Source organism: Clinocottus analis, unplaced genomic scaffold (genome assembly GCF_023055335.1).
Source record: "Clinocottus analis isolate CAN_PGR_092001 unplaced genomic scaffold, fCliAna1.0.p SCAF_25, whole genome shotgun sequence".
Taxonomy (NCBI): Eukaryota; Metazoa; Chordata; class Actinopteri; order Perciformes; family Cottidae; genus Clinocottus; species Clinocottus analis.
In genome coordinates, this window is record NW_027175987.1 from 5,228,669 (window position 1) to 5,372,847 (window position 144,179).

General features: G+C 40.5%; 9 protein-coding genes across 10 annotated transcripts; 5 read left to right on the forward strand and 4 right to left on the reverse strand.

The window, feature by feature from the left end:
* The first annotated feature begins 4,160 nt into the window (after positions 1-4,160).
* On the forward strand, positions 4,161-10,461 carry prrg1 (proline rich Gla (G-carboxyglutamic acid) 1). The gene is made up of 4 exons (XM_068591675.1): positions 4,161-4,300; positions 5,099-5,139; positions 5,965-6,125; positions 6,962-10,461. Exons 2-4 carry the CDS (start codon positions 5,130-5,132, stop codon positions 7,424-7,426), a joined length of 636 nt encoding a protein of 211 aa, XP_068447776.1. The 5' UTR covers positions 4,161-4,300; positions 5,099-5,129; the 3' UTR covers positions 7,427-10,461.
* Positions 10,462-11,666: 1,205 nt separating this feature from the next.
* On the reverse strand, positions 11,667-16,244 carry cpox (coproporphyrinogen oxidase). The gene is made up of 7 exons (XM_068591474.1): positions 15,588-16,244; positions 15,351-15,494; positions 15,121-15,231; positions 14,865-15,006; positions 13,911-14,129; positions 12,564-12,668; positions 11,667-12,465 (listed from the first exon to the last, which is right to left on the reverse strand). The coding sequence occupies exons 1-7, from the start codon at positions 16,120-16,122 to the stop codon at positions 12,381-12,383; spliced, it is 1,341 nt and encodes a 446-aa protein (XP_068447575.1). The 5' UTR covers positions 16,123-16,244; the 3' UTR covers positions 11,667-12,380.
* A 2,305-nt stretch (positions 16,245-18,549) lies between these two features.
* ccdc181 (coiled-coil domain containing 181) lies at positions 18,550-22,708 on the forward strand. Its single transcript, XM_068591668.1, has 6 exons — positions 18,550-18,703; positions 19,695-19,799; positions 20,190-21,146; positions 21,253-21,399; positions 21,642-21,802; positions 22,238-22,708. The coding sequence occupies exons 1-6, from the start codon at positions 18,587-18,589 to the stop codon at positions 22,407-22,409; spliced, it is 1,659 nt and encodes a 552-aa protein (XP_068447769.1). The 5' UTR covers positions 18,550-18,586; the 3' UTR covers positions 22,410-22,708.
* A 554-nt stretch (positions 22,709-23,262) lies between these two features.
* Positions 23,263-73,663, reverse strand: p3h2 (prolyl 3-hydroxylase 2). Its single transcript, XM_068591667.1, has 15 exons — positions 73,127-73,663; positions 38,659-38,811; positions 37,619-37,808; positions 31,993-32,124; positions 29,784-29,911; positions 27,664-27,753; positions 27,182-27,222; positions 26,484-26,575; positions 26,214-26,341; positions 26,033-26,128; positions 25,607-25,757; positions 25,242-25,359; positions 25,048-25,123; positions 24,682-24,822; positions 23,263-24,438 (listed from the first exon to the last, which is right to left on the reverse strand). Exons 1-15 carry the CDS (start codon positions 73,541-73,543, stop codon positions 24,346-24,348), a joined length of 2,046 nt encoding a protein of 681 aa, XP_068447768.1. The 5' UTR covers positions 73,544-73,663; the 3' UTR covers positions 23,263-24,345.
* A 4,224-nt stretch (positions 73,664-77,887) lies between these two features.
* LOC137794494 (claudin-19) lies at positions 77,888-80,220 on the reverse strand. Its single transcript, XM_068591308.1, has 4 exons — positions 79,857-80,220; positions 79,259-79,423; positions 78,781-78,859; positions 77,888-78,659 (listed from the first exon to the last, which is right to left on the reverse strand). The coding sequence occupies exons 1-4, from the start codon at positions 80,056-80,058 to the stop codon at positions 78,503-78,505; spliced, it is 603 nt and encodes a 200-aa protein (XP_068447409.1). The 5' UTR covers positions 80,059-80,220; the 3' UTR covers positions 77,888-78,502.
* Positions 80,221-90,528: 10,308 nt separating this feature from the next.
* Positions 90,529-108,726, reverse strand: ccdc50a (coiled-coil domain containing 50a). 2 transcript variants are annotated; one of them, XM_068591307.1, is made up of 11 exons: positions 108,413-108,726; positions 105,220-105,282; positions 102,371-102,500; positions 100,522-100,612; positions 99,796-99,898; positions 96,170-96,321; positions 95,329-95,373; positions 94,696-94,899; positions 94,494-94,576; positions 94,292-94,401; positions 90,529-92,789 (listed from the first exon to the last, which is right to left on the reverse strand). In XM_068591307.1, the coding sequence occupies exons 1-11, from the start codon at positions 108,465-108,467 to the stop codon at positions 92,770-92,772; spliced, it is 1,056 nt and encodes a 351-aa protein (XP_068447408.1). In that variant the 5' UTR covers positions 108,468-108,726; the 3' UTR covers positions 90,529-92,769. The 2 variants fall into 2 exon arrangements, with proteins under 2 accessions (XP_068447408.1, XP_068447407.1); XM_068591306.1 differs by lacking the exons at positions 90,529-92,789; positions 94,292-94,401; positions 94,494-94,576; ... (1 more) ...; positions 95,329-95,373; positions 96,170-96,321 and adding an exon at positions 96,328-97,892.
* Positions 108,727-111,371: 2,645 nt separating this feature from the next.
* Positions 111,372-112,985, forward strand: uts2d (urotensin 2 domain containing). The gene is made up of 5 exons (XM_068591692.1): positions 111,372-111,518; positions 111,952-112,056; positions 112,140-112,177; positions 112,425-112,515; positions 112,628-112,985. The coding sequence occupies exons 1-5, from the start codon at positions 111,410-111,412 to the stop codon at positions 112,651-112,653; spliced, it is 369 nt and encodes a 122-aa protein (XP_068447793.1). The 5' UTR covers positions 111,372-111,409; the 3' UTR covers positions 112,654-112,985.
* Positions 112,986-115,273: 2,288 nt separating this feature from the next.
* Positions 115,274-117,250, forward strand: LOC137794405 (platelet glycoprotein V). The gene has a single exon (XM_068591124.1). It carries the CDS (start codon positions 115,274-115,276, stop codon positions 117,248-117,250), a length of 1,977 nt encoding a protein of 658 aa, XP_068447225.1.
* Positions 117,251-120,771: 3,521 nt separating this feature from the next.
* lrrc15 (leucine rich repeat containing 15) lies at positions 120,772-129,425 on the forward strand. Its single transcript, XM_068591125.1, has 5 exons — positions 120,772-121,035; positions 123,362-125,081; positions 125,972-126,011; positions 126,535-126,591; positions 126,886-129,425. The coding sequence occupies exons 2-5, from the start codon at positions 123,370-123,372 to the stop codon at positions 129,310-129,312; spliced, it is 4,236 nt and encodes a 1,411-aa protein (XP_068447226.1). The 5' UTR covers positions 120,772-121,035; positions 123,362-123,369; the 3' UTR covers positions 129,313-129,425.
* The last annotated feature ends 14,754 nt before the right edge of the window (positions 129,426-144,179 follow it).

A 144,179-nucleotide genomic window follows, 5' to 3' on the forward strand; every position in this document is an offset into this window, starting at 1 on the left:
AGTAAAATAAACAAAAAACAATAGGCATTGAAAACAGAAGTCTGTTAGATGCTCCCATTGCCGATTGAACTCTTGACAACCGGTATGGGAGTCTGTAGCAGAAATGTTTTATTGTCAACGTCCTTATTACTAGTTCCACAACTTCCAACAAGACTCACTAGACCAGAATCTAACATTCAACAAACTGACTCGCATATATCAAAGGATGCATTTTTCTTTCAAATATATAAACCACTCTGTCACATTATCGATGCAAATACAATGGGGGTATTCCAGAAAGGAGGTTCAACAAACTCTGAGGCCCAATCCCAATCTCCACCCTAAACCCTCAAGCCCTAAACCCTCAGGGACTCACTGACGTCAGCTGCTAAATGGTTGAGTGTGAAAGTCTGTGAGGGTTTGAGCTGGTGTGAATATGAATGGGACAGCACTTTACTGCAACATCACGTGACTACATTAAAAATGTTGTGTACAATTATGTATTTTATTTTATTCTGTTTATTCACTGGTTCAAACGTCTTCCTCTTAAGATGAGAAGTCATTTTATATTATTTATTTACTCGTTTTTGTCAAAATAAAATGTATGATTAATGTACGGAAAAATCTACATATTCTGTTTGCATTTCTCTAATTCATGTGTTTTTATGTTCCATAATGTTGTAAAGGTATTTTATCGGCTAAATGCCCACGTGCCTCTTTGTTTACCTTTTTTTTTTACGTCTCCGTTCTTCCATTGGGAACAGCGTGTCTAACCTCATGTTGCAATGCATTGTGGGTAATTCCCTTAGGCAAAGTCAGCATCTAATGTTGACTTACGGAAAGGGTTCATAAAGGACTCAAAATGTCTGCCACAGAGCCCTCAGGCACTCCACCATGTAACACTGGGACACCCCTAAACCCTCAAAGACTTCGCGGGAGCGCGCCTCAAAGTCCGTGAGTCCATAGGGGTGGAGATTGGGATTGGGTCTATCCCTGAACTCTGAGTTGATTTACTCTGAGATGGGAAACTCGGAGTCTCCGGTTCCAGAACAGCTGATCTGCATTAGTTCAATCAACTCTGAGTATGTTCACCCTGAGTAAAGCGCGTGCATGAGTATTATAAAAAGCCATCATCAATGGAGCCCCGATATCACGAGTCACCATGCCAACGGTAAATAAAAGAGCAACATATTTCACAGCAATGGAGTTGGAGGTCTTCTGCAGGCCCACGGTGAATATGAGCACGTATTTCACCGCAAGTGCAATACAGTTGCAGCAGCGAAGGAGAGAGAGCGGCATGGGAACAGACTGCTGCCCGAGTCAACGCGGTAGTTTGAATGAACTATTCCACTGACTTAACATTTAACCATAAGATTGTAGCAGCCTATGGTTATGAATATAAGTAGGAATGAAATCTGATTTTCATTTAGATGCAATCCAACAGGGGTAAAAAGGACCTGGAAGCAGCTAAAAATAAAATATAAAAACATACTTCAAAAAGGTAAGGCATATATTGCTAGGCTATGATTGCGCCTGACTTTAATTTTAATTCATTTTTTTTAAATTGACTTAGGCGATTAAACAAAGTAAATATTAATTCAGTGGCTACTTGAAATAGTAAATTAATCCCCTAATAAAATGTTGTTTTTACACGTCTTCTCACTTAATACCCCACATAGGAGACACTTACACATTTTTATTTTATACCTATTGAAGTCATTTAAAGTGACGCTGTCGCCGACACCAACACATTAAAATACTAATTAAAGTATTGAGGTTACTTTTCCTCGCAGCTCTACAAACTGGTGCCGTTCCAAAGTGCTCTGCATTCCCGAAAGAAAACGACCGTTTGTAAAAAAAAAAAAAATAATTTAAAAAAAACGTAGCGCGATGCATAAAATGTGCTGTGACGTAAGTGCACGCCCACAGGAACAGCGGTATCTTCTAACAGATATTCCTCTGGAAATGATAAAAACGTCTCATCTGGTCGGGAGACTCTCTCATGACGTAAAGCATTTCGAATCACGAAGGCTTCGATCTCAATCGGATCTGGTAGGAATGGCCAATCAGTGTCTAGCTTTCTTCATGTGGGAGGCGACAGGTATAAACTCTGGGTTTCTTGTAGAAAACCTACCAGCAAGCAGGTTCCGTTCACAGAGTCTGTTACCATGGTGATTGAGTCAGAGTTTCAGTTACCTCTCTTTCTGGAACGGATAACTCAGAGTTTCCCTTAACTCAGGGTTAACTGACTCTGAGTTTCCACATAACCCGCTTTCTGGAATACCCCCAATATGTCATTGACCACAAACACATGCACAATATGTCAAACATCCAGGACAAGACAAGTCATTAAAAAAATCTTATAACTGGAGTCCCGTATGGGTAAACCTTTGTTTTGATTCACCTTTTCCTGCTTCTCTCTTGCAACACACTCTACCATTCTTCCCTCTCCTCTATCTCTTTAGGTTGTTTAACATCCCATTTTCTCTAACACACACACACACACACACACACACACACACACACACACACACACACACACACACACACACACACACACACACACACACATGGGAAGCTATACACAGCAAATTTTTCTAATTGAACTAGGCTAATCCTTTGGCCTGAGGGAGGAATCCTGGAGTTAATTCATATTGATTAACTCAAACTCGCACAGTGATGTGTATATATATATATATATATATATATATATATATATATATATATATATATATATATATATATATGTATATATTACACACAACCACACACACGCACACGCGTGTGCGCACAAACACTCACAAATTTAAGAAAATTGACTTCATAGTATATTTAAACGCAACAACAACATCTGTGGTAGACCATCTGTGTCAATTTCTGTTACTTTACATTGAAGTATAACCAGCTGTTTGAACCCCTGAATTAAAGATAATAGTGGTCATCTATTGATTGTAAGATTTAGTGAGCTATGTGAGTTCAATTTCAGGAACCAAATAGACTTGTATTACTTATTTTATACGGTTTATACATGAAGATGAAAATATCCCTCTTTCTCAGCAATTTTGATTTGATTATTTTGTGTGTGCGTGTCTTTGAGTTGGAAGAGTGTAGGTCAACTGTTACTGGCGGCAAAGTCTTTCAACATCATTACTGATGGTTATAGATTGTAATCATTAGAGTCTGTGTGTAAACACAGGAACACATGCAGACACAGTCCTCTCATCAATGTTAAAATAGCATTAATGCCGTGGGTGCACAGCTCAAATATTTGATCATGCTTGAAGTACAAAATGTCAGATTTGAACATTTTTAATGAACTAACATCAAATGTTAACAAACTGCGTGAACAGAAATTTGCAATTGTTTTCTCCTTCTCTTCCAATCAACGGCCAGCAGAGCACAGTGGATTAGTTGATAAAAAAAATATACATTTGTCAGACTACATACAAAAGACATATAAATAAAAATTAATTGGTTAGGGTTTGTTTTCTTTCAAGGCCATGAAAATATCAATTGTAACACAAACTCACAAAGTGATATGTGAAGGTTGCTGCAGTCATTGGCTTTTTAAATGTGTCTCACAGCCATCCAACTAGGATTAAAAACTAAACTACTATTAATATCACCTTGATTGGTATTGCTGCACTAAATGGCTAATACTTATCTTTTCAAAGATATTCCAACAATGATTATTCCATTTTTCCCAATAAAATTCAAATTCAAAATTCTTTTGAATATAATTTTGTGTTCATTATACTGATAAAATCAATTATATTGAAAATGAAAATGAAAGAAATAAAAATGCTTTTGTACAATCCAGTGCAGGTAAAAGGTAGTGTAAAATGTTATTAAAATAAAAGAGAAGATTCAGTTGTTGTTGTTGCTGCTGCTGCCATAAACACATTTCCCTCTGGAGATGAACAACGTATCCATCCATCCATCCATCCATCCATCCATCTATCTATCTATCTATCTATCTATCTATCTATCTATCTATCTATCTATCTATCTATCTATCTATCTATCTATCTATCTATCTATCTATCTATCTATCTATCTATCTATCTATCTATCTATCTATCTGATAGTTTGAATTCCGTTGAATTAAGTTATTCCGCACTATAAAGTATTCTTATGAGAGGTTTCATTATTATGGTCTGTTTCGTCAGTTGATCGTGTCCCTTTAAGTCAAGGGGAAGGGGCAGTTCGTGGGGCCGCTGTGGGCAAACAGAGCTGTGCGCCTGCGCACCGTTCATAGCAACACCGCGGGGCAGCAGAGGTAACGAGGGATCGTTTATGCGCATTTTTGGGACGAAAAGAGGTGAGCTGAATTGATAAAGTAGGTTTAGTTACACTCTAACAGGCGGCTTGGACGTGACGTGAACGCCTGTAATATTCACATTTGAAGGCCCTTGCTCTTGGTCACTGTTTACGGGGCAGTTTGAATCATGTGTTGCTCGTTCACGTTTCAGTCGCCTACCGACTGAACCGGAGACGCACCGATCCTCGTCAACTCACAGGCGACGCGAACCAGCGCCTCGCGCAGCTAACGGTGCTGCTCGCGCGGCCGAGAGCAGACCGTCAGCATCCGCAATGAGGCTCAATCTCACATTGTGGCTGTCCCGCTGCCTCCCTTGTAATCTGTGTAACGGGGCGGCGGCGCTTTGTTTGTGTCCGCCGCTGGTGAGCTATTACGGGAAGCTATGAGCAGGATTCCCGTAACACTTTACACTAGCCAGCAGCCGCCATTGGTCACTGTCACTTTGGTCAAGGATACATCGTATACCCACAACACGCCCTTTGACGTCTGGCTGTTATGGTCCTAATTATGTTATGCTCGTGTCTTAATTGTCCTAAATATTATAGGACATTGGGGAAGGAAACCAGGACATAACAGTAGCATCACATCCACTTAGTCACAAATCAACATTTTTTATAAAGGAGTTTCCCTCATGTGAGCAATGTTATGAGTGATCCGGCACAGACAGCTGTTTATCCCTGTATTGCATGAGAGGACGTATTTGATTAATTATAGTTTGACTTGTATCAGCAAATTCAGAGCTGCACATTAATGTGTGTGTGTGTGTTCTTTTTTTTTTTTTTTTTTAATTTTGTACAGATAATTCACCCCAAACAGACTCGCGGGAATCATGGGGAGTGGTAAGTTTATTGATAACATACTTGTAATTTTACCCCAAGGGCAGAGATGTACTTTCAAATTTCTTTGGAAACCCTCCTCCAATTCCTTGTTTTTTCTTTCCTATTGTGTCAACATTCCATTTTAGTCATTGGAATGTGACTATTCAGGTTTTGTTCTCTTGTCCTATACTATTCCAATTTATTTTTTTTCCTCAGGGAATTTCCTGTTTTACTTTTTTTTGTCCATTATTTCTTACTGCTTTTCAAGTTCGGTGCTGATCACATCCCTGAACTTTAACCTAAATTACTAAAATTGGTTACTTCGGTTAGTTAATTTGGTAGCACATCTGAGTTCCCAATATTTTAGCGAGAGTTTATGTTCTTGTCCTGGATTTGTAAAACAGAGGACCACTCTGTTTCTCTAAGTTCATTCCTCTAGTTTATCTTATGTAGCACAGAGATGGATGCCTAAATCAAAGGAGCTTTTGTTTTTATGCAGAAATGTGGGCACTGGGCAGCGCTCAGCTCTGCTCTACTGCCTTTGTTTCAATCACCACCTCTCTCACTCTTCTCTTTTTTTCATTTTTTTTGGCATCTCTATCCTTGTTGGCTCCTTATGCTCTCTTCTCTCTTTCAATACACACTCTCTTTGCTTCAATTGCCCCCTCCTTCACTTCCTCCCACATGTTGTTCTGCTTACTGACTCACCCCTACTTTCCTCTTTTCCTCTCTTGTTTTCTTGTCTCTGCTTGTGATTTTGATTCATCATTAATTTGGTCACTTTTAAATCTTACATCCTTTCCTCCTCTCTGCCCTTGTCTTTGTCTCCTATCGCTTGCCTCTCAGTGTTCCTGCCGGCGGACGCGGCCCACTCAGTGCTGCGCCGGCTACGCAGGGCCAACTACTTGCTGGAGGAAATGAAGCAGGGTAACATCCAGAGGGAGTGCCGCGAGGAGATCTGCACCTATGAGGAGGCCCGCGAGGCTTTTGAGAACGACGAGAAGACGGTGAGGGGATGAGAGACTTATCACATCAGACCTACAATCTCTCCTTTCTTCAAGACTAAATGCACACAGAAACAGAAAAGTAGAACAGGGATAAAGGGATAGTTCATTTTAATTTTTTTTTAGCACTGGGTCATTTGAGTTACTCACCATTTGTAATGTCTGTACAGGGATATGAGCCCCAGCGGCTATTCACGTGTTCAGAGATATTCCAGAAAGCCAGTGACTGGTAACACAAACATTTGCCACACCTCATGGGGTCATTAAACAAAAAAAGCAGCAACAACGCAATACGCAAACACACACACAATTGGTTGGAAACCTTTTGAACACACAACTCCCAGCTGGAGCTAAAAGCCGCAGATCAATATTACTACTGCTGAGTAACTCATACCCGCTGCCCTATGTAAGAGAATCCAAAATGTTCTATTTTGTAGGCTTCATGTGTCCAGTAATGAAATCCTACGCCAAGAGTGGTCGCGTGTGGAATGTGTATGTTTTTTCAGGAAGTGATGATTATCAGCAGGAAGAACAACCGAGTCCATGCTAGAGAGGGAGGCATATTTGCAAAACTATTGTGAGAGGCCACAGAGCAGATGGACATGCAGAATCATGTGGTCGCTTTTTGTTCGGATGTGGTCGTCTACGGCCTTTGTGTTGCAGTAATCCGGATAGAAAGCATTCACACAGTGGATATTTGTGTGTACTGTGTACACCCTGTGTTTCGGAAACTGTTTTGTATAACCGTGTTTACATTGGGGCCTGCACGAGTGAGCTGAGTCTTATCTTGAAGATAATATTTTTGACAACATGAGTTTCTATCTTCCGCTTGGCTGCAGAGACGGTTCTGGGAGGAGTATGTGCGGGAGAGCAGTCCATCCGGAGGGCTGGAGACGGTGGTCGGAGGAGTCCACTCTCTGTACTTGATCGTGCCGTTGCTGCTGGTCGTGTTCCTCATTGCCGCTGTCGCCATCACCGTGTGGCGCTGCCACTCCCGCAAGCGCTCGGAGCGCAGCCCCAGCCTTGGCCACTCTCATCACGACCACGTCTTGTCAGTGGTCTCCATGGACCATTGGGGGAGGGATTACCACCATGGGGACCAATCAGAACTCAGCGTCCACAGCAGCCCAGCATATCCAGGCTCAGAGCTCACGTCAGGTAGAGGAAGCGCTGGAGACCCGCCACCGTCTTATGAGGAGGCCGTGGGCCATTCAGACGTCCGAATAGAGACGGAGCCACCTCCGCAGTATGAGGATATAGTCAACACCAGCGCTCCCAGTGTCAACGATGGTCATGGGAAGTAAACCTGTTTCTCACTAGCACCCCAACAAAAGCCCTAACCTACACTAAGGCCATCTGATCATTTAGCAGTGTCACCATTGTGGTATCACGAGCCTTCCTCATTCAACACACACAGAGAAACACTTAATTGTCTGTTCTATGGACTAATGCAATCTTTGTCGGATCCAGCGCTGTTGAAATTTGCACTAACTTTTCATCACTGAGGTGAAGTGATAGCAGGAAGGATATTGCAATACCAAAACCAACCAGCTCTGCTAATCTTCCTCAAGTTGCATCTATGCTTTTACACTGCAGCAAAAACTCAGCAGGCATAACACATGTTGCATGTGGCGTGAAGAAACAAGGGTTCTGATTGCCACAATGAAGGACTATCCCAAAAGAGAATATGGGGGTTGGATCGATGCTTTATTGAAGATTATTGACAATTATTTAGGCTTAAGTGGCCTGCAGAAGATATTTTGCAACTATTTAATTTTTCTTTTTTCAAATTTACCTCTATGTTTAAAAAAGGAATTGTGTACTGTACACTTTGCAAAACTATTGCTTTGCAAGATTCAGAAACAGCATTTAGACAAGAAAACAGCGATTCCAGGAAAACCCAGACAAATGAATATTGCATTAAGTGATTGTTCACCACCATGGGTCAGAACGAGAAAAACATGCTCAAAACCAAGCTTATGATTTATGTCTAACCAGATACTGAAGTCCTGTTAAAAGCAATTTCAATACATAGTGTCAAATGAAGGAAATGACGTTGGAAGCTTTAACTACACGGATGCTCCAGAAAACGCATGTTGTCATGTTACTGTGCTAAGAAATGAGAATAACAGAAATGTGCAATGTACACTAGAAGGACGTAATATGAGATCATTTTCATCTAATACCAAGTAGTAATGTAAAAAGTGTACAAATAATTGAAGATCAATCGCTAAACACACCACATTGTGAGTTAACCCATGAGCCTGCATTAGATGTTTTAAAGTACACTAATAAGGTACATTTATATTTTGTGTCTACAAAATATATCATATCTAGGGTTGTTGGACAATTTATAGATTTATTATTCAACTCATAACACACTCATTGGTTGCAATGTTATCGTTTTCGGCCCGTCATTTACGTCCCTAAAGAACTTCTTTTTTTTTACTGACAGGCTCTTATTGTTATTTTAAGTGTCTGACATAATGGAAAGAGTCGGGCTCGTTGAGAAGTCTTGTTCTGATATCTGGAGCACTGACATGTGACCGAAAGACAAATAGAGAAAGGCAGGAGCCAGCCATAGAGCTGGTTGTTCTGGAGTTGAGAAAGGATAGTTTGGTGAAATGCTAAAGTTTTTCAATGTCATGGTTGAATATTTAGATGGGTTTATATATCATTTGAGCATGTCGGTGGCAAAAACAAGCACTTTTAGTGAATGCTGGAGCTAAAAGCCATACATATTTGATATGATTTGTTGCGCAATTCCCCTAACAGCTTGTTTCATGTCTTCCTGTTACAGAATAATCCCTCAATACTGGATACATTGTCAAAATAATTTCGTCATTTAGACACCATCGTTATACAGAAACATTATTTACCAGTTATTCATTAACTTTTTGTGGTGTAGTGCAAGCTAGTAGTGGTGCTTGGTTTATTTGGGCTTGTTGACTGTAAATAGTAAATACAATTTTATATAAATGCCCACAGTTTTATTTTAGGGGTCAAAGGGAGCATTGAGACTCAAGCACTTAGTATATGATCAGGTGGAATCAAAGACACAGGTTTGAGCTGTGTATAGCAGGGTGTTAATTGACTTTTCCACATTACAATCTGTAATTTGATTCATTGTTGATATCAATATTATCACTCAATGCAGGTTTAAATAGTCGAGTTGCCAAACTAATGCATCGGTCCAACTTCAGAATGCACTGAATGTTTTGGAGTTTAATATTTAAGATGAGACCAGCAGTAAAGTACGGAGGAGGTGCTGAAATGTGTTTTGTGCAAATGTGTCATATGTACTTATATTTTGGTAATGCATGTAGCTTAGTCTGTACACCTAAAGTCGGATCTGGCTCTGCACTGTTTATTGATGGTCAGCTCTCGCTGGCCTATGTCCTTCTGCTGGGCTGTTGATAATTTCTCAGAGCCTGCTTTAACTGTGAAAATCTCTCCCTGCTCTCCTTTAATGCAAATATAACCGTGTTAGAAATGTCCACAGAGCCTTCTGCTGGGCCACTTTCACTATAAGCACACCAAGGTTTCTTCAAATAGTTTGCAGCTACACCATACATGTAAGTTGTGGAGTGACTTACACAGTATTGTGAGACAAAGCAATAGAAACACAAGCTTTGGGGAAAACATGCATCAAACGGGAGAGATTCTGTATTTTACAACACTATGGACAGAGTTCACGTTTAGCATGTCTTATGTACCTGTATATGAATATGTATAGTCTCTACGTGTGAAAGTAAGGTACAGTGAGATTGTTTTTTACTGCATAGGAATGCAGCAAATGCATTGCCACCAGTGTGACTAGTATATAGTAGGCTGTGGATAAATGAAAGCACTTCCTGTGTTAAAGCTCAAATGGGCTGTTAGACGAAAACTAGGACAGTCTGGATTGACGTCACCAGCGACACTCTCAGCCATTACGATGTCACTGTAAACCTAAAAAAAAAAAAGTGCTCGTGCTCTATATGCAATTTTCCTGCATATACTCGAAAAAAAAACAACTGTCTGATTTTCCGAGATTTTGACGAGTGCCACATTTCTTGTTCCCACCTCACCGGGTTAGAGCACTGATTATACTTTTTTATGAGTTGACCTGTGAACCTCAGCACTATGACCATGAACTGTCTTGTGGGGGGGTCGCCATTTTGGTTTGGTCAGCATTTGGACTATTACTTGCAGAGCTCTTTTTTCTTTCTTTCTTTTTTTTACAATGCCTTATCAAACAAACTGTAAAATACTAAATGCAAGATACATTGTTATAAATCTTTATGTGCAGAAGCTTGAATTAATTTGTAATAAAAAAAAGTGCTATATGTTACCTTAATTTCATTCAGTGTTACTTTAATTTAATGTTGTGCATTTAAAGTTGAGCTTCCATAAGATGCCTGCCATGTCTTCAAGTATAAACATTTAATTAAATACATTTAGTGACAATTCAGGTACTTCTTAAGCGTTTCAAGGTGGTACATTTTTAAGCTTGTTTTTAATATACATTTGTCCAAAAAGGTTGTTTGTTGAGGTTTGTGTTTAATCATGGTGTCGGCTCATAGCGATTCTGTGCCGTTTATTCACAGTAACCTGCCAGACTGCTGCTCGATAACATTACGCAAATGTCTCCTTACACCTGGGGTGTTAAAATACCAAGCTATTATTGTATTTATGGCAACCATTATATGATTAGTTTTTAAGTCAGTACATTATAACATCTTATATCACAGTTTACCAGAACTTTGTATTTTTGAATTGCACACTATGGATATTTTTTATGACACTGTACTGTGGCTTCTTCCAGACATTTTCACAACATACCATGACATTTCTACATACTTTGACTCGTATAACAAATACCTCTTTTTAGAAAAAAATATGAAATTGACATGCCAGACCAGAATTAAAATAGGCAGCTGTATTTCACAAAGGTTGGAATGCTAACTGATCATATTAAATACATTCCGATAACACCAAACACTACCCCAGAGGACAAGGGACAGAAATAACGAGGCTCTGCTAACAGGTGTCTGTCATAACCTGCCCTGATTAGGGGATTGGTTGTGGGAGGAGCCGGCCTTTGGGCTGCACTCAACACACCCAATGCAGTATTCGCTACACGGAGAGCGTTACCCACCCCAATATTAGGAGACAGAATACCAGAACTTTTTATGATTTACTAAACTATGACTTTGCATATGTATTTTGTTACATACGAAACTGACTACATTATGCAATTTTCAGTGGAACACTATATTGTACGTTTTTAGGGAATGCTATACGCAATTTTAAAACCTTTAACACATCTTTTATGATATTTGTATGTCATAACATATGAGGTTTTTTTATGACTTTAAAAATGGCATACTATTCCATTTGTTTTTAATCACATTCATCCTTCATAAAATCATGATACACTGACAAGCTTTGGTCAGTTTCTCACTCCTGACTCATGAAGATTCTGAGGTACACCAAAGGTTGAATTACAGATACATGTGTAAAATGAAATAAATAATTAATTCAACAATAGAATCAAAAAGGTAACAGAACAAACAATTTATTATAATTGAAATCTATAAATTATTTTTACATTTCAAAACCCATTTACATTCGTCTTGCTTCAATGAGCCTCATTAGCTGTGACTCACTTCTAAACTCTCTGTGGAACACGCTCCATCATCCAGCTATTGTCTTACGTCTGCTCAAACAAGTGAGGCGACTCATAAACCAAAAGCGAACAACAAACCACAACGTCAACGGGGCTCAAGAGGTCTGTTATTATTTAGCTTTGATTGTCAAAAATCAACCTATTCTTGTGAGCAGATGCACTCAAAACATAAAAAATAAAAAAAGATTTCCCTTCCAGCATATTGTTAAAGGTAGGTAGAGTTTCAGAGCTAAAAGTAGCCACATTGATCACAAGTAAAGAACAAAAAAATACAGCTCATGTTTGACACAAACACTTCTTAAAGAAGCACATAACCAACGTGAGATGACCTTAAAGCAGGTACAATTACCACCTGGTACCACTAGTAGTAATGCAATCCCAATGTGATTAAGTGTTATCAAGGCTGACAGGAAAGAGAGAAAGGTACCATTGCAGATTAAAAAACGTATCAAGCAAATGCATTGTAATATTATATTGGTAAACAGTTTTAACTGCAGCTGATCTCATCAAACAGGTCACACAATTAAAAAAACGCATCTAAGATGGTTTCCTGGAGGTTTAGTCCATTTTAACCCTGTGAACACTGGTCACACCCACTCCTTGGGGTTTCGTAAAACCTCCAGCATCTCAGCCTCAAGGGTACCTTTGGCAGGCTCATGCATGTACTCCCACCTGAGAATGAAGGATGAGTTTGTTACCAAGCAACACAGACAGTTCACTAGCGTCATACTAGTGCAGGGTAGCAGTGCTTCAGACCAGAGGGATCTTACCTGGCAGTGAGGGGGAGGGACATTAGGATGCTTTCAATTCTGGAGCCAGGCGTAGCCAAGCCAAACTTCACCCCTCGGTCGTACACCAGGTTGAACTCCACATATCTACAACACAAACACGCAAACCCGGCGGTTAACGTCTCACTTTCTGTGGCTAACGGTGCCGACAGTGCTATCAGTGGGGGGACCGGATAGAGTTCATACACATTTTGACCAATGGATTTCCATGACATTTTGTGAAATCTCTGTGTATACATGAAAAACTGAGAAAATGTAGTATTTAAACTAACAATGAGAATTTGAATGCATACAGTACATTTTAATTGACCCAAATAAATGAGCCAATAGTGTGATTAGCAAACTGGTTGGGCACACACTCATGAGCACGAACATACACGCTAAAAGAACGTCACAAAGCAGCTTGGAATACAACACACAGAAAGAGAGAGAGAGATTCTCTGCTCAGGTTGATATTACTCAATTGTATCTTTACACAGCAAATATTTGTTTGCTGCAATATTAACATGTTGAATCCCTGAGGGTCAGGATGTTGTTATCAGCTTACATGAAGGATCATGCTCTGAAGCACACACAGCCAGCCGGCAAAGTAAACAAAGCAGGGAGAAGCTCGGATATCAACACATACTGACTGTTAAGATCTGTTGCGCTTTACTCAAATCTATAAAACCAAAACCAATTTGTTTTAATGAGGATTCAAACCAATAGTAAATATATCATTTGCTTTAGAGTCGTTGGTAATCCAGCACATTTAAGATTTAGTTTTCTTTATTTTATTTTTTTTATCGTTTATTGTTATACGATAACGGAAGTCTTCCAGGTTGATGCAGTGGAGTTATATGTATGTTAAAGCTTTGGGACACAGGCTGTGCACAGAGTCTATATCAAAACGTTTTAACAAATAATCTGGCCCCTCATTGATGGGATTTCAAGTTATTTTTTTATTTGATCTCTTCCAAAATAAAGGAAATTAAATGTTGAATGTGATGGAACAGGTATCATATGCATATGCAAAATTTTTAAAAAAAGCACACACAATTAAGTAAAACACAAAAAATATATATTTTTTTTTTCAAAGTTTCCTCACCTGAGGAGATGAAGGGAGTAGTACATTTAAAATAATTCCTCGTGGATTTGGCTGACTTTTTAAACAGTATGGGTATGTATGAAGTCAAATCTGATCTTAACTTATGATGGCTCCACGTTAGGTTTATTCAGTAGATAAAAAAAGCTACGGGTCATTATAAAATCTTCTTTTAACTATCTCATATACAAAATGTACACATAACTCATTAACAGCCACCATTTTTTCTGCGTTTTTTTACTCACCTTCCTCGCCGTACCTGCTGCCAGGCCTTCTCCTCGTCAGTAAAGGAGTCATTGAGGTGTTTGTAGACAATGGGCACGTAACAGGGCACCACCGTGCGGGAACAGCTCTTGATGAAGTTGAATGCTTCCTCCTGACTCGGTGAGTCCAGGTCATCGAAGAAGATCCCTCCGATACCCCGAGTCTCTCCTCTGTGCCGGACGTAGAAGTATTGGTCACACCTAAATATACACACCAAAAATATCACAAGCAGTTTAGGGTTTATTTTTAACCAGGACTGGACTAAAAAATATTCAGTAGATCAGGGCTATGCAAATACATTATTCAAAGAAAAGAGGAAAAAAACAAATTAGAAAATAAGTCAGGTGAAAGCACATCTACAGTGACAGTTTATAAGGTCATTTAAATAAGAATAAAAATATATCCTCATGTTTGCCCATTAAGTATTGTGCTAAAGCTAGAAAATAGTTAAGCTTGGCGTAAAAACTGTAAACAAGGGGGAAAAAACTAGTCCATCGTCTGCAGGTAAAAATAATTTGGTTCAGCAGCTGACTACAGCAGCTGACTACAGCTCAGCTCTAGCTGTCTGTTGCTTCATATCTATTAAGATACAGATATTTGACATGTAAGAATTATCTCATTTAGAGCAAATAGGCCTAGTTCCCAAAATGCCTTATTATTCCTTTTTTTATGTAACTTTAACACAAAACAAAGCAGATAAACCACACCCATCTCTTTCTTATCCCAAACGCTTATTCACTGGCCAACGCCAGGGCGAAACGTTTTTTTATTCTGCAACTGCAGCTTTTAGGCAGAGACCTCTTATCAGCTTCCTGCAGTGAGAATACACCCACTGTAATCCTCATGCACAAATGCACGGAAGTCAGACCTACACATGCGTACGTGCTGTTGCACACGTTTCATGAAAGCAGGACTTTTCATCAGTCTAACTGTACCATTTCTTGAAGTTGGGGTAGTACTGCGGGTGGTGCTTGTCACAGGCCTCCTTCAGGGTGTTGTGGAAGTGAAAGGCATCTTCTTTATTAACATAGACTGGAGTAAGGTCTGTGCCTCCACCAAACCACCACTGCTTACTGCCTGGAATACACACAGAGACGCAGAAGAAAGAAACAAGGGTCATCATTCATTCATGCACTCAATCGTGTCACTGACACCAAGACACAGCTGCTGGTGTCAAGGACTGACACTTACCATCTTCCTCTTCAATCTCAAAGTATCTGTAGTTGAAGTGCACTGTGGGGATGTGGGGATTCTTGGGGTGGATGACAGAGCTCACACCCATGGCACAAAATGGCAGCTTACCTGAGAAGGAAACAGGGAATGATGTCAAACTGTATCCATTACATATTGCTCTGAATGCACCATACTGCACCTCTTATTAGGAGCTTCACCAGGCTTTATATCAAGATTACAAAACGTACCATCTTTCCCTTTGAGGACTTTCCCTCGGCTCCTCATCTGCTTGGCAGCCTCCTCGGTCAGGTTTCCAAACACCACTGACACATTGACTCCTGCCTTCTCAAACACCTTTCCATCCTGCATCACACAGCTGATTCCTCCGCCACCTGCAGACACACAAGGGAGACGGTGATGAGATAGATTCTGGTATTATCTGACCGATCAGGCTTAATGCAAGTTCATGGCCGAGTTTCTCTCACCTTCATTTCTCTGCCACCGGTCCACCTTGAACGTCCCGCCATCCACCTCCTGCAGGGCGTTGCAGAAGTCGGCCTGCGTCTTCATGATGAGCATCTCCATCCTGGTGCGCATCTCCCCTTTCCTCTCCTCCAGCACGCCGACGTCGGTCACCGGAGGAGACATGAACCCCCGGCATCTCTCTAAGATATCCCCCTCTGTCTCGCTCTCCCCAGCGGCGTGGGATACATTCGTTGCCATTTCAGCACGCTGGAAGTGGTTGGCGTTGGCTAAAAAACCCGCGACCGCCGCGGCTGCGGTCACTGCTGCGGCTCCACCGAGCGCCAGGGCTCCCCTTCTGGTCCGCCCGCCTGCAGATCTGCCTGCAGTCCCCCGGGACATGAACCGCACGCTGGAGCCTCTGGAAAACCATCTTGTACCCGGAAGGAGGGCAACTGGGTCTCCTGGAGTAGGGAGCCTCTTTAAATGTGACATCAAACATCGTCTCGCAGTGGTCTGAGCCGTTTTGCTTACTAAGCAGAAGACAATGGTGGCCATTTGTAGGAGGTACTACTGTTTGTTTGTTTCTCGGTGGGTAGAGTCCGTCAATAGTTGCCTACTTCCTCAAAACATTATCAGAAGTTGTGCCTGCATGTTATCAGTCGTGCGTCAAGTCAAGGGGCACGTCGTCCTTCGTAATCACAGAGGCATTATGGGTAATGTCGTTCGTTGACAAGCTCTCCGAGCAGTGGAAGCCTACATAGAAATTCAAGACCCAAAATGCACTACGCAAAATACAAATGTTGCGTTCATGGACTCCTCATATAATCTGTGTTTTGTACTTTACAATCAAGACGTATTCAAGCTCCTCTGTTTGTCCGAGTCTGCAAACGAGAGTCGTCGTAATACACAGACAAAACATGAATTACACTCCGACCAGAATCTCATATGTTTTGTTCATTAAACAAACATAAAGATGCCAGCATTACCAGCTTGGTATAGATCGTTTTTAAAATATTTTATTTAGATAGTTTATTATATATTTTTTTAAATATATTTTGTTCTATTATTGATAGGTCCGAAATTAAGTAACTGGCTTGACTGACTTAATGGTCATGTGTTCTCATCTAGATATAACCAGAGCAATGGAAAGTAAAAATGCTTGATTGGCATGTGATAAATGAAAAACGTCAAATACTTACATTAAGTAATTGGCAGGCAATTTACATGTGTAGAAATTGTTACAAACAGAGAGACATAATTGTAATCTTTGCTAATAAGTTGTTAATAAATTAATCAATGGACAGGACAGGTATATTTCCGATACTACAAACAGCTACTCTTATGTAATCTGTTCTTTTTAATGACAATAATAATATAACTAAACATTAGAAGAACAATAGACCCACTTTTAAAATTATAAGTTATGTATGATTTAGATGTATATGAATATAGTTTCTAAATATAAGTCATTGATATGTCACAAATCTAAATGGTTGATGAATGAATAACATTCCTGAGGGAGGTTTATGAATGATTATAATCAATAATGAAAAGCAGACATCAGATAGTATCAGTGTCATTCCACGTGTTCTTTGTCCTTTTGTCTGCTTTGTCTCAGCCAGCAGAGAAGTTTAGACTAAGAAACTAAGATAAACAAACGAGAGACAGACAGCTTTTGTTTGAGCTTGTTTAAAAAAATGCTGACCAGCTTGGCCAAGATTTTTAATTGTGGAGCTAGGGGTTGCTTTCGTTTACATGTTTACATGTCCATGCTTGTTGAACAGATGCAATGATTGTTTTTTTCCAAATGTTTTATTGCAGTAACAAGCTCAAATAATCTTCGCAACTCTGCTCTGTATGCTGACTTAGTTCTGTGAGTTTATACTTGTATTTTTGTGTGTATAGTTGGAGGAGGGTTGATGAGATTTGCTGAAGCGTGATAATCAATTCCACCAAAACATTTCAAAGTAAAACACCAGTGACGCCAGGGCTTATCAATCCTCCGGTCTTTCATCATTTAGCACTGGGGCCAGTTTAATATTGAGTTTCGGTACCCATCCCTATACCTTTATTTAAGGTCAAACGCAAAAGGGTGCTGTAGAAACATGGCAGTGCAACATGGCAGACCTGACCCGCTCCCTATGTTGATGGAAAAATCCTTTAGGCTATCAATTTTTCGGCTAACTATTTTAGGCTAACTATTTTAGGCTTTAGGCTAACTAGTTTTAGTTTCAGGTCATGAATACATTATGTCACGTTTATTTAAGTCTCAGGTATTTTTAAGTCTAAAAATGACGTCAATTAAATGGCTCTGAATTAAATTACATTGAGGTGAGCCCCAGTGACCTAGTTGAGGCCTCTGTAACTTGGTTAAATTTCAATTCAAGAATTTGGTAAATTACAGAATATCGATATCCTTCGGTAATTGTTTCTGTTAATCTATTAATTCAACCTTCTTAGCATTGCTCTTTGTTTTTAGTATTACTTGATCTGTTTTAAAATTGCATTTTTATAGACTTTGATACTCTTAATTTGATTCATTCTTAAGTTCCTATGATATAGTGTTAAAATAAACAGATATTTAATAAACTATCTGCACATATAACAGATAGTTAGGTATATGTGCTTGTACTGTAGGTACACTTTTCTTTTGCTTCATATTGAATTAGTTTTGTCCATATGTTACTGTCTGTCTGTCCATAAATCTAGTTGCATTATTGCATTGCAAATGAAAATTAGCCTCACTTACAGTTTTACTGTTGACTTGTGTGCATTGTCCCTGCAAAATAAACAAATAATAAAATTAATACCATGCTATTACTATACTATAGTAACTATAGTAAATATAAAGTAAACTGTCCTAGTTGTTTATTTTAAATCTTTTTTCTGAAGAGTTCCTGGAACAATTTGTCTGTGACAGATTGTATTGCTTTTGTGTGCGCATGCGCAGGTAGTAAGGCGTGTTGTAGGTCTCTATGACAACGGGTTTATTAAACCTTTTAGGGACTATACGCAGCTTATGTGCGCAGGTGTTTCCCCGCAGACTAGCAGACGGAGTGGGCCAGTTAGATGGAGTGATATCCACACAGCGACCCGCTGTAACTCAACAGGAAGACTACGCAATAACCTGCGGGTGGTGAGTTTACCAACAACCATATTGACACCATTGTATCTGTTATTTATTACTGGTAGCCAAAACATTTGGTTGTTCTGATTCCTAAAAGTGCGAAGTGTCCCCTACGAGTCGGCTCCTAATTCGGTATCCGTCCTGTTTATTTTTGTAGCCCGTTGAGCATTAAATAAACAGGATTATAGTCTATATTAAACTCCGAAACGTTTTGTAGCTATTAAAATTGGTTCAGAGTTACAATAGAAACAGTTAATGTAACTAAACATAACCTACACGTTAGCACAGCAGAAAGCATGTTTGTTAAAAAAAACAAAAAACAAAACAAGAGAAACAATTTACGAGTAAACATGTAGTACTGCTTTCTGCTCAGTAGGTGGCGACAGATCCCCAACACAAGCAGCTCGTTTACAGTACAGCGCTGTAGGATCCACATCTCCTGGACATAAAGTGACGTGAAATGTGTGGGAATTGGTGCCACAATAATTACATTCATGATACACAATATGTTGTTTTGTGATTTGATTTGTGTGGTGTTGTTTTGATTATCCAAAGAGATGGAACCTGGTGGTATATTTTGATCTGTGTTGTACGCTGCTGTAATAGTATTAAAGTCGTAGGATGTTTATGCCACTTATCCAAAGTGGTAAATAAAACATTATTATCTGTGATGTCTGCTTTGTAATACAATTTACAACATAGGGCTATTTTCATAAATAAAAACATATATGGTGTTTTATTTGCACTAGCAGATCTACTTTAATGTGAATGCCATGTAGTGTACGCACATGGCACTGAAACCCAGAAATTTGCATTTACATTTGACAAACTTGACAAACTATTTACAAAAAATAATGTGTGGCTTAGTTTAACACCTATTTTTGTTGTAATATGAAGATATTTCGAGGATATATATCTTCATAATCGTTTTCTTTAGATCCTGCTTTAAGTGTGATAAGAATTTAGTTTGAAATGTTTCTTTGATCTTCTTCCAATGCAGATTATGAGTGCGATGGTTTGCAGAAAGCCTCAGGAGGAATATGAGGATGACTTTGAGAAGGATCTGGACTGGCTGATTGGGGAGGGAAGTTGTAGTGAAGGCCAGGTAAGCAATCGTTTGAGATCATTGGATGGACTGATTAAATACTACTGTCTTTTTTTTGTGTCTTTTTTGTCATCACACTGCTTCTTAGTTTTTCATGTGAAACTAAGTTTGTGCTGCCCTACTTACTGTAGCCTTGGTGCTGCATGTGTCCCTGACTTTGCTCTGTAAATGTGTAACAGTGAGTAGGGTTCAGGTTACCTGGTACAGATCACTGAATGCATATGAAACTTACTCTGCCGACATACACTGACATACTTTCACTCTGCGCCACTAGATGCATTATTAATGAGCACACACGTCTGTTATCAAACCAGCCCAGGTATTGATGTTGCTCATTCATTTACCTCAACCTAATTAAGGAATGCAGCATGTCGGCTTTCCGCCCCACAGGGTCCTGACTTTGACAACATGGAAGCAGAAATTGACAAAGAGCTGGAGGAGGGTGACAAGAAGAAAGGAAAGAAAAGAAAACCAAAAAGCCACAAGGAGGAGAAGAGAGGCAAGAAAACAGAGGAGCTGAAAGACGATGAAGAGAGGTGGCCCTCACCTATGGAGCCATTTGAGTATGACTCAGACAGAGACAGCCCTGATAAATCCTCACCTACAGCCCTCCTACCATCATGGATAGATGAACAGACAGAGGAGGAGAAGAAGTACATTCAGGAGAAAATCCAGCAGGCTAATCAAGACTTGCACGACCAAGAAGCTCCAGATTTGACAAGGCGCAGGCGGCTGCATTTTAAAGAGACGCTGGTGGATCTGGTGGTGCCTCTTATGCAAGATGAACACTCTGCTGAGGTGAAAGGAGTGCAGGGAAACACTGATTCAGAGGCAGAGACTGAAGTGTCAGGCAAGCTGTCCAACCTTAAACTTTCCCCTCGGGAGAAAAGCGTGGCATCTGGCAGTGCTGGGGAGACCAGTGAGGGAGGAGTAAAGGAGGGTAGAGTCCTTGTAGAAAAGGATGGTAAGTTTGATCTGGTCAGTCTGAAAGAGGTGGAAAGTCAAGGACTCCTCCCTCCTATAGCGAACAGCTCCTTCCCACGTCACCAGCAGCAGACTGTGAGCTCCAGTAAGACCCACAAGTCCTCCTCCTCTCCTCGTCCTCGTGCCGGCTCTTCCCTCTTCCAGCAAGGCGTAGATCACCTCCGTGCCCCCAAACCCCCCACTCAGCCCAGGAACAGGTCCAGCTCGGCCAGCCACAGCCAGAGAGGCGACCCGAGGAGAGGCAGTAGGCGGCGGGTGCAGTCGGCCACCGGGACGTCCTCCCAGGCCATCTACACCCTTTCCCCGCAGCAGAAAGAGCTGCTACAGAGGAGCCAGGAGAGGAAGGAGAAACTGGCCAGAGAGGTGAGAAAGAAGTGATATAGATGTTAAAAAACAGTTTTTTCATTCGTAACCTTCAAACATTTCCACTTGGATTCTTGCTGTTCATCACTCTTGCGTCCCATGCCAGGAGGAGCAGAGGAAATTGGAGGAGGAGGAGCAGAAGAGGCAGGAGAACGAGCTGGCGTTCAAGGCGTGGCTGCTGAGGAAGAGAGAGCAGTTTCAGGAGGAGAAAAGAATACAAAGAGCCCAGGAGATGGAGAAGATGAGTTCTAAGGTATCACCACAAGGGGGCACTCTGAAAAAGCATTATAAAGCACTAAAGCTTTCATATGGTTTGTCGAGTAAGGTTCCACTTTAAGTCAGCTACAGTAGGAATATTGCTTGTACATTCATGGTTTGACCAGTTTTCTACTCAAAATGTAGACTCAAAATGTACTGAAAGTAAAAAAAATAAAAATAACGAATGGTCTATATCGGAATAAAAATGATAGTTTTGCTCTTACAATTCCTACAAAGCCGAAAGACTCCAACCACTCTGAAGACTCCTTCCGGCTGTGGCTTCAGAGGAAGCAGGAGCAGCAGCAGAGAGAGAGACAGCTGGTGGAGCTCAAGAGGCTCGAGGAGGACAGCGGTGGCCTCCTGCGCAGCCGCGAGGAGTGTGACCGGGCCTTTAAACTGTGAGTTTGTTTCCTCAATTACATTCTCTTAAAGTATCCAATAATTGGCCAACTTTTCACAGTTTATCAATATATCTCTCTTGAGGGTCACATATACAGTATAATGCTATGTTTTTTTGTGAAATGGCAAAAGACATGTAGTCTATTTGAACATTCACTTAGCATAATAACAAAGTCAGTTAGTTAGTAACTTAGTAACACCATTTCCATATGTGAAATCACATCACCTGTGAAATTCACAGGTGAAGTGAAACATTTCACATTTTACCGTTTGCCGTCACATGTTAAAAACATTTCTCTCGTCAGATCTGAATTTCAAGGTCATTTCTAAATTTCGAATTTGGTTTCACGTGTGAAATCCCAACATCATGGAATATATTGCATTCCACACGTGAATTTGCTCCAGGTCCTCTTCATCCTCCACTCCATCCTCAGGTGGCTGAAGCAGAAGCGGACGGAGAAGCGGGCGGAGCAGCAGGCGGCTCGAGAGCGCTCCCGCAGGTTGGTGCTGGAGGAACGACGCGCGCGGCGCTCGTGGGACCTGCTTTGTTCCATCAATGAAACCAAGCCCTTCAGATTCTCCGAACAGATGGCCTACCACTTCTGACCCAAACACAAACTGCTGGAGTCACACATCACCGCACGTGACCATTGTGAGAAAGCACAGACCGGGCAACACAAGAGTTGGTTTGGAACACAAGACATTTATTCTCTGTTCAGTTGTTGCTCTGGTTTTGTTTTTCACTTCTATTTCTGTGCTTTGTTAGAGTCACATTTCTAAAATGAGAATGTTTACCGCAGTGACTTCAATGTGATACAAATGTATTGAATGAATTATTTTTTTTTACTGTATTTAACGCTGTCTAGTGGAAAATGCACTTTACATTAAATGGAGCTCTCAGGTTACTGAAATGGATACAATTTATATCTGTAAGTTAAAATTGCCTGATATGCATAAAACAAAACACAAGTTGGGAAAGGGCAATATGGAATATCACAATGTATTTGACTAAATACCTCAATATTAATATTACGACGATATTGTGTGGTTAACTATTAGTGTTTTAACAAAAGATTTACACAATGGCATTTTTGAAATAATAATCCTCAGTAATGAAGATACGACTAAGTGGGTAAAAGCTAATATTAGAACAATAGCAAGCTGGAGCAGCTTAGCATGTTCAGAAAATGACATCACCTTACTGTTAGGCAGCCTTTCAAACCCGGACAAGACAACCTTAATGCCATATTACGATATCCAGAATCGAAGGTAATATCTAGTCCCAAATTAATATATAACAATATATTGTCCAATCCTAACACAAGACATTTATCAGTTTCTTCATTTTAAAGGCATTCTTATTTGATACAAAAGAATAAATTATATTTATTCCATGACATGAATACTTCAAATAAAAATACCCCAAAAATATATGAATTTCATATTTTTAATAGGCATGTACACATACATGTTGGTGTGTTACAGCATTTCAGAATTAAATATCAGTGAAACAAAAGTGGCCAACCTCATGAAACGACCGGGTGACGGATCTAGTTAGCAGTTTGAATTTATGTCGGAAAGAAAGCTGCTCTTGGTTTCTTTCCGTTGGGTTTACAGTGCAAGACTCGGCCTATCGTCTGTATCATCAACACAAATATAAAGAGCTAAAAGATAGACACAAATACGTATTCCTTGAAACAGGAATGATTGAATGCAGACAGTTACGACAGCAGCTGTCTATTATTAAAAACTCATAAATAAAAGTACAACATAAACACCATTTTCGCACGTCAGTGGACATGTTAACCAGTATAGTCTGCTCCGTGTGCCGGACAGAGAGGAGGGAGGAGAGGGGGGAAGGAGAAGTGGACAAAGTAGTAGACAGAAAACATTTTCAGTTTCAGTATTGACACAGAGAAAGACAGAGTGCATGATCATTAAATACTCAGCATATTAGAACATATCTCCTTCTTAAACTCTTTGTATGAGTGCTATTTAAAAATTTGTTACCATTTTGAAAACAGTGCACCGCTTATGCTGAAAATATGTTTTACTGGCTCCGTTTGTAATAACATCTGTAACAGTACCATTTGTGAATTATTTTTCAACTACTGACCACTGAAACTAAGGTATTTCTAATATCTGTACTTAGTTTATATGAAAAAAAACATTAGCTAGGTTGTCCGGAACAAGAACAAGCACGACTTTAAGCAAAAGAAAAAAATGCAGTTCTTCTCTTTGGATTCTTCACAGTTCAGTGAGATTACAGCTATGATCAGTCTGACATGAAACAGCTTCTAACCAGGTACAACAAAACAAAGTCAATTGGATTTTTTAGAAGCCGTCACTGGAGGGAAAGACAGAGAACAAAAAGGCAAACTCAAGTACTTATGTGAAGAGAAACATTAAAAAAAAAACGCGACAACATTATTAATCTTGCACTTCAAACAGTACAAAAATAGAAAAGTTCTGATCCAGAGGTCAATTCAATAAATAGTTAAAATATATAGAAGGATTTGATAGAAGGGTTTAGCTCCAGCTTCTACAGTTCATCTTTCGGGTTGATGTTGAGGCCTTGACCCCACACAGACTGGGTGTCCAACGCCTGGATCACCTCGTCCGCCTGCAGTCTCTCCTGGGACGGAAGAACAAACTACAATTACTTTTCTCGTCAAGTTGCAGAGTGATGACATTTTCGACAATCAGACATTTTGTGGGAAATTGTCATGATTAGCGTATCGATTCTTGAATTACGGAGAAAAAAACACCCCGACATGATTTGTGAGGTCAGAGAGACGGTTGAATGAAGAATGAACCCAGAAGCAAAGGGATTATTGCCTCTGGTGATAACAGTTATTTAACTGAGACATTAGTTTACCAGTTCTCTGAAGAGCGGGTCCAGGGTGAACCACAGAGCGACAGCACACCTCTGCCCGCTGGTAACGGCCTTCACACCGTGTGGGTTCTCCCCTCCCGATGAGAAACCCACCATCCTGCCACATAAAGGCTTCACTGATGCCTGGAGAGGACGAGGAGATAGAGCAGGAACAGAGGGGAGGTCAGAAAGGACCAAGGTCTGTTCATTTTAGCGAGGCCGACACATTTACATGCAGCTTGGTTGTTTAAACAGGCTTTCGTCCTGCTGGAGGGTCCGAGAGTCTGATCCCAAGGGAGCATCAAAGCCGATCATCAACAGTTCTTACAAACAAGGCGAAATGTCACATGGCAGGAGAAACCATCTTACCGTGACTGTTTTGGCATCCATTTCTGTGAATATGAACTCTCCTCCTTCAAAATCTCCATTTAGATATAACAGTGCACTGAAAGTAAAACAAAGCAAAGGAGAGATCAGTACAGATGCAGCATTAACGTGAGAGAGAGAGTAATGACCCTTATTCATCTTTTACTATGTTACACAGCTGCAGCATTTTTTCATACCTGTAGTCTCTGTATGTGTACGCTGGTGGTTCCTTCCAGCACTCATTGGCCTCGGGGTCCAACAGACAGTTGTCAGCATGGATGGGATGGCTCAGGTCATTCCTGTGATCTTGCTGGCCTGTGAACAGACAACCAACACACAAATAAATACTTTAATAGAAATACATACATATCAAAAATCCAACATCTTCCTTCTGGGTCGTTTCGTTTTTAAATCTTCCACCACCCAATCATTCAGTCCGTGAACTGGGATCATTTACTAATCCTCAATATATTTGAGGAATTTGAGGTTCATCACTTTAAGTCTCAATATCAAAGATGTGTTTCTGTGTCAAGTGCAGCTTGTTTCTGTTGGGGCGAGTGACCTGTGATGGCTGTCCGGCACACCAGGTGTGTGTAGGAGAAGTGCAGCGTGGCGTTGAGCAGGAAGTACGACTCGATGACCCGTCTTGCTCGCTCGCTGGTGTCGTAGAACAGGCGAGCGCTCCTCATCGGCACTCGGCCTTCATAGCCGTACTGCAGGGATTTAAAAAAACAACAAAACAGGACACTGTCATACATCAGTAAATAAACTATGAAGGTAAAAGGGTCCATTGCAACACATTTTATTGATATACGATAAAGGAACTAACGTTTTAATCCCGAGAATCAGGTTTGAATTTTCACTTTAGATTCAAATGTTCTCTTGAAATATTTTTCGCCCAGACGACATACCAGTTTCTTGCAACCTTGACAACTATTTGGGCAGATGAGGGAGGCACGCATATGTTTATCAGTAGTGGTCAGTGTACCTGCAGGGTTTTGAGTACAGTGGCTCCTTCAAACTTCTCATTAGGAGTGTGTGGTGACATCCTCCCTCTGTAACCGTCTCCTGCCATGGTGACCGCCTTGAAGACGAGAAGGAAAAAAGCCAGAGTTAAGCTTAAAAGTTAAGATATAGAAATCATTGTCAATGTTGTGTGATGGCCCTACATGAGCCAGGCGTCTGAGATCGGCGCACTCCTCCTCAGATATAACGTTATCCAGCAGCACCCGCTGAGTCCCGTTCAAGGCCTCAGAGTTCTGCACCAGCCGCACGTCGTCATACACCAAGGGGCCACCTACACGGATCACACGGCGGTATTTTAGCAACGCAACATGTTATCTTAGCCATGGTGGTCAGAAAAGATTGAACTAGAGACTAATAACTGTCTTTAGCAGTTTAACTCTTAACCATTCAGCTTCATCTCAGTGAAGGTTTACCTTCTTTGAGGTGCTGCGAAGCAGCGACGGTGACGTTCCTCTTGTCTGAAATGGGAACATACTCCATCCAGCCGTCTGTCCCGGAGGGAACCCTGAAGAACAGACAACAGAGAATGCATCTTCATATGTGCAGCCAAAACTGTGACTTTAAATGTTATAACTGCAATAACTGATTGTATTAACTAGTTGAGGAATGCAGAAACAAGCAAACTAACATATTTAATTGATTGAGTGAACTTGTCAGCTATGTTGACTATTTACACACCCAGCAGACACAAAGCAGCATTATCATTCATTTAGAGTTGTGTTGCCAATCACCTCAAGAATGTCAGTCTAACTTTTATTCTCCTTTCACTCCACTTTTTGTCTCACGATGAGATGAGCGTTGACAAAACAGTAAAGTTGCAGGCTTGAAAGCTAAACAATGAGCTAAAATAAGCTGAAACTCTCTTCAGAGTTGAGGGAATCTGCAGTGTGGCTGACAATTCTTTGTGAGTTTGTCCCTGCAAGACACCCTCATCACACTACACTTTAGTTGATGCATTGGTACTACAAAATACAATTTTTTTGTACACACACACACACACACACACACACACACACACACACACACACACACACACACACACACACACACACACACACACATGGCTAATACACTCAACATTACATTTTTTCCAGATGCAGATGTCTCTCACCTGTTTGAGTCCTCTCTTCTACCAGTGCTGCTCCAGTAATTCTGCAAGAAAGCCAAACAGCAGAAAGACAGCAAGTAATTAAAAACACAAAGAAGACACAAAGGAGACCAGTGGGACTGATTTGATATTAGGCACTTTTCAAAGTGTCCAGCAGGAGGCGCTGTTGGCTGAGAGGACAGTTGTGGACAAGCAGTGCCAGACACCTGTTACCCTGCTTTGAGTCAGCCAGCAGCGGGGCACAGTAATGCGGTTTACACACCCAGCAGGAGATCTGCTCTGCATCAGACACATGTGGGTCGGCTTACAAATAACCGTCTATTAAATTACACAATATATTTTTTATTTCCGGGTAAAACCAAGAATGAAAGCGCACTGGTCTGTCAATAAATACCTGTAGTCTGCTTTGAGTTTGAGTTTATAGTGACATATACAAAATGAACACAGTTTGGGATGTTGTTGGGTTGTGTATTCTGTTAACTCACCCCTTCTACAAACTCCACACCCATGGTTTTACTGCCAATCAGAAGAAGCTCCAGTTCCTGTTTGTGCCTCCTCAGGTACCACGCAGCTTCCTGGGAACACAAACACACCAGAGGTCATGAAGGTCAATTCAAACACATGCGTTTCTATAGGAGGGAAATCACTGCAGATATATTTGAACAGTACTATCATAAATCACTGCATTGTTTTCCTGCTCACAGTCAAAGCAGAGATATAATTATTAGTGAATTAACATTAACTTCACTACAGTAAGTTCACTACAATAACCTTTCCAAACTCTTAAAGCGTACTCTGGACCTCACAGTAAATAAAGGGAACCACAAAGTGTCTTTTCCTCGGCTCAGTGACTGGACTTATGGAGTGTGATGGCCTCTCTTCTTCTCTGTGTCTTCTGAGGGACATTCTAGTTGTGTAAGCATAGTATGTGCGACAGAAATAGACAGTGTGTAAGAACACTTTTGTCTGTATACAACTTTTGTCTGTTCGAGAAAGGGAGAGGTGAATATTATGAAACTTAAGCAGCCAGTCCGTTTTTCATGTTCTGGTTAAAAAAAATAAATCCAGAAGCCCTTTTTCCAGCACCCTTAATATAAACAGCTCTCAAACTGTTCCAGAGACTTCTGTGGGCACTCTGACATGACTTTTCCTCCTCCACCATTCCTATAAGTAGGATTATTTGGCAGGGAGGCAGGACAGGCCTGGCACTCAGATCTAGGTCTCTGTAAATGAGCTCCCCAAGGCCGGACGGAGAGAAGGCGCAGAGAGGAGAGGCGATCTGTGGGCCAACGACTGTGCTGTAAACTGATGGGACTAGAACGACTTGAGGGCTAGAAAAATGTAAGCTATGAGTAGAAAAACATAAGCATGAGCTGCAACACGTCGGCTTCTCTTTATCTCTCTCTCACACACACACACACACACACACACACACACACACACACACACACACACACACAGTCCTGCTGGGAGCCTGCTCACTATAATGAGTTCCAGGCTTTCTAGGAAAGAGAGGTTGTGAAATTGAGAGTGAAACAAGGCGCTTCTTGACTTTTCAAAGCAGCTGATCAGAGTTTTAGGGAGAACTAATTCTCAATGCTGAAATGGCTTTTGGATAGCCAGACTTAGGAAATTCAATTTTCTCTCGTGGGCAGACATTCAGCCTTTAATCAGTCAGCGTGTGAGGAATACCAGGGGGCAAGGAAATAATAAAGAGCACAGCCAGAGGAAGAAATATGTTGTTGTAAACACATCAACGTAGAAAAATGTGCTTAATACTTCCAGCTGGATGAAGAACATATATAAGTGAAAAGCAAACTTCAAGGGGCATGGCTGCCAAGCAGCGAAGAGCAAGTTAATCCAAGAAATACAGCAAACAGCCTTTTCCTCTCCGGCCTCTTTCCATACATTCCAAAGGTATATTGGACACTACACTATCCTCAATGATGTTGAAAGTTCTTCCAACTATTACATCAACTAAATCTAAGAGAACACACTTGTAATTCTGAAGGAAACGTAAGAAATAAACATTCCCGTGCCGCATTGTTGTAAACTTTTACAGAGGAGCAGAAGAAACCATCCAGACTGGGAAAAATCCCAAACTGGCACGGGATGTGCACGGCTCAGGACAGAAGGGCTTTGCAGGGCCGAGATCGTCATTGGTACACATCTACCGAGCATCAGGGGCATTTGGGGAGGTGAGGTGCCGGCGCAGACCCCAAAGGATATTAAAAGACGCCAGCAAAGCCCGTTAACCCTGCTGCCATCTGGCAAGTGATACAAAAGTATCTGCTGTCGAGCCACCAGACTCCAGAGCAGCTTCTTCCCTCAGACTGCTGGGTTACTCAACTCATCCTCCAAACTGCACCACGACCAAGAGCTTTGTTTTGCTTTTGTAGCTTAAAGAGACGGTTACTTGTCATAACACCTGCGTTGTAGAATAACATAAAGTGAACCTGGATATTCCATATTGTGGCCAATTCTGCACATAATTCAAATTAAATCTGTAAATCTTTCTTTCTTTGCAAACCTGCGTTTAGTGCGTCTACCCTTACATATCGACGACACCTTGAACGAGGAAGGCAGCACGGTGGCAGATGCTCACCTCTCTTGGCTTGCCATCGTGTCCCAGCATCTCTCTGTAGTAATCCACGTTGTCCGACATGGACTCCTCTCCCTCGTGGAATAACAGGTAGGTCAGAGAGCACTGCAGCGCCTCCTCCAGTCGGCCCACTGCAGAGAGACACAAAGCAATTTGTTGTGTTTATTTACACCATACAAAGTCCAGATCACGGTTTCCCACGATACCGCTGATCAACAGTGCAGCTATGGGTTTCTGCTGATTCATCTACTGGATGGACGGGATCACCAGTGTGTGTGTGCGAGTGTGTGCGTGTGTGTGTGTGTGTGTGTGTGTGTGTGCGTGACCGTGTTTGAAATTTAGAAATGCATCCATCATGGCCGACATTCCCAAGCCATTACCACAATGGAGCAAAAGCTGCACTTTGATTGACATAATGGAAAAATGACGAGACGTCGGTGACGAATAGAGACAAACGCACAGCAGGACCGTCCGACTGTCTTCCAGAGCTTCGCAGACGTAGACACACTTTTATTTGTAATCAAACACAGATCCACAAAGACGGCAGTAACCGCACACACACCTTTGGCTTCACACACACACACAAACACATTATTTAGTAGCTTGTAAAGGAGCATAGTTAACATCAGACTTCCTGTCTTGGCCGAAGCTGAGGCAGCATATCTGTCAGCTGTGTGTTCCCTGGTCAATACGAGTCTGGAGACTTGAGCTCGGTCAGACAGAAAAACGTCATTGAGGATTTATTCAGGAAACGTAAGCAGCTAAAACACAATCCGGTTTTAGCTGCTTACAGCCCACAGTGCTGCTGCCTATTAAAGTTCTAAAATTACTGACTTGTGACAGAAAAAATGTGGGTACTTTGAATAAGAAGTAAAAAGGTTCAAAAAGGAGAAGTAGTCTCATATTCCATATATGTAAAACCTGACTGCCGACAAGTAAATCATACACTGCCTTGATTTTGAAGTGTTACCCAAGTAATTCAACAAGAATATATTTAACATAATGAATGTTTATTTCAGATTAAAGTACGTTAAGACATTAAACTGGCTGCATTTGAAAGAAACCATCCTCTGCACTGCAGCCTCCTACTAGAAATGTTTTTAACTATTAAATGATTGGAATTCAGTGTAGAGTCACAATGGGTAACACCATGAAAATACACATTTTGTGTGAGCATCCGGCTTGCATTGCATAGGATTTTCATTTTTTTAGTTTGTTCGACCTTTCTTAAAATACCTTTTGTTTTAGTTAAGAAGACTGGAAAATAATGGTAATACTGAATTTTCGAGCGAATTACAGCATCAGTGGCTTTAATCCAACTCTCCCAGTACACACATGTTTCCTGTGGATCCCTTGTGTCTGCGTACGCACTTATTGAAAAGGAGGACTGCCAGTATAACAAAAGTGCTATATAGAGGCTGAATGAAACAACGTTTAATGGATGTGGGTGCAAAAAGGCAACAATGGAGATGTAATAATTGGGTTTTATTTTTGAAAAAAAAGAACAAAGAATGCAACTTAAAAAAAGAATGAATTTTGTGATTTCATAAGCAGTGCTACACATAGCGCTGTGAGCCTTTTCACTTTTTAATACAGGCGAATAACTGACTCACAGAGACTCTTATCAACTGAATATTGTTCAGGCTTCCACAAACACAAACAAGAAGATTGACAGAAACAAAACACACACCCAGCAACGGCTGTTAAAAATGAAAGCCTCCTCTCGGTGTGGATGCACAGATCCAACAATCCATTTTCCTTTATTAGAGACACATGCTTATGGGTCATTAAGTATAATCTGGTGATCTCACAACCACTCAGCACACTGTCCTTCTCAACTACGCTTTGTTGTTGTGCCAACACCCTTTGTCTAGAAGGGATTTTCTTTAACAACAAAAGACTTGAGCGTGCACACACACACACACACACACACACACACACACCTGAGAGATCCTATATCAGACTAAATATGCTCATTTGAAAGATAATGTAATTCTCGGGAAACAATGAGAAACTCTAAACGACGTGAGAGCAACAGTTGATCATCTGCAGCTCTTTATGGTCACGATTCGTTCTTGTATGTCCACATGTGTGAGTGTGTAAACTGTGGGTGTGTCCATCTTTGTTCATAATTAAACAAAGAATAGTCCAATAGATGTCCTCGTTTTCCATCGTAAAATCCACCAGAAGGTCTGAATAGGTTACAACTTACCGTGGAAGAAGGCAAACTGAAGGTAGTCGTAGTGCAGAGGCAGGTAGTTCTCCATCGGCGAGAGGCGGCCCGGCCGGGTGGCGAGGTCTCGGACGCACTCGTGTTCACAGTGCAGCACCTGAGTGAAGTGATCTAAAACAAAATCAGATCATCAGCTTCACTTTGAGATAGTTAGCAGCTTCTTAAATGTTGCATTTGGCTTTTTACTTCATTGAGTTCTAGTTTAGGGCCTGGGGTGTTCCCGATACCAATATAACCGAGGTAAGGAGTTTATAGAAAAACTGCAGAATAGAGAAATAAGGTTATAAAACACCAGTTATAAATATTAACAATTGGATATCTGAAATCATTTTTGCAAGAGTCCCCAAATGTTTCATCAACATTCATATAAACTGGATTTTAACGAGGAAAAACTCCCCAAGAAAACTTTTAATGGGAGAAAAAGGGAATAAAGATCCTTCTTTTATGATGGACAGACACGGATTGTTGGCCGGAAAACTTCTTTTATTGGTTGATTAACGAAGACAATGGTTTGATCAGTCAGACAATGTTTCAAACTAGAAGATTATTCAATCAAACAATAACAATGGCCACCAGCTCCCATTACATCATTTTACTACAGTTACAACTGATACCTCTGGGCCGATTGAGTCGGTCATAAGACGATGTGGTCTGTTGCAATTTTAATGCACACATGCAACATATGGTCACTACTCCAGCGTAGTCCCATGACCACAGCTATTAACTCTGCTGCGATCATTGATGGCTCAGGGTTAAAGGACCACTAGAAATACGGCTAAAAATAACTAAGAACTTGTTAGTATGACAGTTATAATAGAAACTAAAAGCAGCTGATCTCCAGTGTATTATATTGATTTCATCGTACTTCAGATGAAGCCGTTTGGCATCAAGGCATCAAAGTGACATCACTTAGTCAATAAAGTGCATTTGTTTGTTTACTATATATATATATATATATATATATATATATATATATATATATATATATATATATATATATATATATATATATATATATATATGTATATATATGTAAATATATATATATATATGTAAATATATATATATATATAAATATATATATATATAAATATATATATATATATATAAATATATATATATATATATATATATATATATATATATATATATATTCATTAAAATTGAGAGCCCTATTATGTGTTCCTACGCTGACCATAATTTAAGCATTATATATAGTATAAAGCAGATATTGAAAGTTGTTTTGTTCCCATATGTCCTGTTTTAGTGAAGGGTCCGGTATTTGTGGAGGGAAAACCTTGGAGTGAGTTCAACTTGAGGAGCTGTATCCAATCAAATACAGCAATTCCAACATCATTCCCCGTCGCTGTGAAGTAGATCAACTAAATGTTGTTCCTCTTTAAACAGTATGTTCATGTCTTTGTTCTGCACGCAGGATCAACAAACAACAGGATTCACCACCACCTGAGGAACAACAGATTTCACGAGGCGCTATATATTATTTCCTTATGTCGAGCCTCAAGAGAAGTGCCGTCAGAGTGGATAATAGCGTTGTTATGTGTGTGTGTGTGTGTGTGTGTGTGTGTGTGTGTGTGTGTTGGGGGGGGGAGGGTTCTGTGAGCGTGAATGTACAGTGAGGTCACTCTTGAGCAGCTGCAGCGCTACTTTCCTCACCCAGACAGCAGAGTTGTGGTCCATTTCAATCTCTTCAAGAGTCTCAGAGGAGCAGCGATATGAAATGTTTTAGGTCAGAGTCAAGCAGGACTGTAAAGCAGTTTATTTTTTCTTCAGTAAATCAAACCACTACACAATAAAGTCATACAATTAAATACTTTCTCTTTTATTTAACTGGCATAACGAATTATATTTCTCTTAAAAAATACTAACGTACATCTTAACACAAATAAACATCATAATCACAGACTCTACTGCAGTGGTGCTATGGAAAATAATCCCACTGATTTTTTTAGTAAAACATAGCGCGGCCAAAGCTAATTAGCCAGCTTTTCTGTGTTTATGCAACCTGGCCATACATTTTTGAGACAAAGCACACTTGTCAGCAATTAAGCTGCGGCTACTGCACAAAACTCGCCTCAACTTCCAGAGAGAAAGGCTGTAACAGTGTCATCAGGAGCACCACCGACCACAATAGAAGTATCTGTACAACAATATAATCGCGTTATTATGATCTGGTGCTTTGCTGCGGATACACGCTGCCCTCCACATCAAAAAGACCCGATTCTCTGCAGGAAGATAGTTATTGGCAGCTCACCATTTTGTAAACGAAACAACATAATAACACAGCACATAAAAGTTAGCGGCGTGTTTGTTATTGCTCATTTCAACTGTATGACTAACACTTGGAGATGAACTAACGCTGAGGCTCCCCCCTGTAACAAACAGATGAAAGCCAGGAGCTGCAGGCCTGAAATAACCGTCTTAAAGTGACCTCTGTCGTCGAGCTGCTCTGTTGAGGCCACAGAGAGCAGCAGCAGAGAGAGAGACGAAACAGAGCACTGGAGACTGGGAGAAGAGTAGTTTAGTAAACCATATAAATGCATTCCTTCCCCCGCTGTAAAGGCAGACATGGGAGTTTTTTTGTCCTTATGGTATTAGTTTGCATGTTACTCTGGATATATAAAAAAGTAAACAATCAGCGCTCTACTTTGGTCAAATTTACACCACTGTGGTGTAAATAAATGTACTGAAGTCTGTAACTTAAAGCAGGGACTGTGCATGGAAAAGGGTTCCAGGTGATGTGTTTAGGTGTTGGTAGGAAGTTCTGAAGCCTGAATTTAAACTTCTAATACCCGTTTGTAATAAATGAACGAAAACACACATAGAAATCACCAGAAAGTTCCTTTAAGAGAAGATGCCAAGAAAAATCCCTCAAGTTACAGTAAAGAAGCAAAAAGGTCACTTTAGGTCAAAGAGAGACAGAGAAGGAGAAGTCTTGGAGCGAGTCAGTGACAGCTTGGATGCACTCTGCTGCTCTGGCTCTGGTTCAGGCAATTTTTCTGGTCTGTCAAAGACGGCAGCAGAGCTTGTCTACCAAATTCCAGAGCTGTAACTGAACACAGTCTAACTCAGAGAATATTTAATCTGGGCCGATTGGTTTGAGAGTTTTCCTCTGGATCTGCTTGTTATCTATTGATTGATTCTTTTGATTAATTCATCAAAACATACAGTAGAAGCTAAAGAATATCAAAATCAATTATTAATTGGTTTGGGCCGTCAGATGGATCAGCAGGCTCTGGTTTGTGCCACGAGTTTTCCACACCATGTCTTAACATCATAAATTGGGTTTAGTGATTCCCAAGGGTCTGTAAAGTGATCTCGTCTATAAAAGTAATGTCAATGTTCAGATAATGTTTCTAGGTTAAACCATAAACACTAAAATGTGGAATGTGTGCTGAATTTAAGCGAGCTGGATGCAGTTTTCTACCTAATTCAATAATCCTCAGACCTCAGTGCTGTGGTAATCCATACAACAATGAACTGAAGGAAGCCTGTGGGATCAAATCCTGCAAAATATGTGTAGGGGACCAGGGGTCCCATTCATAAAACAGTGCGTAGGATCCACATTAACGTTGGCGCACAAGGAAATGCATGTGCGGCAAAAAAAAATCGGATTTATATAACCTTGTCTGCCTGCCAGTTCTAAAAATGGATGCATAGAAAGGAGCTGCAGATCAATGGTTCATCACGGTGAATCACGGCAACTACCGAAAGGACACTCCCTGGTTTGACTGTTTAGGATAAAAAGAATATATAAGTGCAAGGTAACACGTGATATTAAGTGAAACTAATTGTGCAACATGATATGTCTACAGTCTGGCTGCAATTCACCACCTCACTATCGGCGTCCCGTGTATCGCGTCTTCGCGCTTATGGGTCAGAGTTTCCATACATGTGTGCACATTTTCTCACCAAGTCTGGTTTTAGAGATCACAACTTTTGCGCGTGAAGTGGCGAACATCTTTTTCAGGCCCTGTTTTGTGCGTATGCAACGATTATAAACAACAGCTTCACAAGGGGCTGATATCTATGTCCCTTGTTTGGGACTCTGCTACAATTTATTTGAATCTGCTCTGAAGACTTTGCAGTTACACATATTTACACCTCTTAATCTCTGAGAAATTCAAGCCAGAACACTAGTAGGAAAAGTCAATAATTTGTTTTGGTTATTTTTCAGAGCCGGAGAGATGAAAATAAATAAAAGGGAGACACATGCAACACATCTGCAGCTAGAATTGAACCGGTAATGTTGTGATTACAGTATATGATGAGCTTCTTAACCACTAGGCCTCCATGATACCCCAACAGTCTGTATTTCCAATGCAAAACCTTAATAAGAAGAATGGTAAACGGACTGTACTTTTATTGGGCTTTTCTAGTCTTTCGACCACTCAAAGCGCTTCAATGCTACATGTCATCATTCACCCATTCATACACTGACTGTAGGAGCTAACATGCCCGTCAGGGCTGTGTAATCATTCACATCGGTCACAACTGTAGGGTTACTGTAGTTAAGCGTCTTGCCCAAGACACATTTACATGGACTCGCGGAGCAGGGGATCGAACCGTCGATTCTAATTGAAGGGCAACCATGGTCTACCACTGTCCCACAGTCAAACACATATCCATAATTTAAAGGGAATAATATGAGATTGCGAGCATTTCAATTGACACAACAGCAAACAGTACAAAGTGCGGTGTGTGCTATCGGAACCAACAGTCTTCACCCGAGGGGGAACCGAAGGATGGGCACAACCATGCTGTCGGTTGGGAAGACATTATCGTCTGTAACCGCCATATGACAGCAGGGCAGAGCGGTGAACGGGAGGTAGTCAGTTGGGTATGCTCACGTGCACTCACATGCAGTACATGCTGGCCCGGCTACGCCAACAAAGCAAGGAGAAGCTCGGTTAACGACACACAGAGCAAGAGGGACTCCATTCTATACTCAGCTAGACATTACTCCTCCATTCATTTACGTTGCAAATAGTTGAATGTTGTATATTGCTCCTTTAAAAACACAGCAGCCTTTTTTATGGCTGGTGTCCCCCGTCTGCCCTTTGACCTAGTGGCATCTGCCATCCAGTGCCAGGCCACTGCTGGTGAGATTTGTTCATTTAATGAGCATGAAGGGTGTTGTTTGGTCTTGTGTAAGCGTCCCACAAGCTCCATCTCACCACAACAAAGCCCAGCTCGGGCTCAGGGCCATGCAGTTCAGTCATGTGTTAGCGGAACAGCCACGTCAAGTTTATGAAATGTTCCACAACTACGTAGTCTCATTCAGAATAAACCAAAAACTGGATCTATGAAACCACTGTCGGAGAGCGGGGTGTCTTAAAATGAACACACGATCTGGTATTTTCAAAATCAACAGAAAACACACGGCAGGGTTTCTTCACGACCATACGAGCAACGTTCCACTGCATTGCAACAAGCATCAGCTGAAACGAGCAATAAAATATCAAAATATGCTGATATGCTACAATAAAAAAAACTGAAACACTTTGAACCAACTCTAATTTTGCCATTATATAATGCAGAAAGGATACATGTCAACTGGGTTGTGTTCATGTAAACTGGCTCTTACCTGATATGACTTCATGGAGGCTGTAACGGTAGCGGAGGTAGTCGTGGCCATCAAACCTCTGCGGCCACTGACAAAGGGCCCGGCACTCCGAGTCTGCTTTATAGTACTCCACCAAAGCCTCCTCAAACAGAGCGATGGCTCCTTCATGGTCCCCTTTATCATACAAGATCCCTGCCGCTGCGAAAGAGTGCTGTGAGGAGAGACGGAGGATCGTGAAAGTTAGGAATGATGGGGTGAGTATTTATGACCTGCGGTGTGCAGCAAAGCTTTTTATGATATGCCGGTAGGTATTTATCTTTGACAGTTTTATACAAGCCAATGTTTGTTGTTCATAGATTCTTTTTACAAGTCCTCTGGCACACATTACGTTTCCTGCAACAGTAATAGTCATTTGCTTGGAATAAACAGAAGAGACGTTGGGTGGGTGAACCTGAACAGTTGCCATAAAACATTCCCCTTGAATACATTTATTATTAGATGTAATATACATGAATTTACGGTCTTTCAATTGTAAGGTAAAAAAAAGTTAGAGTCAAACAGTGACTTAAATAATCATACTTCAAAGTTTAGTTGAGGTAAAGTTTGTATTAATAACAGAGTAAAGCCGTATTTGTAACTTCTTCTAGAAGGGTCTGTGTGTCATAGGAGCTTGACTTGAGGATAAAGAGAGAATAGAGAAATGGGATTGTCAAAGAAAAAAAGGATCCACAAAAGTTCAGCTTTCAGAGCTTCACCTCAATAAGCACTAAGGAGTTTTCCAGTCATTAAGCTCAGAGTGCCATTAACACAAAGGCCCCTTCATATGGGGACCACGGCTGTACTTTTCCCTTGAGGAAATACATGAAGTAGACAGACGTGAAGTACAAAAAGTAACCAGATATTCTGGCTTGATTTGAACAAAGATGACAGTAGCGCCCACTGATGTTCTGAAACATGCCTAGGTAAGTCACAAAAGAGATAAAACAAGTAAAGTGGTAAATAATCAAAATGTTGACATGTTTTATGCATCCATACTCACATATTGATATTTCCTTGCTTACCTGGTGAGGCCGAGCTTCTCGGTCCACAAAGTGATCCTCCTCCACGTCCTGTAGGTCTTTGTACTGCTCCAGGTTCTGACCCATCTCCACATGTTCTGGGTTGGCCTGGAAATAAGTGTGAGCCGCCGCCGCCGCCTTATCAGGCTGCTTCAACTAAAGAGAGAAAGAGAGAAAGAGCCACGTTACAAATTATTATGAATAATAATATTAATCATAATAATAATAACAGACCTGTGAAGGCACAAATCAAACTGCGTAGTTGAGGAAGTTAACTAAAAGAAGTTATGACAGGTCAAATTAGTGAGTTTGTAACTGCAAGAATGATGTGTTTACCAAGTATTGTCATCACAATCACCGAAAAATGTGGGAAATCAGAGAGACAATTTGCAGAAAGAACAGACCACTCGCAAAAATACGGGGGGGAATTCAAGGGTTTCCCATGAATCAGTTCTTGGCAAGTAATTTGGAATCCACTTGAAATAAGTAATATTTCTGCATTTGAACTCAGAGAAACTGACGCACGGTTCCCACCCACATCTTGTCATTAGAGAGATACGTCTATACTGCAGTTTATGTGATTAAGGTCTCTGCACTCAAAACCATGAACCTGATTGATGTTGGGAGAATTCAAAAAAACTAATTCCCACATCCTCTTCTTCAGAAATGTATCAAATATAAACACATGAGAAAAGAGACATTTGCACAATCAGAGAAGCACTAAGTTGCAGGGAACTGTTGACGTGTGTTTGTGAGTGATGCGGACACAGTGCAGACGGAGACTGAAAGATGAAAAGGACGAAAGACAGCAGCTGTAAAACATCAGCTGGTTGACTAATAAACTAAACTAAGCACATCAAATGGACCTTAGAATGAACAGTAGAGTATGCTGTGACAGACAAGAAGCAAATAGGAGCGTCTTATGCCACATGTAGTAAATTACAAGGCTAAAAAGGTACTTTTTTTTTCAACTTTCCTTATTTGTTTTACAATTTTTCAATCTGCCAATTCTTTTCTTAATTGAATATTTGTTCCGTCAATAAATTGTCAGAAAAGAGTACAACAGCTTCAAAATGTCCAACACCCAAAGATCTCCAGTTTTTAAATTCTGAGAAAATGATCTCATTGAAGGAGTTGGAATTAATGAATCATGCTTGACTAAAGTAAAGCATCATTAATAAACATTGTTTATTCTTTTGATTGACTTATTAATTCAATCGACTCATTTCAGAGATCCCTGATGTCTGGTGCCAGCTAGTTTTTTGTTGCTTTAACACGCGCATGTCCCTTAGAAACTCATTTTGGAAGAGCTGAAACATCTGAACATGCCCGGTCCTTATCAGATAAGATCCTTATCATGCGCAAGCCTCAACATGGGTCGCCTTATACAAATACCTCATACAATAGCCCTTCACTGCACAGGTCCTTGAACAAACAAATGAACCATCATTTCAAATAAATCAAGCTATCTCTTCTTTTCCATTTATTCGTATAGCAGCAAGGAAAACATATCATAAATAATGTATAAAAAGTGGACTTATGGTAAATGGACTTGTACTTGTATAGCACCTGTCTCGTCTCTCGACCACTCAAAGTGCTTTTACACTACATGTAATTTTCCCATTCACACACTGATGGGAGGAGCTACCATGCAAGGGGCCACCTGCCCAATAGTACTATCTTTTTTGTCCACTTAGGTTTCAATAGGTTTTTTACAAAAAGTAAAAACTGAACAGCACAATATATCCACAGACAATGCAGTAGGTTAATCAAAGAAAGAAAAAAGAAGAAGAAATAACAGTCAGTAGACTTCTATATTCATACAAATATAGTTTAATCAATATTAATTTGGTCAGTGTCACAACTCGTATATGAGTTCCATTTCTTCCCCTTCCTATTACACGTATTCCCCTTGACTCTCAGACGGTGCGTCAACTTTTCAATTGCAAAGATGTCTTGAACAATTTATGTTTTGGATTGTTTACAGGAAGCCAATTTCTGGTAACGATGTTCTGACTTGCTGCAAGTAAAACTTGAGCCAAGTAGAGGTCCTCTCATCACAACACATGTGTGTTGTTCCCAAGATACGTCTCAGGGCAGGTGTTCGGGATCTCATATCCAAAATGTTTTTAACAACAGCATGAACATTTTTCCAGTTAAGTCTCATCTTTGTACGGTTACGGAAAATATGCGAAATGAACTGTCAGCATTCATGCTCCCACACGGCCTCCAACACTGTTGTGCAACAAGTTGCCTGCTTTCTTCCAGTTGTTCCAGCAAAATTCCCTTGAAAAGGGAGTTTGTGAACATACATTGTGTCTCACACCTTTAAGACCATTCGTCCTGTTATTTGAATCATTACCTCTGCTTCCCATTTCTCTTGTCTTCATGTTTGCCAGGAAAGACATTTGATGTCATAAAAAAAATCTTTGTGCTTTTTGCTTTGTTTTCAGGGCGTAAATCGGAAAGATAAGGCTTGAGAAATCCCACACTAATACAAGATTTGGAAAATATATAGTTCAAGAGGAGAATGGCCTTTTCAGCACAGCTGAATGTACGGACCCCCGCAGATACAAAAACAATAGACTTTGTGTTTTCACGAAGTCTGCACAATACTTCATAAAACACAAACTGATAGAAGCAGAATACATTATTTTTCCCACAACCAACCCACAAAAATGACTCCCATAAGACACAATTGGGCCTCTTTAATGTGACAGCAAAAGAGGCAGGAGAGAAAAACCCGGCGAGACATGCTTATTTCTCTGATAAAGGCTAAAGAGTTGAAGTGAATACATTGCTCACCAAATCACCCGGCTGAAGCCACATGGAGACAGACCTTGACGTTTAAGGTAGGTGAGTGGCAAAAATGAGGTCTTCTTGTCGATTCATGTGCAGTGCATTACCAGTTTTATGAAATACTGTATCTAACCGCTGAAGAAAGAGCAGGGTCAGAGTTCAGATAGAAACTACGTTTGCAATTGTTACTTATTGTTGTATGCCCCCCCGCAGCTTCCATCCAACTCATGACATCGTTTGTGTGAAACTGTCAGAATTAACATAGTCATTCTTGAGTTATGGCCCAAAAGTGTCATATGAGGTCAACATTATCTTTGGCCACCAAATTGATCCTTGAGTGCATGTATGCAGTTGCACCAAATTCGAAGACATTCCCTCTTTGCATTCTTGCAAAATCGCGTTCACAAGAATGAACCGCGAAAAAAACCTGCAGCCACGGCCGTCACCAGCGCACGTTTGCTTGACAAATAACCATGAAAACAACAACATTATCAAGAATGATGTTTCAATCATGTTGCCGTTCTTATTCACATTGGTTGCTGGCCAAACTGAACATGTGAAGGCTCAATCAAGTAGAAACAGACTGCCGAATGCACATTGAGCAAAGACGAGTAAACCAAAAAGTCAGCTGCAACACTTATAAAATGTGGAATGCATTAAATCGCTGACGAAATCCGTGCAAGTGTATCTTGGGTTGGATTTTCCCCCTCGAACTGATGGCGCAACCTCAAGCACACATCGTGGGTCTTCTGCTGCTGCATTCCTGAAAAAGGCTCCCCGAGGTTATTCGGAGGGAATTTTCTCCTGAAAGACGCAATTGTCGGCCTGACAATCATCAGCTGATACGTTTAATCCAGACTCCCACGGACCTAACAGCAAAGATACAGCGGTTGTGATGGTCAAAGCAGTGAAGACGTGAGGGGGAAGTCCTCTGGCCCCGGCCGCCCTCAGCCCCTCAGGGACAACCTGGCTCAGGCCAGTTTATTGGAGGAAGACGGGAATGACTCAGTCGTGCACCATCCCAGCACTAACACAGCTGTGGTTGGCCACAGCCAGATCTATTGTCTCGAGAGTAGACATCCCAAAATCGAGGGAAGCGGCGAACATTTATAGAGGCTCCCTGTGTTTTTTCCTCTTCCATCATACAAGATTACTCCTAATTGACCCTTTATTTTGGAAGTAACGAAAATATCAAATTATGTCTTGACAAAACCAGTGCGAGACAGACTTATCCACTTGAGTGAGAATAGATTACAATCTGAATTCACACATACTGTACAAATGGTCACTACTATTTGATGGAGACGGATAATTCAACATGGAGTATTTCTTGGTGTCCGAGTACTGTATCAAATTGTCAAAAATAGTCCAAGCTCGGACGTTCTGGATTGAAAACACATGCTCGTCATATATCAACCAGAGCAGAGTGAAAGGTTAGAACACCGCCTCAGGATGACCGAGCAGAAATCAATCATGGACTTAAAGCAAGATTGCCATTATTCTGAAGTGTCATGGAAAGCAAAACAGCCTAGAAACAGCGGTGTACAGGTAAATCAAAATGTCTCGCCTCTCCTGCGTCAGCCACAGAGAAGAAAATGGATACTAGGAAAGTACGTTGTTTTCTGTGAAAACCTTCTGCTTCTCTCCATAAAACTAAACTAAACACATATATTTCTTTTTATTATTTCCATTTGCATGTCACGCTCGAATGACAGACACTGAAAAAAGTTAACACTGGCCCTACACAACCGACATATCTGATCTGAATGGGTGAATTCTGACATTAAACTGGACATGATCTCAAAACACAGCAATGCTAAAACTCTGCCATCAAAACATTAAAAGGCAAAGCTTGTGTACATCTTGTACCACATGAGTACATTTCTCCTCTCGCATGAATTTCAAAGGAGCACCTGCAGAGGGGAATCACTACCACTCAGTCTGAGCCCTCAATTTGCCCTCCTCACAAAACAGCAGCTTGTGTTAGAGCTGCAGGACCGCCCTACCCTGAGAGATGTGCTCTTGATGTGGGCACTGAGGACTGCCAAGGCACATGTTCCTTTGCCTGCTTTCCTGAGGTATGTATATAAGCTTGGGCTGGCGCCAGACACGCAGAGATGAAGTTGTTGCAAAAAGCATGTAATCCTACAATCACACAGACCGCTTATCAGAAGCAGAACTATCACACAAACAGTGTGAGAGGAGTTGGCAATGAGCGTCAAACCTGGCAACTGCAATCCTGTATACTTGAGAGGCAAGCTGTTTCAAAGACTTTCTAAAGTTCCTGAGAGGTTAGGAAACTCTTGTGAAGCAGATAGAGGTCAGTGTTCAGGTTAACAATGGACACAAGTACAGCTGCGATAAATCAGAAGTCCTCCATGTGCAGTGAGGATGTCAAGGTCAAAGAAAGTGCTCTTCAGACCTCTTGTCCAAGTCTTACGTTCTCAGTATGCTCTAACCGAAGTGCTTGTGCTATGTTAAAGTGACTGAAACCCACAACTTTCTGATGTAGGAAGCTTTGTCCGGCAATGTTTGTAACTGATTGAAGCAGACGATGTGAAATTCAGACTCACTTCACACTGTGATTGGCCAAATTGTTTTTATCAGTGTTTTTCTATTCTTGCACAACCATTTCTGTCACTTTTTGTGTAATTAACAATCTAAATACCTGACAGAATAGGTGTGCTTGTAATCTCCATATTTGCTGTGATGGCAGCCTTCAAGTGTTTAGAACAACTATTAAAGCGTTTGAGTTTTCCACACAATTAAAGAACATGTTCTACAAACATTTACGTTTTGAGACCACACCTTAAACCCGTGTTCAAACTAATTAAAAAAACACCTGATCCACTTCAATGAAATTACTGCATCGACACATTGTGGGTGTCAAGACACAGGGCTTCAGCAAAAAGGGTTGAACATGGATCCATTTTTGCTGGCTCATCAAATGGATACATTTTGCTCCCCATTGCTGTGTCTACGGTGTTTAGAGCAAACATGTAAGTCGTTTTGGATAAAAGCGTCAACTAAATGAAATGGAATGTAATGTAATACAAGTGCATAATACATGAAAACTACTTATTCACTTGACCTCAGGATCCTGAAACAGATGATAACCTCAAATCGAAATACCTAGATCACATTTCATCTTCTTCCTGGTGCCTGCAAGAATACCTGCAAACCCATTTCAGCGATTTTCAGACTGAACTTCACACAATTGCTAATTACTATATGTTTAAATAAACCATTTAGCCTGCTAAAAATATTGACTGTCCCTTCCTTAAAAATGTGCGTTAAATCATTCCTGGCTTCCTACAGTAGTAACTCCTACAATACAGTATGGCACAACTTTGCATTGAATACATTGTCTCTGAAACATCTGCGAGCGTGATAACTGCATCCTTGTACAGCCAATAATGGTTTTAAGGCCAGTAAAGTGAGAGAGGTGGTGTCTGCTTCGGAAAGGTCAATGTGTTACAGCTGCGGAGGAACTGTCACGTTATCAGGCATACAACAAACCAACATTCAGCTCAACCGGAGCTCGTAAAAACTGTAGAAGGAAAGGGATGGAAAGCAAATAAAGCTGGTCCTCAAATAAGATTAAAGCTGAACGAAAAGTAGATGGATAATAACTGCCGGGAGTTCCTGCCAATCCTAAAGCTATGGACTTATAAACACAAGGATATACATCTTCGCTGCACAGCCGGGCCCTAAACATCCCAGGCATCTGTCTAAGGAGCACTAAGTCTGTTTGTGGCGATCCAGGGAGTGTTTTAATGGGAAGGATATTTACTCTCAGTAGTCCTTTTCGTGGCCAGACCAATAGCAAAGTTTACTGTCACTAAACTAATATTTGTGTCACGAGGTGGAGGGTTTGAGGCATATTCGTCATAAAGGTATTTACCCCCTAAACAAGCGAGTAAACCACATAATCATCTGACTTTGGGTCAAGAACAGACATAACAAAGCCAGACACTTTAGCAATTTAGACTCAATATTAGGGGGGAACTTTAAGATGAGAGAAGAAAGTTCTTATTTGAGTCTATCTAATCGCAACAGGAAATAAAATGAATTGTTGGGCTGTTTGTTAGAGCAGCTAGGTATCAAGAATCAGCTGCTTGTGTTTGGAAAACATTTTAAGTTTGAGTCATTTGGCTTATGTCAAATGACAAAATAAAAAAGGTATGGTATTAAAAAAGTATAATTTTGATATTGCGGCCTGTGGTATCTTGTTCATTAAAGCTGCAAGGATAAAAAATAATATTATAACTACTTTTTTCGAGCAAAAATGTCAAACATTGTGAGGGCTGCTTTTCTTGGTGACATGTGTGCACATTTTTCACTGATGGTTTACAGAATAATACAGATTATAGACAATATTACGCAGAATAATCAATAATGAAAATCAGTTGTTAGAACTCACTAAATCATGACAGAACGCAAAGTAGTCGTTCTACCGATCTCTTTGGTTTCCACCGTCTAGGTCCATTTAATTAACAAGTTTCTATTTTGAGAAGACATATGGCCCTTTAAGGGGCTGGTGCTTTGATTTGAGCATCTGGATATATTAAAGATTGAGAACATTTCACAATACTTGTAAATCATTAACAAATGGTAGTCAGATCAGTGATAGGTTTGCCTGGCGAGGAAAGCTGCAAAGGCCCCCTGACTCTATCAAACAGAGCTCTTTATTGCCAGGGATTGCTGCAGCAGCTATGCTGAGGGGAAGATATTGGCACCAATGCCTGGCACGAGGAACTCACTGTAGGAAAGTTTGTCGAAATGGCTTATTAGCTCCCCATGAGGCGAGCGCCTCACTTCCTTCCACTTTGGATCGCTTCAAAAAAGGCACACAGCGAACACTATGATTGACGATACAAGGAACTTCAGAAATTCCTGGAAGTCTGGAAAACTACTTATGTCTGCTTTTGAGTGTGTCAACAGAAAGATCCTCTTCTGTAAGACAATATGTCGACCCCCCCCCCCTATCCAATCAGACGTCGGTTTGACAAAATGAAGTCGACGACGTTATGGTGGCAAAGGGCGCTGGTGGTGTATGTGTGACACTAATTGGACAAGAAAACATTACAGACTCTACTAATTAACCTCTCCATTACGCACCCTTAACTCTCATTAACTCGGTAGCTTTGATAGACAAAAAGCTGCTTCAGTGCCTGCTTACTGTACACACAGGCCACATAATGTCTTTAGTGTACACTCGAGGTGTGAATTAGTCGCTTGATAATCTCAGCTAAATGAACTAGACAAGGGTTTGTTTTTGCTCTGCTGCTGGATCAAATAACACTTTAAGACAAGACCTGGACTGTAACTCAGACCTGTACCATGCCAGTCAGGAAACCAGCCGGCCGGGCAGCGTGTACATTACATGCAACATGGCTAACATGTTAAGCACATGCTGCGGAAAAAACAATAAATAAGGGGATCGTTTTCTCTTGATGATGTCATGTGTAAACGTTGTCCACCTTGATCTTCTCCCTCCCTTCTTCCCTCCCTCTCTGTCACAGCACCCCTCTCTCTCTCATCTGTCCGTCCTGTTGACGGCTCAGCACAGTGGCCTCTTTCTGCCTGTCCTCGCCCCACCCATGGCCAGAACGTGTTCCTCCTATAAGGTCATGTCAAAGGAATGTATGAAAAAGCCTCACCGCGGTCGCTGCTTAAAAAGCCTCTTTCATTACCCCGTGATAGACACAGGAGGCATGACGGCGCTCGCTCTTTCCTTTACCAGCCCCTCCATTCGTCATCTGTCTTAAAGATCCCCGGCAGGCAGAGACTTTACACAAGAAAGCAGTGGGAGAACAATAATAGTGGCGCTTTAAATTGGAGCAAATAGCTCTGGCTATGTTTTGCATGCTCATGTTCTGAAGCTGCTGGCTTTGCTTTGGAGGGGAAATGAGTGAACGTACTTCAACACAGTGGCCTCAATGCAAAGGGAGCCCAGAATATAGAACAGGCGCTCAGGATCCAGAATCCATAAGTTATCAAGACCCAGTTCATGTCCATTATGAGCTAATCTGGATCAGGATACTTGAACCGCGAGTTGTACATCTGTAGTTGTGGCTGCCCTGTGGCTGATATCATTTTGATGAAGAGGGAAATGCTTCCATTATCTTCTCCATCTCCAGTGACAGCCCAGTACAGCTTAGTGGGAGTTAACACTGAACAACTTCACAACCTTTTTCTCTGATCTATCCTGTGTATCAACCATCACCCTCTTTCCTATGTCTGATCCTGCTTCCTGGGCAGCTTCAGTACAAGGCCAGCTTTGTGTGGAAATCTCAAAAACACAAGGTGTGTACATTTTAAGTAGTGCAAACGGGGTGGAAAATCACCCGTAATGTCTTCCTCCTCCCCTGCCGCCCACATGCCCTCCTCCCGACACCTCTCTCACGTTCCCTCCTGCCCAAAATACAGTAACACACACAGACTCTTTTCTCTCAGACATGTCTAAAAACAGCTGCATACGCCTACTGACCTACGTCTTATTTTTACGCTACAATCCTCTGATCTCACACATGACTACTTTCCACTCACAAAAAGGTGCCTTTTACAAGACTGGAAAAACACACTGTGACTAGTACAAGAAATCTGAAACAGTTGTGTTTTGTCTCTCAAACTTTGGCTTCGGTTAAGGATGTGGTGTGTGTATCAAAGGTGTATACAGACTGGAACTAGAGCCCACACATGGGATGCCATAGATACCAGCAGTCAGCTTTTCATCAGAAACTTCTACCATGGTGCAATAGCTTAAAGGAATAGTTCGGCATTTTGAGAAAAACATATACGCTTTCTTACTTTGAGTTACAGTGCGTCTACACATGTTTTTAGCCTCCTGTGTGTACATTTTTTGTCACTTTGTTTCATGCCCATCTTGTCATTGTTCAATACATTTATGCTGTTAAAGCTTTGTAAGCTCTATGAACGTTACGGTAGCGGATAGCTTCCTCTGAGGTGCATACTCACAATATGGTTATGCTTTCATTTCATGTCAAAAATACAGTCATTGGGCATTGTCTGTGAAGATACAGACACCTCCACCCACTTCTAGAGGGCCGTAAGTGATGACATTTGTACGAGTCTGTACATAGTTTTTGCTTTTTTTTTATATTCAAATGATTAAATTCATAGATATTGCAGTTTATTTACAGTTTCACAAACAAAATGGTTTCCATTCCTTGACTTTCTCTATGTTTTCTTAACATTGTGTTTTGCACTGATCACATACGAATTACAGCCCGGACAAGCATAATTCCAGCAGAACTCTCACCAAGAAAGCGCATGAGAAGATTTACCAAAATGTCAAACTATTCCTTACACACGTTCGGTTCAAAGGTCAATCCTATCTCAGAGAGGGTAACATGAGACCAAGTCACTTCAGAACTTTTGCAGACCTTTTGAGGGGATGATTTCTCACCCGACAGAAACATTACGAGACACAGCACATTAGAGGGACACATTTACAAGCACGCCAGTCAGGGACAGGAGTCAAAGGTCACCCTCTCACATGAGCGTGGGCGCATTCAGCTTTTCCACAGAGCCTGTAAAGACATCGGGCTGGGAAAAAGAAAGAAATGGTGAGCATGATATGGTGTGTGTAAACTGCAGAGCAGACAAAGGTTTAGTTCAAACACAACAGGGTCTTTAAGACAAAACTAAGAAGGATGCTGTCTGTGTGTGTGTGTGTGTGTGTGTGTGTGTGTGTGTGTGTGTGTGTGTGTGTGTGTGTGTGTGTGTGTGTGTGTGCGTGTGTGTGTCTCAGCAGACAATGACAGCATTCATCCAGTCAGTTCTCACCATGTCTGGCTCCTGCATACCCCAGAGAAATATAAAATATATTTACTCATGTTGAAATCAATCTGGTGTTGGAGCGATGATCCGCTTTTAAAAGACAAAATCCATTAGACAACACCCACAAGACTCAACTTCAGCTGAGAGACCATTGACAGATAAACTGTCAGAGGGGTGTAATATATTTGGAAACTATGGGAAGCATTTAAACAGCCTTTTAATGAAACTAATCCAAACATTAAGGTGAGCACTTACGAGCAACTTCCCATGCTAATAAGAAATGTTAATCAGCATAGTTGATGATGAGTGAGTTGGCTGTCCCCTTAAAAGACTTAAACCCCTGAGTGTCAAAAGATTTTCCCTCAAGATTAGAGTAGGACAGGTTCAAGTGCCCTGAAGGAGTATTTCCTGGTTCATCCCTCCTCTTTTGGTGAGGTAATGGATACACCTTTTTTTCTGGAGGCTAAATCAAACAATGACAGAATGGTCCTGTCCAATGTTTAACCACAAAATCAGCCCATCCATCAAGATGCCAACCCCAAGCGCTGGAGAGAGAGAGAAAAAAATAATAATCCCCCGGCACACTTCAGACAATTGTGTGGAAAGGGTCAAGAAATGGCCAAGAAAGTCAAGCCTGCATGGTTAAAGGATTACCTAAAGAAGAGAAGAATGTGCCTCCTTCATTCTCTACCTAAAGCTGTTGGTGGTATTCGTGCTGAGACTCAGCGACCCAGATCCACAGCAGAGCATGTAGGCTAAAATGACAACCAGACAGACCAGGAGTCCTCTCTCAGCATCACAGAGAAAGGGCAGAAAAGCTGAGTGCTTAACTGCAAAGAAGAGACACAAAATGCAGACTCAGGTTGGTTGTGTAAACACATATTAGGAGGCAAAAGACTACAGCTGAGATGATATGAGTAATGTGACTTTTGGCTGCAGTGGTGAGATCAAAACATGATGTTTCTTGTCTCAGCAGCCCCTTCATTCTCTTCCTACAGCACAAAGAAGGTCACCTGTTGCTTAAGGTCATGCACCACTCAGTCTGACCTGCTGGTCATTGGCATTGTTTCACTGATGAGGGGGAGAGGCATCGTCACCAGCTGAGACGGTTTATGTGGTTTTCATTTTAGAGAAAATCCAACAGCTTATTTAAGGCTGGCCTCTGGCTTCTCATGAAGCTGCGACAGTAGTGGAAGGCTTTGTGTGTTGACAATAAAAACGGGAAAAACAACAAAACCACGAAAGGAATGGAGAAATAAATCCTCTATTGTGAATGAAACTGTGTGGTCAATTCAGTAAGGCCATTTAAGAATGCAGGGACGCAAACCTTAATATAAAGTGAGTACAAAGTGCTGGGTGTAAATTGCATTGACAGGCTTGAACCATTATTGTGGATAGAAGACATTCTTGACATAGCTGGAAACCCAGCCAACATCCAAGAAACGATTTAAGGTCCAACTGTAAAGACATTTGCACAAACGTCTGCACAAAAACAGACACACACTTTTACATTCACCCACTGGGAGATCTGGCCCAGACTGTGTTCAAGTGACAGCGACAATAACTTAGATTTATTGCGAGTGCATTTTAAAGGATCTGACGCATAATGAGATAAAACAGAAAGCAAATCAATTTTCAGTGAAATGTCTGGGGGAAAAGCTGACGTTTTCTCAGCCCACTTTCTCAGTCACTACTTCCCTCTCGGGGGCTGTTTCCAGTTGGGTTTTTTTACACAGCCACTCTGCAAGTGTGTGGACAGATGGATGAAAAAACCCAAACTTGTGAATTTGTTTGCTTGTGTGAGAGGCCATGTCTGCCGGCTGGTGTCTGAGCGAGTGGCCGTAACTCTTCTATACGAGTTGTGTCCACAGATGACAACGCAAGGAAGATCACTGCAGAAATGGGCTACTGTTCCCTTGGAGAAAGAAAAAATAAACGTGAATAAAACAATGAGTGGGAAGGCCTCAATTCGGCAAGTTCTTGCAAAATGTTCTCTGAATCTCTCCGGAGCCGCTCATCCGATCTACTTTACACTTGGTGAGTGTTCTGCAGGGGACCTCATGGAACGCTTTATCAAATTTAGTGCAAGTTGGTTCAATAATTTTACATAAATTAGTGAAAAGTACTCTGTGTTCCCCTGAAGCTTGTACTCACCTCATGCCATCCAATCAGTTTACCAGTTTCTATTTGAGATATCTCACGTCTTTTCAGCTTCGCTGGTGGAGGTAATTAAGAACCATCCTCAGGGTGAAGTAGGTAAATCTTTTCAAAGGCCTCAAGAAAGTGATTTGTACTCCCTTCATAAACACAACATGTTCCTGTTGCTGCTGTCACATTACACAACTCTAGTTTTCTTGACTCACAGCATGCTGACTGGAATTCGGTCCACATAACCTCTCACACACGCACACACACACACACACACACACACACACAATTCAGATCACATGATATTGCTTACAATGTTTCATGTGTCTGTGTAGTATACCTAACTATGTCACATATATCAACAGATATTCTCCACAACAGTAACATCCAAATGATCAGTCTGTGCTTTACTTTCAGGATGAATGTCATTTGCTCTGGGCTAAACAAATGTGTAAAAGGAATAAGTGTGCATGACCACCTCTTCCTGTCTGCTGTTCAACGTTCACAGATGGGGGCTCAATCCTTTGCCTTTTCCTTTGATGTGACTGGTTGTGAGTGGCTGGACAGGTCTGAGGTCAGGGGTTGTCGGGGTGCCAGGATGATGACTCCGTGGTGAGACGTCTACGGGAGCAGCATGCCTCTCATTCTCAAGCAGTGATGGCTGCCGTGGTGATAAGACAAGACACAGCGTGCAGGAGGCCACTGCAGCCCACGAGGAGGAACTCAATGGCCATCACTCTGATCACAAAGTCTTTTAATCTGAAATGTTTTTTAAGAAGAGTCTGCTGTTTCAAACAAAACAGTCAAAAGTTTAGATTTATAATTTGCTCGCTGGCATACTTTCTGGCATTTCATTTTATTCATGTAGAGATTCAAATGTTGTACAGACGAGCGTAACACAGAGCTGGTCGAGAGTCACAACGATACACACCCACTGTGTTTCTTAGCTTTTATTGGCCTGCAGTCAATCAACTTGAACAGTGGCAGGCAGGGGCAGGATTGTGGTCAGGAAAATACAAGGAATCAAGGTGCTCATATGTATTTCTTACAATAGTGGTGCGGCTCAGTGAGCGGTAATGTAGGTCAGTCCACCACTTTGGACGAGACTAAATATCTGAACCAGTACTTGATGGATTGCTGTGCCATTTTGTGTAGATAATCATGCCCAGCGTTTGAATCCCCATGATGTTGGTGATTCCCTAACTTTTTTTCTTTTGCCACCACGAGGTTTTAAGTAAAATGTCTTGAAAACTGTTCGATGGTTTGGAATAAAATGAATTTAGCTTGAAGCAGTGTTTGGCCAAAGCGCATCCTCACAGAGCCGTTAAAATGGTTGTAAACACAAGATGTTTCATTGCTGATCCTCAGGCCGCATTGCATCCTCACTAATGTGTCTACTGCAGACAAAGTCTCGGCGCGTTTGACACCTGCTGACTTTCAGACTTTGTTTCTAAGTCAACTACAATAGAAAAATCTTTAAGCCTTAAACTCATTAGAGTCGTGAGAGCAGCCAGAACCAAAGGTTGGAATCTCAGCTGAGGACTTTCCTCAATTTATTTCATTCTTTCAGTTATTCTTTAAAAGTTGGTGTGTTTTTCTCCACCATCTGGAAATCTAGATGCAAAAGAGACGTTATCAAAAGCTTCATCAGGCGCAGTGCGGTAAAGGGGCAAGTACAGTGATAGCTGCACAGCCCAGTACCGCCTTGTGTCATAAAAGAGGCCGTGTGTGTTTGGCTGATAATAGGGTAGGGTGGGACTGCTTGACTGCACTGTGTAATCACGGTTGTGGTTTTGTACAACATGAATGAAACAGTCAGGAGTTGGATCCTGCTTGTAATTTCAGTCACGCTGCTGGCTCGTCTTTGTTGGTACAACTTTAGAGCACTCAGCAGAGCACGTGCAAATGTACAATATAGAAATCAGAAGACACCAAAGCCAAAATTTTGCCTGGAAATACAAATATAGTAAACACTAAAGTCAAACTAATCTCTTACAATTATAAATTCAGACTTGGAAATAACATTCTCAATGTGTTTTCCCTCTTAAATAAGGTTCTAGCAGGGATTTACATCCATCATTATAAAAAAGCTGCTTCCACTTTGCTGCTGCCCTCCATTGTTCTTTGTTGCGAGGGCAAAACTCACATGCCTCTGCTGCTAGAGGTACTGGGACTGCTATGTGGGTCCAGACTAATGGAAACCAATGGTCTCCAGTAGAGTCAACCTCGGCCATTTGGTTTCCATTCAATGCCAAATTAAAAAGAGTTCAAATCCGTCTCCAAGCCTGCATTCTCCACAGTGTGATAGGTAGAAAAAAAAGGGACAGAGGACAGAACTGGCCCAGATGTGGGCAGTCTGTTTACAATCTTACACTATTTGCTTGTCTGTTGCGATTACATTTCCTGTTGTAGAAAATCCTGTTGGGCCACACACTGAGAGCCCCGGTGTCCTTTAGCATCTGTGTGTGCGTCACATTAGGACTGTTCATGTGAATCTGAGAAAGCACATCAGACTCAACAAGTGGCATTTGTATCTATAGACTTTTATTTATAGACTAAGAAAGAATGTTGTTTTAAAATGCCTATAAAAAATAAACTAATATAAAATACAACATTTGAACTGGACAGAACAAAAATAACACCAGCTGATTTTACTGTAAAACAAAGTGACTTTTATAGTTGTTTTAGCTATCAATTACACAGGCTACAAAAAACACTGTTAAACATATCAGTGACTGTTATAAAGAATACAGCCAATCATATTTCAACAGATTTCTCTTTTTTTTTTCCAAAGCCCCAGACGTACACCAGCACCTGAGGCCCAGCAGGAGAAAGCACCGTGGGAGATGAAAATAATGACCTGCATCTCTCTGAAAAAGATCTTCTATCCTGTAGCGAACGCACCTTGAGCGTCTATCGAGACTTCTACCTTAAGCATTTGATTGACTGACAAGCATGAGATAAAATCCAACTGTAAATGTTAAAGGTCCTTATTTTTATGTTTTCAAAAAGGTTAAAGAATACTGGCAACCATGGCCGCTTGGCTGAGGCATTATTAGCTTGACAAGACAAAATGCTGGAGAAATGACAAGGTTGATGCAACTATTAAAGAAATACTTTGGTTCAAAACTTTTAGGTTTAAAAAAACAATAATTTGCATCTTCGTATGCTAATTATTCCAGATTTTCACGAAACACAAAGTATATCTGCGGATGATGATGATGATGTATATAATTGAACATGTTACAAGTTCGACCTGTTGCTCAAAATAAAGTTAGTGTTTACAAAACATCCTGAAAGGAACTTGATGGTCGATACCAAACCAATCCTTTCAACAGTTGTACTGACATTTCCCTCAATACCATAAATGGTGAACCTCATGGCGGCACCAATCCATCCAGCACATGTTGACATACTTTACTGGATAAGTGAAAGCGTTGATCTGGTGCCGCTAGAGGAAAAGTCATGACAATCCATTCAACAGCTTTTGAAACATTTCACTCAAAGCTAAAAATGTCACAAGAGGGAAAATCAGGGCTCACTAAACGTGCGTTTGTCTCAACAAAATGTCAAAACAAATTGAAGACAGTTTGAAAGCAGCTTCACTGACTGGGTGACGGACAGGTAGTCTGAATAACTACCGAGAGTGACTAAATGATACAACAAACCCACCGGCAGCACCATTTAGAATGAGCGTGACTCTACGTGTTGTTTCTCATGACAGTGAATGACTGACAGCAGCTCATGCGTCTGTACCCACCATCCTGAAACACTTATAGTCAGAGATATTCATCTGCCCCCCCTCAGTCTGCACGGAGGAGCTGCCCACCTGGCAATGGTTTCTGCTGCGGTCATGCTGGGTCACAGGCAATAAAGTCAACACACTTTCTACTGTACCATCGAACTCCGGGCCCTTCCTCTAAAGAGCACCTCGAAAAATCAAAACATGTGCAGAGATTACCTGTCGAGGTTAAACACGAGTCACCGTGAGATCAGCTTGGATTGGAGAAAGGTAGGAAAGATGTGTGTGGGCAGAAGGATGTGTGTGCCGAGTTATTGCTTGTTGATGTGTCCCACCTGCATCAGCTCCACTGGCTGTGTGTGCAGTCTTTACGTGTGTGTGTGTGTGTGTGTACCTCGGGCTCATGCATGACTGCGAGGATCCGCACATATACCTGCGTGCGCTCCAATCTCCTCGCTTGGGCTGAGGGCTTACGGACTCTCCATTATTTATTCTGCCTGCTAAATTAGACTGACGTTTGCTGACGCTCCAAAAAGGGCACAGATGCCCCCTCAACGTTTCACCCCTTGAATGTCCTCTCCAGCAACGCGCACAAGCAGGCCGAGGCCAACTGTTCTCTTCTGCTAAAACACCACAAAACAGGCAAAGAGGATCTCTTCCACAAAGAATCTCGAACATTCAGACTCTGGCAGCTGAGACACTCACTTCACTTAAGACATATTTTCCGGGCTGTGACACTGGCAGGAAACAATGCCAGCTGCCACTTAAAATAATAAACAGCGAGCGAGGCTTTTGGACCTCGGCGCCTTTTAAACCCTGAGTGAGCATTTCGAGACGTTTGCTGGATGGACGTCACCTGTAACTACAGAGGTGAAAGGCTCGAAGGTCTCAGTTTCAGGTCTGGATTCACTGCCCTGTTAAACTACTGTGAGGAAGTGGTTTGGCAAAGAAGGACTCGCAGGAGGTCTGGAATTAGACATCTGTTCATTATAAGAAGTCTGGTTCTTTTCCGCAGAGAAATCCTGGTTTTGGGCTGGCAGACTGTGGTCAACAGAACATCTGACTTTGTTTCCCAAACACATCCTGAAGATTGATTTATGAAATTACCTATATAACATCTGCAAACACATCTGATTCAGAGAGAATAGAACCAATTACCAGATAAATATCTCTAAAGTTCTCTAAACAACTGCAACTACTTCAGCATGTACCACACAATGAAATCCATCCAAGAACAGGCCAATTCAAGACCACGGGGAAGATGAGAAATAATCCCGTTTTGTAGTATTAACCATTTTCTAAGCAGACCAATAACAAGGTAAAACAACCTAAAAATGTTCAGCCATATAAACTTGACAAAAAGTAAAAAAACACAATATACTTGCATCAATTAAACCATTTCACTTTTAAACTTGTTTTCATTAACTCTGCATCCATTCTTTAGAGAATAGGTCCTCTACCAGTGTAAGGAAGAAAATAATCCTGTAAGGTGTAAAAAGTAAAGCCACAGCTCCTCGAGTTTTGTTGGAAGAGGAGTTTAGACATTTAAACTGGACCAACATTCCCAACATTGAGGTCAGTTAATTAAGCCGTCACGCTATCAGACACCAGAAAGAGTGTTGGTTCATCCGTTTGTAATGATCAAAATATATATTACAGATGCTTTAACATTCTTGTCTTTCATTTTAAAAGGAGGCAATAGCAGATATATGTGATACATTTAAATACTGGTCACAACAAGTATCAGACCTATAGATCATCTGCAGTAAGGGTATTTTGAAGCCGAGGTTAAACCATATATATATATATACTGATGAATAAATATTTACAAAATTATTATTTTGGAGCCAGTGTCTTTGACTTCAACACACTCAAACTGATGAATAAATATGCGTCTCTTAAAGCGTGATACTTATGCATTAATAAAGTCCAGACTCACATTTTTCAAATATACACACTGATCTCAATATCCTGATCCAGACCCGTGAAGCTGTTGCCTCTGTGATACTTCCTTCACAACAGACGTAGACATTAGATCATTGTGCTGGGATTAAATGAAGAAGGAAATGAAGGGAGGAAAATGTCTGATACTCGACTTGGACAAGATTCAGAGTAGGAGTCCAAGAACAGAAAGTTCCATTAACCTGGAGCTTTTGGACAAGAAGAAGGCCAACAAGGTACAAATAGCTGTTAGGATGATGTTGGCGACAAGTGTTAGTGTTTGACTGCACATCATTTAAATGCACCGGTCACAGCATCTTTCTGCTTCCTCAATCTGGTACGGTATGAAAGCACATGGTAAGTGTGACTGTGCAGCATTCGTGAGAGTGTTTCTAGAGAGAAGAATAACATTACACCGTAACACGTTCACCAATACACAGGCCAAGGAGGCCCGAGGTCACCCCACCCAGCTGTTTAACAAGAGGCCCTCAGGCACAGCTGACCCATATTTCTATCTGCATCTTTCTACTTCTCATACGTAAGAATGTTAATTACTTAAGAAAAACGTTGTGTGACACAGAGCAGGCTCGACCAAACTGTTGTCTAATCAATCAGGGCCGGGTTAAAAGCAGAGGGCAAAGGTCAGGTCCTTCACTGGGGTGGACTTGATTGAAAAGGTACAAAAGCACAAGAGAAATGCATTCTCGTGACCACAAATCTCACAGAGCGAACACCAACAAGATTGTGTTTGAAAATAGTTAGTTTTGTTGACGTTAAGTTGGATGTCGGAAGTTTCAGTAAGTAAACATTTAAGCCTGTTGGTGGCGCAAGACAAAAAGTTTAAGGACCAATTACCATTAGAAGACTGCCCTCTCAATAGAAATAACAGCCTTCATCGTTTCAGCGAGCGCCTCAAAACGCTCCATGCTAACAATTAAGTCCTAAAGCCGTCTAGTGGCCGTATGCATAAAGACAGGATCAAACGAGGAAGTCAGCTGATGGTATAGAATCCATGTAAGGAAGAGGTCGGGGTGGATGGTTGGGTCACCAAAACGTTGGAAGACAGCAGTTTGTTTCTGATCAACAGCTAATATAGGTTTTTAAAGCATGACCACGATTAAATTTAATCAAATGTTATAGTCCAAAATCACAAATTTGCCTCAGTGGGCTTTACAATCTGTAGACCTACGACATCCTCTGTCTTGGGACCTCACATCGGCACAGGGAAAAACTCCCTCCCAAAAACACTTTAAAACAGGGAGAAAAAAAGGGATGAATTCTTTGGGGAGAGCAACAGATGAAGATCCCTCCCCCCGGATGGACAGAAGTACAATAGATGTGTACAGAATGAACAACACAACAAAGTTACAATGCATGATCTCTCCATGTGTTTCTTATCAATCACCATGAGGAAGCATCCCTAACCTAACCCTAACAAAATATTTATTTCACACCACCATCTTGTCACATAATAAAACTATGTTCAGTTATGCATGGCCTTTTGCTGATAGGCGTGAACAGATGAGGATTTAACCTGAACAGATCCCTTTGACATCTGGAATACTTGCTTAGTCAGCTGCCCTTGCAACCCGGCCCCGTATAAGGAGAGGGAAATTGATGATAGATTGATGGAAACTAACTTTGACCTCTCTCAAACCTTCTTGAATCACAGAAAACGCTTTCACAACTCCAATTTTCCTTCCAATTTTTTTTTTTTGTTTCAAGCTGTTATATAAATTCCCCCCTCCGTATTTCCTCTTGTCCAGACCTGAGTCATCCCACACGCAGCTGCTAAAGTTATAGGAGGATGTCAAATGAATAACATAATGGCTATATTCCCTAACCTGATTACGTTCATCAAGTACAATGATTCAAAATGGAAGCAAGATAGTTCCTGTCAGCCTTTTGATTCGAAAAATTGCCCGCATCAAGCAAATGTGGTAATCTAGAGGGAAGAAACGATGCAGTCACTGAAAGCAGGTCTTTCCACTGAGTCACAGCTTAGATAACAGGATGTCCCCGGGGGAGGAGAGGAAATCCCCAGCAATCTGGAGGGGAAGACCGCCCCCAAACATCCCAAAACAAAAGCTTTCGGAACAGTTCAACCAACCACCACTACCGTTACAGCCGAAGCCAGGTCACTTTTCAGCTCTATGAGTGTCTGTACAGATGTATTGAAATAACCAAATTTCCCTTGGGAATGAATACAGTATCTATCATATCATATCCTAAAGAGAGATAATGAAAAGAGGTGAAGAAATACATCGTCATTGGTATGGGCGGTTCCAAAATTTGACTCCCTGAGTTGTGGTTGACCTAATTTCCTCCCATTTCACAGCTGGCTAGTATTGACCCCCTGAGAATGAAGCGAGCCACATCTTCCCTTGTCTTCCGGCCTCCATCACCAGGGACGGAGATGTGACCCTGCGTCCAGCCTTTAGTCACTACTGCCGTTTCCATTAACTTCATTAACTGCAGACTGCAAATCCATGGACACAATATTCCAATGAGAGCTCTTTTGTTTGGGATTTATTGTAAGGCTGCGATGCCAAGAATTTGCTGTGGTCTGTGTCATGTGTGGCCACTGTGAGGAAGAATAATAGCTGGAAACAAGCAGAAAATGAAGTAATCAGTTATAAAACTCGAGCATCACTTATTTCCCCCGTCACGTCATTGGAAAAATAGACTCACTTGATGTTTCTGATAGCCTGAGGAGGTGCAGAGGCAACTGAATGCATGTGTTAGCAAATGAAAACATCATATTAACATGGTTACAAAATAGGGGTTATTCCCAAAACCCAATCTCTAAATTATAAAGCACTGAGTGAAAGGAATGAGGTGCTAAAACTTTCACTGAACAATCCACAAGGGTATGTACCCAGAAAGTGCTAGAATAAGCCTCTTGTGAGGCAGTAAATTATACCTACTGTAGTCTCTCTAAGGCCTCCAGGATAACCGAGGATGAAGGATTGTTATGAGTGTAAATTTCGACACTAAGCCATGACAGCTGTAAGTGGCAGGTCTGATGAAAACAAACCAGGCCTAAGACATTCCCAGAAACCTTCCAACATTTGCTTTTTAATGTTAAACGGGTGAAGTAAAGTGACAAAGTAGTGTTTTTTTTTCTTATATACCAGAATGGGGCTTAGCAGCAGAAAGTCACCATTGTCTTATCCGTAACAATTACTCAGAGGATACAGCAATGTGTGTGTAGGTTTTGTCTCAGGGCATCTATGTGCAGTAAGAAGGAAAGAGGGGGGGATTTAAAGACAAGGATGCCATGATTGAAAACACACACGGCTCTTTTCTAAATGCTTCACTCTGACACTGGTGATCCACTTTAACTACAGAGACAAGAACAGATCCGTACCAATGTGGACAGAAGGTCTTTCCATTCCAAAGCTAATGCCTCCTCGTCGGGCACCGGATACTGTGACAGAGTATCCACGGTCACGGTACGACTATACTACCAGCTGGAGCGAGACCAAGGAGTTGGCCAGATCGATGCTGCTTTTAAGGACGTTTTTGAGAGGTCATTCAGTACCCCCACCATGAGCTTGCTTCTTTTGTACCCTCAATATTAAAAAAAAACCATTTAGTTTATTTTTTAGGGGGACTTGGTGTCAAAACGAAAAGCGCCTTTTTGGCAACATTTTGAATTGAAGCCCAGTGTTAGTAAAGAAGCTAACAATGTAATTCAGCCAATCTGTAAACAACAGAAGAAAAAACAAACGGGTCGCACCAGGAACCAGATGGAATCCTGCAGAGAAAGTTTGACTGCAGAGGCCAGGCACACAGCCATGGAGATCAAAGTAAAGGCTCAACAGATATCAATGTCTTTTCTTGTAAAATGTTTGTAATCGCTAACACCGATGTCGTCACAAGTTTATAGTGGGAAAACACCCGTACCACCGCATCCAGTCTGTACCTACAGTTCTTTCTCTTCTTTATCTAAATGTTTGTGTTGATGTCAAAGAAAAATCCTATCGTCATCATATTGTCTCTACCATCAATATTCGTTCAAGCCTTAAATATAATGCTATCACACCTTCCCATAGAGCGTGTTGGTTGGTTTTGAATGACACTACATGTTAAAAAACACGATGATTTCACGATATGCATCACTCATTCCACATGAGCTCATTCAGACGGTGATGCGAAGTCCGAGTCCAAGTCATCGCCTGGGCATCCCATTGCTGAGCCTCTCGGCTATGCGTCTCACACCACACGTACAGCACGCGCTGAAGCCTCCTCCGGGCTGACGGTGCACTAAAACCTCACCGCCAGGACCATAAACCACAGACAAGCTCTACAGTAGACACGAGCAGCTCATGGAAAGCATGAAACACAGAGGCCTGCATGCATGACATGTCTGCACGTTACTGAAAACCACACTGCACCCGGCAAGTGAGAGGACCAAAAGGGCTGTGTTATTGTTGGCTACTGCGAGGATAGGCCCACACAAGCCTTAAAGACGGACGGAGCTTACACAGAGAGAACCATCAGTGGAAATGTCCATTCAAATAAACTTCAGATATTTGAAAAGATCCTGCGACGAGCCGGTCAAACCAGTGCCAGCTGTGGCCTGATGTTTATTAAAAGCTGTCAAGATAAAGTGACACTCTGCCAGAAATAAAACCAATAAAACATTCCTTCAGAGAAATATGCAATTCTCAGAACCCGTAGCAAGATTTTTCCGCTCAAACGGCGTATTACAAAGAATAGTTGTTTACTGTCCAACATCTATATGATGTCATGAATGACTTTCTGAACAACGCCACAAAGGCTCTTCTGTACAGAAAGTCATGTTCCGCTCGCTAGTCTCCATCCGAGTCCATATTATAGACTCTTGGGTATTTAACAGCTCATTTCCCCAGAATGACACAGTCCCCACGATTCAGCTTTCTTCCCAAACCACGTCAAAATTCCTCTTTGATGAAGAGATGCTGTAAGCCACCAAACCACGGAGCAGCAAGTCTGTCATTGGGTTTGTTTGCATCTCTGCTGCTGCTTAGAAACCAGCCCACAAGGTGAGCTTCTGCACCGGGTTTATTTCATTAGTATCATTTTCTGTGAGGAAGCAGAAATAAAAGAATGGCGGACACGTTTCACAACACTGTTGCTGACATTTCACATCTTAATTAGATGTGGTTCAGTTTGTGTGAACGGCAGTTAAAGTGAGGAATTTACTTAAGTTTATGATATGTATTATTTTTAGGCAAGGCAAAGCCTCACACCCAAACGTATGCCATAAACATATGGGATATTCTTAGACCGTAACACCTATCATTAACTAAAGCCACTTTAACTACCATGCACAGCCTTATTTCAACCATTAAAAGCAAGCATTCGGGGGTTACTTTCCAAGAGTTTGAGGTTTACCAACAAAGCAACATGAAAGGAAATAGAGTCATGTGGATTTTTAATGCGTCAGCTCTATAACCGTTTCACAGGAAAATGTAGAGTACAGAAAGTCCACTAAAATATAATGTTCCTCAACTGATCTGTGATGACGCGATAAGGCTCCGCTATCTGCTGCACCACTTAACAGCACTATGAAACAAAAGTTTAGTAAAGATAAAAGTTCATCATCAGTTTGGAATCCAGAGGAATAAATATTATTGCAAGATAAAATATATTATGTCTGTCAAATAGAATGAGTCAGTGTACTTCAGTATTAACTTGGCCAATGTTAAAATAATTAACTACGTATGTGTTAACTGTTTACTCACTATAATAAGCACCAACGCTTGCAACTAAGCAACAATAAACAGTGTTACCACTCCTACCTGCGAGTATAAACATGACATCATCACAAACTATCTGATGTTGATATTACACATTAGATTAGTTGGTAACAAAGTAAATATTGACACAGATTCTAAAACTCAAGTAAGTCATGTCCCATCGTGCTCATCTGAATTGTTCCATGAAGGGAAATGCACCAGCAGGTTATAGCGTCACCTCGACAAATACGACAGTAGCTAAACAGACAAACACAACGACACCAAACTGCACGGCAGTTCAAACCATCCAAGGTGTGGAGAAATAACACAACGGCACAGTGACAAACGGAAGCAGACATTTTAATGTCCAAATGTTATTCCATGTTGAGCATTATTGAGGCTCGTGCTTAACAGCAGCGGCCTGATGACAGGAGTTCAAGCTCTTTGCACACTAGGATGACCTCCCAGAGGAATCCCATCCTGAAGATACCTCAGAGCATTTTACTGCTAAATTAAGAAGCTGGTCGAGCCTAGTCAGTGTATGGAAATGATGTTAAGATTTCCATACCAGACAACAATAAAAGAGGGTAATCCTCATTCTATTAAATTCCTATAAACCAGAGTTGACACAGCAGGAAAACATTTCCCTCCAAAAGAAAAGACACAGCTGCCGCTGTTTGAACAGCATTTATAATAAAATCAAAAGGTTCTCCTGAACAGCAGGCAAATATGTGAAGTGTTCCCACAGCTCCACTGTCCTCACCCTCCGGCTAAATCCATACTAATACTTTTTATTTTATGTTCACATAAACAACGGGAAAGCAGGTGTCGATCATCCTCTACACAAACACAAAAAGACAAATATAGTGTGGGAAAAAAGTTTGTTTTTGAAACTTGCACATAGGCTTGCAGGTCTACAAATCAAATTTTTAGTAGATTATTGGTCAAGAACTTTGGTGAACGAACGTCTTTTGCTCATTTAGTGGTTTCTGTTCACACTCGTAGCTTTGCTGCTTTCAGTGCCTGTTGCACTGGAGAGCGTTTACGCTTTTGTTTACAGTTTCTTTGTGAACTTCACAATAGTTGTGCAGAACAATATGAGCATAGATAAGAAGAGGAAAGTCCTCAGTTTATGTCCATTAAAAAAACCCCATCCATTTTGTATTTAATACTAATATAAGAGAACAACATCCAACTGTGAGAATCAGAAACTTGACATATAACTAGTCCCTCGACACAAAAATACAAGTAATACAGTAAGATTATGAACAAATAAAGATAATTCCTTTATCTTCTTTTTGTATACAGTATGTTGTAGTTTATTTATACTTTATTTCTGGAGGCCTCTCTACAACAAAACATTACCAGGGACAAAACAATAAATTAAAATGGACACCTTCGGTATAAATACCGAACCTTCTGGGAACCTTCTAGAAGTCTTCAGACTTCAAGAAAGGCTGTGTCACAATGGTTATGATTACCAAAAGCAGAAGAGTGCATTTTCTCGTATTCTTCCCCCTCCACAAGTTAAATGATTACTTCTGTATGTTGACATCCAAGTACAACAAAACTCTGTATTGAGTGCATGTGGTCACCGGGCAATACGTCTTCAAGTGGCAGCTGAGAGGTTTCACAACTAGATTCAAAAAGTTGACATACTTTGCATGGGCTCTCCTACTGGGTAACATTGCAATCCACTTGAATTGTCCCTTAAATGACTCATTACTCAATTGGCTAGCGAGGCCGAACATAAACACTCGCCTCAAGCCAACAGTACAACACTTGTGAACTTGGACATGCAGCGTTAGCTGACGTCAATCTGCAGGGATTTGAACACGCATTCTGAAAGAGAATACAGATTCTGATTCGGGTCACAGCCAAAGCTGTAAGCGGTTATTAAATCTTCAGTAATGTTCAGCCCCGAGACAAGGATGGAAGTCTTTACGTACAAGACCACACGAGGCCATAAAACAACGATGCAACTGCTCATCAGGGTTAGTGCTGCAGTGTTTTACTTTCTCTGTGGCCTCATCACAGCAATGTGCCATTGTTAACACTTGAGAAATTACAAATGGCCTTTTTTCAAACTGCGCGATGAATAACTTACAATTCTCGACACAACAAAAGTTTCAATCTTGACGTTTCTTTTCCATGAACCGACAATGACAATGTTACAAGTTCTTCTTCAAGCGATTATAATCCATATGGATCACATCACTACTTGGATGTGAAACTTAAAGGGTTGGAAACAAACCCACTGAGAATTAATCAGTGATAGCAGCTTGAGATGGTTGCAATCTTTAAGCCCATTGTTTTGGTTTTACAGCCTGCAATTACAACAAAAAACATCTTTCTAATATGAGCCACCTAGCTGCTACGTTAGCGTCTCTGTAACCGATTGGCTAGAAATACAAAACAAACAACCATAATATCTCCGTTGAAAGCACAAACACACACGCGCACACACACGCGCGCGCACACACACACGCGCACACACACACACACACAATGTCACATTGCCCTAACAGCATCAAATAACTAGTTAAAACCAAATTAATAGCTATCATTCCATCCATCGTTATATCCATTCTATGATTTAGGCGAGCACGTCAATGGCTAATAACCAGAAATCATGATTTGTGAAGATAATTGTTTGCAGCTCTGCTCTAAGCAGATGGGTACTAACCACATCCACATGTTGAGAGTCCAAAACTACTTGAGCAGTATGTTGTTTGCCATGACCTCATCATCTCATTAATTGAGATCTCCAGAAGGACTTCTTTATTGGCTAAAGATGACATTAAAAGCCATCCAAGAACAAAAAAAGCACCTTAGTGCACATTTCACCCTCAACTTCACTTTCTCCCAATCCTGTCACACTACTTTGATAAAGTAGACAGGACTTTCTTTAACTCCTTGTGCCTTGCGCTGTCCAGCGATGGTATTAGCTATAATTTACAGAGCTCTGAACCAGGTGTGGAGATGCTGCTGTGAGGTCAGTGTCGACCTGGGATCAGGTCAACACGGGATCATGAAAACTATCCTCTCCTGTTGTCTAATTAAGTGTAATACTACCTGTTTCCCTGCAGGGAAAATACTCTGAGGGAGGGACTGAGCTCTAACAACAAAGATAAGCAGGTGGCAGGGGATAATAGTTGGAGATCCTGGCGTTATGCACTAGAATGAATTACTTTTTGGCAGTTGTAGGTGGGAGGGAGGAAAAAGGGGTTGAGTGAGGGGGAGTGCAAATTGGAAATAATCCCCTCTTTTTGTGCCAGCTGTCAAACTTAAACTTGGTGATGTGTAGCGGGGAGTGGATTTAAAGAGCGGTAATTTTGTCTTTTCATGGTGTGAAATAAAGACATCTGCACAGGAACATTTCTGATAGAAAACTGAACGTCCTTGAAATGCATCTCAGGTCCAAAATATTCTGATACCCAACAACTAGAGCTGTTCAATCAAAGAAATCCTTAGTCAACTGACAGCAATATGATTGTCGACTAATCAATTATTTGATTACATCAACAGATCTGTAAAACTCCATAAAGGTTCAATAAAAGCACCACTTAAAATATTGTGTTTTCCAGAAATGCACGCATAGGTTTCTTGGAAATAAGTCAGTCAGAGTGAAAAGGCATTTAAAAAATGTGGGAAGTCCTATCAACTACATATCTTAGTTCCTCACACACATTCAGCACACACACACACATACACGTTGTCACATAAGCACTCTTTTACTCCAGAGTCACCATGGGACCATCGCCCCGCAGGCTGATGACAGCACAGGGCCTGGATAAACAATCAACACTTCTAATTGAATTCTACAGGAAACAGCTGTGGGGTCAAAAAGGCAAACAAACTGCCTTCAAAAGATGAATGTCTCCAGCTTTTCTGAAGAGTGCTGGAGGATTTGGCACAGGATCCATCATTTAATTTGTTTTATTAGATTAGAAAATGCACAATATTGGTCTGTGTAAAATAGTCTTATTGAAGTTGATTTGCTTCACTTCATTTATGTATCAGGTACAAACATCAGATGTAATCAGATTCAGCCAAAAGGAAAGTTTTCCTGACTTTATACATTCAAATGAATAACCTTAATGAGACGAAATACAGATCAGAAAGGTGACAACACACCGAGTCAATTTCCTGTGTCTGTGTCACATGGGTCTTAACTAGACTAGTGGCTGGTCCTACGAGTCTATTAACTCAACAGTAAAAGTGAACATGAACACAGATCACGACTGATTCTTTCGCTTCATAGTCCCCAAACTGGCAACTACAGTTGTGAACGCCAGAGCTCACTAATTTATGTAATGCTGAATGTGGATGTTGGGTTGGAAATGCCTGTTAGGGCTAGGACTTATAAATATATCCATATACAACCCAATGGGTTTATCAATTCACATAACGAAAATCAGTTGCCCTTTGTGAGGCTGCCGTGGAAATGAATACAATCACATTGTGTGATCACAAGTGTGTGCATCACCACGCCAGTGGAGGATGCAAGAGGAGACATGTGACCCTGCTGTGGCCCTGAAGAGGCTCCCTGCTGCTGGGACTACAAACCAAATACCAAAAACCTTCTGCCATAGAAGACAGACATTTTTACCAATTTACCAAAGGAGCTCTCACTTCAATTATACCAGACTGGCTAACACAGAATGAATATTCCGCTTTACTTTAACTTGTACTGCTGCTTAGAAAATAACTTAATTTTCCAGTGTTTTCCATATCCAATTTGACTTCCTGTACCCTCTAACCTCTTTGTTGTTTCTACCCCGAAGCTCCCAGCTCTCCACATCCTAGAAAGGATTTGCTGAAGACAGAAGCAACCTGAGACGTCGGAACAATTCATAGCTGAGGGTTGTGCGGCACAAGTTGTGGGGCGGATATAGGATACCTCAAAAAACCTGTGGAACATTTTACTCTTTGTGTGAACTAAAAGGTTGGCCTAAATATGTGCCAACTGTTCTGTCAAGGCCGAATATGTGTTTAGTCACACTTAGAATAGTTCACTCCTGAACTGGCTACTGGCTTCCTGTGAACAAACATTTTTGAAATTAAATCAAATGAACAACATCGCTAGTCAGTGTACACTGGCCCCTTTCTATCTCTCCCATTGCAGCCGTCAGGTTCACCGTGTACGACACCCACCGACGGGTCTATGAATAAGTTAACAACAGAGATCAATGTGTGTTTTTGGTCTTCAGCATAAACGCTTCCTTCTCTCTGATGCAGCGACCTCATTCTCTGAAGCCGTACACACTATACGAAAGGTTCTGAACGAAAAGTCAGCAAAGGAAAACATCAGTTGGTGTTTACCGTGCTGGTGTCAAACAGGTCAGATACATTGTTTTCTGCTTTTTTTTAATGATATGATGGACATGGAATACCAGATTGTAGCTGCTGTGTAAAAGATAACATGACGGATAGAAGGGGTTTCTCTGCTTGCACCACCGCAGCCAACACATAGTTCAAGTCACTAGTGAAGCTGAACAGATGCTTGGCAAACTCTGGGTTTTCCATCCCAGCACCGATTTCTCCACTCAGACACCCGGGAGTCTTTGGCCAGACTGATAATCACTAAAAACAAAGAATCTCTCACACACTCACACAGAATGAATCTCTCCGTGCTGCCAATTATTCCATTTTTAAAATACAGAACACACATATACGTGTATCTAAATGCTGTTCTACAGCTGGTTGGATCAACACAATGAACCTTGGTCCAAATCCTCCCCTTTGTCATAAAATCTTCAAGAATTTGGGAACACACCGGGGTCAGAATGCAGTCACTGTGAAATATATATATATGAATTCATCAAAAGTTTGGAGCTTGAACCAAACAGGTCCTGATTGCCGTCTGTGAGGCCTCAGCCACGCATGCCAGCGCTTCACAGAGTCCCCTCCGAGCCAAGAACGACTTCATCCCACAACCTGCTGCTGTCCCGTCCAAGCTCACAAACCACGGCAGTGACCCATTAGCAGCCTCCTCTTCTCCTGCAACCGTTTAATTGTTAATCAGGGCGAGAACTATATTGGTGTGTTACGCCACAGCATGCCCCAACATTCCTGTGGTGCGTTATCCGCTCATACGCAGTCATGCAGAAGGCCTTTGGCACAGCAGAGTGCCACACTGTCTGGGCAGTGCACAGCGCTGCACGCTAGGTTAGGGAAGCGGCGCGTTGGCACTGCAGGTGTGTGTAGAGGACGAGATGATTGTGATCATTTACATTTATTAAAAACTGTGTGAATGATCAGCGTCTCAAAACTTGAAACAGGGTTAGACAGCTAGTCTCTACGGATCAATAATTAAAATCTAATTTGTTGAAGCTGTTTAATCAAAGCTGTTGTACAGTGAGTTATATGCAGGATAGTAAGGTATGGAATTAAAACACTTTTTTGCCTTGAAAATGCTAAAACCTGCTACAGTGTATTATCTCCTTATCTACGACGTCTATGTCTACTTCGTCTGATCTAAAAAAAATTTAAAAAAGAAAGACCCTCAACATCCAACATAAATCTGACTTGGAGCCGAACAAACTGCCTGCTTCTGGGCAAAAGCCATTTTCCCTTTGTCTAAGAGCCATCAATCCTCTTTTCATCAGCTGCAGATGACAACAACATCTGTGATTCCCATCTAACTCAAACATCAGGGTTTAAGCTGGACCGCCTGTCCCAAATGCTGCTGTGTGTTTGGCTAGTTCTGTCAATGTATCTCAATGAGCTGTAAAGGGAAGGTAACACAAATCACAGCAATAATCTACCAGAAGTGAGCGATCATTACCAGCGCCAACACATTTACACACCAAAACCTCTCATCACAACCATGCCGGCAGGTTTCAACACACCACGTGGGCATCCAAGAGGGACTGTGCTTGAGCCACATGCTGCCTGCTGAGTTGTAATCTAATCATCTCAGTCAGTGTCATCATAAATGGGTCGGACTTTAGAAAGAGAAAGATTCCAGAGGAGGCTCACAACATGAGCAAGGTTCAGAGGCTGTCCTGACCTACTGTCATCCTCCGACATCGTGCTGGGGAGACATGCGGAAGTTCTCAAAACAAAAGGGCGATTAGATAGCTGTCGTGTGTCACAATCCTAAAATGTTGTCATTGTGTGAAATAGTTAGCTTTTTGCAATTTCCAGCATGGATCTTGTAAATGGACGCACCAGTGCATTTACGTTGGTGGCTCTGAATGTCTTAGTCTGGCCTCAATAGTGGGGTTAAACTGGGCAGATAGTGTGAACACGTCTACAGGGTCATTATGCAGCATCTTCACCCCCTGAATTACAAGTGATTGCTGTCCCAATGTCCTCAAGACTCATCTGGAATATACTGTATACAAGAATATACTGTATTTGCTGGCAGTCTTGTAAAGTAAGCCGTCAAACAAACTCCATTATGATAAAACAAAATACAGTCACAAGATTGTATAAGAAATAAGTCTACCTAACCGAGTAAAAATAATAATTTGTGATTGCATCTCGTACAGTAAGAAAAATAAATAAATAATTTCTTAAAATCTGATTTTCACTAATTTACTCATAATGAAATTAAACATTGATAAATCCAAAGACCAGAAAGAATGAGTCCTTTCAGAATTGCTCCTTGGAACAGCAGCCCGATCAGATTGGGGATGAAATGGCTGCGGATACGATCTCTTCTTGCACCTGAGGGCAGTTCAGGGCCTCCGATCGCTCTGCAGTTGGGCAACTGAAGAGCGAGCCGAGGCCAGAGCCAGAGATCACTGGAGGCCATCGGGGTCCCGCCCAAATGGCAGCCATAGAAGTTTCCCTTTAATACCTGCAAAAGGTGGCGTGTCTCTCTTTTTTTAGAAAAGCAAACAGAGCACAACAGGAAAATAAAATATTTACCAGGCTAAATGATGGGCGAGCTGGGGACATACGCAGCAGCCTGAGCAACGAGAACAGTTGGTGACTGTGGAGCCTCTTCGAACAGACCCAATGGCTGCATTGTGCCAAAGGTTGTCAGGAGGAGGGTGTGCGACGCTGGAATGTGCAGGAATGTTATTTATTTTCACAAACACCACCAAGTGCCCCCATACTAACACACATGTGAGGGCGCCTGCACACACACACACACATACAGAAGATTCAGATGCTAATATGCACACACTGACTGGTCTGATGTGCTTTCATCCGGCTGGCCAATAGGAGTGCTCCAGCTCGGCCTCTCCTTACCCATGGTAAGATCAACATCAGAGCCCTCAGCCTTGATGTGCTGCCATATACTTAGTTCATAAAGACGTCAACACGCGAGGAGACACAGGACAGGACGGGATAAAGATCTGTTCAAACATTCACGAAAGCTTTGGTTTCTGCTTTGTTGTGAGAGAAAAAAACTCAATGAGCTACTTCTTCTCTGGCCAGATGTTGAGAGATTATAATTCTCCAAACATATGTGAGAAATCATAATTATTTTTGCAAAAGATTAGTAATATGTTTTACAGCTGGGCGAGACTGTGTGTAAGGCTGTGCCTTTATGCTCATGTCTAGACAGGAGCATGCACTTTTATTGAGCTCTGATTCAGAGAGAAAAAAGATGGAGAACCCATTGGCTCAGCAGCAGACGGTGACAAGGCTCATGAACTTCCCACCACTTGTGAGAAGAGGAAGCTGTGTGTCATCAGCCCGCATTTGGAGCGAGCCTGAGGTCAGCAACAGTGGAAGTCAACTGGTTCTCAGGTTCATGGAGGGAGATGGGGCCAGCTTCCCAAGTGAGCTCCACATGTAAAATGTCACTCTCTTGCTCGCATGAAGTTCCAGTAATGCTCAACCACAGCCTGAGTTAATTTTCCCTAGTAACATACAATACAACTTCAGGACACATGTATTCATGTGTCCTGAAGTTGAGCCGGAATGTGCTGTTGAGAAACGGATGCAGAAAGACAATTTCCTTGCAGAAGTGTCATTGTTGCAGTCACAAGTTTTATTGAAGGCCTGCATGTTGAATGAAGTGTCTGTAAAGCTCAAATTCTACTCTGTTCATCTGTCGGAAGTCCAAGATAATAGTCAGCATTAAAGGATATTGGGAGACATTCAGTCTGTTGTGTTTTTTTTCCACAAAAGACATGTCAATACCTGCAGTAATACTAATGAATAGATCCCTTCATGTCAAGCGGGTTTCTAACTCTTTTTAAAGGAGATTTGAATCCAAACATGGGGTCTCTTCATCCGTTTGTGAAACTACAAAATACAAAACTTTTCTGATGGAAAATATTCGCCAAGCACACCAGACTCACTTGCTCCTCAGAGACAAATATAGCACACAGTCTGAGTCAGCCAATTCCACTTTGTTCCAAGGTCTCCTGTTGTATCTGTCTCTTGGATTGTTCCCACGCCTAGTGTTCAACATCGTCAGAGCCAAAAGATGGATCTCATGGGAAAAGCTGCTCTGGAAATTTGTATTATTGAAGAGTGAATGGCAAATATTTATTACGTGTAGGAATTGAATAATAGTTTTAATTTTATTAGGAGTGTTGCAATTATGTAAAAGCTCACCGAATATATTATCCGACTGAACTTTTAAGTAAATCTTGAGTCATTTGTTATTGTCTAACAAGTGTGTTATAAACCAATGTGGAATAGAGCCAGCAAAGAGAGAGAAAAAGTTGGAGCTGCCAAAACAAAAAATCGCCAAATGGCGATTTGTCAAATGTCAAATGTTTTGCCCAAAAATAACACAGAGGAGCTATAAAATCTGAAGCGTGGCTGAACCAAGTGCACAGACATCTGTAGAGCCAACCTGGTGGACCTTGATCTACCTACAACTAAAACTAATATCAACAACAGAGTAGTCTTTGACATGTGTGATGCACTGACACATTACATCACACTGAAAACTGAAATAAAGCTTTAGCTTGTATATTATTTAGAAAGACTGACTGATATGATCAGCAGACCACTATTACAGGACAGTATTGGCTATTAATAGAACAATTTAAAACTTATATATATATAACAATGTTTTTGAAGATGTTTCGACTGCAGTGGAGTTGTAAATAACAAATACCAGGCCTTTGTCTATGCCCTTTGTACTATATATTATGTGGTTATATTTAAAGGAGTGAGGTGCTGGCACATGCCCAAATATTTATTCTAGTAATACCAGTGGCGACACTAATGAATCCCCAGGAGCAACAGTTGCTTTCTGCACGTGCGCAGCAGACCTCCCAGCCTTTTGCGTCAGCAGCAACAGCTGATGCAGCCTGTAGCAGGTAAAGTGGAGCAAAGCAGCGAGGTTGATAACCCCCCCCCCCCCCCCCCTCCCCTCCTCTCTTACCTTCTGATATGCCAGCTGAAGGTAGTTGTAGGGGATCCTCCGATGGAAGTCCTGCACGACATCCTCGCCGACTTTATGCATGGACTGAGTGCCAATCTTCTCCTCGATGCATGTGTTCATGCACGCCGCTCTCCGGAGCACCGCGTCGGTGAAGCGCAGGTCCGAGAAGGCTTCATCAAAGGGATGCTGGTCCTGGCACCGCAGCCGGCACCGGACTTTGGTGCGCCGGACCTCTTTGTAGCTGCTGAGCGCGCCCTCCATGTAGCGCACCACATTGGTGTAGTCGCTGTTGTAAAACGCCTGCACCGCACTGTCGTACAAAAGGTCGTACGGCTCCAGGAAGGCTGCTGGAGATGACAACGCGACAGTGAGGAGGACTACTGAGAAGATAGCAGCCGGTGAAAAGTTTCCATCCATCCTCTGCTTCGGTTCAGACGGCGAGGGGCCGACAGGAGCGGACTGTCAGTCACAACCACGATCAGCTCGGACTCGTTTGGGAGTCCATTTAAAAGCTGCTCGCGCAGATACGCAGGACGGCACCGGACCAGGGCGGAAATAAATGTTGCTTTAGTCGGGGACACACATTTTGTTATGACCCCCTCGCTGGCTGCGCTGACTCCGCCCCTCCAAGACGTGAATGGCCGGAGAACAATCACCGCTTTCCTTACAGGCTGCTGGAGCGGCCGCGCGGGGACCCACGAGGGTCCTTCAGGGAGTCTCGTGCGTCGCCACCAACACGGACACCAAATACTTTGATTCCACGTCATTTCACCACATTTGTTCTTTGTGTTTCATTTGTTTGAAAGAAGAAAAAAAAAACACACTATATTTGTCGTTTCATAAGACACGTGTTAAATCTCCAAAGTTTCCGCTGCAGATGTGAAGGGAAGTTTAAAATGAAAAAAAGTGCTCGATAAAGTGACCATAAACATTCCTGACAAAGAAAATGTCCTTTTTAAACAAACGGCACCAAATACTTAGAAGAGAGCTATCGAGACCAAGCAGCATTAGATATGTGGCTATTTCAAACGATTTACATTTAGATTGAAGTGTGGATTAGGAATATAGATCTGCATTTCAAATGAATATGGCGTAATGATTATAATGATATAATTCAACTTTGTAATTAGTCGTATGTTCTTTTATGGGGATGAATTTATAACATTTGCCTAAAGATTACTTACGAAAAATTATTCATGTGCACTGTGCCTGTTAAATACACATAAAAAAAAACCTCATACAAGTAACAGAAATTGCCTCCCTCACAATCTATTCTAGTAGTATATGTACAAATATTTGCTACCTTGTGTTCTGGAAGCTTCTCTTTGCTTTGGGGGTTCAGTGTGAGCGTCAAGACGCAGTCAGAAACAATCCATTTAAAGGAGACTGCCTCCCTCTGGAGGCTGATCCAGCTAGAAGCGGTTTTAAAACCAAACTCTCAACTCTTCATTGAGGACAAACATACAAACGTGAACCCAATACTCTTTGAAGACACCACACAGGCGACAGGTATGTAGACAAGCAGGTAACATCTTCAACTTTTTTTGGGGGGTCAGTCTTTTGTCATCCTAACAGAAAGGTGTTGTCAAGCAAGAGCTTGTTAGGACAAATTCATTCACTTGCAGCCATTCAAGTTTCTATTTAGAAAGTTTGTATTTAAATAATAGCAATGTGTGAACGTGTGATCTATTTGTATTTCATAAATAATTTAAGCAGCAAAGCATAATGGCTATAGATAAATAGAATAAATAGCCCCGGCTCTGCAGGTCCTTGTCGTTGTGTCCTTGAGCAAGACACTTCACCCTCAATGCTCCCCGTTGCTGTGTCTTTGGTGTAAAGAGCAAAAATGTAAGTCACTTTGGATAAAAGCATCAGCTTAATGAAATGTTACCACGGCCAGGTTATGATTCAGTGGAAAAGGTGCAGCACCCTGCAGCACACGATCAGCACAAAGAAAACACGTTAAGCAAAAGAGACCTGAGAATGAGTGGCTCTGTGTTTGTCCAAAAGTCCCAAACATTGACATGGAATGGACAAAAATAACAGGAATGTCTTAATCAAAACAATACAACATGTACAACAGACGTGCGTCCAAAACATGTCCACAGAGTCAAAACAACATCTCACACCAGCAGCTTTTATTGGAGTGCTGTTGTGCTGGTGTTCCTGTTAACATGTCCACTCATATAAGACTTTACAAAACAAACTGTTACTGTTATAAAGTTACAAGAAATATAAATCCACATGTCTTTTTTCATCATGCTAAAACAAAGACAGGTTTTAAAGCAAAGAATGATAAATACCAGCATGTTTGACTTTGCACAGCTGCATGGCTTCAAGACACCCATCATGCAGCTTTCTATTTTCTCCCATTTTATTTTCACTCAATCTGGGCAGCAGTTTGCCAGTCCCGTGAGAGACTCCTAATTAGTTTACATCCACAGAGGACACAACAAAGTCTCCTGCTATTTGTTGTGTTCCTACTGAAAGAATTTGGTTGTTTTGCCCTGTCCGGGATGACGTTCCCGCACACCCAATCATTCTGCAGTCAATATTGTCGTGGCCATTTCTCCAATAAATAAAAAAACAAATATAAGTCAAAGGGCCACGGATAAACCATGGGTTTGTAATTTACGAAAGCAAAAGAACGCACTGTCCATCTCTATATTCTATTGTACCTATACCACTACATAGGCTGCATGTGAGTGCTTTTGAAAGGGTCCCCTCAAAACCTCTTTATTAAGTAAAGCAGAAACTGAAGGTTTCATAAAAGATTGAAAGCACCTATGAGATATGAGAAAAAATATCGCTCTTGGGTCTGCAGGGACCCCATTGGTAGAATTAGGGTTAAAGGTCATGTTTTCTAGTCTCCTGTCTTTTTCATCCTTCATTAAATAAAAAGATGAATCTCGTTTGCGGTAACGCTACAACTCCGACTCTCAGTTTGTTTTTATACAGAACTTCTTACTCCCCCTCCAATCAATTCTCTACTCTGAGTTCCTCGCAGCTGTAATAACAGATGCCATTAAACACAGTATTTACGGGGTAAAACGACAGTAGATACGAGAGGAAGGAAACTGTTTCAGTGTCAGGAAAGCTCTCATTACTGGAGAACTGTTGGACTTTTTAAGGCAACAGGATCCATTTTTTGTACAGTAACAATCAACGTCATACTGGACGACACAACGCCAGTGAGTCAAATCAAATCTGATCAAGAAAGTACATTTTACAGAGAACAGTACTTATTCTGCTGTTTAATTTTACGGTACTTCTACTTCATTGCAGTATTTCTATATATTGCTCCCATATATTTACATGTAATTACATTTCCACCACTACATTTCAGAAGTCATTGTACTTCTGACTTGATATTGAAATTATGTTGAATTTATTATATTTTCTTATTATGTTATCTTTAGTGAATTGACTACTTTTACTTTTTGTACCCTATGTATATGTAAATGCTAATACTTAATTTGCTTAAAAGTATTTCTTCCACCACTGACCTGTGACTTTCTCTCTTTATCACTGAGAGAAACTTTATGTGTATACATCACTTGGGCGTAGTGGTGGAATGTAATGAAGTATTTTTACTTTGTTACTGTACTTAAGTAAATTTTTACGTACCTGTACTTTACTTTAGTAAAAATAATAGTGCATACTTTTTATTTTTACTCTGTTAAATTTTGCAGCTATTGTCAATACTTTTACTCCACTGCATTTCTACAACATGTGTTGTTATTCGTTACATTTTATGAACAGTTTCGCCAAAAATATGGACTGTGATGCTCTCTTGGAAGTTTAAACCAATCAGGGGGCTCTATCAGCTCCAATGACAGCAGAGTTTGCATTTGCCTCATCTGAACCCTCAGATATGAGCCGCCGTTGGCCCTATTTAAAAAAACATGTTTGATTTCAAAGGCCCCAAGAATGACTAATGGAGGCTTCCATGCCTTTCCTGTCTACCTCAAAAAAAGGAGTTGCTAGCTTTGCAGATAATCCCCGGTAGATAACTTGTCATCTGCAGAATTGTAAGATAGTGTGAAAAGTATTACAGGATTTAAGCACAATAAGTACACCAATCTTTCCAATAAACAAATGTTGTTGCTTATGATTATGACTAGTAGTGACTTCTGTAGGGGCCTAGGTTTTACCAGTAGCTATATCTGCATTCTTTATCAAAATGGTACAGCTCTAGACATTGAGAGACAACCCATTGTGTGAGTACTTTTACTTTAATACTTAAATTAAATGAAAAGTTTACTTTTACTTAATTAGTATTCTAGATGTCATACTTTTACTTTTATTTTCCTGGGTATTTGTACTTTTACTTAAGTACTAAACTTCAGTACTTCCTCCACCACTGCTTGGGCGGCTTTGGCGAAGAGGAAGAGCCAGTAGTCCTCTAGTCAGAAAACTGGCAGTCCTGATAAGGACAAAAATCAAAGGATTAAAACACAATACTGAAATTTGGAAAATAACAATATAATATATATATTTTTTCTTGGTGTAAAAAAAAAAGAACCTCAACACTGTGTGTTGAATGTAAGCCAGAGGGAAGACCACAAAAATATTTCATTTTTATTTTCAAAACATCTTTCAAGTATATATATATATAACGTGCTACAAAACAGCAACAAAATTCCATGAAAACACAACAACACAACATAAAAACTAATTAACAAGATTGCGCAAACAAATCTACATTAACACCAGTATGGAACTGAAGTGGAATTAATTGTACAACAATGAACACCTTAAAAGAAATATTTCCATCAAGTGTCGAAACTTTGTGTCTACACTGAAAACTATTGGAAGTGTTCTTCACCGGAAGATACGACAGGAAACTTTGTGATTTCATAATTACACAAACAGGCTGACGAAGTTCATGCATATAGACGAGGAAGAATTAAGTGCTGAAGGGATGAAGTATTTTTTTGCCATCGCACTGGTTCTCTTGACATAACGACAATTGGATTTGTCTGTTTTAGGACTCATTCATGCAGAATAGTGATTACTTCATATTATACTTGAATTTTTACTATCAATTAAAAATTGAAATACTTGCTTTATTTCTCTCGATGGAAAAAAAAAACTGCTGACAGCAGCATAAACTGCTGCAGTGACTGACAGCGTCTAAGTAATAACCAAACAGAAGTGTTGTGCTGAAACAGAAGAACTCAGGCTATGTATGAAATATGATTCAAAGTCAGAACCGACAGCTTGACCTTGTGTGTAATCCTGATCCTGGTTACTGACTTGATGTTCAGCAGGTATTTATAATCCTTCAGTGAATTCCTCATCGAAGAACACAACTTGCTCCTGTTGGTAAACTCAGCGCTTGCCGTATCAAAGCCTCTCCCCTGCTCTCCTCCACTAGACGTAGTTGGACCTTTGCTGGCTGGTGGAGAGGAGGTGGTTGGAGCTGATGGACTGGGACTGCGAGCATCTTCGACAGCCCAGGAAAGCCCCGCCGCCTAGAGTGAGGAGGCCGCCGGCCCAGCTGACAAACACGGCATTACCAAACTCAAAGCTGCAGAAAAAACACATGTATTTAGATGCACAATTATGTACAGAATCAACTGTGTGTGTGTGTGTGTGTGTGTGTGTGTGTGTGTGTGTGTGTGTGTGTGTGTGTGTGTGTGTGTGTATACCTCTGCAGGCGATTTGAGTCACTGAAGTTCTGAACAATCATTTTGACGTACCAAGATGTTATGATGAGGGTCAATAAACCTGAACAAAGAAAACAAATATTGTCCATTCCAAAAGTTGTAAATGCTGCTAATCTTTTTTCAAACAATATTTTTACAAATTACATATTTACAAGTGTACGCTAGATATAGGAGGATCTTCCTTATGACTACCAATGCTCAATACGATCCACTATTTTCCTTTTTGAGTTGGCAATATCTTCAGCCTGACCTAACATAGGAGCTGATAATATATGTTTGTAACTCTGTTACTGCTGGCGGCATATTTTGACAAAGAGAAAACAGAGATTTAAAAACTTAGTGATGCCTTCCTAGTTAAATACCGGATGAAAAAAAATTATGGGAGGGATTGGAACATTATCAGAACATTATATTTATCCACTCTGAGTGTCTGTGAAAGCCTGTCAGCTTGTGAACATACCTGCAACCATGAACATGATTCCTCCGACCATAGCTGTTGTGGATTTGCTCTCATCTTTGCTGTCCATGAAGCGGGTGCACTTCATTCCCACTGTGGACACCAGCAGCGCCACAGCGGAGAGGAAGATGCTGAGCAGCATCACGGCTCTGGTCGCCTGAACCTCAGCTGGAGGAGCAGAAATGGGAATGCTAGAACATTTAAAGAGTAAACTTTTCATTGATTCGGTCTGATATCTGCTTTCTGTAAGGCATTGCATATTACTCATATTGGTTGTCTTATGTAAATTGTATTGCAAATGTATTACAATTGAAGTCAATTGTAGTCTTTCGTGGGTTGGTTGTAGTCTTAACCTTTAAACTTTGTCAACTGCACAAAATAAAATAAAGCTGAAATAAAGATCCTAATCCTGATTCCACTTCAAAGTACCGTCTTCCCTGCATGAATACCAACCATGCCACGAAGTCGGATGAGGTCAATCCAGAGAGCTTATACAAGACGCATGTCTGTCTAATTATAGAAACTTATTGAAAGTGGAAGGTATCTCAACAAGCAGCGTCTGGTTTTTAGAGGAGATGCAGCCGCAGAACTAACAACGTACTTGGCAGCTTCAGGAGGTACTGGTGAAATTCGCAGGTTGTTCTCTCGTTGCCACTGCAGGTCATCCACAAGCCCTCGTAGATGCGGTGCGTCTTGCCCTGGTACTGCTTCTTCCATTCGACCATCAAAGTGGCGCCGACAGTGGTGGCGAGACCGACCAGTGAAAGGAAGAAGCCCAGGAGCTGCAGTCCCGAGCTGGCCATCTTGTCCAGATAACAGCAGACCAGGAGGAGTTGAGAAATGAATGCCAAAAAAAAAAAAGTCCAAGAACTTGGTTGGAAACTTAGCAGAGAAACAAAACAAAAAAGATCTCAGTGATTAAAGGGTCGTTAAAGCCCAACGTGGTCTCTCGGTGGCTCCTCGCAGCCTTCAGACCGTTATACGCGCGCTTCTCTGCAACCTCTATTTAAAGTCTCCAGGCACGTGACGAATGCGTGGTCTCTACTCCACCTGCAGTGGATGATGGGAATAGTTTTCTCTTTTTTTTTAAAAATTCTGTTTCATCAGACCAGTTCAGTAATTACGGTAAATACTGATTATTCTAAAGGAGGAAAACATCTGGTCTGTAAAATGATTTTGCTTTTTTCACTTGATTCGTATTTTTCACACAATGAGAGAGACAACAGAGGACTTCAGGTCACACATTCGTCAAGCATGACACGGTTAAGTCCAAGACTGACTTCCATTGTGGTCATTGATGTAAATCTAGCATTGATGCATACTATCAACTACATACAAAAACATATACAATGTAAAATCAACATTATAATCACTCCAAATCAAAACTTAAAGAATATAAAAATGTATGAATGGCACACAAATGAACTAAAGTGATCAGCTGACCCTCTTAAGATTTCTATAAGCCTACAGTTTAAAAGCAAAATGTTGATCCTCACAACTGTATTGCATAAAATGTACTTGTTTGCTCGCATGAGTTAATGATGGTGACGGGTTAGTGATGGTTAGTGATGGGTGAGCATAAAAAGGTGTCCATTGCTTCCTTTTTCTATGGCAGGTATCCAAACTAAGCGGGTTTTCTGTTGGTGAACATGAGGAGGAAACTTGGTTTGCAAGGTTGTAATGTGTCTATTTAAGTAAAAAGAATGTGTTGTCAAATAAGTCACAAATAAGTCACTTCAGCTTCATGCAACAGAGTTCAACATTACTTTGGAGTTTTATTCACATGTCAGTAACAACAACAGAAAAACCGACAACCGATAACAACCCGGTACAGGAACATTAGCCGTCACCCAAACAAGGGACGGTTAATTGCTCAGCAAATTACATTACCAAGCTTCAGTTTATGTCTTCATTTTACCCAGATTACCAACTGATTTGACCATATATGGTTAAGGGGATGCCAGTTTGTAAACACGCTGCATTTGTCTGTTAGATTGGATCGGTTTCCACCCTTTCCTGAAAAAAAGCCGAAATCAAAACATTGCATTCGACAATTAAAGTAACAACTCCCTTCTGAATTTACTTAAAGTAAGTCATAATGTAGCCCTCCCTTACAGGCACTACTTTTAGTTTTAGTTTTTTTTCACTGCCATTGTTTATTTTTTAAAGGTCCGCCCTGTTCAAACTTTATTCGCGAAGAAATCCTGCTGCATGTTTGAAGGTTGCATTTTTCGACCGTGACTATATCAGGAAGAGTGTACTAATTTCCCAGTGATAGTCATCCATCAACAGTTAACATTGCTACAATGCATCATACAAAGAGTTATTAAACCACTTGGCCTCTATCTGAGTAGAAATAGATTTGCTTATACATCATGCCTTGCGCCAAAGGATCACATCAATTAAAGAAAGTGTATGTCATCGCTCTGTCTTCCCCCATGGTGGCTGAACATAGTATAATAATGCTGTAATGATTTGTAACCTGTTTATGTGATCAACATATCACATATACAGCTGGTGTGTGCTGTTTCACTCAACTTCAGAGATTATTTTATCCCCAAAGTAAGAGGGTGAAAATGTTGAAAGTCATTGTTTTATTGTATGAAACATAGAGACAAGCAATGTACACTGAAACAGCCTGATGTAACACGTTCATTTTTTTCACTACTGTTTTTCTGTGTTGTAGGCCAAACCCTGTTGTACAAAACGGCTTTAATGTCTTCACAATTGCTTCCGGTAAAAACTTTGAAGGCTGTGACTCACACTTTCCGATAATTCCATAAAATGGCTCATTCTTATGACGCCACTGAGACCCTGCCTGCTGACCTCTCACTCACTACTGTTACTCGGCCCGGCCCGCAGGGGTAAGGGCCTGATAACACACTTATACAAGCTCACATTGGGCAAAAAGTACCGCCTCGACAGGCCGTCAATCTGTCACAGGCCACAAACACTCACACCTACCGGGAAATTAGAGTTGCCAGTTCACCAAACTTGTTTGACCTGTGGGAGGAAACTCACTTCTGTTCAGGAGGAACACACATAACTCAGTTAGGTGCACCAGGTTTACTCAAAGGATCTTGTGGTTTTGCATTACTGCCGACTGAATATCTTCTTCTTACATTCCGTATGCGTGAAATTATACCTTTTACCCACTGAATGATGTCATTTCTAATTCACGGAAATACCCTGATTTCAGCTGAAAGGCCGACGTGTTATCTAATATCTTATGTTAAATGCAGTCAATAGTGTGACTGACTTTTCTGCCGGCACTTTTTTTTTTGTTATAAACCCTTCCTCATTTACGCAACTGTGCTAATGGTTCAAATGAAAAGTGAAAGTGAACAGGGCCAGTTGCTTGATCCTGCTTTGTGAGAACAGTCGTCAAAATAGATAAATAATAAAAACTCAGACTTTTTTGATTCAATAACAAGGCCTTCATCCAAACAACTGCAAGCAATGAAAACAATACTTGTGATGGACACGAGGCGACTGTGGCTCAGTGGTGAGCATCATCATCCGTCAATCAGGGGATCTGAGGCTCAATCCTTGGCTCCGCTAGCCGATGTCGATGTGTCCTTGAGCAAGACACTTAACCTTAAATTGCTCCTGTCAATGCTTACGGTGTATGAATGGTTGATAATCCTGATGTGGCACCCTGCATGGTAGCTCCTCTCATCAGTGTGTGAAAGGGTGAATTATGTCATGTAGTGTTATAGCGCTGTGTGTGGTCGGAAGAATAGAATAGCGCTTTACAAGACGAGTCCATTTACACTGGTGTCGATAATCCTAACCCATTATGTTGAGAGCATTACATATCTGGCAATTTGCAACCAAAGTTAAATTAAGCCTTCACACAAAATCCTCCGAACAGAAATAAGGTGAAGCAAAAGAGGAAAGAGGTCACAGTCTGCAACGTGGAGAAAAGTAAAGCCACTGTTTATTGTGAGATTAAAAAAAAGGGAGCATGTGACAGCAACGTGCGACAGCTCAGATTATTGGCATGACTGTGATCCTGACGTCTGATCAGCAGACATGCACGCACACACGCACACAATTAGTGTGACAGATAAGCGTCACAACCCACTTCTGATAGTAATCTGAAGAGTTTTGGAAAACAGATTAGGAAACTATTTTGGGCAACTTTAAGGAAATGATAATTGAGAAACCGTGCACAGTGCTGAGCCAATTCTCAGAAAACATGTACGTTGTATGACCTGAAAATTATGACGGGACTGAAATATCACAACTATTGGATGCATTGTCATGAAATCGAATGCATACATTCACAAAGTGATGAACTATAATAACTTGTTCATTCCTCATGCTTCATTTAGCTTCATCTTCTGGTCAATATGTTTGTTTTATTCAATACTTTGGTTTGTGATTGATTACCTCCACTTTGTATTTACTGCTGAATAATGAATGCTACCATGCTAATACGCTAAACCTAGATGGCGAGAGCTCTACTTCCCAGACTGAGAGAAGAACAACTTAAGCCAATGTCAAGATGACATTTTTATAAAAATGGAAACTGACTCAATGTCACTGAGGGAAAATGAGAGAAAAAAATATAACACACAAAAACATCCCTGAATTGTATTCAAAACAAAGAAAGAGGCCGTTGTTCAAGTCGTTATCAAAATCAGCAGGCTGAGATTGTTTCCTCTAACAAATACATGTCTGGGTATTTATGTGTACATAAAATATGAAATGGCCATGAAGGTGTAAATCTGTTGCTTCAAAAAGCACTTTGAGGTTGTTTTTCTCAGGAAACTAAAGTCTCCTGAGATCAGTCGTAAACTCTTAACGGTGTTTTATTCATGCTCTGTACCTTGTGTTCTGCTGTGGTGCTGCTGTGTGCCAGGTTGACAACATTACTTTTAATAAAATAAGATTGTTAGGCAGCAGATGTAAAACAAAAATCTTGTAGGCTTCATCTTCATGCACTGAGCTGTGAAAGCTGTTGAAAGTTGTTTTCTGTCACATTTATCAGTGGGGCAGGAAGTAAAGACCACACACCTGACACACAGACACACCTGACCGTGTGGGAATTGGAGCATAACTTGCGACACATCTTTACAACTTTCAGTTCTGTGCGATGTGATCCTTTTGAAGTAATTTGATTACTTACAGCACGCGAGAATGACTCTGACCAAAACATAGATAAACAATGCATGACATGTCAATGACTGAGCATTTTGAAGAGCTCAGTGTAACGTCATCACCAGTTCAACTGAAATACAGGTTTCATTTCTTGTAAAATAGCACATTTAATTTACAGTAAATGATATGGTGCAGGAATAAGTCCTGACACCTCGAAATGAGTTTGCACTTTTGGTTCCCTTGTGTCAAAATCAATAATTCTTTTTAATTATGTTTTTGTTAAGATGCCAGAAATGTGTTCTGTAACACACGCTGACAAAGTTTAAAAAATATTCACGTTTTTTACTTTTTTAGTAAATACCCCTCTTGAGAATTTTATGCTTTTAAGTGTCTTCGAACTCATCCGCCTTTATAGCCTCGTTGTACACACACACACACACACACACATACACACACACAGACACACACAAACGCATGCACGCACACACACACACGCCCACACCCACACACACCCACACACACACACCCACACCCACACCCACCCACGCACACACACACACACACACACACACACACACTCATGTAACCGAGGTGTGGTTAGAACTAGTAAATCCTAGTTAGTTACCATTAGTTAGTTTTTTACTTCTGCTGATTGCATTCATGCTTAAAAAATCATAAAGCGGTGTTTACTCTTTAACCGATATCTTGCTGAACAAAATGTGTAAGTATAAAACATTTGTGTTTAACACAACGTTTATTTTCTGCAACAATCCAAAACCCAAAGAAAAAATCCTTGGCTTTATGTCAAGGGAACCAGTGTGACGAGACTTCAAGGGTTGGTCGAAAAAAATGTGTCAACCCGGCAGCACTCTATGATGTTATCACTGTTTCACCGTTAAAAACGACTTTTCCCACCACAAGGGAAAAGGTTGGAGGTCCAGTCCTTCTCACTGTTTGACTATTTGGGATATCTGTTGACAGTAGCGTGGCTTCCTGTAGGTGCTGCCTCAGGCTCCCCGTCACCACACAAAAGAAGGAAGCAGACATCGGGGAGGAGTTACAGACTAATCTCAGTTCTGGGAATAGTAGCGAGCCACTGGACTTAATTACACACAAATATTTATAATGTTATGTTGCTAAGTAGAGTAGACGGAATCGAAAGTAATGTGCCTCCCTGTAATGTAGAATGGGACAACTAAAAAACCAAAAATTCTCAATGGCCTACTGCCAAAAGCTACTGATGCTACAACATCATCAGTAAATCAACACGCTGATAAAGTGAACCCTCCATGAGTAAAGTCCAGACACAGTTTCTCAGCTTGCAAAGTGCCGGTGAAGATGCGTCGCATACTGGGAACTATGTGAGGAAGATGCCATCTAGTGGCCCCTCAGCACCAGAACCTCCAGGAGCCGGTGACACTGAGGACACCTGACACACCTTCCGAGCCACTGTAATGGTAGCGTGCAGCTTTGATCTCAGTCATTTCTGTACATATACCATACTTCACACAAATAATATATGCAAAACTATATTTTCAATACTGAACTGTTGTACAGACAAAGTAAATGAATTCATCTTTAACCAAGTGACTGAAACGAGAGGTCTTAGAGGCTGTGACTCATTCTCACTTCAGAATGTATGATTTGAGACTACAAAAGGCATCTGGTTTCAGGTTCATACTTGTATTTTAGTTTCCGTCAGACCATATTAATATGCTTTAACGTTAAAAAAACAACCTTATTTTTTCTCATATTGTCTGAATATACTGTACCTCTGGCATCCTTCCTATCAGCTAATGTCATGCACATGCCCTGCAAGTGTCCATTAGGTGTTGCAATGGCTGCTGTGAGGACGTTCTGTAAGAGTGTGTCTGGTTTGTACAAACACAACCAAGGCAAGTGTTGTTCTTGTCCTGTTTGACATGCTATAGTTATGAGTTATATTCACTGTGTACAATAACTGCCCCCGTGTTGACTTTGAAGTAAACTAAACAGTCATCGACTAAAGTCGGCCTTCTCTCTTCGATTTGTCCCTGTGCCATTGGCAATCGATATTGTCTATTTTTTTAATGCTTATCAGTAAATCTTTTAGTCACTGCTGGCATTCAAACAGTTTGAAACCAGTACAATATGGATTTTTTTTTAAAACTCACCAAAGGGGAGGCAATAATTTCAGTTGTTTAACGCAGAAAAAGATTGTTTGAGGTGCATGAAAGGTTGAACATGTTTTCTAAAAGTCTTTATGAAACATGTTAAATCAAAGATGGTGCACGCTTTCTTCTTCTCTCCCCAAATGGAGTTCAGCTCACAGGGCTGCCTCTAGTGAATGAAAGATGTATAAAAGGCCACATGTATATAAGCAATAGAGCCGAACTCGGGGTCCTCTAAGATCATGGAAGCGATGACGGATTTTTTTTTTTTTTACAGCACCTGAACAGGAGAGTTAGGGGCTGAGGTCCTCATTTTACGAACAACATGCCATCTTTCAAATCCTTCCCGAAACTTTGTTGTGTCAAAGTACATCCACACTGCTCAGCAAGAACCCTGAAACATGCACTCATTGTTCAAAAGATTATCAGGCAGATTTTTCCCAACAGGCCATTTTTCAGAGCAGACATTTTTGATTTGACATACAAAAAGCACAGGCGTTAATAACATGAACAATGAAGTGTTCCAGTACATCTTGACACTGTGACAGTGAGCCAGTACGCACAATACCAGGATCCTGACACTGAAGCAGCTAAATGGAATTCAGTTATGATTGATTTTATTATTTAGACCTGCTTTTCCTTCTGTGACCATGTCCGAATGTCTTTTGTTGTGAAGACTTATACCTGTGCCATCTGTATCGACTGAAAGCCAAACAAACTGCGGTCCGCAAGGTGTCTGAACTGCCTGTATAACACCTTTAATATGATCAGAAGTAAATGCTGTAATTAAATGTCAATGCTTATGTATATATTGGTGCTCTAACTTTAAAAAAAAAAAAGAAGAAATAAAACTTAAGTAGAACTGTAACAGTGGCTCAATATCCTAAAATAAATCCGGTAATACTGTCCTTTTGTGCAAGCTAAAACAAAGCACTGGATAATTGCTTTGGCATGCATTCAAGGGTGACTCCCTGCAAAGATGGGCCTTGGTGCTGCTCCAAACCAGTCTGGTGTCATTCCTGCACCAGGCACAGCACAGAGCGCCTCAGGCCCAACGGCCAGCCTCATTTTTTACACCCCACGATGAGAATGTTTGCTTTCGTTCACATGCATTCAGGATATGTCATCTGCAACTTCATTATGACCTTCACAGCAAGTCAGACTATTCTCAAGGGCTATGAGTGCCATTCTTCTGATAATTAGCTGGCGTTTGAGCCAGAGTGAATTATTACATGTGAATAGATGATATGGCCACAAATATAAGTGTCAGATCTCACATTAGTTTGATACTATATAGGGCTAAACGTCATATCAAGTGAGCTGAATATTCTATTCTGACTCATGTTAGACTTTGAGCCAAGTGTATGTATAAAGTATGTGGGTAGATTTATTTATTTAGGAACGGTGTCTGTCTGAAGGTGTGGCACAATTCTGCCGAGGCAATCATGTCTCCATATGATTAATACTAAGAGCATTAGTGTATAAAGTGCTCATATTAAAACCGACAATGGCGTTTCAAGAACTCTATAATTCATTTTATTTTACATTTAATATTTTAATCTGTTACTCATGTGTTGATTCCCTCAAATAACAAAGGCAGAGCTTAGCTTTTCTCTGCATGTTGAGGGTTGGATCAGTGACTAACTATTCTGTGACTCCCTCCACCGGTTTTTCCTGAAGGTGAGCCTCAGGCATGGAGAGAGAGAGAGAGGGAGAAAACACATGCAATGCGTTGGATTTTTCCTTTACAGAATCATATCAAAGATTGTAGCGGGAGCACATGCTTTTATTTCCCTGTCTGTGTAGGGTTTCATTTCATTTTGCATTTTGATAGACACTTTACCTGGATGACAGAATGACAGAAACCTCCAATGAGAGAAACCTCTCTCTCTCTCTCTCTCTCTCTCTCTCTCTCTCTCTCTCTCTCTCTCTCTCTCTCTCTCTCTCTCTCTCTCTCTCTCTCTCTCTCTCTCTCTCTCTCTCTCTCTCTCTCTCTCTCTAATAAGTGGGTGTGTCTTCGTGTCTCAACACGGCGTACTGCAGTTGATAGACAGCTGCACTCAGCATTTTACCTGCCAGGTGAGACACGGAACATGCATTCAGTGCTCAGAGTCAATTTCCCTGACTCGGTAAATCGCTACAGCAGCAACAGTGCATCCCTCTCGTGCCGCTTGACTGATCGGGGGACAGGTGAGTTAACTTTACCTGTGAATAGATACTGTTCTGTTATGCAGTTCTGCAACACCGTGCACAAGCCAGCGTGCGTGCTCGGATGCGTGCCACCGTGCTCTTTATTCAGCGCAAACACCTGTTGCGTGTGCTGAAGGATAGAGTGCTGAGTCAAATTTTTTTTAACTCGAAACATCTCAAAAGAGCTTGATCTCATGACGATGAATCACTATTTGCCTGCAATTATGAGCTGCAGGATCATTGGGTGTATTTTGTGATGCAGTGAGGAGCGCGCTCAAACGTGTGTGTGCGTGTGTGTCTGTTTGTGTCTGTGTGTAGGCCTTCTACTGAACTAAAGGCCTCTGTTGTTGACATGCAAAACAATAACTTTTCTTTTCTCTTTGCAGGATTTTTTTTCATTTTATTTAATTTTTTAATTTTTTTCACAGCGTTTATGTTACCCGCACTGCTGGAAACTTTGCCTGGGAATTTCTGTGTTCAAAAAAATTCAGTCATTGTTTCTGGTCGTGTGTGTAATGTACATCCACTTCCAGAGAGTCACCAGCCGCAATGGAGGTTTGGGGGGATCTTTAATGGTTATTGGTTTGAGAGCAACTGCAGTTTTTAGTCTAAAGTAGTGCAACATTGATCTGTACTATTTAAAAAAGAAAGTCATGTTTGTTTTAAAAATAAAGTGAATACTGCTGAGCTCAGCTGTTTGTATTTAGAGTATAGCCCAAATCTGCATCGTCATTGTAGCATATGTGCATTGGAATCAAGCTACCAGTCAAATGTTGCTAGACATTGTCTAATATTTGTTTAATACATCAGAAATCTCACCTAAGGTGTTTTTTTTTTAATTTTTATAATTCACCAAATAGGCTACCAGGAGTGAAACATATCCTCATGTTCAGTTTAGAAACTTTGTGATCTCCCAACAGCAGCAGAAGCAGCCACTCTTCAGGTTACGGAGGTGTAGCTTCCAGTAGTTTAGTTGTGACATATCCCACCGAGGGCATGGCCGTGGTGTTACCACTTGCAAAAAACGCATCAGTATGTCAGGTATGTTGGTGAACCAGATCCTCGCAGCCGTTTTTTTTAGATGAAGGGTGTAACTCTGTACTTTCCTTTAGAGTGGCACGATGCATTAAAAATTCTGCCAAGAAAAGACTACCCGACACTACGCAGAAGGAAATTATTACACAAATACACTGAGCACATGATTGAGTTCAAAATAAAGAGATGGAAGGATTAGTCCTGGATCAAAGCATTTGTATATACAAATTTAAGGACAAATGTTGAAATAGTTTAACTTTCCAGTGAATGAATCTGTTCCTTCTGAAATAATGAGAAACCATTGCTTGTACAGCAGTCACTACTGAGTATGGAACACTTGTCTGGTCCTTTCGCTCAAATATTGTAGTTTATATTTCTGTGCAAACAGCTGACTGTCTTCACATGGCTCAGGTGCAGAATTTATATTGACCTGCATGTGTAACGGAGTAAGACAATATACCTTTAGATGATCATAGGTGTCAATCAACACTGAAACAATTCAAATAGGACATGTCTTCGCCCTGGGCAAAAGATTTCAGCAGTCGAGAGAGAGGAAGAAGAGCATGCAGCTAAAGATAAACAGCGGTCTTTTTGGTTGCTGTGGGCTGTTTGTATTTCTTGGGAATCGAAAAACTGTACATGTATCTATAATCTTTGAGTTACGGTGACAGTCTGGAAATAAAAAACAAATGACTTCAAGAAACCATAAGATATGCGTGTCATTTGAGGCCTGGCCCTGTTTTACTAGTCGAGCAGCGTCACTTCTGTGACCGAACAAAAGTCATATTCATAAGCAGTGGAAATGCTGATAGTTTATTTTGAGATGTTATAAGTAAAAGCAACTTGTTAATTCATTTTACTTAAAACAAAAAACAAAAAATTGGATACAGTAAGTTTCAACACAATGTGTTTTATAATTGGCAGATTGCATACAAGCCCTGGAATAAAGAAAATTTAAAACTTAGCACTCAATGTTGGATGTAGACAGTTATATTCCAAAGTAATGTCTGCTGCACAACAACAAATACAAAGACACATCCCAATCAGATCCATTTTGTACATTTGTTTTTAATTGCTAACATGTCCACACGGTGGTGCCCTCACCAAATAATAAATAAGGAGTCCCACCTTGGTGGGTGTGGTGGCTTTGCTACTTCCACAATAACTTCTTCCCCCATTTGCAAATCCCTGAAAAAATAAACAGACGGCACAAATCTCCTTCCGTCTACAGCAATTAGCACATATTATAAATCCAAAAAACACCTGCATCTGCAATGCAAACGTCTCACAATTCTCTGAACAGGGAGGGAATCATTTTGGAAACGGTTACAATTCCAGCAACATTTATTATACCGCGAGAACCTGGAAGCAGCACTAAATGTTCAAAGACTGAATCACTTCGTGGGCTTCATAAACACCTCTGTTAACTCAAAGGCTGTACTGTGCTCTTCATTTACCGTATCCTTATTATTCAATATGAACAGAAAATAATGGATCCTGGAGTAGTAAAAACACAAAAATAGGTCCCTTTGAGCAGTAATATATATTTGAGCAGATCTGGTGACTGATTTCTCTCCATCCAGATGTACTTCTATTGTGGGAATGTTTGTCTTTACTGCAGGCAGGAAGTATTGTCTGCCTTTGAGCTTGAAACAAAGAGAAGACGACTAAAAGTGAGCCAGGGGGAACGGAAATTAAGGGAACAATCTGAGGAAAGACCAACAAAATATTGTATAAAAATAAAATATAAATATCCCTTTTCAGAACAAAGATGAGTACAGGGACACAAGATACGGGGGAACATAAAATGATAGCACAAGTAAAAAATAAAATAAAAAGGATATTTACATTTAAATAAACACAAGAGCAAATATTCAATTGCACGTCTGTGGCGTAAGCACAAGCATGAATTTAGGTTTGACACGAACAAGCAATGTACATGCATTTTATTCTGGTACTGGTTCTTTTAAATGGGCCAGTTTGGGTTTGTAATTGGTGAGTCGATATGAAATGGCGGCAGAAAAGAGATATATTGTACAGTAGTACGTGAGCCAACAGTTCATTTACAAAGAGAAAAAGAGTATTGGCTTTTTGTGGCTTGAGCCCACTCAGACCAACAGGGAGCCAGATAATTTGATATAGAGCTCAAATGCATGTACACAGTTGTACACTTTCAGTAAGCATGCACATAAACAGTGAGCCATACACAGAACATCATCCATCCACAGTTTTAAGGGGGATGGGTTTACAAAGTTCCTCTCACAAGCAGAAGACAGCCAACAGCCAATAAAATGTCCATGGATGATCACAAAGCTCCACCTCCTCTGCACTGGTACCTGGTGGTAAAACACGTCAAAGCCAAAACGACTAGCATCTTGATAAAGGCTTATTTTGTTGTTGTGGATACAGGAACAGAAGCATATTCCTCAGGAGTCGGACGCTGTTTGGCACATAAATGGGGCCCGTGTAGCCTCGTTGAACAGCATGACGAGAGAACAGAACTGCAGCACAAAGCAGCTGCCATGTTGGTATCTAAGACACTGTATCAGCCGAGTTGGACCAGACAGGCACGTCCCATGAAGAGTCATGAGGAATGTGAGATTGCGTGGTTATATCCAGCAGAGGCCTTGAGCCCTCGGGATGGCATGGTCCACAGATGGAGTGAACATTAGTATATGACGACCATAAAAAAAGGTCAGGTTCCTTTAAGTCAACAGCTAAGAATCAGAGGGAGTTAATGTCACAAGGCTGCTATTTTTGGCTCGTCTTGATGTTGAGTCAGTTAAAAGAAATAATATTCAACACAATTTACAAATTAAAAAACGGTGAGTGTGGTTTCAGCACCCACAGAACCCACTTCTTTAACTTTGGGCCAACTTTGGAGGGTATTAAAGAATAAATCCCATTGCCAACTCAATAGATTGTCCCGAGGCGTTTGATCAAAAGAGTGTGAAGGGTTGAAAACAAAGAGATAAATATATAAAGAAAAAAATGACGAAGGAGGACTGACAGCCTGTCGGTAGAGAGCCTGAGTCACCGCTTGTGATGGGCACCTGGAAGAGGAGGAGGAGACAAGAGAGATCCATCAGCAACTTCCTACATCGCACTGCAATCTAAGTTGTTGATTGTAGTTGTAGAGTTTTTGCTCTTTTTAGACGTCAGTTTGACTTTTTTGATATCTGGAGTTTATTTCTGATTATGCTAACTGCTCTTCTAATCATGTGAAACAAGGACACATACATAACCAAATGTGAAAAGGCATACATCAACTGAAGATGAACTGATCATGGATGTGTTCATTTCAGCAGTGGCGCGACAGTTCATTAATTGAATGCAAATTGTCTGACAACTTTGATAATAATTTGTTTAGTGACTGTTTATGTAAACTTTAAAAAGCAAAAAAACCCAAACATTGGCCGTTTTCAACTTCTCAAATGAGAAGATTCTCTGCTTTTTCTTTGTCACAGCTTGGGCAGTAGCTGTGTTTTGACATTTTTTTCTGACATTTCACTGTTGTACACAGTATATGACTGGAGAGACGACTAAACCCAAAACTCAGTTGCTGTCTTCATGAGCTTAGCTGTCGGTTACCCCATAGAGACTGACCTCTGGCGGCAAGTGCTGGGCACTAAAATACATCACAACAACACAGCGTCATAGGCAGTACAGCATCCGTGTTTATGACGCTATTAAACATCACCCTGTCAGGTTTCTAAATTCCCTGGTACACCATAATAATACCACTAAGGGGATATGTGACAAAATATGTTTTTGGACTGATGGTCGTCCAACAAAACAAGCAATTTTGGGCTTACTTTGAGCTCTTGGAATATGCAATGGTCATTTTTTACAATTTTATTCACTGATACAATTATTTACTGAGAAACTAATTAAGAGTAATTACAATTATAGATTGCTGAACCCCTAGTTTTTAATAAAGCAGACTGGTTCTTTTTTTTAACACTTAACCTGAAAGCCACATCTGACTTATTTAGATAGTACAGTCAATTTAATTTTGTGTCAATACATTATACAGTATATGCGAATAGTCCCAAGTGAAAGAATCTGAACCTATAAGCTTTACAACCTCCCGGTGGTCGCTCTGTCAACCAGACAAGTTGCTAAAATGTCATGAATTCATAATTTTTATCCCATTTTACATTTCTTTGTAATTGCCATTATTAGCATATTCATTCTTGAGTTATTCCAGTATTTGTTGTTTGAGTGACCGTCGACCACCAATTTCAAATCAGTTCATTCTATATTCAAAGTGGATGCTTGTGCTGAATTTGAAGAAATTCCCACCAGCCCGTACTGGGATATCGTGTTCACAAGAATGGGATGGACGTGAGGTCACAGTGACTTTGACCTACAAAATGTAGTTAGTTCCTCCTCGAGTGGGGTCGCAAAAAAGGAAATCAAACCTAATTGCACACTGCTACATTGACTGCTTTTAGAGATTTGTGCCAAGTGTGATAAAATTCCCTCCAGGCGTTCCTGAGATATCACATTGATGAACACCAGGATGCTCCTTCAGCTCAGCAATGCATCGTACCTTTGTACGCAGCCTCTGGTCTGGAGGGGCCGCGAGGGGGAGCATGGTGGTCCGAGTAGCCGTAGCCAGAGTTCACATTCACATAGTCGTGTGCACGAGACTGAGGAGGCCTGAGACGGGCAGAGAGCGAAAATGGATGAAATAACGGATACTTCTCGACTAACTGGAAGTATTTAGTCTGAAATAGTAATGGGTCTGGTACCCGGCTGGCTTGTTGTGGTTCCTCTGCCTCTGGTGTTCGTACTCATCTCGTGTTCTGGGCCGGACTACTTCCTCAGAGTTCGGCTGCAAACCAACATAAATGATTACCGCGGTGGAAATACACTTTTATAAAGTCAGACGCTGCAAAAACATTTCATCCCAAAAGCACACATTTCAAAATAAGTATGGTTAAGGCAAATTACCCTGTAGTCTCCGTCTGGCCGCCTCCTTTCCATTGCCTTCTTCTCCATAGCCAGCCTCTCCCTCTCTATGACCATTCTCTCCCTCTCCCTCTCTATGGCCAGCCTCTCCCTCTCTTTCTCCTTCTCCCGCTCTCTCTCGTTCTCCCGCTCTCGATTTTTCCTGTACTCCTTCTTCTCTTGTTCCATCAACAGTCGGGCGATTTCCTGCCAAGGCGAGATATCGGAAACATCTCATGTCAACTTGATAAACAGAACCACAGAAAAACCTCCATATCCTCTATGAGTCAATGTTTGGGCAACACGGTGATTGCGTTTCATGCCACTTCATATTTATATTTCATGTAGCCGATCACAGCTAACTCTTGTTAGTTTGATGAGGACATACTGTACATATGAGATCCGTTTTCTGAAAACACCCTGCTCACAGCTAAATACATTTTTAAAAAGGGTATTTAATAACTATAATGTAATTTGTTCATACGTAGCTCTTTTTTTAACATAATCTCAGGCTAGAAAAGGTCTAGTTTAGACCGGGTTTAATAAACTCATTGTTATAAGCCAATTTAATTGGCTCAGCTCAGGAAATACAAAATAAATACAAAAAGGAGGACATGCAGCACGACTTCCACTCACCTCATCCTGCGCCACTTGGGCTGTACGCACATGCATCTTGCTGGCCTGAAACCAGAGAACAATCAAAAAGTCACATTTCCCCCCTCAAGTGGAACACATTGTTCTAACGTTAAACAACATAGGAAATGACTAGATTGAGGCCTTTCAGTATGTTTTTTCAGGCTTTGAGTCATTTGCAGAATAGAATATGTCGCTTTATCAGATCGTGTCATTCATACAGTATTTGCTCCGAATACTAAAGCTTTCATGATGTTTATTCAAGCGAGCCGATTGGAAGCTCGACTTCACATATCATATTTGAATAATCTAAACCGTGCACATTAATCACAATAATCTTCTCTTTATGTCCCAAAAAAATATTCTCTAGATTTGAATAACCTCCACCCTGACAGGTCACATGGTGTGAAGATCTGACGTTGTACTAGTTACACTGCGCCTATTATTTTGATATCAGACATTTGATGCTATATGTATTATCAGCTCACTACATGACTTTCTATATCTGACATGACTTGGTTTCGACTTACAACATTTGGTATTAATGTCTGCACTTTAAAAAAAGGCACAGTACAAAGGTTTAGGATCTTCCAGCAGAAGATAGCAGCTTAAAAGAGGAAAGATATGCTAGACAAATAAAATACATTTTGCTGAGAATTTGCTGCACAATAGCAACACATTTCATCAGTAACAACCCCAGAAGTCACCAAACAGACACTCATTCACATTCTCTGTAACAACAACCTTTATTTTACTAAAAAAGTATTTTGAGAAAAGTGTTAGATTATTTGTGCAAATGAAAGCCGTTAAGATTAAACGGTGTTGTGCCCGTTTCCTTCCTCACCTTGATTTCTTCCTCTTGCATTAGCCTGGCCACCTCCATGTCCTTGAGCTCCTGCTCACGGATATCAAGCTTCGTCAAACCCTTGGTGGCCTCGGTCACTCCGTACGCAGTTTCTGTTATTACTGCTCCACTCACCCGGTGCACAATACGACCTGTGATGACAGCACATAAACAACAGATTAGGCCTGCAAATATACATGACTTTCCTTATAAAATCATGTTTGATTTGTTTTATTTTTCATTTGTTAATTCTTTGAGACATTAAAACTGGGCCAAAAAAAACGAAAACATTATTACTATGTCTTCAAATTGCTTTTTTTTTGAGAGAGAGATGACTTAAGTATTCAAATAATAAATATTCTGACTGATCGAGTCAGCATTTCAGCGATACAATAGATTAATTTGTCGGTGTTTTAACACTATAAGGCACCTCAAAGGGCTGCAGTGCATCTCTGCTGGTGTTTTTAATCACCGTGTTCAGTCAAATGCCTTCAACAGCTTTGGAATAAGATACCAACCAGCTAACCAGCCCTGGAACCCTTTGTGAAGGCCACATTTTTGCACATGAAAATCTATGAAGCTATTCCACACAAACCAATCACAGCTCACATTTCGGTCTTAGTAGCAGTGTAATCTTTTCATGTGCAATGCAACAACCCAGCAGACAATACACAAATGCACGCCACAGCAACACATCAAATCATTATAAATCAGTCATCAGAAATTACTGTGGAATTGTCGCCATCCACAAGTCATTAGTGTCTTCATTAGTGATTTGTTAGATCAACCCACCACCTGAGATTGCCAAAGCAAAAAAACAAACTCCAGCACACCACACAAACACCCCCTTCGGAGCAGAGAAGGGGGCTCAGGGCGGTACCTGTCTCTCCGTTGGGGTGAGAATGAACCCCACCATGCGCTTCCAGCTCGTCAAACACCTCTTCGGGGCCGGAGTGGATAGGTTGCCGGCCCCGGGCCCTTCCTTCCGTTTCACCATCACCCCCTCCCTCCTCCCAAGAAGCCCTGCCCTCCCTTGGACCGTCCCTGCTGTGCCCTGGCTCCTCTTCAAGTCCTCTCTCCCTGCTCCTGGTTCTTGCTCGTTGTCTGTCTTTGTCTTTCTGTTTCTGCCTGTCTCTCTCTCTCTGTCTGTCCCCACTCAGTCCTCTCTCTCTGGATCTTTCCCCATCGTTTCCTCTTGCTCTCTCCCCCCTGAGGTCCGGCTCCCTGTCCCTCCTTTGCTCTTTTTCCATATGCCTCTCCCATTCCAGGTCTCTGCCCCTGTCTCGGTCATGTTTTCTATCCCAGGCCTTGTCTCTCTCTTTGGGGCTCTGTGGTGGAGGTGGTCTGGCTGGTCTGTCCTTCCTCCTCACCGCTCTGTCTGTGTTGTCCCTCCAAGGGCCCCTGGATTTGCCCGTCTCTGTGGGCTCATAATCTGGGTGTCTGTCCCCATGCTTGCCTCGAGAGGGCAACAGGTGTTCTTGGTACGGCTCTGCATGCCTGCTTCGGCCTCCTTCTGCCACTAGGTGGTGCTCAGGATATCTGGAGCGGCTGTTTGGTGCAGCTGGGTCCTGCTTTGGGTGCCTGCTCCTTTTGGGCTCTATTGAGCTATAATCTGGGGAGCAATCACGATGATGTGGGCTCAGTGGAGCATATGCATCATATCGATTTGGGGAGGTTGATTTGAGACGGGTGGGTTTGTCCAAATCGAGGGGTCTTCTTGCGGCTGAACAGGGCAGAGATGAAGGAGGGAGGGCGACATGGAGAGAATGATGATGATGATGATGATGATGATGATGATGATGATGACATAGAAACATGAAGAAAAAAAAAGAAAAAAAAAAGACAGGAATGATTTAAGCTAAGTTGGTTAGTAAGCACTGAGTTAGACGCAGCCCCTGTGAGGATGAAAAGACAAAGTGCTTACTAAAGACACGGTTTTAAAAAGGAATGTGTCAACAAAGCAAAAGCTGTTTTATACCCAGTGCACAAACAGAACTTGAGAACAACATGTTCATCTCTTATGAAAACCATTCTGGTGGAACAAAAGTTTCAAAGAAAACAAATGAGTGGAAAAGCACAGTGAGGAAGCACACAGCAGAGGCTCATTACTCAGTCAGCACAATGGAATTCAAGTTATCTAACCGGCTGCTTGACGTCAAATCGATTGGGCTTTGCTTGTGTTCAAACATTTTAAAAGCAAGTTCAAAGACAGCTTTAAAAAAACAAACAGAACATTTTTGGTAACAAAAAAGAAAAGTGGAGGAGCTGTGCGAGTCATAGCGGAGGATAGGTGCAGGGGTATAGCGGGTGAAGGTGAGTTGGAAGATGTGAGTTTTAAGGGCTTGCTTGAATGAAGAGAGGCTGAGGAGTGGAGGGGGGGATCCTGTCACCCCAGAGCCTGCATAAAATACTGTAACGTTGCCAGGAACCTTTAGCTTTGATGTGGGTCAAGGAAAGGACCTCAATCTTTGTTTTACTGTGTGAACCTTGACACTGACATGGTTGTATGCATGCACAAATTCAGCAGGGTGACATTACAGGTGAGTGGTTATGTAACCTGCAAGGCAATATTGCAAAGATAGTGAGCCTGGCAATGGCTCAAATACTGTACTATAAATAGAGCAGGGCAGAGTTGCACAGTCAGCAAGGATATGCTGTGGCTTCATTCTAACCACCTGCCATGTGGAACATCTTTAGAAAGAGGTACAGCACCTGGACAGATGTAATCTTTGCAGACATAACACGACAGGTAGACATATGCTCAGTACTGTTGCCGTCAGTGGAGACAGACAGACTGTACTTATTAAACCACGCCCAACTGTTGACAACTGTCCTCCTCCCTCTGTCCTGAAAACCTGTGAGTCAATCTACCAGATTAGATTCAACAGGCTGACAAACTGCACAGCAAAGAGCTGAGAGTTCATGAGCCTGAAGGAAAAGATATAGATGATTGCCATTTAATCTTGACTATAAATAAATAGGACCTGCATTGAAACTTGATCTTGAGGTGAAACGCATACTTGACAAAGACAATGCAAATGACCTGCTGTTTCTCTTTCAGTACAAAATGAACAGACCTCCAGTTGGATGAATCATGCAGGCAAAGTGTGCATGAAAAACCGTGAAACTGATTTCAATACGTGACACAGAGTCACCAATACGTTACAGAAGCATAATACAGATTTGTGACATCAGTTGTTAAATCTAAATGATTTTCTAAGTGCATTCATGATAAAGCAACTAGATATTCATCTAATATCTGAAGTCAAATCTGCTACCAAAGCACATTTAAAATGCTAGGAAAAAAACTGGAGCACTGTTAAACCCCATTACAGCGATGTTTGTTCTTCAATGGGAGCAATGTGACAAATCGTTTTTCTGTACGATTATGTAAGGCTCCCTTTAAGATTAATTATGCGTTTTTAAATGCATTCAAAAATCTTTGCCTCGAGTCAGCAACAATCTTCAGAATTGTGCAGCATCAAAAGCACACACATCCTGAGCTAAAAATAAATAAATCTGGGTCCACAGAAGACGAGGTATATCTCCTCTCTTGTCCTTACAGACTGAAGATACGCACACAGGAACATCCACACATTTACACGAGTGAGTGGTGCTCTCCCTACCTCCGTGATCCTCAAAGTACTCCTCCTCAAAGTTAGATTCCAGCTGCTTCTGTCTCTTCCTTTCCTCTTTCATCTCCTTCTCCTGCAGCTTACGAGCTATGGCCTACAAACAAAACAAAACACGTTGTCCCACATGATGAATATGAAAATGTACCCGTTATGGGCCCATCGCTAACAAATATGTCAATTTGTTTTGGGTTGATGTTCTCCTTTCTTTGTTTTGACATCAGTTTAAACATATCAGATTACAGTGATGTGCACCGTTCCCTGAAGTGTGTGCCAGACTATAAGGCAAAGTAGTGCATTTCTTCATAGAGGTATGGAGCAATGAGACCCATCACTCCCTCAACTTACAGGCAATTAAAACACTCATAGAACAATAAGTGTATAGTCAAATTATAAACAGTGGCAGCTCATGATGGATGTAGCCCCAACTGAACCATAGCCCTTTATCTAATCTCAATGTGAGGGAAAAGTCTTGTTTATCAACAATATCATGAAAACACACACATTGTGATGAAAACTTAGTGGGGAAAAAAAAACAGGTCCGGTCCCTATGGCTGTTATTACATTAATAGAATTGGGAGGCACCAACAATGTGATCACTCAAGTGGAGCGACTCGCCCACAACAGTTCATTGATACTACAAGTCAAGCCCCTGACGGATGGATGTAACCACCGTCGTGCTTGAATGGGCAGAAATCTTAGAATGTGTACGTTTCCTACCGCATCCTTCTCTTCCTGCTGTCGCTGTTGCTCCGCCTGTTGGACCAGTTGATCCTGAATCTCCTGGGCAATCTCATTGTCTTGACGCTCACTAAGGTTCCCAAGGGTTCATGTGCAGACAGAGAGGGGTTAGAAGAACATTAAAACATACATTCAGCTTATGGTGACACAATCCCCAACTAAAAATGATCATCAGTAATGGTTTGTAATAAAACAAGTTAGAGTCTTAATGATAACTAGACGTTACCATGAACTAGTGTTCAGACTTTTTATATGCATGTCATCCACAATAAAATCTTTAATCTTAAAAATCTACATATTTATTTCTACATCTCTCTACTCTGTATTGGTTTAGTACCTGAAATTCAAATAAACAAAGAGCTGCATAACAGTTTCAATGATAAAGTTACAGCAGAGGAACGCAGTACACGATCAGCAGCAAAGTTATCTAATATGTCGTGAGAGGCAGCGAGTGTTTGCTTCAGGCAGGAGGAGGGAAACCGGTGCCTGTTGCTCACTTGCTTTTCAAACTGCACGATTTGGACAACAACACCATCTGCCTGGAGGGCAGTGTGTGCGCCTGTCGTGTGATGCTTTACTTCAGAAAAAGACCAGTTACTGTTTAACTGCAACTGTGTTTGACCCTGGCAGCCGTTAGCTCAGGAGAACTTAAACTGCGGAACATTAATATTTCTTCGTAGGTACATACCAATAAATAAAAAAAGGGATGTTGCATTCCCCCCGGTGAGTATTTAGTCAAACGCCTGAGAGTTGGTGTATATGAAGTGGCATTGGCAAGTGCAGATTGGATGGCAGTGTGAGCTCCCAGCACGACCAGCAGCTTTGGCCTGCCTGCGTCGATGGTGGAGCATCTGGCTTCTCCCTGGGGGTGCCCACTACTATCTGCCTGTGTGTTTGTGAAACTGTGATCTCACAATGCTGTGAGTCAGCAATATATTATTTCAAATTGCCGAGCAGAAGGAAGGGGACCTTTACTCCCGAGTGGGCTTTGGAGCAGCTCCTAGTGCCGAATAAAGCAGAACGGGCCAGTCAACTTTGTGTGCAGGCTGCCTAGCTTTGGATATGCAGCTGAAGCTGACCCAAACCTTTTAGAAAATATAATTACACTTCAGGGATATAAAGAATAGAGACACCATACAGAGACCACAAGAACTTTCAAGGATCTACTTGAGCTGCTTGTGTTGCGAAGCCTTTCCAAGCACAAACATACTGTGGTCTATATAACAAAGAGAGTGTAAAAGACTAAAGTCAATTACATTGTATGGATACTGAATGTATGACTCTGTAATCCTCTTCAGTAATCAGAATAATTGGCATTTCTTACCTTGCTAACAAAGCTACAGCGGTGCTCTTTGCTTTCTAGCACAAATTAGATGAAAAAGTAGTGAATGCAAGACATCAACCTCCTAATTTACTGCAATTTGGAGTGATCAATGGTGGGAGTGATGGAGCACTTCGCTGGTGATTCATATATCTGTCGACGCACAGGGTTTGGAAGTAATTACACCAGATTACACTAATCTGAAACAGATGCTCTCAACCAAGCGGCAAATACCAGACTCAGCTTTTTGCTGAAAAGCATTGTGACTTCTTATTGAGGGTCATTTCATATAAGAAATTAAACCAATGAAGATCCATAATTCTGCACTTAGAAGGATGGTTATAGTTACACTTTGATGATTGTATGCAATTATAACCAGCAAACCGTTGTAAACGTCAAATCTCACCTCATTTATCACATTAAATAACCATGTATGGTTTTATTGTCAATTCCATTAGGATTGCTCTTTGAAATAGATGTGTGTATGTGTGAGTGTGTGACACCCACATGTCAGTGTGCTGTTTCTGGTTCTTCCCCTTGGCCCTCTGGTCCTCTTCCTCCTGCAGCTTCTTGGCCACCTGAAGGTCCTTCTGCACCAGACGGCTCTTGTTGACGTTGGACGCCAAGTGGCTTTCGACTGTTCGAAACAAACACATGAGCATCGCTCTTAAAACTTGTGTGCACGCGGGAGTGATGAGGAAATAAGAGTGATGAGCAGCAGAGCACTTGAGTTTATTTACAGATCCACACGTTCTTGATGTTTCCTCTCTGATAAGCAGTAGTGTTGCTTAGATGGTCTGAAGAGAACACGATCACTGCGAGGCACAGATGCTTCAGTCTCTGGTAATAAACAAGGACCGGCCTTCGTCACTGACAAATACATTGTGACAGCCGAGGTGCAGTTCCAAGGTTGTGCGATGGCACATTGTGGGCCATAACAGATGATAAATCCTGCTTGCTGACGCACTCCAAGCACTTTGTAAGCATGGAGAGCATCACTCACTCGCTCAGCTCAGTTTCACCAGGCTATCGACCTGTTCCCAGCTTTCATGTGAAACGGACCAAATTACATTTGGCAATTTACCCGTGAGAGGCTCCATAAAGTTTCTGCTTTCCGACTAGTGGGATTGAAAGAGGAAACTGTGAGTCACCGGCTGCGGCGACCTGATAAAAGTCAAGGGGTTGACATTGATTTTTTTGGATGACACTGATCAATTGTTTACGCTTATGACACAAAACATATTTTTAGGGGATAGCTGATGTCACAACTCAAGATAAGGCTATCATTTACCCATTGTCACATTTCTCAATGGGAAAATGGATTAATCTTTCAAGGCAGCAAAAAAAAAATAAAAAAATTGACCAGACATTGTGACACTCGTTCATTCAACAAACTCAACCTTGAAGAGGTCTTGCATCACTCAGAACAAAAGGGGAGATAGGGTGAGAAAGTTGGATTCTCTGAACCTCAGACACAGCAGCGCAGAGATGTACACTGATGGAGAAAAAACCTTCCAGAAAAGAAAAGTGCTGACACAGCCAGAACGAAATATTTTCCATATGTAATATGCTGATATAAAAGCCAGCTTTAACTCCATGTTGAACATGAAGCGATTGAGCTAAAAAAGGCCCTTTTGAGATGACCATCTGTTGATCTGGTCAAGGAAAAAAAAGAGACACTGCATATTTAGAGACCATCAGGTTACGTCAGCCAGCATTCTCCTTAGTGACATCAAGGGTCAAAAGGCGAAACAAAGATTTTCCAGCTCAAAGTAGATCAGTCAGTGTTTCCCACAAAGGCGTACAATCCTTGCTCATGGATCACTTAGGCTTTAAAAGGGTTAATGACAACACAAGGCCAGCCAAAACCAAATTAATCAAGGCTAAAACTGAGCCTAATCTGCACTTAAGGTATGGCTGGGTGACATCTGGCCTTTCTTGCAAAGCTTATTCCATAATTTACCCTTTTATGGTGACCTATGAAAACTATTGTCCCTCCGCAGTTACGCAAAAGCACTCAAGTTTCCACTGTCCCTCCTCTAAATGTAACTGTCCCTTCAAATCAAAAGCCTAACAAATATATACTAATTTTCCTGCAAAAGCTAAAAGCATTTTAATAACTGCTCATTCACAATGTTCTTTGTGAATAAGTGCAAAGAAAGAACATGAGGGAGTGCAGTGGCCACTAGCCATCTGCAGGTATTCCTTTGTGTATGATAAAAGGAAAAGGTATCGTTGTCTGGGTCACAAAATTGCCTTTCAACACAACTCAGCAGGAGATTTCTTTCAGAGAGCGGCCAGAAGCTTAACTGGAATCCAGAAAGCCAGGGAGGCTTTTGACAGAAACAAAAAAAGTTGAAAAGTTGTAATCATAATGAGACTTTCAAGTCACCCTAATGTACATACTGAAAGAAAACAAACTGCCCCAAGGGAACGAAACCTCTTTAGTCAGTCTCCAAAGTGCCTTTATTAAATCATGGGAAAAAGATGACGGCTAATTACGCGCACACACAAGCTCACAAAAAAGTATCAGCTAATCTAATGAGTCATGCATGCGGGTACAAACAATTGCACAGCATGTACACACAAAATGTTCCGTTCTAGAAAGACACACATGCATAGTTAGAAACAATGGTATCGCGCCGTGTGTTCCAGATAAAAAACAACCTTGCTAAGCTGACTGTGTCGTCTAACTTCAGATCCGGCTTTTGGTGTGTGAAATTATTGTGATCCAACCAGATCACATGCACCAGTCCACTGTTGTCCGCCCCGGCCCTGACAGAGTATTGTTGTGGCATCCTGCACCATTCACACAGTCAACTATGTGGCTGAAGCAGGTTTTATGTCAGCTTAATCAGGATGCGGACACTGACGCCGCAGTTTGCTAGACTTGAAACATTTTCCAGAAGGAAAAAGAGAAGCGTTGTAGACTGCATTCATTTTTCTTCTGCTACACTCTGAAAGCAGCTTTCATAGTTTGTTCTTTTGCAATGTAAGCATTAAGTGACCTACAGGACAAAAGCAGCAGGCCGCTTGACAAAAATAGTCCACAGTGACGCAACCGGTCTGGTGCAGAAAACATTACAGCAATAAACGTCTTAAGTGTTTAAACAGACCGTCCGGAACGAGGGAATGAACCTACAGTATCTGGATGAGTTTTCGGAAAAATCATTTTACTGAAAAAAGCAGCTAAGCTTTTCCCCAACTGAAGTTGACCACAGATCAGTGATCTGACACATACAAATAAGATAAAAGCCGAAGTCCCCTATTTGAACAAATGAGTAGGAGTTACCCGTCTCTTAAGGGAAAAAACACAGGGGCGGGGAAGAAGAAATGGCTGATTTGTAATATCTTACTTTCTTGCTCCTGAAGGTTGTAGGCCAGGCAGTGATCCTCCAGAACAGCAAAGTCTTTGCACACTAAAAACAAAAAGAGGAGACTGACATTAAAAAAACAATACAGTGAAAGCCAAAGTTAAAATGAGCATCAAATCCTGCATGCTTTATCAGTTATGAAGCGGGTACGAGTTAAGCTTGAGGCAGTTGAGATGCAAAGATCTCTATCTGACATTAACAGTTTCAGGTGTTTCACATCCGGCCAATCTGCCACATTCTCACATCAAAAAATGACCTTAAATCTAGCTCAAAATCAAGAACAGGAGGGTCCAACCAGAACACACAAGAAGCGGATCACATTTGTCATCAGTGCAAGATTTAATTAGTGAATATATCATATTTTCAGTGACTTCATATGATGAGCTGACGTGATTTACAGATTTGCCATGCTCGGTGTACGACTACTAGATTAATCAAAAGATCTGTTCAGCACAAAGTGTTTCTCAGTCTGGTCGAGTGCTTTGCCTTCTGGCACGTGTGGTTTGGTTATCTTCCAGCTGCAAAGACATGAAGTGAAACTGTGAATGAGGAACTATCATTTGCCATCAGACTGTGAAAGTCTAAATCAAGACTGATGTTGCAGAAGCTTTTGAGCTTTTTCTGTAAAAGGTGCAAGGGGACTTACGGATAGAGAAGTAAGCAGACTACTGAAAAGCTGCCGGTTCAAGTTCCGGAGCTGCCAGATAAAATGTGACATGCAGGCAAATTCAGTACACGAGAATATATGTTAAACAGGTGACACAACCTTAATGCTTACAGTAATCAGCCACACAGAGGGTGTTCTGAGCTAAAATATTACAGACCACATGAGATCTGAACAAATAAGTGATGTCACACTGACGGAAGCTGAGTTTTTGACAGCAGCTTGTGGTATTTATTTGGTTTCTATACTCTCAGCTCTTTTTTACTCCTAGTTTTCCATCTCACATCTTCACAACAAATATAAACTGCAGACTTTCAATTCATGGTTTCAATATTACAGATACCGCTAAAATGCTGTGAACATTTATTCTGGAAAAAATTGTGCAAACGATTGGAGGAGGGTAGTTTTCCTCATAAAAACCCAATACTAACTCCACACACCCATCTGAACGGTTCTGAAATGAGGCAGCTTTTATTTCTTTGAATACTCAGGATTCCAATACATATACATACACCAGTCTCCCATGCTGACAGTTTCCTGTGTAGGAAACAGAAGCTATAGAGTCATTGAGGACCTTTCTCACCGCCTCAGCTAATTATGGATATGGCCCTTATAGGATAGGGGCGTATATATACATTAAAGCAACTGCATCTATGGTTCAGTCAACATCCTCGTTTTGCACATCTTAAAATACTGCAGTAAGAAACTTGCATTCAGCTGCAAAACTTGTAAAAACGTCATGGCATCAAATATAGAACAACTAAATTAAGCCATGATGATTTCATCTTGCAAGCAGCCACATACCACGCTGCTGTAGGCAAGGGTTTTGCTTAACAATAACTTAATTTATATATTTAAACTTAAGTGAAAAACACACCCACATACACGCACACACACACCCACCCTTTGGATGACATTAATAATGTATTCATAATTTCATCAAAGAGCTTGAACACAGCCAATAACCGCTCACAGCCCATCATCTGCTCTCACAAAGATGACTTCATCCACATGGAAAAAAAACAAGCAACAGTCTATGACTATGTGTTAGCATGAGTTACTGAAGAGCACAAAAAAAGGCATGGATTCAAGCAAAACACAGATGCGTGATCCAGATTGTTGTCTGAATACAGTGGGAGGTGACTGGATGGATGATAGGGTTTAAACAGATGCTGTGAAGAGGAGGACAAGACCCCCACAAACCTCCCCCACTGCCACTGAGCAGTATGGATTTGACGAACGCAGAACATTTTCAACCATATGCTTAATCTTCTTAACCAAGAAACTATATTTATTCTGGCCAGTATGCTTTAAAACAGTCCTTTTAACAATTGTAAAAAATGAAAAATTGGGTTTGAGTGATAATTTTTAACACTTTGGAAAAAGTGTTTCACTCAGTCTAGTTTTCACAATGCAAAGCAACAAGTGACAGAAGTATTTCAGCTGCTACGGTTTGGGTCCTCACACCATCACGCTGTGCTGAAAACAGAAAATCAGCCTGACACCAAGATGCACAAAGAGCACAGAACTCAAGTCTTTGTGCTTCGCATGCAGATTACAGGCAAATTAAATGACCAGATCATCTGGGAGTTACAGCACAGCAGTACAACTAGACAGCTCACAATATTTAGTATTCTCCTGACACACGAGGGATGAAATTGAAACTTTTCCAGCAGCTTTCTCAGGCGATTCCCTCTGCAGACCAGCCAAGCAGTGGGGAAATGCACGTTCCTCCAGCTATCTGACCAGAATAACAAGCATCCTGCCCAGCAGCTGCTTCACACTGCAACAGGGAAGGGTCCTTCCCACAAGCACACCTTCCCATCCAAACACCTGCACTCTACCTGCAATTCGCCTTCACGTCGGCAACAGGAGAAGTTGTGGCTTTTTATAAAAGTTATGAGGAATTGGAGGTGATATTGGTTCTCTCTTGCTGGCAATAAAGTCTCTTAAGATAATGTTTCAAAGCAGCAACTTTGCAGCCAAAAGCGGAGTGTGGCCGGAAATGATCTAATATAAAATTTTAAAAAAGGAAGGGGCCAGTGTCCATGCAGCTTTTATCACATCAAATAATATATATTGTCCTGCACATACCTGACCACATGGAAACACCTCCATGTGATCAGCCCCAAGGCTATTCATCACCTGATTCTGAGACCAGATTGTGAATACCCATTACAGTGTAATGTCCATTTGCCCACATTTAACCAAAATACAAACGTAATGTGAAATAAGAAAAGGGCTACAATAAGACATGTTTTTCTCTCTGCTTAATTAAACAACGCGTCGGCTTCCGTCTCATCTTCTGTCGCATCTGTAATCAGTGCCGTCTACTTGAACCCAGCATAGAGTCCACTGGTCTAGCTTTACCTAGCAAGCTGTGCTAACAAACCACCACAACACCAAAAAAACAAACAAGCAGCTGCGTTGACACATTTAACATTCGCCTCCGACTAGATACGTGTGACGCGACACAGAGAGCTTAAATCACAAATATGTTATGGACGTTACCCTCTTTCACTCCAGGTAGTTTATTCTTGTCGATGCTAACGTCACATTCAGCCATGTTGTCACCGATAATAAGTCAAAAAACACCGTTGACGTTGAATTACACTTCCGCGTTTCACCGAAGGTTAACCGCGGCCTGATTGATCGCCTTCGCTTATAAAAATCGATTGGTGGTTCAGGTGCTGGACGCCCCTTTTGATTAGTTTCGGTGAGCCACCCTCTCCCGATACGTTGCCGCTGTAATTGCCTAGCTGCTACTCTGCTGAAGCTAGCCTGTCGGGTTTTCTACGAGTGTCCCTCCCTCCATGAACCTTTCACACGAGCCCGCAAAGTTACGATGGTTTCACCCACGACTTCCGGTTAAACATATCAGAATAAAAGACTTGGCGGTTAAACGCCAACTCAAAACGTGACTTCTGTTGTTTCTTTATAACCTTTCTTCAGTGAGTACCAAACATTTATATATATATATTCTGATTTAATATAGAATATATCAAGTTTATGAGCTTACACTTTTATTTTATTGAATATTTTAATGGATGCTCATTTTAAATTTATATATTTTTAAATCTCACTTACCCCCAGGAGTGCTTCCACGTTCCCACATTTGAGAACCACTGCTCTATAACAAGAGATATTAGTGACAATAACAGTAAAAATGTGTTAGTTATTTGGATAGTAACAGTGTGAACTAAGCTACTTGTCAATGACAAAACCAACTGCCTTCAGGAAAAATGTTGTTAGATCCCGATCAGAGCGCAGATAAACAACATGTGACATTTAAGACAAGATAATATAAACAGATAGTCACACCTCAATGCCATGCAAAATAACCAAACTAGTTTTCTTTGATTTATACAACATTTCATATTTACATTTCTCAGTATTTGACAACCTTTCTTTTAAAATAGTTTAATATTATGAATAAATGCTCTGTTCATAGATCATATGAAGACATCACAGCAAGTTACATTTGTTGAAGAAAGCTGTAAAATGCAGCCCAAACATTAACCTTGATTACATGTTATTAGATTACAGGCTTTTATTACACAAATGAACATGGTGTTTCAGAGTGTTAAAAACAATAGTGGGTAAAAAGACTGAATGTTACTGTAATGTTACTGAATAACTTCCTCACTCACCACAATGAAACATTTATTATTTACAGTCTTTTGTTTGTAATTAAAAGTATGTATTAGACTACATTTAAATCGAATAATACTAATTAAACTGGTTATAGAAGCCTACGAGTAGCCATGCTCTTAATTTGCGATTCAATTTAAAATAATTATTATCACACTTCCGGTATAATTCTAGCTCCCGCTAGTTAACTTGACGGAGCTTCCTCCTCAAGATACAATGACAGTAAACCTCTGCAGCTACAAGGAGTTTTATAGGAATACTATGAACTAAAGGGAGAACACTTCCTTGGGATACATCTACGGACCAAAAGGATAAAGATGTCTTGAGGGGCTGCACGCGGATTATGTAAAAAAAAATTAAAAAAAATGAATGAACATGACACACATACATTACAATGTGTTACAAGCTGTCTATGTGCTCCGTTCTTATTTACGCGATAAAATACACACGCGCAAACGTGCACACGTGTCATGTGAACTGACAGCAGCTGGTGTTATGATTGTGTTAATGTAATTGCTCCCTCTAGTGTTCAACTTTAACGTTTCGAGCTGACGTGGTGTCTGCCACACCTGCACCAATTCCTTTTCTATACTGATCATCATGTAACGAACTGCTTTTAGTGAGTAATTTACTGGCCAGTCAATAGTACCATTAGTAGACACCCAGTGACTGCGTCCATATTCAATGCTGAATTTATTATCAGCTTTTTGACTGGGAGCAGAAACAGGATCGATGACTATACACGGCTTCGGTCCACATATTTCTCACAAACTCAAACCTGTATCTCACTGGCAACAAACTATTTGTGAAGAGCTTTGAACTCCGCTGCTGTATCATTTAGAGGAAAAGAAAGGCCTCGGTGCATGCAGCTGACATTTACTTGATATGAACAATACGCTCTCCTGTTATTTGTTAGTACCCTTGCTAATAATGTCTAGTTTGTATTTGTAACATAACTGTTTCAGGTGCTGCATTAATTCATTTCATTTTACTTTATATGACTAAAACAACACATTGGGGATTGAATCAATGAGTTGATGCTAGTTTATAGTTTTGTCAAACCCTTTCGCTGCTGTTCATCTAAAAGCTGAGTGACTAAGGTGATGGATTCATGAGAGGATCTTGGATCTGAGACTTCAGACGTCACCAGGCTTCATAAGTCATTTCTGAAGGGGTGCATGGTGCATTTTATGATACCCTCATAAGCCAAATTCACTTGGTGCCAGCGAGTCAATTTCCCAAATACTGCACAACCTCTTCAGGCCGAGAGGTATGATGCGTGATTTCCTTGATGCACAAAATAGACTACAGTGACTTAGGAGGTGTTGGGTAGTTGTCCCCGCTGCAGTGATTGATGATCCTTCAGCTCCAAATCAGTTCTGAAGACAAGAATATAGAGCTCATATGTGGCTATGATGCACTCAGAGACTGAACCAATTTACTTGCCACCTTGTTCCCGAGATCAACACACTCCCATGTATCTATTTAAAGAAGCAATTAATGTAAGAGAAGAAAAAAAACGTGCAAGTGCCAAGACCATCTGATTCTGCTCTCTCATAACCAACAGGCTGATTGATAACTTCCTCTCGGTTTGATTTGCCATGTCAGAGTGATGTAGGGTTACTGGCCTCACCTACGTCAGATCCCAGTATTTCACTCAGACTCGCCATGATCTTTGTAAAAAGGTGGCCTATTGACGAAACCAACAATGACTATCAATTGATTTAGTACGTAAGGAGCTGACTGGCCCCTCCCCCTGGCTCCTGAGAGGATAAATATATTGACGTGATGGACCCAAGTCAGTGGATTGCTTGTCTTACTTGAGGCAGTGGTCATAGTGCAGCATAGTTTGGGACAATGAGTACGATGGATAGGGTTACAGTTGTGAACTACTGCTTAGGACTCCTGGGTTTGTTACTACTGCAGGGAGTGCTAAATGTGCAGGGACGGAGCATGTTTAACCCAGGTAAGAGTGACAGACTGACAATGGTTCAGGTTAGGAGATCATGTTCGACTGAACAACTCAATAGGTATTTTGTTCCAGCAGCAGTTAGATTGTTTAATGAACACCTTCAGTTGTGTGTGTGTGTGTGTTTTTTTTTGTTTTTTTTTAAAGTTTAGCATCTTTCTGATGTCGGTCATGTGTCATGTTTCATATGGTATTTTCTTGTGTTGTTTGTTCCTTCTAATTTGTTTCTTGTCTTCTGTGCACTGTGAACTGTCTCTGTTGTGGTCTGTGTAAATTGTGGTGACAAATGAGTTTCCCCACCAGGGGTTAACACAGTTTTCTAATCTGATATAATGATGTCTTTGAAATGTGATCCATGTGACATTTTCATTTTTGTTTTGTAATATTCAGAGAGCTAAAAGTTGCATTTTTATTTGCTTTCTGTGTGCAGGAAACCATGTTTATAATCCGAAAGAAGACACAGATCCCCAGAGCAAGATTCTAGCGCTGTTGCTACACAAGAGCTTAGTTCCTGTTGAAAAAGAAGATCCTCTCGGTGAGAGATACAAATAAAATGGCGAATACAGATAAGGCAAATGCATTTCTTGCTTTGATGATGACGTGATTTCCTTTCTGCAGGTCTCGAGCTGGCCAATAAAATAGCTGAGTTAGAGGAGGTAAGAAAATCCACTGATTCACCCGGAGGTAACTTTGGAAAAAAATGTGGCCTTGATTAACCACAGTGTAAAGAGAAAGTGTTTGCATCTTTTTATTTTCTCATCTTTGTATTAATTCTAGACGTGAAGCTTTTCAATGAAAACCTGTTAACTTCCTTCCTAAAAGTCATTGAATTGATTAAGGGTTGATAGTGAGGTGACGTCTACCTGTCGCGGTGCGTTTAATGCCTCCGATCTCTGCTTGCAGCTGCGGGCGCTAAGGGAGAACCTGGAGCTGGAGAGGGATATCACAGCCAATTTGGCAGAAGGCAAATCCATAACTAGGAAGAGGGGCGAACGTGAGTTATATTTAGTACTTACGGATTAATATGCATCATGCAAACTGATTAATATTTGTAATTAATTCCAACCATTGCAGTGTTTACATTCACATGCTTCTTTCGCCTGCAGCTTGCTTCTGGAAGTACTGTGTGTGACACAGATGCAAGAGGAGGAGGAACACTGTGAAATCTTGCTGCAAAGCCCAACATAGCCTTAAGACTCAACACACCTGAACTATAATCACATTGTATTTATCCCAGCAATATAGAGTTGTATCATAAGCAAAGTCGTCAATAAGCATTTCCATCGCACTGAGGTGCCCTCATGGGAGATTGAGGGACAGCAGCTGGACATCTTCAATCTGTAAATAATCAGCTAACACTGGAAATACTTGAGGGTCAGATATGACGAAATGTACTTGATAGCAAAGACATACTATTATTTAACGAGGATTTGAATTGCCTACTGCTTGTGTTTATGTCGCTCTCTTGTGGCTGAATTGGGCAAAACATTGTTTGTACTGCTGCCAACACGTCGGTCACTGCTTTTAGAATGCACTGCTGTTCATTTTACAAAATAAATACAATTATAATGTGAATCTGCACTTTTTTTAATCTTAAAAGAACATGTTTGGTCACTGCATGGACTCTTTGGCATAACTTTGCGATCAAAAAAGGACAACATCTTATTGAACTCTGAATAAATATCATACCTACTTTTTATTCTTATTGCATGATCAAATATTTGATGCAGTGCAAATAAATGTGCAAGTGAAGGGATTAGCAACATGTTGCACATCTGCACAGTGATGTTTATCTGATGGGTCTTTTGGAGGAGGGATGACTTTTGGGCTTTCTCTAAATGAGAGTGCTGCTGTGCTGCTGCTCACTCAGGGAGATGACCAGAGGACTGGATGTGACGCTCAGCATCAAAGCAAGTGTTGACTTTATTTGAGTCATTTGCAGTTACAAAAAACATGGACAATATAGTATAACATATGAATAAATATCAATATTCTTTATTTAAAATATTGAAAGTTAAGAAACAAATAACTAATTCCGTATAGCAATAGACTGCTCTATGGTGGTTAATTACATAGTATGTATATATATTATTTTTTTTATTTTTAACATTAACATTTAAAGTCATTCATAATTCATTCATTATAACTCATCCCTTCCAACACTGAGGTCATTTTCAGTCCATTTTTTCGATTTGACAGAATTTCTTAAATTGACCTTTTAATCATTGTTTTGGCACTATCTGTTTCTGAGTGACATTTTGCAAGATAATAGACAATAAGATGTAATTGGAAAAAGTAAAGTAAATAAACAGTCCATATAATAATCACTTGGTTCTTTTTAAGGACAATTCCCTTTTTCAAAATAGAAGACTACATTTTAATTACTATACATATATGTGTATAAGAATAAGAGATCAATTGCAATTTACTTTGACTGGACAATTTGTCCTGAGGTAACAGTTACGTTTATCTTTGCACATTGCTAACATGATTATTCTGACCTTAAATTCAAAGGGGTGTAAGCTAACTGACTCAACATGCATCCACAACTTGGATGCTTTTATAAACCTGTTGGTATCTGGTAACTCAGCAGTGCATCATCTTCACTGCCTCTTACTCACTTAAACTGTGAGTTTTAGTGAGGTGCCCATGAACTACAAACACAAGCATAAAAGCCTCCATTTCACCGCGCGATCACACGTGACATGTTGAGAGGAGACAAGAAGTTGATGTAGTTGTCAAACACACTAACTGACTCATTGTTGAAATGGTTGTTATCTGTTTCAGTTTGGAGTGCAGGCAGACTGGGTTCAGCCCGTCCTGTTGAGATAAGTCAGCAGGAACTGAGGCAGCATCCTCTGCGTCACTCAAGTGCAGTAAATAGAAGTATGGGCCAAAGGCTTAACTGTCCCAGACACACAGCCTAAGACAAGAAATAAATGCTTCCCAAAAACTCAACACATTCAAGGAAAAAACAAAAGCAATGAATGCTTCAACAGTTAGTGAAAACAGGACAAATATAATTGTATTTTCCTATAAGAAGTACATTTTTGGTGAAAGTGCTATTAAGCTACAGAGATATTTTAAGATGATTTAAACATGCAATATTTGAAAAACAGGATTAATGATCACTGGAGCACTAAGTTAACTTGTCCTGACATTGAATTACAATTATCCGGTTGATATAAATTGCCGCTAAAAATATGATCAGTAAAACACGGGTCCAGTGAAAGAAGCTTAGTCATTACGTTCATCCAATTTTATTCCAGGTTTACGGCAGGCACATGGGGCACTAGTTGGGCAGCATGAAGGATGCGTAGTGTGACGGTGAACATCTGGGCAGCATTTTGTTGGAGCAGAGGGCGGGGTAACTTGATAGACAGGAGGCTCAGCTCTTTAAGAGCAGCACAGATCCCAGCAACATCATCATAATATCAAACAGACAACGATGGACTCGCTCTTCAGAGGTTGGTAGAATATTTAACTTGTTTTGGTGTTAACCCCAAATTACATTTAGTCTTTTATGGAAATTTGAGATAAAAAGATAACATTTGTATTAATTTATATTTTTATTGTTATTTTACTTCATATTTGATTCCTGTTTTTGCATTTTTTGCAAAAAAAATCAACAAATTAGTCAAAGAATTAGTGTAGTGTTTTGAATAAACAGTGAAAGAGCATTGCTATGCTCTGCTAATTTGGGGGATATTAGTGAGAAATATTAAATTTCACATTTGATTGTGTGCGTTACAATGTGTCCTTATTTCAACTTTGCAGGCACCTTGTGGGCGATACTCATCCTCTTCACACTGCCACTCCTCACATGCACCAACTGCCCCGGCAGTTGCCTGTGTCATTCTAATGGTACTGTTAATTGTGTCGGCGACACCATCACAGATATACCAAATAAGCTGCCTGTCCACACATACCAACTGGAGCTTAAAGACACAAGCGTGCACGTCATGAATGAGCAGAGCTTGGCAAACAAGCTGTTAATGTTGCATTTCATTCTGACTCACAGCCAACTTCACACTATCCATCCCAAAGCCTTCCATGTTGCTCCACAGCTCCAGTCTGTCACGCTTTCGTTTAATAATCTCTCCACCCTCAGTGCTCAAGTCTTCAGTCCACTGACCACTCTGGAGAAGCTGAATTTAAATGGTAACCAGTTGAAGACCATATCTCCAGATATGTTTGAAGGACTTGTAGGTTTGAAGGAACTGGACCTGAGCCGTAACAGCCTGTGCAGTCTTGCGTCAGATGTTTTCAATGGACTGACCAACCTCACCTTCCTGCACCTTGGCAGGAACGCCATAAAGAAGTTTCCACCGACCATCTTTCGCAGCTTGACTAATCTTCACCAGCTCATAATCTATTACAACGAGCTAGAGGTGCTCGAACCTGGAATTTTTGATGAACTTGTCAACCTTGTTGAGCTAAAAATCTTTCAGAACCAGATAACCAGCCTCCCACCTGAGGTATTCTGGCCACTAAGGAACTTGGAACTGCTGACCCTGTCCTCCAACAAACTTCAAGCCATCCCGGAAAAGAGCTTCTACAACATGCCCAAGCTGAGGAAGCTTACCATTTACAAGAATCCGCTATTATCTCTACCATACCAGTTGATGGGTCACATGCCTGACATGAGAGACTTTTATCTGTATGCCACCAACCTCACCACAGTGCCGGGAAACTTGTTTGCCAACATGTCTGGACTCCAGTGGCTTAATCTCCATATTAATGACAAGCTGAGGGAGTTGCCCTCAGATCTCTTCTGCTGCGTTCCTAAGCTAATGAAGCTCTCATTGAAATCCAACGACCTCCATTATCTACATCCTCAGCTGTTCTTCAGTCTTCCCACACTGGGCACATTGCTTCTTAATGACAATAAGTTGCAGAACCTGTCAGATAACATTTTCCAGGGCCTTAAAAGGGTTTCGGCACTTAATTTGAAGAATAACCACCTTAAGACCCTTCCAGGAGATATTTTCTTGTCAAACACAGTTTTGAAGACTCTTACTCTGAGTGGCAACCCCTGGAACTGTGTTTGTAGTATCAGAGGGATTGCCAAATGGATAAGACATAATGAGAAAGTGGTTATCGACAGAGATGATGTGATATGTCAACAACCTGATTATCAACTGCTCCGAACCGTTGGCTCCCTACATGATGAGGATTTCAACTTTTGCGATGCTCCAAGTACCAAGGCAAGATATTTTTCTACACAAGAACCAATGACACCAGGTCACCTCATTTCAACCAGCAGACAAACTTCAACTGTAGCTTCAACAACCACATTGCCCACACCGACATCAATGCAACTAGCGCCTCAACAAGTCACCATCCAAACAAACACTCCAACTACTAAATCCTCTGCCTTACATACGACGAGCCCTCCAACAACTCTACAATTTCCCGCCACCACTTTGCCTGACGAGGAGTTTATTCTCATCACCGAGACTCCTTTGTCTTATTCCATGTCACTGACTTTCTATGACACAGTGGTGGTTGAACAGGGGCCTGAGTTTGTTCACCACAACTTTTACAAGGGCTGGGTGTATGTGTGGTTTCTGTCCTCAGATGCAGTCTTGACCGGGCTGCTCATGTTCTCTTACATCCTTCTTGTGGCAGCAGGCTTATTCCTCATTCTCGCTGCCATGTTTTACTTGTATCGCCTCGACAAGATCATGGATAAGCTGAGGACAGAGTGGGAACGTCCTCCAGGGTAACTAAACCTGTTATCAGGCCTGGTGCAAAAGAGACTATCCTGTCCTTGTCCGAAGGCTGCATTTTATAAAAGATCCCTCTGTGTCAGTTTTTTAGACGTTGTGTTAAGTTGTATCTTCAAATGTTACTTTAAGGCAGTCAGACTTGGAATTTGATATTTATGGGAGTTATTTTAAGATAACAAAGAATTACGGCAAGATAATATAGTATTTAATATCATATAATACAGTGCATAAAACAGTATGAAACCGTCCCACCAGCTATACAGATTTTACCACTTGTTTGTTCATAATTTTATATAATCTATATAAAGCTGTAATTTATATAGAGCTGTCAATAAATAGATATATATTTTACAACTATTTTGAGAATTGATCAATTGATTATAATCATTTATCTATTAGCTTGTCAAATGTGCTGATGTGTTGTTATTCTTTTTCACGACTTTTTTATAATCTGTACACCAAACAATTTATGGACTAATTAGGAAAATATGTGGCATATTAATTACATTGTTGGTTTTAAAATAAACATTTCTTTCTGTCATTCTTTCTTTTATGAAATGCTATGTGCATGTGGGAAACGTTTGCCAGAAATATCAAAATGTGATGCGCACTAATATTTAAGTGACACACATTTAATGTTTCTATTTTTCTTATGTACAGTGCAACATTAAGTTTCAAGAAGCAAAGTCAAGCCAATGTTGTCAAAAGTGATCACAAGTGATTTGTTTCCCTCTAGCGGTGAAAGCTTCACACTGCGTTATGAGGCATCACAACTCAAACTAATTGTTTGCTGTACTGTTGAATAATCAGTCTTTGACACATATTTGAAGTTCTTTCATAAACATGTGCCGGGGCACCAGTCGTGCTTGAGAAAGCTACTGATACAAACCTGTTATTCGAGTTTCTTATCTTTTTGGAATGTGGGAGGAATATACATTTCCAAAATGGTTCATATCTTGGATACTGGGAGGCATAACATCCTCATCTTTGTTCTATCCTGTAAAACAGGAAGCTCTGTTTAAGCAATTGTCTGATTACAAAAGGTCATAGAGGAAAATGACTGTTTAAATTACTCAACAGTTATTGCAAAAGAGCTCAATGTCCACAGTTATATTCCCTTTTTGTGAAGTGGTCCAAGTTCACTTATAACATAACATAACTTACATAGACAAGAAGATGATTAAGCAGCTGCTCTTTCATTTCATCCTAAAGTTTTCAAACAAAAATAATAATACCGTGGAAAATTATTATTATTATTATTATTGTTATTATTATTGTTATTATTATTATTATCTTGGGGGTGAAACGCTAGAGACTTTTTGACTGCTTGTCAAAAAAGCTAAATCTGTTAAACTTGTCCAAAAAGACAGCGGATGCCAGGAATTCCACGAGAAGTGATTGGACTTTAAAACAAACAGCAAACAAAGGAGGATGAATTGGTGAACAGCACCCAAGTTCATTGCTATGGCAACGGGTGATTAGGCCTTTCCAGTACGCTGAGCTCACACAACAGTGGGCATACACACACACACACACACACACACACACACACACACACACACACACACACACACACACACAGACAGTGAGCGAGGGGGAGCATGGGGAGCGGAAATCATACTGCAGCGTTTACAAGAAATATATGACCACAGTGGAAAATAAGAGGATTTAAAAAGAAAAATCCAGCCTTTATGTGTGTTTCTATGTATTTCAACCTGGTATTCATTGGGATTTTTCTAAAGCACATTTGTAATTTATGTCTAAGCAGACTTACCGGTAGAGTAGAGCCGTAAGCCTCTTAAGTCCAATAATTAACTATTAGAAAGCATTTTTTTCATTAACAAAATATAAATGGGGCCAAACATTTTCCCAAAACAGTATTGAAATGGTTCTGTTTTATCATACAATCAAGTTATCTGTTTAGATGTGCCTAATTCAACTAAGAAAATATTCCTTTTGAAGTATTTGAGGGAATAAATAAACTCATTGTATTACTATACAGGGTTGTTCCTGGAACCTTTGTTAACTCATCAATTCAGTGCCATTTCTACCTTCATTCTGTGACATTTGCTCATCAAGTTGCTGAAGTTTTTCAGGGTTTTCTTTAGCTACTGAACAGCACCTTGAATATGAAAGGATGTAGAAAGAAAAGAGTATCCAAGGGTTGTCATTTATGTTTGCCTATGTTTGTCAAAAAGGGGAAAATAAAGTAAAGTATACCGCTCACTGTGGACCTTTTGACCCCACTCAAACGAGGAACATAAAATTCTGTAAGACTGCGAAACATTAGCTGGTTTTACGGCCAATTTACTAGCTTATAGTTCACAAGGCAATGTGGGCTGTAGCCGATGCAAAAACAACAGAGGCTCTCATAAGACTAAGCTCCTGCTCCCCAAATTGTCAGAAAGCACAACAGGAAGGCTTTCTGACATAAGTCATGTGTCATAGCTGATGTGACGTCTGAGCTAACAGCATGTTTACTGGAAATGAAGGTAGCGCAGCTTAAACAGTACTTTTTATCCTTAACTCGCTCAATGAACTATAGGGTATAACAACAGTAACTCCTAACTTGTAACCCAGTCTGATACAGTATGTCCAGTTTATCAGTGAAGTTATGGGCCAATGAGGACAAATCCCTCTATCAAGAACAGCATAGAGGTTGGAAAGAGCATGATGTGTGTACCAGGTTAATGACTGTTGCAGCAGTCTTCCAATATCTTTACACTAAACCAGAAAACGGTCTGTAGGTTAACTCCACCCTTCTTATCTGTGTTCTGTGGTGAGTTTGTTTGTCGTGTTATACAACAGATGCCTTCACTTATGGCAACTCAGGAATGTTAAACGCAGGATAACATTTGCTGCTCAGCCTTTTTTGTTTCACTGATTTATTGAAGAACAAACCATTCCACATGTTAGCACCGGAGTTAAATCCCTTTTCATTTATATGAACAAGGTTGAGAAAAAACAAACACACTATTTTCTGAACAGAGATCGTTTTCAGAGGCATGTGTCATGTTTTCTGCTTAATTACTTGAATTATTTGGGGTACAATCCAGATATTCATGATTCAATCGCATACAGCCAGATACTAGATATGCAAACAAAACGTTTTCCGCAACAGCATCTTGCAAGCTGTAATTTCCTCACTGTTGGATTTGTGAATGTCCAAAACTGCCAAGCATCCTGAGGAGATCATTCTAAAAATAAGTGCAGCTAAATGTACACACCCAAAGAACAAAACAAGAACCTAAACACAAAACAATGTTGTAAAAACCAGCTCCATTTTCTTTAACCAAATCACATTTACCATCCGACAAAAACATGTAGTTACATTATTGAAAACATATGGCTCCGCTAAGATGAAGCACAGCTCACACACACCCTTACATTAAAGTACCCTTAGTGTAAACACAAATCACCAAAGGGAGGGGCCTCTGCTTACCAGCTCGATCCCTCAGCACCACATTTAGTAAAAAATGTGAGCTTGAGTGGGAGGGGAAGAGTGGGGGTCGAGGGGACAGCTGGGTCGCTGAACAGTGCCACTGAGTCCTCAGAAAGGAGCTGCAGATTTCCTGAGCTCAGGGCAAAAAGAAAAGAACTGGTTGCTGAGAGAAATCCAGTGATGACGAAGAGCAGGAAAATGTGATGGTGTGAGAGTGCAGATGGTGCTGGAAACCTTCAACAGAGCATTTGTGAGGTTGAGAGGGAAGGGAGGACGTATATAAAAGATAACCACACCAACCCACTTTCTCTGTTCACTCAATCGTCAGCCACTACGAGAGGTAAGTTCTGCTAAGCGGCAAGTTGAGTGCGGATGACATACTTGTGACATACTTGTCCAGGATAATGAAGCAGGAAGATATATTAATCTGAACCTGAATAAGATAAGGATAACAGTTATAAGCTCTAACAGCGAGATGTCTGTGTGTTTTAACTTAAAATTATAATCTAATTCAACCCTTGATTTTGCAAATGTCTGCATTTATGTGTAAACTACAATACTGCCAATAGGTTTGCACTGAATTAAGATTTTTTTTTAAATTTGAAAATGTTCTTTTGTTTGGATACCTGGTCTTAACTCTATGTTAGATTAAGTGGTAATCAACTTTATATGTCAAACATGAATTAACTTAACTGGCTTGACTACTGGTCACTGGCAGTGCAGTTCCCCACTTTGCTCATTCAGTCGTTTCCTGAGATACAAAGTGCTGATCCTCCAGCAATGGCAAGGGGGAAAAACCCTAAAGCAATTAATGGTGAACTGGAAATGCTTTAGCCATTACACTATGCAGCAGAGCTCTCCAGGCTGCCCCAGTCGGAGCAGCCATGGTTTTGGTTGGATGGTACATTATATTTCAGAGGAAATGTGGTTTAGCAGTCCGGTTCTGCAGATTTTGTTTCTAGAAGCAGTCATGCTACAATGTGTCATGTGTTTGAAAACAACTAAATCTGTTTAATTCCATTGTTCCAGAGTTGTTTTGGTATGTTTTTTAAATGTATTTCTGGACATAGATAACACATTAAACCATGGACATCAAATGTGAATTTTAACCTTTTACATTTACAGAAGTAAAGAAAAGGGAATTGGTTATAGTGATGAGACTAATATAGTTGCCTCATAACCTAAAAAAACAACAACTCATTAAAAGTAAAGAAAGAGTACTGGTAAAGTAGTACCAGTAGGGTGGGAAATACTGACATTTTTAAATAGTTAAACTCACAATGAAAACATTATTTCCATCTCACAGCAGGGGCCCAGCACCCCACCGCTTAAATGAAAACATTATTTCCATCTCACAGGAGGGGCCCAGCACCCCACCGCTGAAATGAAAACAGAGAACTAAAACAATATTAAAAAATGGAAACAACTTTGATGTACAAGGGTGTATTCTATGACCTTCAACCTTAGATGGGAAAAAAGAGAAGAAAAGAATGAATTAAAGAAAGAAAGAAAATACATGTGGTTCCTGTGGCTCAATTGAGGGACATTCTGGTCTCTTTAGAAAGTTACTTCCTCAGAAAGCCTCTCTCTGCACCCTAATACATCTTAGCCACTGAGCAACAACTCATGCTTGCCAACCTTAAGTTGCAGAACTTTAAATGGATTTGTATGGAGGAGCAGGTCTTTATGTTGGCACAGCTTTGCTGTTGGTGCCTTCTGTTCCATAACAAACAACAAACACAGCCTCCACCACAGTCTCGAACATGTGCAGGCAGTCCGTCATGTTAAGATGCGCAGTAAACAGAACACAGAGATCATATTTCCTTGCGGCAGCAAGCCAAATGCCGTTTACATATTTAGAGAGAATATACTATGTCGTTTAGGAATTTATTTAAAAAACATTCTGCAGCAAACTTTATATTTGAGCTCAAAACATATCGTTGAACACAGTTCCTGAATACATGGTTTCAATGCCAAAAGGTTGCTAAGCAGGGTGGTTTATCAGCCAACCTTGTTGGCAATGCTGATGAAGCCACTGGCAACAAAGTACTACACTGAATAAATTCATGCAAATGTCTCATTTTAAGTTTCAACAGAAATGCTTAGGCTGCATGTGAGTTGCCTTCAGTATAACTGCCTTATCATGGTGATGAATTAAAATGCAGAAAACCTCCTTTGTGGCTGTACCTTTGATCAGAGGAGAGAATTAAAACTATCTCTTCTTTTACTTTTCTGGAAACTAACAACTAATATACATCACGTCTCTGATAGTAGTGCAGTAAAGTGAAAACAACAAATGTAAAAATGATCCCCCATAGCTTTTATGAATGTTAAGAGTAGAGAGGTTCATGAGCAATAATATACCCTATTATTCTTAAACACAGCCAAGAACTTGAAATTTAACTTTTTAGACCTACAAACATTTATGTCTTTTAGTCGCCCGTGTGGTTCCAGCTCGAAAGACACACGACATTTCCCCTTAATAAGTCTAGATAGCATCTTTTGCGACATCTTCCCTCCCTGGTTAATGCATGCCTTTCAAACACCACACTACTATTCATATGAAGTAATGTCATTTGACATATTATAATCTGATTTACCATCCGTGTCAATCTGATTAATCATTACTAAACTTGACTGTAACGCAGATGTTTCTTTTGTTCTAGGTTGAATAATGGACCTGCCCCTGACACTTCATGTGCTCCTACTTCTCTGTTCTATCAACACTGTTGCTTGGGCGTGTCCAGATGGATGCAAATGTCAAGGAACCAGAATCCTTTGCAGTGGCCTTTCGAACTTCCCCACAGATGTGCCCTCATCTACCACAGCCCTCTACTTCTCCAATTGCAGTATCTATATCTTGAAACCAGACGACTTAAAAGATTTTTCTAATGCCCTTAACATCCTTGTGATTAAAGACACTGTTTTGAGGGAAGTGCGCACCGGCACATTTAATTCCACTCCGAACATTAATGCCATAGGGTTTACTACCAACGAACTGCAAGATCTACCTGAGGCCGTGTTTCAAAATCTACAAACGCTTGAGACTCTGAATCTGAAGGACAACAAGCTCCTCGTACTCCGCCCTAACTGGTTTTCCCCATTGGCAAAGCTGAAAAACCTTGACCTCAGTAAGAACCTTTTCACTTACGTACCTCAGGAAACTTTTCACCCTCTTACCGAGCTGCAATACCTTCTTCTTTCGGGAAACAATATCGGTCAACTACCGAGAGAGACATTCATGGGGCTTTCTAAACTGAAAATCTTACGGATTAATAAAAACTTGCTGGCGGAAGTACCCCTTGGCAGTTTTGATGACCTTGGCAACCTGGAGGAACTATCCCTACATGACAATCTTATCACTCATCTCCACCATGATCTGTTTTCCAACAATTTGAAACTCAAGAAGCTGTTCCTCTCCCACAACCGGCTCACATCTCTTCCACAAGGGATCTTCTTAAACCTGCCCCTTCTTTTCCAGATCTCCCTATATGAAAACCAGCTGGAGAGTCTGGGACCAGGAGTATTTGGGCCCATGGCCCTGCAAGAGTTGTGGCTATATGACAACAAGCTGACTCACGTGGAGGATGACACATTCAGGAACCTGACACAGTTGCGTCTCCTGGTGCTGAGTCGCAACCAGATCAGCTCTGTATCCACAGGGGCTTTTGGGGGGTTGGAGCAGCTGGGAGAGATATCACTTCACACCAATCTGCTAACAACCCTGCAACCTGGGGTTTTTCAAGGTTTGCCACGTCTGGTCAACATTTCCTTAGAACACAACACCATCAGCTCCCTACCGTCAGGTTTTCTACAAGGCTTAAGCAACCTGGGGCAAATAGACCTGCAAAATAACTCTCTTCCCAACCTGCCACAGGAAAGTCTAGATGCCCTCACTGCAGCAAAGGAAGTTCTTTTGCAGCAGAACCCCTGGAGGTGTGACAAGGATATTCTGCCACTAAGAGACTGGCTGACACTGCACCCATCCAAGGCCAACCAAACACTTGTCGTCTGTGAAACACCTTACAGTCTGAACGGTGAGATAATTGCTCTGCTAGCAGATGAGAACTTCCTGCCTTTCAGCTCTACAGAGGAGCCTGTGTTGACCTCGACAGAGAGAAGGAGGTCACCCCACACTTCTCCAACTAAACAAAGCACTCCTTCACCTGCGGGCAAGACTACCCCCACATCAGAGCACGAGCAGGTCACCAGTGGAGGCCAAGGAGAGACAGGAACAGCTTCTAATCATACTTCGATCATCCTCATCGCCATTGCTATAATATCCACTGTCATCATCAGCACTGTCATCATCTGCTGTGTGTGCTGGAGGAGGAACAAGAGAGGCAGGGGAAATATAGGCCGCAGAAATAAGAATTCTGTGCTTTAGCTTAGACCACCCAATGTTAGCAAGTCAAGAACTTTTAAAGCCAAGGGAAAGTACTCTCTGATTACTGTGTTTTACTTGGAAAATGTGAAGCCCAGAGTTGATTTTAGAGTGTAAAAGGCATCAGAAAGAAGCACTTAGCTTTCATTTTTAATGATCCAATGTACCAGCCAGCATTCCTCTTCATGTGTGCTGTAAAAAGAGAAGAGACATTTCATGTACTAATGGTGAGAAAACCCATGGTGCCATCTTGTGGGCAACCTGGACATTTTGATGAATGTAAGCTCATATGCACTGAAAAAGTGTACTTTGTATAATATAGTTAAGACTGCATTGAGTATTAGTATTCCATTTTCTCAAAATTAGTAATTACAGTTTGACAATGTGTTTTTTGTGTTAACACTACTTAAAAGACAAAGTTTTACTTTTATGCAAAATGAAAAATCAAAACATGTATTTCTGACTCTATTATAACACAATTCATCCAATGGTTTCAACTCATGCTTTATGTTGAATAAATGCACTACTTTTAGTGGGAGCAATTAAACCTGATCATTTACTGAATTAGGCAATACATGCACATTCCCTTATCTGAATCTGATGGCAAATCAACTGTTATTTACATATTATTCAGGAGTGAAAAGGAGGATAAAACTCTGAATTTTAGAAAATTGGAAGTAGTATTACGCTGGCATACTGTATACAATGCATTAAAAAAAGAAACACATGAACACATCTAAAAAGCTTGCGATTACCATTACAGAGCATAGAACCCTGAGGTCAGAGCACAGATAGAGTTTATGTCAGTGTGTATGTTTTAAGTGGCATCTTTTGGTTTGTAGCTGGTTGCAATCAACTTAAAACCCCTCATCTCAGCCCCTCCCTTTTCAAGCATGTCACAAAACTACAGTGGCTACTCTTATCAGTACTCGGTTCTTCTACATGACAAAATAAATAAAATTAGAAGCTATTTATAATTTAGATATTGCTCAACGGCAAAGTCACTGTATAAAGTAAATAATATCCCACTATAAACAAATGTCAATAAAATAAATAACATGTATTAAACGGAGTGAAGATTAAACATTTTTTTAATGTATAGTCATAAATACATTTAATATCTGCCAATAAACCCCACCAAATCTTACACACTGTCCCTTTAATGTTTAGAGTATGTGTATACATGTTGAATACTTAATTAAGCTTTTATCTCTAGTTTATGCTGCTGTCCTATGTGAATAACATCACATGATAGGAAATGCATAAAATTTAATGGTGCAAGCATAATCATGCATCAATTCCGAAACTATTTGAGCCAGACTGCAGAGAAGGGACGCAACTTGCTCTTATCTCGAGCTGCAGATGTGTGTGCCACCACGCCTCACATACGGAGCTACACTCTCCAGACCAGCTGGCCAACATCACTACAGGACACAACTCATGATATGTAGCTAGTTTGTGTCTACTCACTGCTGTAAGAACCAGTTTCCTTCTAGGACAAGAAATAATATGGTAAGGTTTTGACTAACAGCTCATTGAGCTATTGATAACTTGGCATAGAAATGTTTTTATGATGTTATTCATACTTGAGCACTCATATATATATATATATATATATATATATATATATATATATATATATATATATACTTTATTAATCCCCAAGGCAAAACTTGTTGAACATATCTTATCACAAGAATGATCAAATTAACACATTGAACTACTTTCTAAATGTATACAAGGTCCAGTTAAATCTACTCAATTATAAAAAGTTGTACTATGTTAATTTTTCTTTCTTTTTTTTAGGGAATAAGCATGTCAAGAGGAGAAATTGTTGTTCTTTTCCTGTCTTTACTTTTTGAGTCTTCATTGTCTCAAAACAAACCATGTGAAAAGGAGACAGACTGTCCCAAAGAAAACCAGGATGTTTTTAGCTCATCTACAACAGAAATCCCACGCTTCCTGAGACCAGCTGTGACGGAGGTTTTCTTTGTGGATAGCCAGATTATAAAAATCCCGAAAGCAGCCTTTGTTGAAAACCGGCAACTTGAAAAGGTGGAGTTCCTGCACACCAACACGACATCTATTGAGCCTGGCGCTTTTGATGGTTTGTCAGAGCTCAAGTATCTCGAGATCTCCAGTACTCCACTGACATCAGTCCCGGTGGGAGTCTTTAAAGACCTCAGCAACCTGGAGAAGATTATACTAAAGCTAAACAAGCTCCGTAGTCTGGAGAAAGGCTTATTTGACGGTCTTGAAAAAGTAAGAGAGCTGCAGTTACATGGGAACAAGATTGAATCGATTGAAGACGGGACCTTTGATAGTCTCGAGAACCTAACAATGCTCCATTTAGCTAAAAACGATCTCTCTGCTGTATCTGCCGACTGGTTCTCAAATCTTAACAAACTGCAGACCCTACGGCTTTACGAGAATCAGTTGACCACTATTCCTGATGACATTTTTCTGAAGTTGCCAAATTTGAAAGAAATTGGCCTGCAAGGGAATAAAATAGTAGACTTGTCACCTGATCTTTTTCCTCATAAAGATAAACTAACTAAGCTGCTTTTGGATAATAATCATCTCACTAGTTTACCTCAAGGATTCTTTGTTGGTTTCCCTCAGCTTAAAATTCTCACTCTACAGAAGAATAAACTGACAAGTCTACCACCTGTGCTTTTTGGAGAAATGCCGAAATTGACAGATTTAAGTCTCAGCCAAAATAATCTCAGCGCTCTGCCTAATGGAATATTCAGCCCTTTGAAGAAACTCAAGAAATTAGATCTGTCTAAGAATATCTTAGTGACCTTGTATTCTGAGAACTTTGAAGGTCCTGAGAAGCTCATAGAGCTAAATCTACAGAACAACAAGATACAGTCATTGGACGCAGATGTGTTTGAAAAACTACCATCACTGATCACGCTCAAGCTAGCTCACAACGCCCTCCAGACGCTTCCTGAGGATATTTTTGAGCCTTTAATCAAACTGAAAAAGCTTTACCTCAATGACAACCGGTGGCACTGTGACTGCAATCTGATAAATCTTCACCTCTGGATGAAAGCCAACCCTGACAAGATTGTTACTCCGGTTTTCTGTGAGTATCCCGAAAATCTAAAAGGCCAAGACATCAAATTTTTACAAGAGGATCAATTAATCTGCCCAACTCTTCCCCCAACAACAACCACAACAACTACCACGGCACTTCCAACAACAAAACCAACAATCACCACCCTTACTACCAAAACACCACTTCCTACAACACCAACCACCACACCCACCACTACACTCCCAACCACAGAACCACCAACCACCATCCTTACTACCACAACACCACCCACAACTACTATAATAACAACTATACCCACAACCACTATGACCACAACTACACCTTCAACCACTATACCCACAACCACTATGACCACAACTACACCTCCAACCACTATACCCACAACCACTATGACCACAACTACACCCACAACCACTATGACCACAACTACACCCACAACTACTATGACCACAACTACACCTTCAACAACTACACCCACAACCACTAAAACCACAACTAAACCTTCAACAGCTTCACCCACAACTACTATGACCACAACTACACCTTCAACAACGATACCCACAACCACAATGACCACAACTACACCTACAACAACTAAGTCCACAACCACTATAACTACAACTACACCTTCAACAACTACACCCACAACCACTATGACCACAACTACACCATCAACAACTACACCCACAACCACTGTGACCACAACTACACCTACAACAACTACACCCACAACCACTATGACCACAACTACACCTACAACAACTAAGTCCACAACCACTTTAACTACAACTACACCTTCAACAACTAAGCCCACAACCACCACCCTCACTACTACCCAAACAACCACCACTCGAACGACCCCTCCTCCACAAACCACTCTGGAGATCTTCACCTGTCCTATGGAGCCGGTCCCTCAAGAGGCATCGCCTTCCTTCATCTATCACTACAGAGCGAAAGTTAAGGGGTGCAAATCTCAGATGATGTTCTACACTGCCCTGCTGCTGGTGATAATTATTTGCACACTGGTGCTGGCTAAGTTCACCCTGTCTCTTTACCTCCTGCTAGAGGGCAGGGAGAGGACAAATCACAGGGTCAATCTCACCCATTTCTCTCACAGGAGAGAGGTTATCTTCAGACCTCTACTAGAGGCAGAGACTGTAGGACTTTAAACTACAGCCCTATAGAGAAAGCTCACTTATTTCCCCAATGATAGGAAATAAGCACATTCGCAGCCAAACAAACAGCCAAAGCATCCTTGGGTGAGATGTTGAACCCCATATTAAAGTAAGCTATACATTACTAATAATATATTGTTGCTGCATTGTTTAGCAGGTTGTACATATCATTGCAATGGCAATGTCACAGCTGGAAATTGCTCTGCTATGAAGTATTTCTGAAAAAAAAGGGATATGCATTGTACAACCAATAAAAAACATCTTCCTGGAAATCTGTTTTGTCTTGTTATGACTTGTTATACAGGCACGACAAACACCCTATTACAGCAGGGGGAGACAGAGATCCACACGACTTCTAATTCTCATTTACAGAAAATACCATGAAAAATTAAGGAATGTGTCTGCAATTTAGATTACATTATAGAAGATTGAATAAAATGTGTAAGCTTGTTTATTCGGCTCAAGATAACTTTTTCCCCCATCATTATATATAGGTGCAGTCTCACAATGTTACTAACAAAAAAATGAAATCATTGCACTTTTCTCAAAAGGTCAAAATTGATTTTTTTTTCAGCTAAATAAATAAATCTCAGGTCAATTTATAAAGTGGCAGAGTGGAGAACACAGTGGGATGAAACCGATTGAAATAACAACAGATATAATTTAGGAACAGTGGAAACACTAAAGGACAACATGCTGCAGAAACACACAAACGGACACGAATAGCCATGAATTTGCTGCCCTTGTGCATGTTGGAAGCTTTTCCACTACATCCACCTTGCTGGGACGAGAAATGATTAATTATGTAATTATTTAACAAACAAAAATGTGTGAAAGAAACAACCTCACCTTCATACACAAACAATGGTCTTCACATTTTTATCCATTAAGCTGCGAGTAGGTACAGATAATGATCAACATGTACTCTCAGCCTGTCTTTCACCATTTAGTTTTAATGCATAAATAGTAATGATATCATGTGTTTGCTGAAGAGAGATTAACAGGCCTGTTGTAATCTTCTGTGGACATTTAGTTTCTCTTTCTCAAATGTGCCTTTTATTCATTCTTGTTTACTAGTTTGTGCAAAGAAGAAGCTCAGCAATTTGGAGAAGCACAGTTATGAATCTCTTCCACGAGAGGGCATTTCTGTATTAGACACAACAGCAATGTCCAAACACGAAGACAACCGAAAATTTTAAATTTATCCATTTTACTTATTCCTATGCTCACAGTGGGGAAATCCAGTAATATAGACAACTAAATCTAGTTTCAAGTAAAATCAAATATGTGTTCATAATTGTGGAATTATCAATAGGCATCTTTATCAGAAAGGACAGAATGTAAACCAAAATGAAATGTATTTGTGCTTTTTAAACTTCTAGCAAGTCTTGACCAATCAGTAGAAAATCAAAGAGATATCTTGCACTGATGAACACCAACATACTACATAACTCAGCTGAAGAGTTATGTTGATAAACATTTCATCCGTCTCTGAATTGCAGCTGAGTGTAATGCTGCCTGGTTAGCTGTTGTTAAGTCCTCTCCTAAAATGTTGCATCACAAAGCTATTCTCGTCTACAAAGGAATAAAGAAGTCGGATGTCTTTATTATATATCCAGATTTGAGTGACTGGAGTATTTTAGTCCGCTCACTTGCTTCCCTATGTCTCTTTGATTACAGATAACAGTTGCATTTCCAGGCTTTATGATTGTCAGAAAAGGAAATTGGAGTCACAGTTGAAATCATATGGTCGATTACACTAAATGTATAATCAAACCTTTAACTATTAATTCATTTGTTTGTTAAAAGTAGTCAAACGGAAACAAGCCTTGACATTAAGGTTCGATTACCATAATATCCTACTGCTCTAAAGAAAAATCATTGGTCTGCAAAGAAAAGGGGGTCCCAAGACAAATGAGCTGTCACTAGAAGATTAAGGCAATAAATAAGGAAAATAATCTGAAACAAAACCTGTCTCTGCTGCTTCATTTGATGGAAGTCATAAGCCAAAAATTCTGGGATCCATTGACGTATCGCATTCCAATTGGCATATGTCTTTAGATGTTTTGGTTCAGTATATCTTTATAACTAAAGATATGTTCTTTCTCTTTCTGCCTTAATTCCACTGTGAGTGAATTTCTGCTTTTTTCTCGGATCTAATCTTTGTCCGTCAACTTTAATTCTGACACCTTCATATGTGACCAAACATCATATTTCTGCTTCTTAAGCCAATCAGTCCCTGGAATCTCTCTTTTTTTTTTTTTAGACCTACTATTGTGCAACCCATCATAACCTACAGGGTGTTCAAAGAGATTTAACTGAGAGTTTCCATCAACCACCCGCTGGTTTCACTGCACTGCCACCAGAAACCTGTCTCCAGGGGATGTTGTCCTATCTCTTATCTTGGTATGGGCCTACCGACTTTGTGAATTGTAAACGTCCAATTCTCTGTTGCAAACTTCAATAAATATAAATACACTTGGTATTTGACAACAATTATTGACTTTTTTTGGCGTTCTGGCAGCTTCATAAATTCGTTCATAAATTCGTTCAAAACTTTGTATCAGACTTTACAGAGCATCCAACAAAATGTTCTACTTTACTTCTAGGAAATTCAAAAATAACCATTAATTTCCTCGGATCAAGAAACATCCGGCTCCAAAAGTTAACTGCCTGACCACTTCAGACTCTAAAAATAGTTTTAATGCTACTACTGGCATTTGATGTAAAATGTATTGTTTCATAACTTCCTGGAACAGATTTTGTCACGACACAAATTATGACATATCATTTTTTTTTTAATGTTTTAGTGCTTAAGTAATATCATTTAATTCAATGTTAAATAAATAAATATGGCTGTGAAATAAATCTTGAAATTAAATTAGACAATAATAACACAAATAAATGTAAAAATACAAGACTACCACTGGCACGAGCGTTTTTGGTTATTAGCAGGTATGACAATTAAATTATCTAGGATTAGGGACCAATAACTAAACTGTGGAGGAGGGTTGTAACCATAACAACCAGCTTTTGTTACCACACAGATGCTAAATAATAATCACAGAAAACTGCTCATTAAAATATAACATTGTATTTACTTCACAATACCAATCAAAAATCAATAATATAAATCAACTAACGTCTTTTATACAATTACAAGCATGCTACCTAATAGCAACAAACAATCACGCTGTGAGGGGAGCGTGTGTGTGTGTGTGTGTGTGTGTGCGTGTGTGCGCGCGCGCGCGTGTGTGTGTGTGTGTGTGTGTGTGTGTGTGTGTGTGTGTGTGTGTGTGTGTGAGAAGTGTTCTTACTTATTCATTGGAGTATTTATTTAAAGCCATATTTAGTTATTTAACATTGAATAAAATGGTAGTCCATGAGTGCACATGTCCAAGAGTACCTGAGAATCTGGGATATCTAATAATCTCACAGGTGACTCGGTCATGTGCCCATAATGACTGGCTGGAGCTGTGTATGGGCTGAATATGGAGGTGAAGGCCCTGCTCTGAAGGTTATCTAGATTTGAATGTTTCCAAAGCAATGCAGTTCAGCCTGTGCTACATGGGCTTATGTTTGACAATAGCTGCCCTCTTTTTCCCACTCAAACATTCAGTGAGGGAGAAGACAGAGGATTACATTTATGCTCTGAAACACAGTGAAAGGTTGCAAGGGATCCAATCTTATTTGCAGTTTCTAAAGGCCTTTCTGAGGGACTGTAACCAGGTGATTTAAAAATAGATGTGGAGACATCTGCAGCAAAAATCCTTATAGTGATTATATAATACAGTGTAGCCAAAGTGATGAAACAATAACTTGATATATCCAACTCACATTCATCTTCCCTCAGTGATTCTTCCGAAGAGATCCTGTGCTCAATTCACTTTCATTTCTCATTTTGAAATTCAATGTCTTTAAAGTTATACAGTTTTAGATGAGCTAAACGGTTCTTTTCCAGGAGCAGAAGAACGTATCATCTCCCTTGAAGCCTCTGCTTTTAGGAAGGGATAAGTCTGCAAGTCCTGATAATGAGTCTGAAATGGAGCTGAGGAGGTAATTGCGTGTGAAAAGGGCAATGTGTCTGAGGAACATAAGAGGCCATACAATGAGGAGGAGCACTGTACAGCCAAACCAAGAGATTTCAACTGGAAAATAGTTTGCACTAACCAGATGGATTTTCAGATGGAATTGTACAGTTGATTACTTGGGGTTAATGACCAACAGAGGCTTATTATAGAGAATAGACCGATATGGATGACTGATTTTTTGAGCACTCTAACTCCCATTCTTTTCTTGCTTTATGAAGTCATAAGTAAAGCTGAGAGAAAGCTCTTGTGTGAGATTTGTATTTGCTCAACTGTGGCTAAATAATAGAAATCTTAAGCCAAAAAGTAAATAAAATAAAATGTTTAACATTAATGTGTGTTTCATGTCACTTCTACACACAACATTGAGGCATTCAAAAGTTACTAAAAAAGCCATTCTGATAGAAATCAACAACTTCACAGATTCTTTATTCAGTGTTTTTGTTCTTGCTACTCTAACAAAATTGAAGTGGTCAGGGCTTAAACCAGTTGAATGCTTCTGGCATTCAGCAGGGTCAGCGTGGTGCTGTGCAGCTTCGAGGTGTTTGTTTATGTTGTCAATCACTTCCCACCCGCACACTGGTGAAGAGGATTAGACAAGTTTTGAGTGGTAACTCTTCATAAATATGAATTTAGGATGTTTTTGTCATAACTTTGACTTCAGTTGAATACTTTTAAGATTTGACACTCAGTTTTTATTTGCAATAATAGAAACAAATAATCAAATTACTCCCTGGTGGTTGCTGCTCCCACTGACAATCAACACTAAACTCCAGCTACGTGCTGGTTTCAGACCGTGGTTTTGGTTCACTTGACCAGAAATAACAAAGAGAGTGAATTCTAGATTTGGAATCGTTCAATCCCAGAATGGTCAAAAGCAGTCCTTCTGTGTTAATCACAAAATACATCTTTTTTTGGGTAGTTTGCATTCTGCATATTTTTGCTGATGAATTATGCTAATCTTCATCTCTTGACTGATACTTGCTGAACCACAGATTAACAGATGTCTTCTCTTGGATCAGGGGACTCAGTCCAGCTGCCCTCAAGCCTCAAGAAGCTTCTTTGTGATGCAGCTGCAACCTGCTGTCGCACACGTACAAATGTCAACTTACGCATGGAAAAAACAATACATTATTATTGTTGTTTATTTAAAATACACAACAGACAAGTATGTTGCTATATAAATGGCCCAAAAGCACAGATGAGTTACGATCAAAGCGCCTACAATTATATGTGCCACAAACTATACATGTTGCTTCAACATGCCATAAAGCACAGCTAAAAGATCCCAGGGGCTTGTTTTGTTACTGAGCACAGAGGGAACAAAGAAAGCCTGGAACAAACTGTCCAGCGGTGGGGTTCATCAGATATTTGAGATTACGTCCTCCCTGATATTGGACCCTGGATTGTAAGAATTCAAATTTGAATTGTTAGGGCTTCATTTGCATATAAACTCAAAGTTTACTCTTGGCCATATTTCATAAAGACACAGAACACGTGGCACCCCTTAAATCTCCTTCTGGGGTCTGCCGTTTTGACTTTTAATAATTTGTATTCATCATCAAGAAGATCTATATTAAGCGGAATGAAAACCTTTCACACACATGTATACTCTTTAGCTCCTGCAGTGACCTTCACCACCACCTCTCTCACATTGAACCACAACCCTGAATCTAATCCTCATCCAAAATTCTATGCCACTGTCAAGTCTTGAAATCGTTTACCGAGCAGCTTCCTCGTCCTTGTATTGTTTTGAGGCAACGGTCTTCATAAGTATTGAGAAATACAAGCTCACATGCACACGTTGTCTCACACAGGCAGACGGCGCTGAGGGGCAGTCCTGGCCTCTGGCACTGGAGAACACAGATGCCTTGGCGCTGGTGTCTCACCCCCACCCTACCACCTAAGGAGTCTCCAGCAGTGCAAGCTGAGTCCAATCTCTGCCTGCCAGCTGCACCCCGCAGGCAGTGCAGCAACATGGAGCCGGGGTCAAAATGAAATCTGTCAGGTACTGAAACTTGTCATGGTGGCACATTGAAAATGTAGCATTTGTAATATATTCAATACAACTGATTGTCTTGGGGAAATGATTATATGGAAATCTATACAAATATTCCCCCCAGTGAATGATTGGATTATTGTATTGTCTTCAGAGACGTATAGATATATCTTTAACATCTAACCAGTGCATGAAATCTTTTACATTTACAGATCTGAGTCTTTTTTATGAAACATGCATATGCCACACAAAATGTTGTACCTAACAAATGAGGTGATTATGGTGTTTGAGACTGTGACTAAACTAAAGTGTCATACAGGCCCAAGTGCAAGAAAACCATCACACTTGTTTTTGCTTATTTCATTTGTTTATTTTCTAGGTACAATACACACTGATCAACAGTAAAACTGTAAATAATAAGTGAGCCAGAGTTATCCAGACAGGCTAATTTTCATCTGCTGTCCCTGGCCAGTTTTTTTTATCGCAGTGTGAAAATACATTTATAACAATACAAAACTAATTTACAAAACTAATTTAAGATGTATATATAAAACACCAGAGGCACATAATACATAAACAGCAAACAATACACATTCACACCGAATAAGCAGGACAAACAGTAAATTAATGCTTGCACATCTGATTGGCAACAAGCCATTCCCTGAGGCTAAGTTTGAATGTTTTGTACGGTTTTTTTTTCGTATGTGTGATGGAAAATCATTCCAGGAGTTTGCTGATTTAATAGAAAATGCAGATTTGCTAAAAGAGCTTGATCTAAGTAAAATGACACAGTCACCTCTAGAAGCAGATCTAGTCTGTTTGCCACTTCGAGTGTGTTGTTTGACAAAATCACTAAGCGGAGGAGGAGCCATACTATGTAAAAAACAGACACACATTAGTGTATTTAATGAGATTCTCCCAACTCAAGACTTCTTTCGTTTGGGTGTGCAGTGAGAAAATATCACATAATGGAAAAAAAGCTTTATCTTTATGAAAATATGAACGTACCTAATGTTAGAATCAGGCATGGTTATTTTTAAAAGCACAGACAGACTGCTTTTCACATATACCAGTATGGCACTATGACTCCGAACATAATCTCAATAAAAGTACTCTGAAAGCCCTTTAAATCAGGAAATGTTGTATAGCTGAAGTGAAATCTGAAATAAAACCACAGTACTTCTACAATTTACTCTTTTCATGTCTTTACCCAAGAATATGCTGCTGTGTAATTATGTGACAGCAAAATACACATGTCAGGGATCCAATAATTAAAGGGATTATTAATATGCAACAAGGTTTAAGTGAGCTGAGAGAAAATGTTTGTGGATAAGGACACAACATGATCAAAACACATTGAAATGTGCCAAAACTTTGAACTGTGCATTGAGAAAAACATTAAATATAGGTAAGAACTCAACAACAGGTGCCATCCACAGACACATTTAAACCTGTTTTAAACAAAAAATGCTAAGATGTTATTCATGGTTTCAATCTTTGATTACAAAGGTCTCAGCATTAACAAATACAATATATTTTAACAATCCTGGAGAAAATAGGAATACAAAATTGTTCAATGAACAGAAGATGAATCTTGGATACTTTGAATAATGACACCAACAACCCAGCTGCCAAAACAAGAAGAAATTATTACTTCAAATAATGACTTGTCAGGATTTGTGTGAGGAAATGAGACAGAAATAGCTCTGCTTGAAAAAAAAAATGAAAAAAGATGTGTCTATTTTTGGCCTGTCCTCTTCTCCTTTGTCTAATTTTAGTTATGAATTATCTTGCTGGATGCTCAGGCACAGGTCTCATCCATCTGCACAAGGGTGTTGTTAAACATGTGTACAGGAGCAACTCCATCATCCAGTTTGAAGCAGGATTCACACGCACAAAATTGTTTAGTTCTCAAAGTCACATCATGTGGCTCATTTAGAGGTCAGTTTGAGTCACTGGATGAAAGAGAAGTTTGAGATATTTTGGGATCTATGATGCCATCCTAAAACACATCAGTGACAATGCTGTCATTGACTTGATGAGCTGTTTCACCTTCACTGTACACCAAGTAGTAGATGATACGGTGTCAGCCCAGCGATCGGGACACAAGCAAACACTTTGTCATTCAACCTCGAGATTTATGGGCAAAGCATTTTCCTCTTAATTGGCCATTTGCAATTAGAGCGATTGTGTCCGTTCTGTTCTCCGGCCCACACGACTATTCTGCGGGTCAGGGAGAGAAGTTATCGGGTTAAATAAAGAAACTTAGAATGCGGTTACACAACTTGACCTATAGATATGACAGTGTCTTTCCAAAGTGTGCTACACTCGTGTGTCTCTAAGTAATAACTAAATGAGATCAAATAACTTAATGAGTGAGTGGAGGAGCTACTGGGGTACAAATACATTCTAAAAATGAAAAACTGATTGGAGTTTTCTATGTTTTTAATACTTTTAGGTCATTGTCTTCTTCACACTATATGTAAGTGGGTGTGGCAAAAGGACTCTAGTTATTTCCTGTGTTCAGCGATAAAAAATGAAAGTCTCAACCAATGCCAAGTGATTATTAATATGTGCTTAAGGATGAACACTAACCAATAAATTGAGAAACTGGAGGGATCTCTTGAAAGTACTTACATTAAACCTGTATCAGTCTACCTTTGTGTTGATTTTGACATTGAATTAAACGGCCCTCTAATGTGAACTGGGCTGTGAATGAAGCATTGACTCTGCATCTCTTTTAACTCATTTATTTTGGCAGCCAAAATATGCTATAATAATGCTATTTGAATCAACCTTTCCCAGAAAACCAACTCTGACAAACTCAGTGTTTGCTAACTAAAACTAAAAAGAAGAGTGAAATTGAACTTACGTTCGTCAGGTGAACAGACACACATCTCCAAATCACTACAAATGTCTGTACAGGTGAAAATGTTTGTCCAGACAACTGTATAAAGCCTCGGTTATACTGTCTACAAAGACAATCACATGAAAATGAGCTGACGGGGAAAAATGACCAGAAAATGTTTGAATCATTTATGCTTTGTGTGTGTTTCTCCTCGTGGTAAACCAACATTCTCAGAGTCCCTCAAATGTCTTCATGTTCTCCACCCATCCACATTCACGTACATACACACAGTCAAATTTCAATGATAAACCAGCAGAACAACAAACACTGAATTATAATTATAAACCTACCTAACCAGGGCCTTAACATGTTTTGCATGTTTTAAATACACACACATAACACATACAATTTGACGCAATCAAATTTGCTTGAAAATGATTTACAGGAAGTCTCTGTTTTTTCCTTGTTTGTCTCGTGTTCAAACTGAAAGCCGGATATTTTTAGATAAGAGTATCACCATTCTGTCAAATCAGATTCAAACATTATGAGAAAGCAAATTAAATCTTCCAAACAATTTCAATCACAATGCACAAATTACACACTCGCACACGCACAGTTAAAATCTCTAATTTTGTCCAAACGCAGTTTTTTAAACATGTTTCATTACAACGTTATACTCCTGTTTTTATCAATGCTTATGAACTCACAAGCTGCTTCAGTGCAATAAGAAGGTTTATTTTGATGAAGGTTTGCTTGCAATCTTCAAGACACAACCCTGCACTCAATTACAAAATCCATCAAAGAAATTTCTATAACAAATATCAATAGCAAAGAAAGCACAGAATAATGTTGTTTTGAAGGAACAAGAAGGAGGTCAGGCAGCAAAACAAACCCAACTCAACCACAGAGTGAATCAACGGCCACAAGCATGACTGCTGAAACGCTATTTAGCCTGCTCAGCACAGTGACGTACCTTCCTACTGTCATTACGCTAACGATGAACCTTTCGTCTTCGCGGTGAGAAGACGAAAGGTCTGATGAGGAAAGCTATTTCGGGGAGCTGATTAATGTTAAGCAGGTCTCTACTCCATATTGTAGCACAAGGACCTGTGTGGAGCTCATTTGTAGTGACAATGACATTGACGACTGAAGCTAAATGAGAATATTTATTGAATGGATGATCTTCTGCCACTGGTTTTAGAAAATGGACTGGCGTAACCTCACAAACCAGATTAGCATTAGCAGCTATCCATCTCCAATCACACAGTTTCTTATGTTTTTCCCACACAATACAACAAACAGATATTTACTGAGGAGAGGTGGTGTGCTTTCAGATCAGAGCTGAGAGGACTTGAGAATGGCTGGAACATTTTTATTATCAATTAATCTGATGATTGTTTTGCTATAATAAATGAATCATTCTTCCAAAATGCCATATTACAATAAAAAGGAACCAATATAACTACTGGCTCAGATTATGAAAAACAACAACGTGGACCATAATTATGCAGACGACACACAAACCTACATAACTATATCACCAGGGTATCACCAGGGTATATCACCACACTATTACATACAGCCCACATAAGGGCTGGCTAAATGCATTGAAGAAAACAACAACTGGATGTGCCAGAATTTTCTTCAATTAAATAAAGATAAAACAGAAATAAATGGTTTTGTTACAAGGAAAAACGATTGAAAGTCAGCGCTCAGGTTCAATCACTGATGTTAAAAACCAGAAAAAGCCAGAAATAGGTGTAGTTATGGATTCAGAGCTCAACCTGAACAGCCAGACAATTACAAAATCAGCCTACTATCACCTGAAAATTATATATCAAGGGTTAGAGGACTTATCCATGCATTTATCTTTAGTAGACTTGACTACTGTAACGGTGTGTTGACAGGCCTCTGTAAAAAAATCAATCAGAAATCTGCAGCTGATTCCGAACGCTGCAGCTTGAGTCCTCACCAAGACCAGGAAAGTGGATCATATCACTCCAGTTCTGAGGTCTTTGCAGTGGCTTCCAGTCAAACAAAGAATTTACTTTAAAATCCAGCCGCTGGTTTCATAAATCACTGAATGGTTTCAGGCCTAAATACGTTTGTGATCTGCTGCTACCTTATGAACCATCCAGACCCTTCAGGTCACCTGGGACTGGTCTACTTTCTGTTCCAAGAGTCAGAACTAAACACGGAGAAGCAGCGATCAGTGTTTCTGCTCCACATATCTGGAACAAAGCAGACCTGCTGAGACCCTCTGCTCTTTTAAATCCAGATTGAAGTTTGCTGTTGCCTTTAATTGAACCAGATTCAAGGATATTAATTAATTTCTGCATCTCACTACTGCATTATGTTTCCTAAACTACTCTGCAATTGGTATTATATTTTTTTTCTTTTTTTATAAAATGAATGTTCTTAATTCTTTTTAAATCTTGTTTTCTTCTGCATTATGCTTTGATGCTTTTAATGGTTATATGTGAACTACTTTGAATCACCTTGTTGTTGAAATGTGCTATACAAATAAGCTTGCCTTGCCTTTGAGGTTATATAACTAGGGTGTGATGATGCAGCAACCTGGATCACAACATATGTGGTGAAGTGTCACCTCAGCCATAAATCAATTGACATCTCCCTCCATTCTCGTCTCCAAGGAGCTGGTTGTTCCTTCACCCTGTAGTCCAACACTGCCCAAACAGCATTGTGGATAGCTCCTGCTGTATTTGGGAGTCTTTCTTGTGATACCTAGAATATAAAGGTGTATCTCATACAAAAGTGTAAAAGCAGTACATTTCTCTTGAGCGCACAGCAGCACGTGTAATGATGAAGACATCCAGTTTCTTGTGTGTAGTTCACGGGGGCCTCTCAAGTCGTTGTGAAGCGATACCGCAGGGTGAGATGGAGCAGTGGGGGGGTTTGGAGCTGTCATCACACAGATTTACACTTTGGACAATAACAGCATCCACATGATTTGTGGCTGTGTACAACTTTCGCTGTCAAGGTCCAGATTGGGTGTGATTGTGAGATTGTCAGATTCATTTCAGATGTCATCTTAAAAGATCAGATTGAGGTCTAATACAATTTAGCCAACTTTTAAGTACTCTTAAATAACAAAACTGCCAGCAAATGATTTAGGTAGGAGTTGATTGCAATGTAATTTGAGCAGTATGTCTTTTCTTGTGCTCTTCAATGTGTTTTTATTTTTAAATGAATAATGGAACTTTTATGAAACTTTGATTCCTGAATACTGTGATGTGATTTTAGGTATGATGTGAATATAGAGCATTTAGTAAATTATATCTATAAACAATGTCAAGTCAAAAAATATATATTGGGATGGTCATTTACTCTAGTTTCTCATATGAAAACGCAAGATTTGTTCAAATCCCAAAGAATTTGGCAAAACAGACAAATGGTACGTTACTCATTGAAATCTGGTGCCAATTGTCACCACCTCCAGTAACTGTGAAGCAGACTGATAAAAGGGGTCAACACTGACATAATGTCCCTTAACACAAAAGCTTTGATAACCTGTTCTCCTGAACTTAAAAACGTAGTAAAAAAAACAAGCTTCATTAAGAGTCTGTTAACCTTTTGGCATGTTTTCATCTCAATAATTCAATTCCTAACAGTTGTATCAATTAGTATTATATTTAAATATTAACGGCACAGGAAATAATCGGGCTCTTGTTGTGCTTTTATAATAAAAGATTTTTTCAGTCTGTTGAGATTTAATAACTGATCACTGATCAGATACCAATATACATACATGTATGCATAACTAACACAACACCCACAACTCTGCTGCTATCTTTGAAGACACACTCACGCTTACTCTCTACCCGACCCTTCCTTCGAACTGACATTGCGGTAACCCTCGAGGAGTCATCTCGGTACACCTATCGGTCGTGTTGTGCCGGCGATGGTCCTGTCTGTGTCAGGGTGCACCCAGCGGCGAGCTCCCCATGAGCATTAAGTAGCAATTTAAATGGAGATTAGGTCCTCCACTGTAGAAAAGATAAAGTGCAAGAAAAACAATATATATTTCCAGATAAGTTACAATGATAATGACGCCATGGAAATGACTGTCTGGTATATGTGCTTGTTGAGAGGAGCCTTCAGAGGGAATGCCCCTTTTGGGAAGTGTGCAGTTGATGTGTGTGTTCATTATTTAAAAAAAGGGCTATTATATATATTGTACTGATTGATAAAAAATGTTTTTACTTGGGTTCGCTACAAACTTATTCACTGACAGAATCTTCTGCTGGATTTTAAAAAAAGGAAAAGCTGTTTTCTGGTGTTGTCAGGAAGATGATTGTGCACAACCAACAACTCAGAGACTCTTCAAACTTCTTGCCTGAAGCCTGATTCTCTAACTCCGCAGCACTTCATTTTAAGTATTCTATGAGGTGAGGGACGTGTTTACTACAGAAAACATCAGAGAACCTAAAACTGTGAGCCAGATGCAGCTGGGCTGAATAAAGTCCAGTGACTTCCAATGTGAAACATTGATGGTTCCATGAGTCAGAATCTGTCAAGATGTTTTTTCAGCAACACAGATTTGTTTTTAAATAACATCAATTCAGACAGCTGAGACAAAATAGCGGAGCGTGAATAGCTCTCTCTCTCTCTCATACCATGGATGTTTTTCATTACAACGGACGGAGGCGACAGCAGCAGCACAAACACTCAAGCAGGCAATGTACCACAGGTAACAACTTAACAGATATAGTGTCAACAGAAACAGGGCAGCAACAGTTATGCATTTCTTGGACAACTTGCAATTGCGCTCCAACAGGTATCTACTTACTTTATACTTACTACTATCTACTTACTTTTATGTTTATTTCCATGTGTTTCACCCATTTGTGTTTTGTAATACATGTTTTGTTAATCAAGTCCTTTGTGAGGGGGTAATGACTTGCTTCAAGCTAACACTCTCACTGGCATCATTGTCAAATGCATTCTTTTAATTATCATGTGGATTATAACCAATATTTTTCCCTTAAACTTTAAATATTCTTTACATTTCTTTTCCACACTGCACTCATAATTCATTGCTTCCAAATAGTTTGATCATGTTTCTTATGACAGTATCCACTCTAAGGACGGCGTTTCTTTTTGTTATTCAGCTAGTTGAGTTATTATTTATCTATAATTTGTATTCATTTCAGTTTGTTTTGTTTTGAGACACAGTTTAAGAGGTTTGCTTTGATATAATAAAGAAAATAAAATCCAGGCATTTCATTAGCCGTTCTTCATCAGCTGGCAAATGACAGATAATACAGAAAATGTACAGGTAATATTCTACTATTCCATGATATAGAAAATCTCCCAAAACATCTATGAAATGGAGCACTATAACCCAGCCAAGGTCATTCTTCTTGACATTTTGTCAATGGTGGAAGACTCAGATTGTTTTCTCAGATGAAAATCATAATACCAGAGAATAAAAGTACTAAAGTACTGCATTTCTAGTAAGTAAGTACATAAAGACAACCAGCATAATGTATTAAAGTAGCAACAGTCTCACTCTGCAAAGTTTTAGTGTAACATTACGGAGCATTTAAGTTTCTGAAAGTTATCTTCATGTGCAACCAGATAAATGATAATGTATTGTATTTATGTATTGTATTTATTTATGATAATAAGTGACTCTTTGGTGTGAATGTGTGTTAGATGGTTGACCTCTCGCACGGTGTGTGCCAGGATATGCTCCAACCCTGCAGGAAAAGCAGGTATAGACAATGGATGGATGGATGTTTGCTGTTGTTTGTATGGAGAGGGAGAATGACTCAGCGGTCAGCCACCGGGGCCGCAGGTGAGAGGGGAACCGTCTGTTTTCTCAGAGCTTCTCAAACGTCACATAACAATCTCACATCTCAGCCGCCTGAACCTGACACATTTCATTTGATGTTTGTTTACC

Excerpts from the sequence above, each read along its gene's own strand:
- lrrc15 (XM_068591125.1), top strand. The coding sequence starts at position 123,370 with ATGGACCTGCCCCTGACACTTCATGTGCTCCTACTTCTCTGTTCTATC. Across the intron at positions 126,012-126,534 it reads GCTACTCTTATCAGTACTCG|TTTGTGTCTACTCACTGCTG; the intron begins GTTCTTCTACAT and ends ATATGTAGCTAG. Across the intron at positions 126,592-126,885 it reads CTAGGACAAGAAATAATATG|GGAATAAGCATGTCAAGAGG; the intron begins GTAAGGTTTTGA and ends TCTTTTTTTTAG.
- uts2d (XM_068591692.1), top strand. The coding sequence starts at position 111,410 with ATGAGTACGATGGATAGGGTTACAGTTGTGAACTACTGCTTAGGACTC. Across the intron at positions 112,057-112,139 it reads TGAAAAAGAAGATCCTCTCG|GTCTCGAGCTGGCCAATAAA; the intron begins GTGAGAGATACA and ends TCCTTTCTGCAG. Across the intron at positions 112,516-112,627 it reads AACTAGGAAGAGGGGCGAAC|CTTGCTTCTGGAAGTACTGT; the intron begins GTGAGTTATATT and ends TTTCGCCTGCAG.
- LOC137794494 (XM_068591308.1), bottom strand. The coding sequence starts at position 80,058 with ATGGCCAGCTCGGGACTGCAGCTCCTGGGCTTCTTCCTTTCACTGGTC. Across the intron at positions 79,424-79,856 it reads GTACCTCCTGAAGCTGCCAA|CTGAGGTTCAGGCGACCAGA; the intron begins GTACGTTGTTAG and ends CTGCTCCTCCAG. Across the intron at positions 78,860-79,258 it reads AATCATGTTCATGGTTGCAG|GTTTATTGACCCTCATCATA; the intron begins GTATGTTCACAA and ends TTCTTTGTTCAG.
- ccdc181 (XM_068591668.1), top strand. The coding sequence starts at position 18,587 with ATGTGCGCAGGTGTTTCCCCGCAGACTAGCAGACGGAGTGGGCCAGTT. Across the intron at positions 18,704-19,694 it reads TACGCAATAACCTGCGGGTG|ATTATGAGTGCGATGGTTTG; the intron begins GTGAGTTTACCA and ends CTTCCAATGCAG. Across the intron at positions 21,400-21,641 it reads TGGAGAAGATGAGTTCTAAG|CCGAAAGACTCCAACCACTC; the intron begins GTATCACCACAA and ends ATTCCTACAAAG.
- cpox (XM_068591474.1), bottom strand. The coding sequence starts at position 16,122 with ATGGCCACCATTGTCTTCTGCTTAGTAAGCAAAACGGCTCAGACCACT. Across the intron at positions 15,495-15,587 it reads CCGGTGGCAGAGAAATGAAG|GTGGCGGAGGAATCAGCTGT; the intron begins GTGAGAGAAACT and ends GTGTGTCTGCAG. Across the intron at positions 12,466-12,563 it reads TCCCTCCCCCTCACTGCCAG|GTGGGAGTACATGCATGAGC; the intron begins GTAAGATCCCTC and ends CTTCATTCTCAG.
- ccdc50a (XM_068591306.1), bottom strand. The coding sequence starts at position 108,467 with ATGGCTGAATGTGACGTTAGCATCGACAAGAATAAACTACCTGGAGTG. Across the intron at positions 100,613-102,370 it reads CAGAAACAGCACACTGACAT|TGAGCGTCAAGACAATGAGA; the intron begins GTGGGTGTCACA and ends TGGGAACCTTAG. Across the intron at positions 99,899-100,521 it reads AGCAGGAAGAGAAGGATGCG|GCCATAGCTCGTAAGCTGCA; the intron begins GTAGGAAACGTA and ends TTTTGTTTGTAG.
- LOC137794405 (XM_068591124.1), top strand. The coding sequence starts at position 115,274 with ATGTGTCCTTATTTCAACTTTGCAGGCACCTTGTGGGCGATACTCATC.
- p3h2 (XM_068591667.1), bottom strand. The coding sequence starts at position 73,543 with ATGGATGGAAACTTTTCACCGGCTGCTATCTTCTCAGTAGTCCTCCTC. Across the intron at positions 37,809-38,658 it reads GAGAAGCTCGGCCTCACCAG|CACTCTTTCGCAGCGGCAGG; the intron begins GTAAGCAAGGAA and ends CTCTCCTCACAG. Across the intron at positions 26,342-26,483 it reads TTCGCAGCACCTCAAAGAAG|GTGGCCCCTTGGTGTATGAC; the intron begins GTAAACCTTCAC and ends TGATCCGTGTAG.
- prrg1 (XM_068591675.1), top strand. Across the intron at positions 6,126-6,961 it reads TTGAGAACGACGAGAAGACG|AGACGGTTCTGGGAGGAGTA; the intron begins GTGAGGGGATGA and ends GCTTGGCTGCAG.